The 141630-nt window shown below is 47.2% G+C and overlaps 3 protein-coding genes across 9 annotated transcripts; 2 read left to right on the forward strand and 1 right to left on the reverse strand.

The window, feature by feature from the left end:
* The first annotated feature begins 7843 nt into the window (after positions 1–7843).
* On the forward strand, positions 7844–30265 carry PPP2CA (protein phosphatase 2 catalytic subunit alpha). Of its 2 annotated transcripts, none has more exons than XM_057735042.1 (7): positions 7844–8190; positions 22557–22766; positions 25710–25883; positions 26471–26560; positions 27246–27407; positions 28638–28756; positions 29508–30265. In XM_057735042.1, the coding sequence occupies exons 1-7, from the start codon at positions 8089–8091 to the stop codon at positions 29578–29580; spliced, it is 930 nt and encodes a 309-aa protein (XP_057591025.1). In that variant the 5' UTR covers positions 7844–8088; the 3' UTR covers positions 29581–30265. The 2 variants fall into 2 exon arrangements, with proteins under 2 accessions (XP_057591025.1, XP_057591030.1); XM_057735047.1 differs by lacking the exon at positions 7844–8190 and adding an exon at positions 8447–8568.
* A 16593-nt stretch (positions 30266–46858) lies between these two features.
* On the forward strand, positions 46859–64709 carry SKP1 (S-phase kinase associated protein 1). 3 transcript variants are annotated; one of them, XM_057735064.1, is made up of 7 exons: positions 46859–47016; positions 47320–47419; positions 49825–49921; positions 58817–58890; positions 61730–61873; positions 63537–63677; positions 64283–64709. In XM_057735064.1, exons 3-7 carry the CDS (start codon positions 49825–49827, stop codon positions 64316–64318), a joined length of 492 nt encoding a protein of 163 aa, XP_057591047.1. In that variant the 5' UTR covers positions 46859–47016; positions 47320–47419; the 3' UTR covers positions 64319–64709. The 3 variants fall into 3 exon arrangements, with proteins under 3 accessions (XP_057591047.1, XP_057591041.1, XP_057591055.1); XM_057735058.1 differs by lacking the exon at positions 47320–47419 and having other exon boundaries at positions 46861–47016; XM_057735072.1 differs by lacking the exons at positions 46859–47016; positions 47320–47419 and adding an exon at positions 47438–47456.
* Positions 64710–72603: 7894 nt separating this feature from the next.
* TCF7 (transcription factor 7) lies at positions 72604–105581 on the reverse strand. Of its 4 annotated transcripts, none has more exons than XM_057735080.1 (11): positions 105133–105581; positions 104922–104988; positions 104288–104412; positions 82242–82353; positions 81303–81390; positions 79690–79782; positions 78321–78440; positions 77716–77878; positions 77497–77604; positions 76879–76927; positions 72604–74296 (listed from the first exon to the last, which is right to left on the reverse strand). In XM_057735080.1, the coding sequence occupies exons 1-11, from the start codon at positions 105382–105384 to the stop codon at positions 74217–74219; spliced, it is 1257 nt and encodes a 418-aa protein (XP_057591063.1). In that variant the 5' UTR covers positions 105385–105581; the 3' UTR covers positions 72604–74216. The 4 variants fall into 4 exon arrangements, with proteins under 4 accessions (XP_057591063.1, XP_057591073.1, XP_057591081.1 ...); XM_057735090.1 differs by having other exon boundaries at positions 72604–74319; XM_057735098.1 differs by lacking the exon at positions 79690–79782.
* Positions 105582–141630: the final 36049 nt, after the last annotated feature.

The following is a 141630-nucleotide window of genomic DNA, read 5'->3' on the forward strand; positions in this document are numbered from 1 at the left end:
TTTCCCTGCTTTCCCTGCATCTCTTTCCATCAGCTCTCCCCCACATGCATCCCTATGCATGCCATGTGGTAAGTGCTAATTAGCAATATTTTCTTTGGAATTTTTTTTTTAGGCCTATGTAGCATGCAGGATCTTAGTCCCCTGACAAGGGATTGAACCTGTGCCCTTGCATTGGGAGCGCAGAGTCTTAACTGGACTGCCAGGGAAGTCCCTGGTAAGTGAAAATTAAATGTTGCTTTTGTAACAGAGAGCTGTAGAGGTTTGGGATGTGGTCTTTTAGAATTCCCAGAGCTGGGAACCAGTACCATTTTTGCATCTCTGATTCTTCAGAGAATCTAATGAAGGCTAAGAACCCTTTCCCAGAAAATGCATGCAAAAGAAAATTCCCAATTGTGTGCCAGTAAATACACACATACACACACCAACAAATACACAAATGAGTGTGTATAAAACTGGGGAAATCTGAATAAGACAGGTGGATTTTATCAATATCAATATCCCAGTTGTGTACTACTATAGTGCAAGATGTTACCACTGGGAAACTGGATCTCTATTATTTCTTACAACTGCATATGAATCTAAAATTATCTCAATAAAAATTTGAATAAAAAAGAAAATTCCTATACATTATCCTTTAGGAATTGATGGATCCCCTTGAATTCACTCATGAATCCTAATTTGAGAACTCCCCAAAAGAGTCCAGTCTCTACGTTGTTGGATGGGGAAACTGATGGGAAAGGATGTGCTCAAAGTCATACAGATTGTTGGTGACAAGTGGAGATGAACCCAGCTTTCCTTTCCTTACTCTACAGCTGGCTCCTGGGAGGAAGAGAGTGCTGTCCACATTATGCTATTTACCTGACTTAAAGGCAAGACAAACCAATCAGGGCATCTGATATTCCCTGACAGGGGGAGCAAATTGGGCAGTTTGTTTGCAGAATTGTTTGGTCTTTTCTTCTTCTCACTGCTTTTTAGGCTGCCTGTGCTCAGCCTATTGATGGGAAGGATCTCATTCCCAAAGAAGGTGGCTTGGAAAGGTGTATCTCAGGGACCAGCAGTCTTTTTGATTCTGAGTGCCATAAGAGGAGCCATACTGTGCCTATGGGTTATCCCAACAGGCTGGAAATGGAGGCGTAGGAGAGAAAGAAAGAGAAGAAAAAAGAGGGTACATCAGAAGGAAAGAAAGCAGGAGGGCATGGTACAAGGAGAAGACAGTGGAGGAGGGGATGGGATGGATGTATTTAGGGAGCAGGATTGATGGGGTGGGTTGGACCACAGGCCGCTCACTAAGCTGCAACTTTAAGGACCCAGTTATTGCTGTATTCTTGGAGATTGCTAGGCATTGAAAGTGTCAGATGGTCAAGTGGTCAAGATCTTCCTTTTATGAAAATCACTTGTGATCTGATGCTACAGGCTCTCCAGTAGTTAAGAGTTTAGGTACTCCACACTAGTTATTTTACATTATACAAGTTACTTAATCCTTTTGTGCCTCGGTTTCATCATCTGTAAAAAGAGGGTGATAACAGTATCTACCTCATGAGTGGGGAGGAATAAATTATATAACACACATAAAGCATTTAGAAGAGTACCTGACACATAGTAAGTGCTTAATTACTGTTGGCCTTATGATTGTTACTATTTGACAGAGGCTCATTTCCTCTTGCTTGTTCCTCCAAAGACAGAGACAGCTGATTAGCACCCTTCCTCTAAGAAACAACCATCAACATGTAGGCACAAAATTATCCATCAGTTTTTTCTGCACACACTGTTCCTTCTTCTGTTTGTGGACCCAGCTCCGCTGCCATCCACTACAATGAGAACTTAAAGAGGAGCACTTAAGTACCTGATAATCAAGGTGTCTCCCTGCCTGGTGTTCCCTCTAATGGCTTAGGGAACAAACACTCCAATGAGGGAAAAGTTTGTTTCCTTCCGTTGGATAGGAGAGCAGTATGGTCCTATCTTTCTATTTTTGCAAATGAACTTCAAAGCATTGTTTAGATGCTTTTATGCTTGCAAATTCACCTTCTTTGGGGAATCTGATTTCTAAATCTTGCCTAGCATCAAGCTAGAGGGCTGGTGAACTAGTTAATCTGGAAAATAAATAACAAAATATGAACAGATTTTTCACTCCGGCCTCCTGCAAAATGTCCCCCTCCTTGACAGTGTTTCTGGGAGTCTTTAGGGTACACCTCCCAGGGGCTTATCAGTAAGCCCTCCATTCATACCTCTCTGCTTTGACAAGTGCCAGGTCTCTCTGAGGTTCCACCAGATTCTGGGGCTAGGCGATCCCAATCAAGAGAGATCTAGAATCATCCGTGAAGACTCTTCAGAGGGTATGGGGCTTGAATGACAAGTAGAGTTCATGTAGATACAAGGAGCTATCTGGGGAGTACGGACAGGCTGAGCAAAGAGGTGAAAGTAGGAGTGGAATGGATTAGCATGGCATTGGTCTGGGTGAGTAGGGGGCCCACTGAGCTGAATGGAAGATCTTTTAGTGAGAGGTAAGGCAGAAGAAAAGGCCATATTGAAATGCTTTGTGAGGAGACCATTTGAAAAGGCCATAGGAGAGGTGAGACTTCTTTTCACAAGAAAGTTGGGGCCCCTGAGTAATATTCCAGGGCATGGTGGAATATTCACTAGAACTGTTGGCTACATGTTCTTTGGGTTTTTGACTCCGCTAAAATGTGCCATGTCATGTTTACTCAGATATTCTGAAGATTTTCTTTTCACAATTATAAAAGCAATATATTTTCGTTACAGAGGAATCAAGTAAAAAGAAACAAAAACAGTCCCACTCACTAGAAGCAACTGCTGTCAATACTTCACTGTGTATCTTTCTAAAGTCTCCTATAAACATATATTTTATAATATATTTAATAAAATTAGGGTTATATCATACATGCTGTCTTATAAAGGTACTTTTTTCCTCTTAAAATATATTGCAAATAATGTTCTATGTCAATAAACATACTTCTATGATAAGATTTTTAGTAGCTGAAAAGTTGGTGACAGGATTCTGAAGGTTTACCCAGTCTTCCACAGTAATGAAGTTTGCTTTCCATTTCAGATTTTTTTAAAAAGATTTTTTGATATGGACCTTTTTTAAAGTCTCTATTGAATTTGTCACAATATTGCTTATATTTTATGTTTTGGTTTTTTGGCCCGGAGGCATGCAGGGTATTAGCTCCCCGACCAGAGATCAAACCCACACCCCTTGCATTGGAAGGCAAATTCTTAACCACTGGACCACCAGGGAAGTCCCTCAGACTTTTTTTTCCTTTAACCAAAAAAAATATTTCCTATGTAACTGAGAATGATATCTGGATGTAATGGACATTACTAGGGGACATGGTCATTTTTTCTTTAGGCAAACTGCAGTAGCTAAGGGAAAGGGCTGATTTATATCTGTGGCAAAGTTCCTGGTCACAAAATTTTGGCCACATCTATAAAATACCAATTTCAGGTAAAAGGGCAATATGTTTAATTTTTCTGAAAACCACAAATCAGAGGAACAGGGATAGATACCAATGAATCACAAGCATCATTGCGTATCCTGAGTGCAGAAATATTCTGGTAGTTGGGCAGGCCCAGTTGATCAGAGCATGGCAGGCTTCTCACGTGCAGAGCTACTAAGATGTTGGCTGCTCAGGTCTGATTTGGGGTTTCTGGGGCATAGAAGGCCTTGCTGCAAAGAGCATGTTATCAGATATGGCACCTTTTTCAGATACAAGATTCTGAGCTGACAGAAGCATAAGACTGACCAACTGAATTAATTCTTGGATTTATTCCTAAGTGACTTACTCTCTGTACAACAAACTGTCTGAAAGTTTGCTTGATGGCAAGGGAAGAGAGAGGGTGTTCTTTTTGTTCCATCTCTACTCTCTATCCTTGAATATCCTCCCCCTTCTCCACTTCATCCAATGGCTATGTGTCTATATGATGTTTTTTTTGGAAGGGGGATCTTAGTTCCCTGACTAGCGATCGAATCCAGGCTGCCTGCAGTGGAAGCCCAGAGTCCTAACCACTGGACTGCTAAAGAAGTCCCTATATGATGTTTATGATAGTTATATTCTGTTTCCAAAGACCACTATGTATTTCATGGCAGACACTGAGGGGCTGCAACTGGCATTAAAGGATATTTAGAATCAGAGACAACCTAGAAAGAAGAAGAAGAGGAAGAGGAAGAAGAAGAAAGAAGAAGAAAGAAGAAGGGGAAGGGGAAGAGGAAGAAGATGACCACGATGACGTCTGGACATTTATGATATACTTTTTGGTGTATCATAATTTATAATTGTATTTAATTGTAAAGTTTACATTTATAATTTTATTTAATTCTCAGAAGAGCCCTTTTATTGGCTATTACAATGATCCTCACTTTATAGATGAGAAAACTCAGAAAAGTTAGGTAACTTGCCAGACCTCACACATCTAGGCAGTTGCAGAACTGGAATTCAAAGCTGGTCCATCTGACTCCAAATGCCATTTCTTACCTACACAGCCCTACTTTCTGTCTCAATAATCTTAGAAGTCAGGGAATTAGAAGAAATGACAACAAAATAAACCTAATATAAGGCCAAGAGAATTGCTGACAAATAAAATACATCTCATTCCTTCTCCATGTTTAATGTCAGTTTTTATACCTTGGCTAAGAGTGCCTTTTATCAAGCTATTTGCTCAGGGTTATCTTCCTCATACCCCACCCCCATCATCAGATGATTTTTATTTATAGCTATGTTTAAACCTCATAGGCAACACTCAGACTCACTGTATACAGAATTTGCCATCTGAGCAAAGATTCTTTTTTGAAACATATTTGCTTTATTCATTCTCTGGTTTTTGCCAAGAAATAAAAAAAGGACAGTTCTTTTTGGCTTGCTTTTAACTTTTTGTTCCAGGTATTCCTCAGCTCTAGAATTGAGACAGTCAGGTTTAATAAGCCAAGAGCAGATAAATCAAACTGAATTTTCAGATCCATTGGCTATTTTGAGTTCCACAGAGTAAAAAAATATTCTAGATTTCTTCTAAAGGAAATGATATTCTGATTTAGTTCTGTACTGTTTATAATCATATATGCTTTATTTCACTGCTTGAATGCTAATAAGAGCTTCCTAGAATTCATTCCTTAAGAAGTTGTCATGGCATCTAATTATTTGGCAGGATGTTTTAAGTATATATAATTATATATTCCATTTTTCTGGTGGTGGAGAGCCAAGTTATCTTCATCAGGAGAAAATAATATCTACATTAATGCTACCAACTAGGAGCTCACAGCATTTTGGAAGAACCCACTCATTATAATCTTAATGTATATTGGGTACTCAATACTTTTTAATCTGCCAAAAAACTATCATCACCCCCACCTTTTTAGATAAGAGAACTCAGACAAAGGGAAATTATACTGAACTGCTCCATATTTCAGTCCTTTGAGGTCAGTTGTGTGAGTGTGGCTGAGACCTTACACTTGGGAGTATGAAGTTTTATTTTTATTTTTTTGGCTGCGTTGGGTCTTCATTGCTGCGTGCAGGCTTTCTCTATTTGTGGCAAGCAGGGGCTACTCTTTGTTGGGGTTCACAGGCTTCTCAGTGCAGTGCCTTCTCTTGTTGCAGAGCATGAGCTCTAGGTGTGCAGGCATCAGTAGCTGCAGCATGCAGGCTCAGTAGTTGTGGTGCATGGCTTAGTTGCTCCATGACCTGTGCGATGGAACCCGTGTCCCCTGCATTGGTGGGGGATTCTCAACCACGGCTCCACCAGGGAAGTTCGGGAGTATAAAGTTTTAAATCCTGACCACTACATTGGGCAAGTCCCTTCTCTTTTCTGAGTGCCTCTCTGCTTCTTGCCGAATGAGAGAGGACCACTTCTCACAAAGGTCTTGGGCAATGGTGAATAAGATAGGAGGGCACACTGGGCATGGCTTTATAATCGTGGGCACCAAGTGATGATTTTTTCCTCATTCATTCCACACAGTCTTAACTCTTATTCCTCTGTGTTTGCGGATGTTAACTGCAAAACATAGTCAGAAACTGGGAAAATAGGGACTTCCCTGGTGGCACAGTGGTTAAGAACCCACCTGCCAATGCAAGGGAAATGGGTTTGATCCTTGGTCCAGGAAGATCCCACATGCCATGGAGCAACTAAGCCTATGTGCCACAAGTACTGAGCTTGCGCTCTAGAGCCCATGAGCCACAACTATTGAAGCCTGTGCTCCTAGAGCGTGTGCTCAGCAACAAGAGAAGCCACCGAAATAAGAAGCCCGCCCACCACAGCAAAGAGTAGCCCCTGCTCGCTGCAACTAGAAAAAGCCCATACGCAGCAACAAAGACCCAATACTGCCAATAAATAAATAAGTTTATTTATTTATTAAAAAGGAAGAAAGAAAGAAATTGGGAAAGCGGAATTGCAGTTTCCAGCCCAGGTAGACCAAGCCGGTCAGCCTCGCCAAGCAGGTTGTCTTGGATGAAGGAGAATTTTCCGCCCCACCACTGGCTGATACCGGCCTCCAGGGCCTTCTTTGGCCTGTTGATCCGCATGATGTGAGAGCCCTCCTCCAGTACACTGCTGAGTGCTTGGGTCGGCTACTACTCGGGGTAAGGAGTCTAGAAGACAGGGATCAGGTTTAGCTCTTGCCTTGCCCTTTAAGGTTTAATGTCCTTTGGAAAGCTTCTCTCTCTCAGGTCCTGTGGACATCATAATCGCTCTTCTGCCTATCAATCCCCAGATCATTCTAGGAAGTACTGTTGGGAAAATACAAGCTCCACCAGGGTAGAGTACCTTATCCGTTTGGATGACCCTTCTGTCTCCCAGGCATGGATCTAGCACATAGTTGGCACTCTACGGAGCCAAATATTTCTTTGAACGCAGGGACAACGAAATGTGAAAACATTTCACAAACCTCAAAGAGATTCATAGCCACACAGCGGTCCGATCCTAGGGTATCCGAGCTTTCTTTAAAGCGCGGACCACAGCCGCTTCTAACATGACCGGGTCGCGGCAGGACCGGTGCGTCCATCTCCTTGCGACCCTCCCTTGAGAAAGCAGGCCAGAGTGGGCAGGGGGTGGCGGGGCGGGCGCAGCGTTTCTCTTCCCCAGGAGGAGCCTGAGTTGGAGGAAGGCGTACACCTGCGGAAGGCTACAAAGGGCGACTGGTTACAAAGAGAGACGCTGCGCGGAGCGTGTGGGAGCTCGGACCGCTACGAGGCCCCAGCCATGGCGCTGGAAGAGACATCTAGGCCCGGGAACAGGTGTGTGCCGAGGCAGACAGGTGTACGGCGCGGCCCTCCTCCACCTACGAGTGACCTAATTACAAGGTGCCGGCCGCGCCCGGAGGCGGAGTTGGCCACTCCAACCAGGCTACCACGGCGCCCGTTCTTGCCCCCAAGATGCAGGAATCCCACGCAGTTCCAGTGTTGTTGTGTCATGGAGGAGCCATGAGGTCGCATTTCTGATTTCCGTGATTTGACTTCAGTCGCCAGATGAAGAGCCGAAGCGTGTCGCCTTAGGGAAAAAAATCTCGAACAGCAAGGAGCCCCCTTCCCTCCCCGCCGACTGCGCCTGCGCCACGTCCGCGCCCGCGCCGGGCCGGACGTAGTGCTCTGGAGTTAGCCTACTTCCCAGCTGCAAGCCCGGCCCCAGCTCGGCCTAGGTCTTCCCTTCTCCCTCGGCCCCTCCCTTCTGCAGGACCACGCCCTAAAGGCGAAGGTGCCTCAGTTACCAGCCGGCTACTTTGCGCCTGCGCCTCGGGCCTAGCGCTCCAGGCTGGCAGCTGATTGGGCTCGCGCTGCGGTTGCGCATCTCTGGTCCCGGCCCTTGTACCCCTCCGCACCCCGCCGCCTCCTGACGCCGGGCGTGACGTCACCACGCCGGCGGCCGCCATTACAGAGAGCAGAGCTCCTGGGCTAGGGCGAGCTGAGGAGGGTTCCGGCCAGTGGCCGAGCGCTGAGGGGCGAGCTAGCGGGCCAGCGCCAGCGCCGAGCAACCGCCTGTACCCGCACAAGTACCTCGGAAACCGGCCGCGGCGTGTGCGTGTGGCCCGTGTGCGGGCGGCGGCGCGGGAGGAGCGCGGAGCGGCAGCCGGTTCGGGCGGGTGGCATCATGGACGAGAAGGTGTTCACCAAGGAGCTGGACCAGTGGATCGAGCAGCTGAACGAGTGTAAGCAGCTGTCCGAGTCCCAGGTCAAGAGCCTCTGCGAGAAGGTGAGCTGCACCTCGGCTGCGGGAGCTGCGGCGGGCTGAGCCCGTCGAGGAGGAGGCGGACGTAGGAAGGGTGCAACATGGCGGAGGCCCCGGCCCCCCGAGCCTCCCAGACCGGCGCCCGGCGCGGCCCGGCGGCGGCTCCCGGGCGACCCGGCGCCCCCTGCCTCCCGCGCAGGGATTGGTTGTCGCTGCCACCGCCGCCTAAAATGGCGCCGTTCACTCAGCGCCGGGGCTTCAGAGCTTCCCGGCCTTGGCGCGGGGCGAGGTGGCTGAGGGGAGAGGAGACCTGGTGGGTCAGGGTTGGGGACGGTTTTGAGATGTGGGCAAGAGGACTTAGGTTCTGCGGTCTGGGAATGGGGCCTGGGACTCTTCTGTGAGGTGAGTAAGAGGCTTTTTACTTGTACTCAGGCCTAATTCTTAACTCCGAAGCTGTCCAGGGGCTCCCCCGAAGGCGAGCTTGTAGCCCAGATCCCAGGACCTATCTAAAGGTCACACAGCTTTAGTACTGGCTTGGGTGTTTTGTGTTAAACTCACCGAGCAGTCTTTCCCATAGACTTATTTAAAGCGTGTCTTTGAAGAATTTTAAAATGATCTTTAATCTAGTTTTTACGAATGTCATGGTAGTTATAGGCAGGAGTATAACTTATTTTTCGTAGTTGGAAGAAAGGGAGAACTTGGTGAGTCATACTACATAAAGAACTTTGGAATTGGAAATCAAGTGTCAGTTTATGATTTATATGCTGACTCAGATTGGGTAGTGTGAAACCCTTCTCCAAGCCTAACGTACTTGGCATTTTGTCATTTACTTTTTAAATGTGCAACAGAAACTCTAGGAGCGGCAAATTTTGTGTCCTGGCTCTTTGTTGGAAAAGTTTATTTGTGACTTTAAATAGTGGAAGTAATGACAATAATAATAGCTGTCGATTGAGCTATTCCAGACATTGTGCTTAATGTTTATCTCACAGATGTTGAAAATGGAATATTGTAGTCTATTTTAGTATGTCCGTTTTAAATTACCTAATTCCGATTCGTTTTTTCCAAGGAGTTGGGGAAACAAGTAGCCTGTTGGGTTTAAGTCTAATACCTCAGTTTTCTAAAGTAGAGAAAATGATGAGCTCTACCATGAATGTTTCAATTTACCTTTTCAAAATTAACTTTGCAGCATCTCATTTTAGTTCCACAGAATTGTGGAGTATGTTAGCATTTTGTATTAGTGAAGAGAGGTATTAGAAAGCAATTATGCTGACTCGTTTGTGGTTTGTTGTGAAAATTAGGTTCATGAGTTTGATGTATATGCTCCTAAAATAGTCTTTTTCAGAAACTATTCTGTGAATAATTGCAATTTAAGTGAGTCTAAGTCAGACTTATTTATCCCAAATTTCAACAAAGCTATTAGTTGATGAGGTGGCACATCATTTCTTGGAGCTGAATTTTGATGGTAGCAATGTAGAGTCTTTTGTTGCTTCTTGATCCATTTGCTTGCATCAAATGAGGATGATACTTTGTTTTAAAGGTTCAGAAATAGGTTTTTAAAAATTATTCAATGTATAGTGTTAGGTGTTAGTTTCTAGGTGCTATAAGTGATGATTTTAATGACTTCTAGGGTTGAGTTCTTACTCTGTATGAGGACTTTGAGTCAGTAGTTGGCTAGATGACTAGTCATTTGTGTAGCAAACATTGCAATAGAGCAATGATGTAATTGAAAGACCATTGGACTGTGAGTTAGACCTGGACACTAGTCCCTTTTCTGCTCCCAAGTAATTGTGACTGACCTTGAGGCAGCCACTTCACTTGGTCCACATTTTCCTGTCTGTAAACAACAAATAAAACAGATATTCCAAGGTTCCTTCTAATTTTCTGAGATTATACAGTTCCATTTTAAATTAGTACTCAGTGTTTAAATATTGAACACTTATTGGATATCCATGATTGCTTACTTTTATGAGAAGAATGAAAAGCAATGAAAAATAATCATGTTTAATAGGGACAGCCGAAGAGAACAAACATGTGGACATCAAGCGGGGAAAGGTGGGAGTGGGATGAATTGGGAGGCTGGGATTGACATATATGCACTAGTAAGTATTAAATAGATAACTAACGAGAACCTGCTGTATAGCACAGGGAACTCCATTTTGCTGTACAGTAGAAACTAACACAACATTGTAAAACAGCCATTCCCTAATTTAAAGAAAAAGAATCATGCTTATTCTCAAGGAGCCTGAATCTAGTTGGAAATCAGTAGTAGATGGACCACAGGAGTAGAGGGTTTGTGTTGAAGACAGCCGAAGATAATACTAGAGTTACAGTGGAGTGGCTGAAGCTTGGTCCATCTGGTAAGTGGTCATTGTTTGCCATGTCTTTGTAAAACTCAGATGTAGTGAGATTAATCAATTTATGTTTAAATCTCCATTGCTCATCTACTATGTCAAGATTTTAATTCTTAGGGCCAAAAAAAAAAAAGGAAAAAGCATTTGAAGCTAGATTTTCCATGGATCCTTTTGGGGGGATATCACATAGCCTTCATACTTTTTAACTTGTAAGTATTCCAACTTTTGGAGCTCTATTAACCTTCCAAACTAAGTTAATTTGAAGACAGCTTTTTAGGTATATGGATAAGTTAGGGTGCATGACTTGAAACATCTTTTGTACAAGTCTTTTTAGTGAATCTCTTGCCATTGTTAGAATCTGTATAGCTAACGGCACATCTAGTGAAAGCTACGTGTTTTGAAAATCTTGAGGGAAAAACCTTTTTCATTAGTGTAATAGTTTTTCTTTTCTTTTTTTTAAAGAAAGATATTTGGTGAAGATAGCTATTTGGTAGTAATTGATAATTTCTTTGATTATAAGAAGGAAAGTGTGTATTTATAGACAAGAGTGAGTATGGTTTTTATGTAAACTAGTTAAGCTTTTTCCCCCCAAGATGTGATTAAAGTCTATATCAAAGACAAGGTTGTTGAGTGTGCAATATACCTTGTCGTTTTGGGGATCATAAATTGTTGGTTGTTTAAAATTTTGTTGCGTGAGTGAGGCAGTTTTGCCTATAGGCACAGCTCTGTAGTCAGTAACATTACTACATCTGTTTAGACTGTACTGTTATGTTTCCATCTACCTATTGGAAGAAGTAAATATTATCAACTTGCTTTTGCCTTAACTATAGTAAACAGTCTTTGGTTGTGTTTTTCAGTGGTTTCATTTAGGTATGATTTTTGACTTTGTGCTTTCATGTCTTACCAAACTTGTGAAGAATGTTGTTTGATAGCCAGGTGTTTTTTTCCAAAGGATTTCTTTACCTAGGTATGCTGTTTTCCATTGGTGTACAAGCACTATAAATAAAATGCAGTATGATTCTTCCTTCTAGTTGGATGACCTGCAAATACTTGACCAAGGTTAAATTCCTATATGAAAAGGGTAATATATTTTTGTGAGTCTGTATGTGTGTTTAATTTAAAAGGTTGTTTGGCTTATTTCCGTAAAGATAAGTTGGACCTCAAGAACAAGCAGTTGTAGGGGGAGCATGATACAGAATATTGTTTTCATCATACTTTCACATACACAGTTCTCTTAACAGGTTTATGAGACAATTACTCTCAGTTATAGATAAAAACCACAGCTCAAAAAGGTAAAGTGACTTGACTACAGGGGCTAAATTGCCTAGGTTTATGGATTGTAAGCCCAATGTTCTAGTCTTGCTTCACAGCCCCCTTCTCTTTTCTGAGGTAGTGTTAATAATAATGAAAGATGCAAATGAATTGGTGCCAAACTGAATTGTAGAATCAACAGCTCTGTAAAAGAAAGCATAATTTTTGTTCTTGAAAGCTTCCATATTCATGCCACATACTGTTGTCTCACTCTGTCCTGGAGGAGGAAACAGTAATTATTCTTCAATTTTGGATGTAGCTAACTGCATTTGCCTGTCAAATAAGATTAATGAGATGAAAACCCCAGTTCATTTTCTGTGTATTCTCAGATAGTGTAAATCACGATCCAGAGACCAAGCTCTAAAATAGTCTAATAAAGTGTAACCAATGTTTATATTGTTCATTAAGCTTGTTAAAATGCCTTTCTTTTTATCCTCATAGCTTCCACAGTCGATCAAGACTGTTTGCTTGTGTATATTTTGTGATCTCCCAGGTATGAAGCAGTAGTGTAGTTGGTTTTGAGTTGACTTAGTGAGGAAACACCAAAAAGGTGAACAGGTCTTCTCTTCAGACATATAAGTCTTCCCCCTCCACCCCCTACTCTGCCTTTGTTTTCTCTATCATAGCCAAAAGTTCTGTGTCTGCAAATACAGGCAATTAGGACTAAGGTGAAACTCATGCAGTAGAGAGAATGATGGGCACTGGAGGAGCATTTGAGATAACTCTAGTCTGGTAGTGTTCTTTTTTTCCCTGTTTCATTTGTGTGTAAGTCAGGTTTGTCAGTTACCTTTGAACTATTATTTCTTTGATTTGGAGGAGATAAGCTAGGAAAACCAGGAGGCCTTGGGTTTAGGTTGACATATGGTGGAGACGGGACTTTTTTGGGGGTGCTGAGGAGAGAGGAAGAGTTATGTGTGGCATAGAACCACTGCCACCACCACCCCCCTTTACTGTTTTCTTTATACTTTGACCCGTTTCTCTTATTTTCATCTTTTTCCTTACCCACTTCTCATTACCATCCTTTTCTGAACCTTCAACCTGCACTCTCCTACACAAGTGAGATCTGAAATGGACTAGAACTAGGAAGGGAAAAGATTTTGTTTGTTGTTTTAAGCAGGTTTTCTTTCAGCTTCTGGAGCAGAAGTTGTAGAAGAGGCTGAAGTAGAGGTCTGGTTGCCAATAAATGGCTGCAGGGGGGTGGTCTGAAAGAACTGTAAAGAGCAATCTGGGATTAACAGCTTAATTTCTTCACAGTACAAAATTGCTATAGCCCATTGATATTTTGGTATTGTGGTTTGGAATGGATGAACAAAGCAGTGACAGAGGCGTATCTGCATCTGGGTAGTTTCTAAACTGTACATGACCAGCTGGCCAGTCACTCTGGCACACCTTGTCCCCACTTCTGCCTTAGTCATTTAGTTACTACCAATAGGAATTTTTACCTTTCTCTTGTTGAGGGGCCTGAAAGAAGGTTGAGAAACTTTGTTCTAGAGTGCCCCTGAAAGACAGACATTAGATTACCTAGACAGAGTCATGCAACGTGTAATTCACACAAGTAATGGAGTGTCAGTGATACTGTTAGCTGTGTGACAGTGTGCATTTGTTTTTGGAATACCAGAATTTATTACGCCTCCCTTATGTGTACTATTTTCACTATTTAGCTTTGTCTAAGTAGTAGTATTATAGGGATTTGTTAGTTTTTTGCTCTTAATAGCAGGGTTTTGGGTTAGTCAGGAGGTTGAACTTGTACTAAACTCCAAATAGAAAAGGTTTTAGAATTTTTGTGCTACTGGTGATTGAGTTAATTGTCTTTCTTTGCTGCCCATCATCTGTAAACTAGCAGTAATGCCGCTATCTCTGTTGGGTGGCTTTGACTTTCAATAAAAAGGCTTAAGGGGAAGTGCTTTCCGATGTGTAGAATTTTAGTGATGAAAAGAACCTTAAAGAGGTTCCAGGCCAAGTCACCTTTCACAGATGAGGGAGGAGACTGAGACCCAGAGTGGTTGAATCTTATTCAAGATGGATTGTTGTGGTGAGAATTTTTAAACAAAAGTGTATATAGCAACATTTCTCAGTTTAGTAGATTAACATCTTGTTCTCTATACAGGAGTGCTTGGGACTGTTTAATTCATGCACATGGGTGTGTTCATTGGTAAAGATGGAGGCCAGTCTTTGCATGTGAGTCATATAGCTTTAAAGAAAACATTCATTTTGGTCAGAGGTAAAGATTGATTATTTGACAGAAACAGATGGGAAAACATCACATTACATATTTTCTCCTAATACAAGTTTAGAATTATTCCTTATCCCTGGCCTTTTTCTTTCCACTAGACCCTAAACCAAATAGCAAATACTTGTTTCCAGGACATTATGTGGAAAAAGTTATGATACTTTTAAAGTATAAATCATACAGATTTTAATCAAAGAAGACTGAAATATTTCATAAAATATTAGAGGCATCTGATCAGTATAATAAATGAGACAAGTGGTATGAAGAAAGATTTGATAGTTGAAGACAAGTAACTCAAGATTCTTTTGCTTCCAGGACTAGTAATATGTCCTACCTTATGTATCACACCAAAATAAAAATCTGATCACATACACCAATTTATCGTGAACTTTAATTTTTTTTGCACAGTTATGAAAATCAAAGAAACCTACCTTTTATCCATAAAAGCAGTATGAATGCAAAATGAAATTCTCTTAGGATATTGTAAAGCTTGATTCTTGCTTGCACGTTTAATAATTTTGCTTTTTATTTTATTTTTAAAAATATTTTTCCATGCCTGATCAGGATGTGTGACATGATATTTTTTGACCTCACCATGTGACGTCTTAGTTCCCTGACCAGGGATCGAACCTGTGCCCCCTGCAATGGAAGCACAGAGTCTTAACCCTTGGACCACCAGGGAAGTCCCAATTATTTTGCTTTTTAAAAAGTTTTCAAATAGCTTCAATTTTCATTTGAAATGAGAAGTAAATTCAAAAATTAATTATTGCTCTTTTGGTTTTTGTTTTGCTTCTCTTATGTCTTTATGGCTGTACTGGTAGAAGATGTATTCAACTGTGATTAGAGTATGAAATGTTAAATTTACTTGAGCTAGAGTTCTAATGAACATTAGGATTAATAATCAGGTTTTTAATAGAAAAATATCTAAGAATGTCCAGCTCCCTATGAATACTCAAGGAATATGTGTGGACATTTTGTACAAGAAAAGAAATAACTAACACTGTATAAACATGGGATAAAAAATTTGAACTCTGAAATGAAAGGTGGCAGTTAAATCAAAAGATAATGCTTTATATCTGAAATAGCTGAGAATGGATGTAGTCTTCTGTTTATTACTGCATAGCAAGTTGGGCATAGGTCCAGTAGTCCATAGAGAACAAAAAAATGTTAATACTGTTTTGCTCCGTAACCCCACAGTTGAAAATTTCCTGAAAGAAAATAATTCAAATAAACAGTAATACATGTTTAGATCTGTTCAGGAGCATATTATACAGCCGTTTACAATGGTCACGATAATGCTGTAGGAAATTGGGTCAGTGAGTATGAAACTTTAAGACACAAAACAAGATGTTGACCAGTTGTAAACTGGAAGGGAGTACAAAGAAATGAGAATAGTTTTTATTAGTGTGGTAGAATTGAGAAAGCCATATTCTTAAAGTTTCACCACTGAAATAAAGTCTCTAAGATTTTGTTGTTTTCCAGTCATTTTATACAAAGAGTTTTTACATTGTAATCATTTTGTATTTTAAAATGTTTCCTTGATTTAGTAATAAAAATGCATAAATGTGTTGCATGGCTTTTTCTATTGTGTAAGTTACATAGAACTGATAATCAGTATTATATATCCTTAAGGAAGTTAATATATGTAAGTGGTTGGTGAATCTGTTGTTGTTTCGTGTTTTTTTCTTTTACTTGCATTCCTTGAAAAATCTTGACTTGGATGGTTTGTTGCTCTTTTGGTCTATTTTAAGTATGATTTGTTTGAAATTTCATGCTTCTGTGGTGGTTAGGGATGGTCCGTATCAAAGAATGTCATAAAAGTCTATAGGTCATTGCCTTTATTACCTGATGGTTTCATAGTAGGTTGAAAATAAAGTGAGATTTCTGAATCTGAACTCAGAATGCTGAGAGAATGTTTATATTAAATTAATGCTGCTGAAGGTTGCTATCCTTTGGGTGAATCTCTAAGTTTTTAAATTTTAGGACAATGTAAAAACTGTTAACTTTCCACAGTTACTTGTCATTAGCTCTTATTAATGAAATAGCTTGTTCCAGTTTTAACCTTGTTCTAGGAAGATTCTTCCCTTGAATTCATTCATTTCAGTTTATGTCATTTGAATTTCAGTCAGATTCCAATAAAATAATCAATATGGTGCTACTTACACTATTTTTAAAAACTTGATCTTAATTCTTTTTTCAGATATTAATTATATTAGCTGAGACATTTGAAGTCCTTGAAATATGTTTTAGGGGAAACATAGTTTGGGGGTGTGTGTGGGTTGCTTTTGCTTCTGTGTATAGTTCAGGTGACATGAGGCTTTAAATTATGGGAGTCAGAATACCGGAGAATGAAAAGGTAGTTATTAAAAATAAAGTCTCTAATGTTAATTAGTTAACCTTGAAAGTCTGGTTCTACCATTTACTTTGAGTATTCAGCCAGAGAGTTGAAGTTGTATAGCGATCTTTGATGATTGGTGAAGGCCTGGAGGCACTAAAGGTTACTCATGAGAGGTTTCATTGGGTGACCTATAGAAGGGGAATTAGGCTTCTGAGATTTATAAGGCCTGACTCCTTTTGATAGCATAGCTTCTCTCACACATTTCCTTTTCCTGTGATTAGTTTTCCTGACTGTAGAAACATCTTTAATAAGGACGTCTGCAGTCTTTTTTGTTGTGGTGTTCTGGGATTAGTGTATTTTGGTATAGTGATCATTTGAGAGCTGATAAGTTGAGACAGAAGAAACCCCAAAAGTATGTTTTAAATTGGTCCTTTGTAAACTTGAGTGTTTGTTACAATATATTTAATAGTTGGCAGGGTTGCATCTGATACATACTACTTTCTCCAGGATTTTTTTCTCATTTGGTGAGAATGCTCCCTTTATCTATACAGTGCCCCTTCCCTTTTGGATAATTTGGTAGTGTCAACATAAAAATAATACAGAGTATTGCATATACTAATAGGTCCACTTCATGGTATCTTCTTTCATGAAACATGCCTGCATATGGATACAAGGGAGCAAGTACTAGGATATACATTACACCACACACACACACACACACCCACACACACACACACACACCCCACCCACACACACACCCACACACACACACACCCTGCATTGTAATCCTTCAGGAAGTACTCTTACTTCCACTATAGAAATTAATCAGGTCTGTATGTGTATGCATTATGAACTCTGAGATTATATTAAAAGAAAAGCAGGCTGCTGAATAATACTGCTTCTAGTTTAAAAATGGAAAGGAAGACTATATGGTTCTGTAGGCCCATAATACTGTATGTAAAATTTATAAACAACATTTTGAAAGGATATACTTTAGAATGTTATTATTGGTGGTTACTTTTCCCAGGAAGAGTAGCTTTCTGGAGAGGGGTCAAAAGGGACATTTAGTTTCATCTGCTGCTAAAACTTTTTTACAGTAATATATCACTGTAACTTTTATAGTTTTAAAAATAAAATTGAAGGTAGATACAGTGCTTATCATTGTGATTTGTCTAAACTGAAATAAAAGGAACAAATAACTCTTAGGCTTAATTTTTCTTTTATGGTTTGAATAGAAAGTTTGAGTAAATTGTAATAAGGGATTTAAGGCAGTCCTTCATGGCAACGTTTTCTCATTCATACAGAGAATAACCTTACAGGTAAGCAAGTGTCAAGAGATGTATTTTAAAATTTAACTTCTGGGACTTCACTGGTGGTCCAGTGGTAGAGAATCTGCCTTCCAGTGCAGGGGACTCAGGTTTGATCCCTGGTCGGGGAACTAAAATCCCACATGCCGTGGGGCAACTCAGCCTGTGTGCCACAACTACTGAGCACACGCACACCTCAATGAGAGAGGGTGTGTGCTGCAAACTACAGAGCCCACATGCCCTGGGGCCCTCAGGCTGCAATTAGAGAGAAAAACCCGCACACCACAACTAGAGAAAGGCCTGCACCACAAAATGGAGAGCCTGCTGCAACAAAAGATCCCACATACTTCAACAAAGATCCTGTGTGTTGCAGCTAAGACCCTACGCAGTCAAATAAATAAATAAATAAATAATTTTAAAAATGGAACTTCCCTGATGGCACACTGATTAAGAATCCAGCTGCCAGTGCAGGGGACACGGGTTCCATCCGTGGTCTGGGAAGATCCCACGTGCCATGGAGTGACTAAGCCTCTGTGCCACAACTACTGAGCCTATGCTCTAGAGCCCATGAGCCACAACTACTGAAACCCATGTGCCCTGTAGCCCATGCTCCACAATAGAAGAAGCCACTGCAATGAGAAGCCTGCACACAGCAACAAAGACCCAATGCAGCCAAAAATAAAAATTAAAAAATAATAGAATAAAATAAAATTTGATTTCTAATAGAATTAAATGTGATAACATGGCAAGATTTACATGATTGTTAGACCATCTGTTTTCTTATGTAATTGTTCTTTTAAAACTTCTGAATAAGTTTTGCAAATTTCTTTTAAGTAGGACCTATCATTTCATTCAGAGCTATTTTCATTAGTATGTACTAGATGCTGAAAACATTGGGCCTGGTATTAATTCTAAACAGATTTAGTAATGGAATATGCCTGGTGAACCTCTGCTTTTTAGTAATAATAAATTGGAAGTTGGAATTACCATAGAGAGATGGATTATATGTATTTCCTAAGAAATACCCTTTCTTGAAACACAGTGGAAATCTTTTCTAAATTTAAAGTGTTAGATCAAATTAATAACTAACATTGTGATGTCTGTGGTAAGTGTCCTGAAATAGGCTGCCCAAAATGTTTGAAGACTTGAAAATAGTGGTTCTTGGGACTTCCGTGGTGGCACAGTGGTTAAGAATCTGCCTGCCAACGCAGGGGACACAGGTTCCATCCCTGGTCCAGGAAGATCCCACATGCCACAGAGCAGCTAAGCCCCTGTGCCACAACTGCTGAGCCTGTGCTCTAGGGCCCAAGTGCCATAACTAATGACCCCATTTGCCACAACTACTGAAGCCCACATACCTAGAGCCCATGCTCCACAACAAGAGAAGCCATTGCAATGAGAAGCCCCGTGCACCCCAGCAAAGAGTAGCCCCAACTCTCTGCAACTAGAGAAAGCCCACACACAACAGCGAAGATCCAACACAGCCAAAAATAAATAAAATTAAAAAAAAAAAAAAGACAGTAGTGGTTCTTAAACTTGGCTGTACCTAAGAAAGCACTAGTATAGGGTGGAAAGGGGAGACCTAAAAAAATTATTGATGCTTGGATCCTACCCACAAAGATTTTGACTTAATTGGGAGAGGAGTAGTTTGGGCATCAGGATATTTTTAAAGAGCTTCCCAAGTGATTTTTTAATGTGCTGCTAAGGTTGCATACCACTATCTTAAAACCAGCCCTTGGCATCCTTGGTTGTCACTCAAAATGTAGTGAACAGTGGCTCATTAGCAGCAGTTCTCCGTGGAAGTTTCATCTGCATATTTCAGTGGGTTGCTTTTCCCTGACCCAACCTCCAACTGTACATTCTGGGACACCATTCCATAGTGCTGGTTGCACATAGAAGATGCTTGGTAAACGTCGATTGGGTATATGAAGTAAAACACTTTTAACCCATTCTCAGAACAAATTTCTTTTACCTTCTCAGTTTAACTGACTCTCCCTGAGGAAGTTTTGTACCTTCCTTAGTAGCCCTCACAGGTGGATGAGTTCTGCCGCCTTCTATTTGAGGATAAAATTCCCTTTGTTTTTCAGGCTTCTGTCCTCTACGTAAATACCTGGACATTTTTCCTTATAGCTATTACCTGTTATTTCTTCATTCTCCAGAGAACTCGGTACCACTTTCCAGGCCTGTACTTACACTGTTGTCCTGGTGGACATCCATGGCTCTCCCTAAAGATAGCCTATTTGATATCTCAGTTTAAGTTCTTGATTCCCTCAAAATATACATTAAGTCCCTTCTACATCTGGGGCATTGTTCTAGCAAGGTGCTGTGTAGACGGTGGTGGATGAAATCAATTTGGTGATAATTTTTTTAAACTGTCACTTTGTTGCCTGGAAATTAAGTTGGAGGTGATTGTTGCATGGAAATTAAATTGAAGGCAGGAAGACTTAGAAACAGGGAGTTTATTGTGGCGGCTAGCATAGTAATCCAGGTGAGATGATGGTGGCTTGGACCAGGATATTGGCAAAAAAAGAAGCACATGGATTGAGATGTGTTTTGGAGACTAAGCAAGACTTGTCGGTGGGTAGGTCCCTGAATACTGGTGGGTGGCCTTTAAGCTCTCCTCCACCTCAGATATCCACATCCATAGCCCTACCTCTGAAATCCTAAATTCACTCATCAGATTTTCTGCCAGTGGATTTTTGTTTAATACTACTATAAAAAATATGGGGACTTCCCTGGTGACGCAGTGGTTAAGAATCCGCCTGCCAATGCAGAGGACACAGGTTCGATCCCTGGTCCAGGAAGATCCCACATGCTGCAGAGCAACTAAGCCTGTACGCCACAGTTACTGAACCTGAGTTGCTGAGCAACTGAGCCCGCAAGCCACAACTACTGAAGCCCGTGCTCCACAACAAGAGAAACTGCCGCAATGAGAAGCCTGCACATGGCAATGAAGAGTAGCCCCTGCTTGCCGCAACAAGAGAAAGCCCACACACAGCAGCAAAGACCCAACACGGCCAATAAATAAATAAATAAATTAATTAATTAAAAAATACGTATTTGGTTGCACCAAGTCTTCGTTGTGGCACATGGAATCTTCCTTGAGGCATGTTTAGTTGCAGTATGTGGACTCTTAGTTGCAACATACATGTAAGATCTAGTTCCCCGACCAGGGATCAAACCTGGGCCCCCTGCTTTGGGAGCACGAAGTCTTACCCACTGGACCACCAGCGAAGTGCCTTAATACTACTTTGATTAGACTTGTTTTCAGTCCATATCCGTGCTCCATTCTCCCCTACATTCCCTACCTGGGTGACCAACTGTCATCATGGTTTGCCTGGGTGCAGCTGAGGCGCTAGGCATTTCCTGGAATGCAGGACTATCGATGCTAAAATCAGGGTAGTTTTTCAACCTGCCCCCACCCCAGTCTGCCCTCTTCTCTGCTCTTGCATGCTGTGCTTTAGCCATGTTAACCTTTTCTCCTTAACTGCTTGGACTTTATACACGATTGCATCTGTCTGTGTTGGGTGTCTTCCCATTTCCTACTCCCATCCCTTCTGTAGCTCCTGCCCATTCTTTGTACCTCAGGCAGTTTTCATAGTTCTCAGTGTTTGTGAGCCCGGGACACTGCTGCTTATTCTAGTATGTCTTAGCACTTGGCGCTTTTGTAATGATCTTTTATTGTCTGCCTCTCCTGCTTCACTGTGTGCTTTCGTGCTTTTATGGGCTGTCTTGTTTGTTGTGATGTGTTACAAAGTGACCTCCACCAGATACTCTTTCCCTTTCGTCCATGGCACTTAATACAGTCTGTACTTCTTTACTTGTTTGTGGTCGTTCCACCATATCCCCTCCCCAGCGGTCACTTGGGAATGATCTGTCTTGTTCACTATACCTCCAGGGGCTAGCACAGGGCCTGGCACAAAGTATCACTCATAGTTGAGCAAATGAATATCTCCCAGTTCACTTCATAGTTTTTGGCATTCAGTAAATGATCAAGAAATGTGTGTTGAGGACTTGCCTGGTGGCGCAGTGGTTGGGAGCCCACCTGCCCATGCAGGGAGCATGGGTTCACGCCCTGGTCTGGGAAGATTCCCCATGCCACGGAGCCGCTGGGCCCGTGCGCCACAACTACTGAAGCCCCCGCAGTGAGAAGCCCGCACACTGTGGCGAAGAGTGGTCGCCACTCGCTGCAGCTGGAGAGGGCCTGCACACAGCAGCGAAGACCCAGCTCAGCCAATAAATGAATAAAAATAAAATTGTAAAAAATGTGTGTTGGAATGAATAAAAGGGTTTCTACTGAGTGGGATATTATGTTGCTCTTAAAAAGTAAAGTTTGAATTTGTGGTTACATGGGGGAATGCATAGGATGCCAAACAGTTTTCTAAAAGCAGCATAAAAACCATGTGTATTGAATAGTCACAATTGTGAAATAAGTTTGTGTTTTGATATAGAGAGGGTTAAAAAAAAAAAAAAAGGTAGGACTGAGAAACCTCTCCTCATAGCCTGGAATCCTAGAGTGCATTGTACAGTAGTTAGGTTCTGCGTGTCTTGCTCAGTGATGGGTCTAAAACTCATGATACTAATGAGAGGAATGGGACTATGCATCTTGCTACACGTTTTTTTCTAGGTGTTGGGGTGGCAGGGGGCGGGGGTGGATAGCTGGTGAATAGGTTCCAGGCATGTCTTGCCCTCTTATTTTAATGGGATTGTACTTGCCTGCAGTTTAATCTTAATGCTGAGTCTGCCCTTTAAAGCTGTGTTAAGTGTAACTTAAACATATCTTAAGTGTAACTAAACATATCATTGTTAATGTATAATGCGAAATGTCTTGGTTTATTTTTCTCCATCTGTAGGCTAAAGAAATCCTGACAAAAGAATCCAATGTGCAAGAAGTTCGATGTCCAGTCACTGTCTGTGGAGATGTGCATGGGCAATTTCATGATCTCATGGAACTGTTTAGAATTGGTGGCAAATCACCAGATACAAATTACTTGTTTATGGGAGATTATGTTGATAGAGGATATTATTCAGTGGAAACAGTTACTCTGCTTGTAGCTCTTAAGGTAATTTCAATTTTATGTTTGAGCATTTTGAACTGGGTATGACAGTCCTCTTGAATGTCCTTTTTTTCCCCCAGTGATTTGTGGTTTTCTCTGTCTGCATGTTAGCTTTTAGAATAAATCTCCACATTTAGGAATTTAGATATTTAGTTTTAATAAATCATAGGTCTGTCTTCATCCTTAATGTGAGGGAATGGTATAGTATAAAAATAGGTTATTTTCTAAGGAAGAGAATGTCTCAGATGATTTAAAAATGCTAGAGAGCTGGTTAAATAGAAATTTTAGTTCAGTAAATTGGGGTATGGAGAGGTAATATAATCTTTCTAGATATTTTAGAAATATTTTAAAGGAACAAAACATTTCAAATATTCTCATGTTTATATCCTTTGACACAATAATCCTGTAATCAAAATTGTACAGAGGAAGTTGTTTAAGGGAAAAAAGAGCTTTACTTATATAAAAATGTAAATTGTAGCATCTTTAATACCAGAGAATTGATATAAATATCTGACCGTAAGTGAATATCTAAATTATGGCTTATCAGTGAAGTAGTTTGCAGCCATTAAACATGACGTGATCTAGAACAATAAAAATGATAAAGCATGTTGTTTCATGCCAGTTGTAGCTTTGGGAAATATACAAAGATCTGAAGGTGAAACAAAATGGTAAAAAGCTTTTTAGGATGTCATTTCCCTTAAAGGAAATTATTTGACTTTACTTTTCAGGAGATGATTTTATTTATTAAAGAATATGTAGAATGATAAGATGGCTGCCAGCATCTTCTGGTGTTAGAGAAGCAATGAGATGTGGTTTTGGCAAGAGCTGAATTTTAGGCAATTAAACTATAAGTGTTCATGAAGCTACTAGTCTGAATCATGTAAAGTGCTGCAAAACATTTTTGGAGGTCATTATGTTCTGCATCTGTAAATTGAAGGAGTTGAATTAAATGATGCAAAGTTTCTGCAGTGACTCTGGATGCTATGAAAGCAGCCTTGCAAGCTAACCTGTACTTAAAGCCCAGGATGAATCCCAGTGCCCAGGGGAGGAATAAATATGCTACCTTTAAGAATTCATGTTTGGGGACTTCCCTCGTGGTCCATTGGTTAAGAATCTGCTGTCCAATGCAGGGGGTGCGGGTTTGATCCCTGGTCAGGGAACTAAAATCCCACATGCCTTGTGGGGAAACTAAGCCCCCGTGCCACAGCTACAGAGCCCATGTTCTCTGGAGCCTGCGTGCCAAAACTAAGATTTGATGCAGTCAAAAATAAATATTAAAAAGAAAAAATTTCATGTTTGAATGTGTTAATGAGCTAAATTGTGCCACCACCAACCCTTCTGCAAATTCATATTGCAGTCCTAACTCCCAGGACTCCTAACTCAGAATGTGACTGTATTGGAGATAGGGCCTTTAAAGAGATAATTAAGGTAAAATGAGGTCATATGGTTGACCCCTAATCCAGCAAGACTGGTGTCCTTATAAGAAAAGATTGGGACTCCGATGCAGAGGGAAGATGATGAAAAGACACATGGAGAAGATGGCCATTTTCTAGCCGAAGAAGAGGGGCCTTCAGAAGAAACCAACCCTGCTGGCACCTTGATCTTGGACTTCTAGCCTCTAGAACTGTGAAGAAATAAATTTCTGTTGTTTAAACCTTCCAGTCTGTGGTACGTTGTATGGTAGCCCTAGTAGACTAATAAAAGGGAAAGGAAACTTCAGCAAATAGTGCTGAAACAGTTGGGTATCCATATGCAAAAAATGAACTTAGCTACCTCATACCATACAGATAGGTCAAAATTGATCATAGATCTAAATGTGAGTGCTAAAACTGTAAAACTTCTAAAATGAAACTTAGGAGAAAATCTTTGTAACCTTGGGTTTGGCAAAGATATCTTAGATATGATACCAAAAACACAATCCATTAAAAAACTGATAAATTAGACTTCATCAAAATTGATTTTTTGTTCTTCAAAAGACATCACTAAGAAAAAAGTATTTCTATTCATGTTTTTTTTAAACCTATAATAACTCAATAAGACACTTTTTAAGTGGACAAAATATTTGCCTAGATGTTTCACCCAAGAAGATATATGAAGATATATGAATGGTCATTAAGCACATGAAAAGATGCTCAAACCTTAGTCATCAGGGAAATGCAAATTAAAGTCAAAATCTGGCCCATTAGAGTGGCTTTCATCAATAAGGCCAGTAATACCGAGTGTTAGTCCGTTTGTTGGAAAAATTAGAACCTTAAGAATCTACCCAAGAGAAATGAAAGCATATATGCATACAGAAACTTCTTACATGCACTATGATCATAGTAACATTATTCATAATAGGCAAAAACTGCAGACAATCCAAGTGTTGAGGTGAATAAAAAAACAAAATACGGTATAGCCATACAATGGAACACTGCAGCAGTAAAAAGAGACAAACCACTGACCCACTCACAGGTGAATCTCAGAAATATTCTGCCAAGTGAAAGAAGCCAGACAGCAAAAAAAAATCTGCATATTGTATGATTCCATTTTATATGAAATTTCTAGAGAAAGCAAATCTCAAGAGACAAAGTACCAGTTACTGAGAGTGGGAGTCGGGAGTGGTTGCAAACAGGCACAAGGAGTCTTTTTGGGTTAATGTAGAGGTTCTAAAACTAGATTGCAGTGGTAGTTGTATAACTAATAAAAAAAAACTCCTGAATGGAGTTTTGCAGCTGCTGATTATGGTTGGTATGAAGTTGGTGGTAGTGAGAGTTTTAGTTGAAGGGGTTGGCAGATACCCCATGGGATAAATGATAAGTAGGTGTGATTTCACTTTTGTGTCATGTGGGGGTTTTGGGGTTTTTTTCCAGCAAAATTGGAACTCTGTTTCCCCGTAGAATGTTTGCTGGATTTTCATTTGGTTTTTGAAGGAGCCAGCTGTTCATGTTATCTTCCACTTTGTTTCAGGTTCGTTACCGTGAACGCATCACTATTCTTCGAGGAAATCATGAGAGCAGACAGATCACACAAGTATATGGTTTCTATGATGAGTGTTTAAGGAAATATGGAAATGCCAATGTTTGGAAATATTTTACAGATCTTTTTGACTATCTTCCTCTCACTGCCTTGGTGGATGGGCAGGTATGTAGGTCTTCTTAAAACTTACATTGCTGATTATTTTCAAGAATCTGCTTTCTTAACATTTAGGTGCCAGTGACTTATTTTTCCATCCTCTTATCCCTTTGGGTTTTTTTTTTTTTTTTTGAAATGCCTTCTTTGTGAGGGGCACTGAACTATATGTTGGGACCACAAGGGGATGAAATATGTAATCCATCCATCCTCTTAGGCTGTTTCTGGACATGTTGGGGAGATGTATTGATAATTGGCTGTTTATTGGTCCCAGTAGAAGAGTGCACAGAAGAAATGGCAAGAAAAGTCTATGAGAAGGAAGATAATAGTCTGTGATGAGGATAAGGTCAGAGAAATGTTTTCTTAGAAGAGCTGATTGGAGTTTGGGTGCAATAGGGATGGTTTATCAGGAAGAAAGGGAGTGTATGCCATAATTCAGAGTGGGATGGAAGAAAGAGATCCTGCAGAAACAAGCCTGGTTCTGGCGGAACGCAGAAACACCGACAGGGCCAAGTGATGTGGACTGCTGTCTGCAGCTTAGTCCAGCGTGTTTTTAGTTTACTTTAAATGAGGGTAATGTTGTAAACCACCCTTTTCAGATCTTCTGTCTACATGGTGGCCTCTCACCATCCATAGATACACTGGATCACATCAGAGCACTTGATCGTCTTCAAGAAGTTCCCCATGAGGTATTGACTTTTTTTTTTTTTTTTTTTTTTTGGAATAAAACATTTTCTTTTCAGAAAACTTTTTAGAGAGAGGAAATAGTGTAACTTAGTTCATTATATGTATTTTCTTTTTTAATTCTCAAAGATGATCCCATTTGGTATGAGCACTCTTTGTTGACCCCCATTCTTCAGAAGCTAGCATTAAGAAACCTGCCAAGATCACAGCAGCTCTGGGACTGGGTTTAGGACCTAGGTGTTTGTTGTCTTAAGAGCTTCTGCCTTGGACTTCCTAGGTGGCGCAGTAGTAAAGAATCCGCCTGCCAAGGCAGGAGACATGGGTTCGAGCCCTGCTCTGGGAAGATTCCACATGCCACGGAGCAACTAAGCCTGTGCGCCATAAAAAAAAAAAAAATAAGAGCTTCTGCCTTAATTACTAAACTATCCTGCCTAACATTGACATTTACATAAGATAGGCAGAGTAATTAATTAGGGCTTGTTGCTATTGAGACTCATTGATATAGGCTGTGCCTCTTAAAGACATCTGGAAGTAGTTTGTTATTTATTTGACTCTATCTGCAAAACCTTTTACCATTTTCAGCAAACACCATTCAGAAAGTGACTTAGGCTGCTGCTTCTGCTGAATTACTCAGATCACATAGTAACCAGTTTTGTGAGAGGCAGTCTAAAACTTAACTTGCTTTTTTAGGGTCCAATGTGTGACTTGCTATGGTCAGATCCAGATGACCGTGGAGGTTGGGGTATATCTCCTCGAGGAGCTGGTTACACCTTTGGGCAAGATATTTCTGAGACATTTAATCATGCCAATGGCCTCACATTGGTGTCTAGAGCTCATCAGCTGGTGATGGAGGTACGTTCTGTTCTTTGGCACCGGTTTACTTTTTAAACTTAAGGAAGATCTTAGGAAATTTTAAATTATGATATTAGAACATGCCGTGTATTCTTCCAGTGAGTTTGCCGTTATAGACTGAGCCTTTTCAGGAGATGCACATTAGAATTAAAATCTCAAGCTTTTGATCCAAATGAAATTCATAGTTAAAGTGTTTTCAGAGAATTCTTAATTACTGAGTAAGTGGTTGGGATTTAAGACTGGGAAATTAAGATGGGGGAGAGGGAAATATAACATTTTATGATCTCAGTTTTATTTCATGTATTTAACATGTGTATTATGGAAGAGAGTTTGGGAAGAAATACACCAAAATGGTTACACGGTCCTTTGGATGATAGGATTACAGGTGATTTGAAAAAAGAAGCTAAAGGGAAATGGGCTAAATTCTTAACATAGAACATTGATTAACATACTTATAAAATTAGGGTCCTATTTAGATTAATACTCATACAACTCTGTGGTTATCAATAAAGTCTGACTTTGCTGGAGATAGGGAAAGAAATTTGTGAACAATACTTAAAAAGTAACTCATGCATTCAGATGGAATGAGGCTGGAGTTCCTAGAGGCATCTCTCCTTTGTACCTGGGCACTGCAGATATAACTATACTGACTGAGGACAGAATTAATAAGGTTCTGGTCTCAAGGAGAGTGCATCTACCTCCACAAGGAATGGCCATATACTCATTCTTGTATCATGTTTAGGGTTACTGCAATAAGAGAGGCTGATGAGACGCTGTTATTTACTTAAAGATATATAAGAAGTAGTTTATCCTTTTCTGATTTGGTGCTTTTTTTTTTTTTAAGGGCTTTTCTTTTTATAGTGGACTAATTTTGTAGTTTTGGAAAAAAATAAATATATGTATCTTTTTTAAGTTGTGCAGTGGGAGTTCCATGGTGGGTCTAGTGTTTAGGATTCAGTGCTTTCACTGCTGTGGCCTGGGTTCATTCCCCGGTCAGGGAACTGAAACCTGAGATCCCACAAAATAACCACACAGCAAAAAAACAAACAAAAAGTTGTGCAGAGTATGGAAAATTATTAAATCATCCAGAAACAAAGCAATACTTTTTTTTTTTTTAAGCCTTTTGGGAGGGAAGGGGAGATCTTTTTTCCCTATTGAGAAGAGTCACATTTAGTTCTGTAAATGAGGGAGTAAAATAGTGCGTTTTTTTTTCTCTTCTTTTCCTTGTAGGGATATAACTGGTGCCATGACCGAAATGTAGTAACGATTTTCAGTGCTCCAAACTATTGTTATCGTTGTGGTAATCAAGCGGCAATCATGGAACTTGATGATACTCTAAAATACTCTTTGTAAGTATTTACATCTGAGTAGTTGGTTACCATTACTTGAATATATTAGTTTTAATGGAAGATTTAACAGTTCAAGAGCTCATGCTAAATCCAGATTCCAATTTGATTTTTGTTTCCTTTGAAACACACCAACAGAAACCTAGACCCTAACATGGATTATTAGGGTTTTAACTTTTAAAATCCATGTTTTTATTGTAGAGTTAATAAAATATATCCTGAGAATGAGGTTGTGGATACAGTACCTTAGGCTCTTTAAATTTTATTTATTTATTTATGACCTTTCAAATGGTCTTAGAAAGAACTACAGTATAGAAGCATATCCTCTCTGGCTGAAGTTGCCTCGGCTCTTTGAGGAGGTGTGCAGGTAGAACTTACTAAATGCGTGATTAGGCTACAATTAGGGTTCTACTACACTAAGTTATTGGGTAGGAAAAGAAATGTGTAAAAATTTGTACAGAGATTAAATGTACAGCATGGGGAATATAGTCAGTAATATTGTAGTCACTTTGTATGTAGTAACTTAAGTGGTAACGAGACTTATGTAGGTGATCATATTGTAGTTAATGTATAGAAATTTCAAAACACTGTTGTACATCTGGAACTAAAAATAGTACTATAGGTTAATTATACTTTTGTTTTTGTTTTATTAAACAAAAATGTGTAAAGTCAAAGACTAATATTCTTGATTTTCATTGTCAGTGCATTGATGTCACAGAGTATAAACAGCAAATATATATGTCTTGTTTTTCAGCTTGCAGTTTGACCCAGCACCTCGCAGAGGCGAGCCACATGTTACTCGTCGTACCCCAGACTACTTCCTGTAATGAAATTTTAAACTTGTACAGTATTGCCATGAACCGTATATTGACCTGATGGAAATGGGAAGAGCAACAGTAACTCCACAAAGTGTCAGAGAATAGTTAACATTCAAAAAAACTTGTTTTCACACGGACCAAAAAGATGTGCCATATAAAAATACAAAGCCTCTTGTCATCAACAGCCGTGACCACTTTAGAATGAACCAGTTCATTGCATGCTGAAGCGACATTGTTGGTCAAGAAACCAGTTTCTGGCATAGCGCTATTTGTAGTTACTTTGCTTTCTCTGAGAGACTGCAGATAATAAGATGTAAACATTAACACCTCGTGAATACAGTTTAACTTCCATTTAGCTATAGCTTTACTCAGCATGACTGTAGATAAGAATAGCAGCAAACAATCATTGGAGCTTAATGAACATTTTTAAAAATAAGTACCAAGGCCTCCCCTCTACTTGTGAGTTTTGAAATTGTTTTGTTTATTTTCAGGGATACCGTTTAATTTAATTGTATGATTTGTCTGCGGTTTATTTTCCCTTCTCAAATCTCAGCCTCATGTTGTTCTTTGTTACTGTCAGAACCTGGTGAGTTGTTTTGAACAGAACTGTTTTTTTTCTCCCTCCTGTAAGACAGTGTTACTGCACAAGAGCACTGCAGTGTTTTTCATAATAAACTTGTGAACTAAGAACTGAGAAAGTCAAGTTTTAATTGTATCAGTGGGCAAGACTGGTGCTGCTTATTTAAAAGATACATCAATTGATAAATTTTAGAATTTGTAGAATTCTAGGTAAAGAATAATAAAAATCAAGGCCACTACATAATCTCTCTCTTAACTCTTTGACATTCTTCAAATGAATTTCAGGACTTATTTGTAGTCCAGATAGTACAATTTGTCAGATTGCCAGCATGCTCTTCATGGGTTCTTCTTCCTGCATCTTGTCTGCAAGAAAGGAAATGAAATGTTTGCTACTTCAGTAAGACCTCATTGTAACCATATAAATCGAGATTTATGTTTTTCAGGTTTTGTTTTTTTAATGAAAAAAGCATGTTTTCAGGTAGAGGTTAACAAACTAAACATTGTGTCTACTTATGAGGCAGTGCAGTTTCTGGTCATAAATATTGCTATGTATGTTACATGGACACTTTAATATGATTGACAAATTGGTAAGTTCTTAAATATTTGTACATTACTTGTCACGAGATCTTAGAGTTAAAATTGTCTCAGAAAAGATAGAGCTGTTAAAGCATTATCCTGTATTAAGCTCTTTAAATGATACTAGTTAAACCAAATAGACAACTATTGCTGGATCATGGTTTAGTGTTATATGTACATTCACCCAAGGACAAAAATGGCATTTGAAATGAAGTGGCAATGATAAGCACATAATGAGTTTTCCCCCTCCCTTTTATCCTTTGAATAGGATTAGGAAGTTAAAACAGTTTTTCTATGGAAACTAATACTTGACTGTCTTTAAGATACCAGGGCAAACTTCAGGACACTTAATTATTAATTGTGTGGGTATAGTAATGAAAGATTCTTTGCTTTGTACTGTGTTGAATTTGGAACCGATGAGGAAATTTTTGCATTTCTCTTTCTAAGATGCTTGAAGAAAATACACACATACACTGTATATATGTTTAAGTGGTCTACTTTCTATTTCTTCTCTGTTCTAATTGACAGTATTTTTGGTAGCTCATAGAGTTGATTGTCCAAAAGCCCTTAGTTTTTCCATGTCTCCGTTTCATTTTATTCTTTTATGCTTTTATAAGAAATACATCCCTCTTTCTCTTTTCTGTTCTGTTACTTTATGCCTTTTCTTTCTGACTGAACAAATAGTCTATTAATGTGCAGTACTTATAATCCAGTTTCCAAGTGATCTATTGGGAGATACCAAGCAGCGGTTTTGCAGGTCCTGTGATCAAAATTGACTCCAAAGGAATGCATGTCTTACAATTGATGTGTTATTGTCATCCAGGTACAAAGTCTAAAGTAAACCTTGTGGTTAACAGAAAAGGGCTTGTGGGACTTTCCTGAAAGTCCAGTGGTTAAGACTCTGTGCTTCCACTGTAAGGGGTGTGGGTTCAACCCCTGGTCAGGGAACTAAGATGCCACATGATGCGTGGTGTGGCCCCCCCCCCCCCCCCCCCAAAAAAAAGGGCTTGTGGCCAGACTGGCTTGGGTTTTAGAATGGTTACCAGGGTTTAAACTAATGGGCTAATTGTAGAAAATGATTGGACTTTGGCCATCTAAGCTAGAAAGTGTTAGTAACCTGCCTGGTTTTGAAGTGGATAAAGAAAATGCATTGGTACAATATTGCAAATCAACTATACTTAAGTAAATTTTTAAAAAAGAAAATGTATCGCTAAGTAATTTCCTTTAAAAATATAATTGCTCTTGTTGATTTCTCAATTAGTAACAGATTAAAATAGAATTTTCAGTTTTACAAAGCTTTTTCAAAAAAATGAATATTGACTATACTGAGCACTTGGAGAAATTTGTTTTGGAACTTACTTTGTAAGGGTAAAATGAATTGATAAAATGACGTGCTCATTTCTTAGGTTTAGTATCCTAAGCAAACAGACGAGTCTTCCTTTTCTTGGTTGCAGTAGGTGTGTTTTAAACAGAAGTGTAGCGTGTCAGTATTGGATAATTTCTCAGAAAGACCTAGCTTTAGCTTAGTAGGGAAAGGATGTTTTTTTTCCTGTGATTCTTAACCTTGGTGCCACAGAGATTGTGATTTAAATTGTTTGGAGGAAGGCCCAGGCATAAGTATTGTAAGTTTCCCAAGTGGTTTTAATTTACATCTAGATTTAAGAACCACTGCTCAGTTTCCCAACTACAAATTTAAGAATATGGGATTTTGTGGTGGTTGTGGGTTTTAGTAAATAAAATATACCACATGACTTATTTTCTTTGAGTAGTGACTTTTACCTGTCCTGTATAAGTAGTCACTTTCAGCTGTAATATGTCACTAGCAATGGACCTTAAAGTTTAGTAATTTGTTACGAGTTAGATTCTGTTCCCATCAGCTAAAACTTTTCTTCATTAAAGACTTAATCTGTTCTCACATGTCCTTTGACGTATTTCTAGCTTTTATGAGCTTTTGGGGGGGGGCGGGGGGGGCACCTTGCAGCTTGTGGAGTCTTAGTTCCCTGACCAAGGATTGAACTGGGGCCCTCGGCAGTGAGAGCACAGATTCCTAACCTCCAGACCGCCAAGGAGTTCCCATATGACCTCTCTTTTTGAGTTAGGTTTTTCCCCTTTACAGTTACACATTCTGTTGAATAACGTTATGAAGGCCATAGATGTATTATTTTGGACATGCTAATGCTCTCCATATTTGTTTCAATTATAGTTTAAGCCTTATGTTTTAAGGGCTATAAGTACATTACATTTCTGTTTTTTATTATATAATTAATTGCACAGGTTACTGCCATGTAGACAGTGGGGTGTCACAGAAACAGTACTGTTGGCTTGACGTCCTAGTGCTATCTGGTAAATAGATTACAATGTTCATTTAGCAGGTATATAAATTTGGGGGGAGGAAGATGTGGATTATGGATATAATGTACAAATTTGTTTAAAAGTTGAGCATACAAAGATGATTGATAAGTAAGTAAATGGACTGGTTGACAAACCCCAGATTCAAGGTTCCTGTCATACCTGGACCAGAATTCCTCTCCCAGGAGTTGAAAGAGGAGGTTATAGCTAGTGATTGAATGCTGGAAAAAAGGCTGTGGTGGTTTTTTGGTTGTTTTTGTTTCATTTTTTCATTTGTTGTTTTTATTTTATCTTTAGGCAAAACAACTTCTCATGGCTAAAGTTTAATTATAAGTAGTTTGTATCTTCAACAGGTTTGGGATAAATGGGTGGGCTCTTTTAAGTTTTCTCTGCCCAAAATGCTGCTAATGGAGCAAGTCACTTCATGTGGATACTTAGATTCCTTAGGAATCTCTTGAGATAGCCTCAGCCATCCAGATATTGTCATTGGGAAAGTCCATCTAGGCTTTAATGGACAATACCAGGTATGTTCTTCCAAGAGATAATTTAGCAGACTTTTTTATATTTGTTTTTGGCTGCTCTGTGTGGCATGTGGGATTTTAGTTCCCTGATCAGGAATTGAACCCGAGTCCCCAGCATTGGAAGTGCGGAGTCCCAACCACTGGACCGCCAGGTTAGTCCTTAGCGGACTTCTTAGTGTAGTGGTAGGTTACAGCCACCATCGAGTCCGTTGCCCATTGGTGGAAGTCAAAGACCAGAATTGTGTGATAGAAAAGGAAGTTTAAGAGTGCTTGCTCTGTAGACACTAGGAAGACCAAAGTGAAAGGTCTAATTAAAGCTTTTGCAAATGCCAGAGTCTGTTGAGCACTTCTACTTCAAGGCTTAGCATGTCTTCTGAGCTGTAAGGAGATTCCGTAGTCTATTTTGGTTTAGGTTTTTGCAGTAGATAAGCAGCATGGCAGGGGCAAGGACTGGTAGTTAGGTTTTATAAAGCCTGGTTAAGGTCTCCTGACTCCAAGGTCAGGTATGCCCAAGAGTGTTTCAGGTTACATCCAGATGTAAAATGTGTGTAAAATTACCCTTGCTGCTAGGTCCAGCTTTCCTTTCAAGGTAAGTCCCTTGCCAACAGCAGTGAGGGTCTGGGTGTATATTGAATGTAGCAGGCAAGAGGAATGGGAGAAGCTGTATGATGTATTTGGTCTTAAGCAATCTTTGTTTCCCATAATCACGTGCAAAAGAAGAGTGAATACTCTGTACCTTGGTCCAAATAAAACTACCTCTCTAATTTTAATCCTTTCAGTGGTCTGTGATTAAAAGTAGACCACAAAGACAATAAGCCCTAACTCACTCCCTCCCCATGGCCACACCAGGGCTGGTTGTAGAGAAAGAGGCTGGAGAGAGAGGATAATCAAACACGAATCAAGATCTTTGGGGTGGCAGTGCAATAGCTCTCATGTCCTCTGAAAACCTCATGGTGATAAAAGATCTGGTTATGGCCTCTTCACCTTGTACCACTGCAGCATATTTTTTGTCCTTGGCTCAGGATTTCCTTATTTTTTAAAATTGAAGTGTAGTTGATTTACAATACTGCATTAGTTTCAGGTGTTGGATTTCTTCAAAGCAGAATGTTAATGATTGCATTGTAGGCCTTTGGGTTTTTCCAACTTCATCTCAGATCCTAGGGAAAATACCCTACTCTAGAAATCAGGAGCCAGGATTTTAAAAAGTAGGACTGGGAATGCAGATAGACGACTTGGGTGAGAATATTTGTTTATGCCACATATTGGAAGCACTTTAATATTTCTACTTTCAACCTCAGTGGCAGATGGCCTGCATCATTAGCTATGTTTAAAAAGTGCAGAATAAGTGATTTGTGGCTTCTGAAGTATATAATTTTGATGGTGCAATTCTAAAAGCAGTAGCTGATGTTCTGAACTAGGTAAGGGTTTGGTGGTGTCATCATTTCTGAATGAGAGTAGAGTGCTGAAATGACCATTGCTGTAACGGGGTTAGTTGAATTCAGAGTGGTCAGGAGAGCATTAGGCATTGGACCTTTAGGCCTCGAAATGGCAGAAATAGCTAATAGAGAATAACGTCTAACACTGAGTATTTCCCATGTGCCAGACATTCTACATGGATTATTTTATTGAGTTGTCTAAACAGTTTAGAAGGGGTGGGAAGGGAAAGCCATTCAAGCAGTGTTACCCCAGAGTCTTTGACGTTCAGAAAGTGTTAGAGTTTACTTTCCATTGCTGAAATTTGTATTTAGTGGCCTTTGAAGGGGTTAAGAACCTACACAGCTTTTGTGTCTAGAGAAAGTGACTTGCGTTTGTGTGTGCCTGACCCTGCTTCAGGTAAGCCAAATATGCAGCAGGCCTTTTGGGAAGCATGGTCAAGGAGGTTTGTACACTGGCCCTCTTGAGTGTTGGCCCAAGTCAAGTATCCTGATCACTGCTCTCCTGAAGCTTATGGAATGACTTGAATGTGTGTCTCAAGAACATATATATGAACTAGATTTTAAGACTTTAAAAAAAAATGTTGGGTTCACAGCAACATTGAGAAGGTACAGAGGGTTCCTATGTGTCCCCTACCTGCAAATATGTATAACCTCCCCCATTGTCAACATCCCCCACCAGAGTAGTACATTTGTTAAAATTGATGAACCCACATTGACATACCATGATCACCTGGAGTCTGCAGTTTAGGGTTCACTCTTGGTGTATGTTTTGTGGTTTTGGACATGTATAATGACATCTATCCACCTTGTAGTATACAGAACATTCTCACAGCCCTGAAAATCCTCTGTGCTCACCCCACCCCCGTCTGTTGCATGTAAATGAAATAATTCTTCCTTTTGTTGCTGATAGTGCAAATTGATTTTTGAGTATTCTTGTAGCTGAGAAATGACCCTGGTATTGTACTCTTTAATTAAACATCTGGTATTTGGTACAAGACTATTGGAAACTAGTCAGTTGTTTAGGTTTTAACAAGGTGAGTAAATGGAAGCTTCTGCTAGCGTTTCATTGCCTGACAATATCCCCACCATTCTGAAGACCATTAACTTGTCATCTTTGAGAGGAGCCAGAAGCCAAGACTAAATTACTTTCTAGTCTGGTCTGCTGGTGCCAGTTAACCATCCACAAATTCTGATAGGGAGGACTTGACTCCACAAATGCTGTCCACCTCTGATCTGTATGGGTGCTGAAGTTGCTTCATTAGATACTTTTCAATGTTAGCCAGGAGCCTTTTAAAATATAACAACCTTTGAAAGGGCAAATAGAAGGAAAGAGAATTAAACACTCACTCAGCAGCTACTTACTGAGCCACCTTGTAGGTTCCAGGTGTTATTAGGCACTGGGAATAAATACACTGGTGTACAACACCAAGTGTCTGCCCTTGCGAAGCTTACACTTGAGAGACAAGTATAAAAAAGTCAGGTAGGAATCACATGCTATGAAGAGAAATAAAGGGGCCAAGAGGGTAAAAAAGATGCCCTTTTAGCTAGAGCCTGCATATACTTTTGTGCAGGTTGTCCACTGCACAGTTCAAGCTTATGGATTATGACAGTTTTCCACATAATAGCATTAAGAGATTTTGATGGAGTGGCTTTTAAATTTTTTTTGGTGTAGATAAATTTCCGTTAAAGTTAACTACACTGGGCTGGTAACGAGTCTGGTGGTTTCTGAGGAGGTGACTGAGTTGAGGAGGAAGGATGGAAGGAGCTATCCCTTCTCACCAATCTGTATTAGACACTATCTCAAGATGACATTTATTTTAAAAGAGAATGGTTTGTTAAAGCAGCACTGACCATGACCTGATAACATCCCTAGAGATTTCTGTCTTCACCTGCTGGGGCTTGGGAGGTCGGGGCAGCAGGAGGGAAGCTGCAGGATGGGAATCTGTTGTAGTCTACTGTGGGATTTTCTGACCAGAGCTTGGGGCTGCACCTCAGAAGCAGGACATGGCTAGAGAAACTGACACAACTATACTGGTAGGGACTCATACGAAGGTCAAAGGGACCATAGTTACTGCCAAACAATCCCCTTGCTTCCTGAGATTTTTTTTTTTTCTCAGCCATCAAAAGGACTGATACAGATTGCCAGCATCTGCCTTCCAGAACTGATGACCTTGCCTATTAATACGAGGGTGAGTCAAAAATTATCCGCACTTGGGCTGTAGCATTTACACAAGTTTTAATATAACTGGAGTGTGGATAATTTTTGACTCACCCTTGTACTTCAGAGTACAATCAGACAAAATCTTTCTTCCCCCTGCCACCACCTACATCACCGTCTTTATCTCCAATATTGATCTCCTCATTTGGATTATACCCAGCAGCATAAACGAACATGGCTCCAGTATCATCAATCCTAAAAACAAACTTCTTTGACCTGATAGTCCCCTTAAGTGTCTCCCCCTTTTCTATACTTCTCTTAGCAAAACTCCATCTTTTCATATTACATTCTTTTCTCAGCACACCATTCCACTGAAATCATTGGCGTTATTAAGATTATTTTCATATTGCCAAGTATAGTGGGTATTTTTCTGAGTGTTAAATTCCAGTTTTTAGCATTTGAAGCAATTGACCAAAACAATTTCCTGGAAATAATTTATTCTCCTATCATTACTAGTGTAGGGCAAATCTAGTGATTTGCTTATTTTCCTACTATCTTTTTGCTCCTTCCCAATTTCCTTTGCTATTTCTTCCTGTGCTCTAAATGTTAGAATGATTAAATGCTTAGGTCTCTGTTTCTCCTCTACCTAGGTAATCTCATCTAGCCCATCTGTATGCTGAAGAGCCCCAAATTTATATCCTTAGCCCAACTTCTCCCCCTGAGCTCCAGAGTTACATTTCCAATTGCCTCCTTGATGTGACTCAAATCTCTGAGATGCATCTCAAACTGAATTCCTGATCTCCCACATCAACTCCTGGTGTACCCTTACCTCAGAAAAGAGTACCACTATGCACACAGTTATCCCTCACATGCAGTTCATTAACTATACCTGCAAATATATCTTTCTCCTCAACTGCACTGCCCCTGCCCTCGTTCAAGCCTGCTAAAAAATCTTACTACTTCCCTTCTTTCCCCCACTACAATCCATTCTCCATACAGTCACAAGAGTGATTTTGTAAGCTGTAGATCCCATCATGCCACTTGCCATTTGTGTTGTGGCATGTTGCCTGAGGTTGCTAAATGTGTTACCTAAAGCTCAGCCTCTGTACAGCTCCAAATCCTGGAGACAGAGTTTTGGGTGAAGTAGAAAAGGATAGCTTTATTGCTTTGCCAGGCAAAGGGGTACACACCAGGCTTCTGCCTCAAAAAACTATGTGTCTCCACCCCAGAGGATCTGGTGAAGGGTTTTATAACTGGTTGATTAGAGTGTGAGCAAGGCTTGCACGCCCTCAACCTTGTCTCAGGTGGTCTTCTCTTAATTTTGATGAGTTTCTCTGGTCCCTTTAATCTTGCCTCAGGTGGTTTCTTGGCTGCTCCTTCCTTGATTAGCAACAGTTTAAATCTGCCCTTTAGAACTCAGGGAAGCTCATGGAGGGTGGAGTCTTGGCTATAGAAATGGTGGACAAAGGGGGCCTCCGTGCCCAGGCCCCACAGGGCCCCAACTCTGTTTCAAATGCAAATAGAAGAAAATCCAACTTTCTTATAATGTCCTCCCTACAAAGCTCTTCCTGTTTTGGCCCTTCTTTGCCTTCATCTCTTTGTACTCTCCCATGGATTAAGCTCTAATGATGCTAGGCTTGTTCCTGGAATATACCAAACTCATTCTTATCTTAGAGCCTTTGCATACGCTCTACTTGAGCACTTCTTCCTCTTCTTTCCATGGCTGGTACTTTCTTCAGCTGGTTTTCTGCTTAAGTAGGTTGCTCCTACTCTCCCCCACTTCAACTCTTATTTTCTTCACAGTACTTATCTACTTAACATTCCCATATTTGTGCTTGTCACATCTAACCCATTAGAAGATAAACTCCCTGAGGGCAGAAGTCCTTTATCTTTCTTGTTTACCACTGCCTATGACTGGTTGGGGGGGTGGGGAGGGTGAAGCAAGAGGGTACTAGGTAAATACTCATTGATTAATTGGCTGACACAGTCCACACACTGGCAGCTTTCTGGGCCAGTTGGTGAGTGGGTCATTGACTGAGAGATTCTCCTGGGAAAATCCTGCCACTCAGTGGCCCCTTGGCTGACTGGCCTTCCTGCCTGGGCACTCAGCAGACACAAACTGACATTTGCATTATAGGACATTATCAAACCACACTTGCCTTCACCTCACTGATGTCTCCTTGAGTCTGGCTCCTCGAATACTTAGCATCTCAGGGCCTGGCCTGGAGCTCCACAGGCAGACAGCTGGCAAGCTGGGTTGTATACCTTTCAGACAGATTGCCCTGTCTGGTGGTCTCTGCCCCAGTGTGCTAGCTCCAGATGCCACATTGGTGCTGGGGTCTTCTGAGCCCCCACAGAGACAAACAGTGGAAAGATACAGAGGGAGATTGCAGGTCATAACTGTCATGGTTTTGTCGTCTGCAAAAGAGCCCTTGATGCAATGCACTGCCCTGCTCCTGACTGAGCCTACCTGATCCCTGCTGCCAGGACTTGTTGTGTGTGAATTCGATTTCACAGAAGGATGCTGTGGCCCACAGGGCTGGAGGCTACAACCACAGTGTGTGTGTGAAAAGCTGTGCTGGCATTCGTTGTCTGATGGCCAGAACAGGGATCTGGACAGGATTCTGGGTCCTGGAGAGAAGAGAGGGCAGGTTCTGGAGCCATCTCAGTGAGAGGGCAGGGCAAATAGGGCAAACTGGGGAGGGGGAAGGCTCAGTACAGATGCTCTCCTTGGGACTTCCTAGGTGGTGCAGTGGCAGAGAATCTGCCTGCCAATGCAGGGGACATGGGTTCGAGCCCTGCTCTGGGGAAGATCCCACATGCCACAGAGCAACTAAGCCCATGCACCACAACTGTTGAGCCTGTGCTCTAGAGCCCGTAAGCCACAACTATTGAGCCTGTGTGCCACAACTAATGAAGCCTACTTGCCTAGTGCCTGTGCTCCACAAGAGAAGCCACCGCAATAAGGAGCCCACACACCACAATGAAGAGCAGCCCCCACTCTTAGCAACTAGAGAAAGCCCATGGGGCAGCAATGAAGACCCAATGCAGCCAATAAATAAATAAAATAATAAAATTTAAAAAAAAATGATGCTCTCCTTGGACAGCCATCTGGCCCTCTAGTACCATCTGCTGGCTGAAACCAGTCAGTGTTGGTAGTTCTTGGAGATTGGCCAGGACCAGCCTGTAGGGCAACCCCATACCTGTGCCTGCCTTTGCTGGGTCCAGCCTAGCCACTCTGAGCCCAAAGGGGGCACCCATGTGCCCCCATAGACTTTCCCTCTGGGAGAGGGGGTGGAGCAGAGAATAGCCCATGTTCTTCTGGGAAACTTTGATTCCTCTGTGGTGAATCAGTCAGACCTAGGTTCAATTCTCACTTGCCTGCTGTGTGGCTGGGGCTGGTTACATAACCCATCTCAATCTCATGGGCAGGCTCACTCTGGCTTGACAACCCTCCAATCTAGCCTGGGCCCACAGCTCTCTGATGGTGCTGGATACAGATATGGGTCAGAAAGTTTTCTCCTGTACTGTTAGGTTGGATGCCCCTTCTGCCTAGAGCTTCCATGGCAGTTTTCAGAGGGTGGGTCCATAGCTCACCAGGAGAGGCAGTGCACTGGCTGACTATGATAGAAGCAAGGAAGCTGATGAGTGGCCCTTTCTGCAGAGTTGTCTAAGGCTTCAGACTATTCTACCTTGGGCAGATAAGGCATAGGGGGCTTGCAACAATCCCCCACCTTCTCTCCCAGTGTCTTTCATTACTCCTGAAGCCTTGGCTGTGGAGGGTTGGGTAGCCATGGGAAGGAGAGGCTACATGGGCTCAAAGTTCCTTCTGGAATTGACACTGGAACCATGCTAAGCATGCAACATCCATTTTCACACTCCCTCCTTTTTATTTTTTTATTTTTATTTATTTTTTAAAATAAATTTATTTATTTATCTATTGGCTGTGTTGGGTCTTTGTTGTTGCATATGGGCTTTCTCTAGTTGCGGAGAGCAGAGACTGCTCTTCACTGTGGTGTGTGGGCTCCTCATTGATGTGGATTTCTCTTGTTGCGGAGCACAGGTTCTAGGCACACGGGCTTCAGTAGTTGCGGCACATGGGCTCAATAGTTGTGGCTCATGGGCTTAGTTGCTCCGCAGCAAATGGGATCTTCCTGGAGCAGGGATCGAACCCGTGCCCCATGCATTGTCAGGCAGATTCTTAACCACTGCACCACCTAGGAAGCCCTCCCTCCTTTTTAAATTGAGTTATGACTTTTATGCAGTACACAAATATTATAGTTCAGTGAATTTTAAAAATAATTTTATTTATTTATTTATTTATTTACTATTTATTTACTGGCTGTATTTCGTTGCTGTGTGGGGTCTTTCTGTAGTTGCAGAGAGCAGGGGCTGCTCTTTGCTGTGGTTCGTGGGCTTCTTATTGTGGTGGCTTTGGAGCATGGGTTCTAGGCACTCGGGCTTCAATAGTTGCGGCATGTGGGCTCAGTTGTCGTGGCTCATTGACTCTAGAGCACAGGCTCAGTAGTTGTTGTGCACGGACTTAGTTGCTCCGTGGCATGTGGGATCTTCCCAGAGCAGGGCTCGAACCTGTGTCCCCTGCATTGGCAGGCAGATTCTTAACCACTGCGCCACCAGGGAAGCCCTCAGTGAATTTTTATATGTGCATACACCCGTGAAATTACCACCTGGATAAAGATAAGAAATTGCCAGCATCCCAGATCTTCCCTCATCAATACGTGCCTCCCTGGCAAAGGGAACTATTATTATTCTATCTTCTTTAACTTACATTAATTTTTGACTGTGTTTGGTCTTAATTTCAATGGACTCATATAATAAGTACTCTTGTGTCTACCTTTCTTTGCTCAAATTGTGAGATACATCCATGGTTATATCAGCAGTTTCCTTTTCATTGCTGTTTAGTATTCCATTGTATGAATATATGACAATTTATTGTTTTCATTTTACAGTTGATGGATATGTTTTTTCTAGTTTTTTTCCTCTTATGAATAAAGTTGCTGGGAACATTCCTAAACATATCTTTTGATGGATATGAGGACTTATTCTTGTTAGGAATTAGTCCAGAATTGGGATTACCGAGCCACTGAGTATATACATGTTTAATTTTGTTTTTTTTTTTTATTTATTCATTTATTTGTTGGCTGCATTGGGTCTCCGTTGCTGCATGTGGGCTTTCTCTAGTTGTGGCGAGCTGGGGCTACTCTTCGTTGCAGTGCACGGGCTTCTCATTGCAGTGGCTTCTCTTGTGGCAGAGCACAGGCTCTAGGCGCACGGGCTTTGGTAGTTGTGGCGCACGTGCTCATGGGCTTAGTTGCTCCATGGCATGTGGGATTCCCAGACCGGGGATCAAACCTGTGTCCACTGCATTGGCAGTCAGATTCTTAACCACTGTGCCACCAGGGAAGTCCCTACATGTTTAGTTTTAGTAGATATTGTCAATTTTCTGAAATATACCAATTTGCACTCCCACCAGCAATGTGTGAGAGTTCCAGTTGTTCCACATCCTTCTCAACACTTGGTATTGTCACTCAAGCTTAGCCATTCTAGTGATTAAAACAATTTTCACAAAAATCCTCAGAGGCAGATATTGCTATAGGCCCCATTCTACAGACAAGGAGACTGAGGCTAGAGAGGGGAAGACACATATCCTACCCAGATCACACGGGATGTGAGCAGCAAATGGGCAGCAGCAGGTCTATATGGTTCTTGTGCACCATGGCTGTATGAAAATTTAAAGTCAGAAAATTTGGATGTGCCAAAATGATAGCTCTCATTACTTTCTATAGTAGCAATTTCCATTTGATAGCAAAAATATAAGCTGATCACTTCAATCAAGTGGTTGTATAATCACTCAGTCATTTCAGGGGTACACTCAGTCAAGTTGAGGGTTTTGACCCTCTTCTGCTATCCAGGGTCACAGCTACATTCTGAGCTTATGTGATCATGGCCTGGAGTGGGAGTTGAGGTGGCTGGAGATTGTCTAGCCCTTGGTCATCACCCATCTTCCTCTACTGCTCAGGGAAGCAGTTAGACTTGATCCCTGCCAGTTGTGAACTGTCATCCTTGATTTCTGCTATGCCCACAGATGTATGTGTTTGTGCCATGGTCTCCGGCTTGGACTGTTCAGAATTCTAGTTTCATTTGGTTCCATTTATTACATCCTACAAACCCCTTGCTGCTTATCTAGCTCCTCTTTGAGCAACTTCCATGCTCAAAGGATCTCAGGATATACTTCAATGTTCCTCACCAGCCTGAGACGCTCACAGGCCCACTTGCCTAGGCACACCCAGGTGCCATTCCTACTTCACTGCTGCCATACTTTCTTATTATGGAAGACTTCAGACCTTACTCACAGACCAAGGCACAGATTCTCTTCACTCTCAGAGCTCCCAAACCTTTCTGGGGGTCCTAATCTCTCTCTGTCCCTGGGTAGAGGGGATCAGGGGAGGGAGGGAGAGAGAGTCCCTTCTCAGAGACCCACCCCGGTAGCTAAGTGCAGTGCTCTCTTTGCCTTAATTTTTCCCCCACCCCCAGTCTTTTGGAAAACTGGCTCTGGTATTATCACGCCTTCTTCCTGACCCTGCTGTTGCTGATGTAAATTTAAGATATGGGTCCTTCAGCCTTTTGGGCTTTCATTGCTCCAAAAAACTTTCTTCCTCTAAAAATCTTTGGGTTTTGAGTCCATTTTGCAAACTAAGATCCAAGAATTTCACTTTTTTTTTTCTTTGCATTCAGCACTCTCTCCTCTGGAGTAATAAGGTAGTATGATTTTAGATGATTTTAGATGGAAGGTTTAGAGTTTGACAAAAGAGAAGAAGGAGGGGCTAAGCAGAGGAATGTGAGGCTCAGAGAGGTGAAATAACTTGCCCAAGATCACATAACCATTGCGGTGCTTAACCACTCTATCAGGGGAGCAAGACTGAGAAAGCTGACACAGCAGGAAAGTACAGCCAGGAGATCTCTGACCATGAGGACTGGATTACTTCTTAGCTTACATGCTGTCCTATGGGCTGGAACACACATCCAGAGTCTGAGGTCTCTCCCATGGGCAGGTGCCTGAGAAAGGGAGTATGACTGAATTCTGGACAGCACAGTCCAATTTTAGATCCACTGAAAATGTTGGTCCTCATAGGATTGCTCCTGTGAACGCTTTACAGCTGCGAAACTCTGTTTACAAAGGGAGATCATCTCTGGAAGTGAATTCACCATAAAAACCAGATTTTCCCACCTGGACTGCTTGAATCCCAGGACTTTAGCTTCCCTGGAGGTAATATGCTGGGAATAGTTAATCAGAAAATATTCCTGGCATTGGAGGGATGGGGCTAAAATTCAATATCTGGGCTGTGGTTGCAGAAGCATGGCCAGGGCTGGAACCTCAGCCCTTCTCTGCAGTGACTTTGTGACACTGGAAAAGTCCCCTCTCTTTTATTTTCTTCCTCTATAACACAAGGAATTTTGATCACATGGTGTGCGGAGTGACTGAAGTAAGGATGAGACCTCAGCCTTCTCAGGGCCAGCTCCAGGATCAGTAGAACCTCCCCCCACCATCCCCACATACCAAGGGGACTTTGTGGGGGCCAGTCCTTTTTGACCTGGGCTGGTGATTAAGGACAAATGAGTGGGGATGTGTGTTCCCCAGCCTCCACCCCACAGTCCTGCAACTGTCTTGTCTCTCCTGAGTGGAGGGTGTGGTTGATTCAGAAAATGTGAAGCTAAATGAGTCACCTTTGATAGACACTCCTGACCCCTTCTTAGCAGTGCTTAATCACTGAGTCCCTACTATAGCGGTTTCTCAATTTACCCTGGGTTTAAGAATCACTTGGGGGAACTTGTTCAAAGGCAGAAAAACCTGCCCCCAGGGAGCCTGATTCATTACATCAAGAGTGGACCCAGGAATCGGCATTTTTCTTGACCTGATGCCTTTTTTTGAAGTAATGAAAATTTTGAATATGTAATACATTCATATGGATCAAAATCCAAAAGGCAGAAAGGGTACAGATTGAAAAATTACCCCAACCCTCTTCTCCAGTCACTTAGTTCCCCTCCCCTGAGGCAAACAATTACTGTGTATCTTTCCTGAGATAATCTATGCATATAATAGCTGCATGAGTAAACAAAATCTGCATTTTAAAAACAAGAATCTCTTCATGATTCTAATTTTGGGGGACCACAGACATTTGGAAAAAACATATACCTACTTTATGCCAGGCCCTGTGCTAGATCCTTAGGCTAGATGTGTGATGTGGCACTGTTTAGGATGCTCCACAAGGCTTTACAAGGTGCCACCTTGTTTGCCATAGGCAGGGGAGCAAAGGGGCTCCAGAGGTTCTTGACTAGGAGCCCTTAAGTTTGAGCTGCTGAGGACAGGGCAGTGTTGTGAGAAAAAATATGAGAGCCGTAGGTCCTTTTCATCTTCCTGTCATCAGCTGTGGCACCTGGCAGACACTGGATACCACAGCTTGTAGACAAAGACCTGGTAACCCAAGAGGCTGCTTGGCCTCCCTGCCCAGTCCCATCCCAGAAGAGCTGTAGGCCCCTGATTTCTTTAGAGGGCCCTATGTGGAAGTGTCTTTTGTCGCTTTGGCGTCAGGAATACCATCACGTGCCTGTTGGTTAGGTGAACCTGGCGCCTTAGTCTCCTAGGGAGGGGTGGCGATGTTCCCTAAGCAGAGCAGAGCAGAGCTTGTCAAAGTGCCTGACTGGAGCGGGTGGGGGCGGGAACTTCCAGACTAACTCCTTTCCCTTAAGGGTCGGCGTCATCCTAGGGAGACTATCACGAAGCCTTCAGGGAGCACCCCATACAAGAGTTCTGCGCAGGCTGGGCTCTGGCTCTTCACACACCCTCCCCGCTTCCCCACCCCGCCCCGGGGCTCGGTACACAAATGCCGAACCAACGGATATTCACTGGCACAGGGAGGTCTCCTCCCTAGACGTGGGGTTTCCCTGCAACCACGCTTATTTTGGACTGGAGGCCTCTTCAGAAGTCAACGATAGGAAACGGGTTAACGGTATAAAGAAAATCCTTGCTCTCCCACTTAACCATTCTGAACCTGTTCCCTCACAAATAAAAAAGGATAGCGATATTTCACCGCACGGATTATTGTGGAGGGTGAGCTAACTCATGTTAGGTTCAGGGGAGGACACTGAGGCCCTGCGCCGCCTCTCACAGCGCTGACTGGAAAGGCCAGCTCCCATTCTTTCTCTGAGGCCCAGTTTCTCTGTCCTGAAAGGGAGCCGCAGCCCCTCCCAAACACACCACCCTCAGCACACATACCCCTGAGCGCCCCTCCCTCCCCCCTCCCCCCTCCCCCCCGTCCCTCGCCCCTCCCTTCCCCTCCCTCCTCTTCCCTGTTCCCTCCCTTCCCCCTCCCTCCCCTTCACTCGCGGCTTCTCGGCTTCTCAGGACTGGGGTCTTTAATTCAGCTTAGGACAGTCCCCGCCTGCAGGACCCTTGCAGGTCGTGGAGCACGGCAGCCAGCCCCGCCTTCCCGCTTTGAGGAGAGCGAGCCGAACTTTCGAGGGAGCGGGTGCGCAGCAAGGTCCCCCGCGCCTCGCCCCGCCGCGTCTCCGCCTGGCCCGCCCCGCCGGCCTCCGCCTGCCATCAGGCGGTCTCGGAGGCCAGCCCCGCCGGCTCTGTGACGTCACGGGCCCCAGGGTCCTCGGCGCCTGCGCCCGCTCCTATAAACGCCGACGCCGCGCCGCTTCGCCGTATGGGCCTTGTCCTCCGCCTTTCTGTTTTTCTCTCTGCAGACGCCGCCCTGCTCTCCTCAGCCTCCGGCCTGCGAGCTCCTTGAGACCTAACACCGTGAGTAGCCGCCGACGGAGCTGGGAGGGGCGGTGGCGCCGCGGCTTGCGACTGGTGGCCGCACCGCTGGGGTTTTGGCCCTGCTGAAGGCGGGAGGCGCCAGGGTCTGGGCTTCTCTCAGGCTCGGTGCAACCCGTTGCCGACCTCATTCTCCGGGAGGTGCCGGCGGGCCCCATTCTCTCACCCCGCCTGTCGACCCGGCGAGGCCTGTAGCCGCGCGTTTTCGTGGGAGGGAGTGGGTGCCCGGGCGGGCGGGAGGGAGAAGGTGCGAGCCGAGCCCGGGATTGGGCCTTCTCTGCACAGGGCGACCGTCAGCCGTCGCGGAACTCGGCTGAAGGCCCAGGCTGGGGCCGGGGGCCTCCCTTGGCTTGGAGCCTTTCGACCCCGTGGACCCAGGGCGAAGGTAGCGGCGAGGCTTTGAGTGGAGTTCCCCGGCTGTCGTGAGCGTGGGCGTGTGTCCATGTTTGTTTTGGTGTCGCGAGGGAGCGTGGCAGTGGTAGTGCGGGAGAGCTGGATTCTTGGCTCCCATCGTTTTTCGCCCCTGTATCTGGCGTCGCTGGTCACCGGTTCTGGCTGACTCTGCTGGGGCCGAATCTTGGCAGAGCGCCGCCTCCTCCTTCGGAATGTTTTTCTCCCATGATTTTGCCACAGCCTGGGGATGCTGAAACTGGCTGTTGTAATAGCAGATACCATCGTCCTAGTGGTGTGGCTTCTAGGCGCATTAACTCTTAACTCGAGGTGCCTGGCTCTTGAAGGGGTAGGACGTTCACCTGCTTTGATTCATTTTTTAATGGAGAGTTCAGGGTTTAGGTTTTGGGTCATTAGAGCGTCACAGTAGAATGTTTTTGTGTCATAGAGCAGTGCAGATTTCACTCTAGCCTCTAAAAAGGGGTGTCAGAATTTCGGGTCACTTAAAACAGGTTTTCTTCCTTTATGTTGTTGCTAGAACTCACCTCATAGAAGGTGATTTAATTCACAAGTACCGGAGCATAAAGAGTTGAAGGGATGATCTTGAAAGCATGTCAAACAAAATTTCATCCATTATTATATGAAAATTTTGCTCAGAATTCTAGCTGTATAACACACACAGAAAAGTTGTATTTGAGTATCAAGTTAGCGTTACAAAGTGCATCGAATTAAGGATTAACCGATTGCCTCCCTGCTGTTTATTTAGTAAAATCTCAACTCCCGTAAGACTAACCTGATACACGCATTTGACTATGACTGAGCAGATCTTGCTCTTTATATCAAAAGTTACTTGAAATTTGAAATGTTTGTCTTGCTTAAAAGTAATATTGTCAGCTGTATTGCCAGACTTGTGATTCTGTAATGTTCACTCCAGTACTATGGAACATAAAAGGAACATAGAATGTCTTGTAATTAAAATTGAGCTCACGTTAAAATATTTCTTTTGGGGATACCTTCTGTCATTGCCTTGTCCCAGAGAAGGGCCTCTGCTCTGGGTCTTTCTCCATGGAGCAGGACAACTGCATTATTGGCAAGTGCAGAGCAACATGGAGAAGCAGACATATTTGTGAACTGTAAAATGAAATCTGATTCTCTCTGCCCATGGATGAGTGAGAGCTGGATATTTCAATGGCTGGTTTTAAAACAGCTTTACCTTTCTGCTTCCTTGCCCTAACAGTTCGTCTCGTTTGGGAAATGGAGACGGTTGTCTGAGAAAAGCAGAATGAATATGTTAACTGATTTAATGGGTCTTAAGTCTTGGGACCTAAAATAGATTCAATCTTAAAAACATAGAACTTGGTTTTAAATGCCAAGTTCTATGTTTTAAAGTTATAGCAACATCACAGGATTATGATGGGCCTTTAAAAAAATCTATGCGTGAAGTTTAAAGAGGTCTTGAATTTTTAAAGTCAGGTATTGCTGCTGATCCCCCCTCCCCTGCACCACTTCCCCAAGAATCTGAAGATGGTAAGAAATTGCTGCCTTTAGGAGCTTAGAAGTTTTAATTTTAAAGAGATGTGTGTTTTTTTGGTTTTGGTTTTTGTTTTTTTGCCAGAACTCGTTTTTTGAAGTTAATTGCTTAATTAACTTTTAGGTGTCTGTTTCCTAATGACTCATAATTAATCTGAGTTAATAAATACGTTTTTGAAGCAAGTAATAGGTTATTACTATGAGGATTTTGGCAGAAAACTTGGACATCTAGACAGTCAGTAATGAAAGGTAAAAAGGACTCTGAAATTTATTAAGTTTGGGGCATTAGGCCAACATCTATTTATCCTTAAATGTTGTATTCTCTTCTATATGGTCTTGCATTGATCCAAACATAAATAAGTATATCCTGACCTACTCTTTGGATCTGAACTCATTTTTCACTGGTAAGTCTCACTATCGGAAAATTACTCTCTTGATAGCTTTATTTCCGACTGACCTCCCTCAGTTTTGCAGGTGGTTGATTGTGGCAGTTAACTATCTGACAGTTTACTCCTATTTTGAGTGGTCAGTGTTCAGTGAGAGCAGAAAGGCAGGCAAAGAGTAAAGTCCATTTTAGATATATTTTGCATCAAAAATATAAAGTGTTAATTCTAAAACTTATACCAGTAATGAATTCAGTAGGGCAGGCCTTAAAAGCATCTGTTCCTAGGAGTTACACTTTGAAAAAATTTTATAGAAACACTTGTGTGCTAGCCTGTGAATAATTATTTAGTGTTTTATAGGGTTATATACTACAGGTCCTTAGGATTTTATGGTTAATAAGTTAGGTGTCTAACAAACTGTAATTGATGAAATGCCATTTAGAAGTAATCTCTCAAATTTCAAATTCAATATAATAAATTTTTTTAGATGCCTTCAATTAAGTTGCAGAGTTCTGATGGAGAGATATTCGAAGTTGATGTTGAAATTGCAAAACAGTCTGTGACTATCAAGACCATGTTGGAAGGTAAGTTTATTAGAAAACCTGGGTCAGGGAAAAAGGAAGAAATAGGTAGCTTGATATAACCTGTGAACATTGAGTCTACAGAAGTAACAGTCTGTCAAAAAATTCTCAAGGGTATGAAGGGGTAAAGTTTCTTCAAAGTATTAACTGCATTTTTTTTGATACAGGTAATTTTTTCTGCATTTTCTGAATTAATGAGTTTTTTTCCCTTAAGTAGATAATACTATAAGCTAATATTGAAATGATTTCCAAGCCTCAGACAATGGCGCATTTCTCTTTCAAGTAAATTTGCATTTACTTGACAAAAACTAATAAAGCCTTTGGAAAAGAGATACCTTATCTATGGTAGCTAAATAGAACACCTTGTTTCAACAGGGGGTAAGCTGAGTAGATTGTAAACTGAGTAGATGTCTGTTTCTTTCCTTTTTTTTTTTTTGGACTGAAGTCTTCCCTTTGGTCTGTTTAGTCATTCCTCTGAAACTGCTGCAAAACATACATGCAGTACATCAAAGAAAGAAGGCAAGAAAACAGGTCCTGAAACATTTTGGAACTTTCACTAGTTAACATGGATCTCTTAATATTATCATTGGGTTGGTAGACATTAATAGTATATGGAGAGGGCTTCCTAGGTGGCGCAGTGGTTAAGAATCCGCCTGCCAATGCAGGGGACACGGGTTCGATCCCTGCTCCAGGAAGGTCCCACATGCAGCAGAGCAACTAAGCCTGTGCGCCACAACTATTGAGCCTGTGCTTTAGAGCCCGTGAGCCACAGCTGTTGAGCCCATGTGCTGCAACTGCTGAAGCCCGCTCGCCTAGAGCCCATGCTCCACAAGAGAAGCCACTGCAATGAGGGGCCCGCGCACCACAACAAAGAGAAGCCCCCACTCACCGCAACTAAAGAAAGCCCGCACACAGCAAAAAAGACCCAACACTGCCAATAAAATAAATAAATAAATAATTAATTAATTAATTAAAAAAATAGTATATGGAGACAAATCAGTTTCTAGAATTGGTGGGAAAAAAACTTAGTAGTCATAAGGATGTTCTTGGGATTTCCCTGGTGGTCCAGTGGGTAAGACTCTGCTGTGCTTCTTATGCAGGGGGCCCTGGTTCAGTCCTTGTTCAGAGAACTAGATCCCACGTGGAGACCCCAACTAAGACCCGTCGCAGCCAAAATAAATAAATGATAAATATTTAAAAATAAAAAAATGTTCTTCAGTGCATTTGTCTCCATACCTGCAGGGGATTGGTTCTAGGACCCCCTATGGATACCAAAATCCATGGGTACTCGAATTCCTTGTATAAATTCCCTTATATAAAACGATGTAGTATTTGCATATAACCTACATACATCCTCCCTTATACTTTAGATTGTCTCTGGTTTATTTATACCTAATAACAGCATAAATGCTATGTAAATAGTTGCCATGTGTGGCAAATTAAAGTTTAGCTTTTGGGGACTTCTCTGACTTTTTTTTTTAATATTTATTTGGCTGTGGGGGCTTATTTGCCGCCTGTGGAATCTTTAGTTGCGGCATGCGGGATCTAGTTCCCTGACCAGGGATTGAACCCAGGCCCCCTGCATTGGGAGCGCAGAGTCTTTAACAACTGGACCACCGGGTAAGTCCCTCCATGGTTCTTTGAATCCGAGGATGTGGGACCTGCAGATATGGAGGGCTGAGTATACTCAAATATCAAAAATTTTTATTTGTAGCTTATAGATATTTAAGTGAAGTTATGTGCCAGGCATTAGGTATATGCTGATGAAAAGAAGGTAAGTGAGAAATGGTCTTTGCTCTTGAAGTATTTATAAACTAGGAAGGGAGATAGATACCAAACAAGGCTAATGGTGACATGGTATAATTAGTGCGTTAATGAAGTTGTGCCAAGTGGTGCTATGGGAACACCTTGGCTGATGTTTTCTTTAGGCTCGTGGAGAGTGTAGTGTGTAGTACTACTGAGGTGATATTTCAGATGTAGTAAAATTAAGATGTTTTGGGAGATCATTCTGAGGTAAAGTAGACAGGATGTGTTTTTAAAAATTGAGGCTTTTAGTTGGGGTTGCAGTTGTGATACTGTAGTTGATAGAGCTGAGGAACAAGTAAATGACTTTGAGCTTGAACATGTGTATGTTAGCGATTCCCTCAAAAGATCTTTGTAATGGTGGCCATATTGGGGCAGGATGGGGTGTTGAGTGAAGTCAGAAGTGGAGAATCTGTGGAGTAGGATTTATGGAAACCAAGGGAAAGGGAGGCATTTTGAAGTGACCAGAGTGATTATCCGTTTCATATACTGCAGACTGGTCACTTAGGATTTCAGGGATAACAAGTTAAAAGACTTCTAACGACGGGTATTAGGTGTGGTAGAGGCAGAAGCTGAGTTGCAGAAGGTTTGTCTTCTGTTTTCTAATAGAAAATAAAAGCTGAACATATTTTCAGTTTTCTTTCTGGTTTTTTCCTGTTTTCTAATTGTTTGTGGTAATTGACAGCAATTATGTGGCACTTACAGTCTTATACCATTACTTCTGTTAAGTAGTAAACCCCTTGGTACATCTCACAGTCACTGTTCATGAAGTACATGTTGAGTGAAGAACTATGGTATGGTCACTAATAATAGAGTTATCCAAGTGTCCCTAAAGGCAGGTGAGTAAGGCTTAATCTAGAAGATGTAGAAACAGAATTGCTGCCTGAATACTTGCTTTGGCAATGAAAGTGTTCTTTATTTCATCTTAGTTGGTGTCTGGCACACTACTCTGTCCTGTGCTGCTTCAAAGAAGCATTTGCCAATGTTAAGTACATAGCGCTTCTAGAAGATTTCCCAGGTCAGCTTTGACTGAAGCAAGTGGGTGATCAGACAGCAAGAGTTAAATGTTTCTTTCCTTGCATAGCTTTGGGCATCAGAGGTGAATGGCTTTCTCTTAAGTACCAGTGGTTTATATAGAATTCTAGCCTCCTGAGGGCTGGAGTGTATTGAAATAAAATATTCTAATCACTGGACAATCAGAAGTGAAAATCTTGGCATGTGTACACAAGGATTGACTGATTTCTTCAGGTCCAGGGTGTGGTATCAGGATACAGATGTCTTTCAAAAGTCCTTGAAACTAAATAGCTTAAAGGAATGACTGTTGGTACTTGTGCATTCAGTCTAAAAGCAAAAAACATTGCAAATCCTTGATTTGAATGCTAGAGAAGTGATCCTTTACGACTATAAGGCCCTTATTTTTGATGTGATTTAAGCCTTCTTCTAAGTAACGCTTGTATCTAAACAGGCTGGTCTTCTGTACTATATTTCCTCTAATTTTTTCATTTCCCATGCATTTTACATAGTATAACTTTCCCCTCTGGTTTAAAAATATTTCATACTAGTTCAAGAAAAGCATAAGTGGCTTGGTTGAAATTGAAATATTATCATTTTATAATTTTACTCTCAGCTGAGATGGGATCAGGGAAAGGCTTGGGTGGGGGGGAATGGAGGGGAGATGAGTGAATGCACGCATATGGGAAAATAGGATACTTTTTGAATCTACTCATCTTTACCACTCCACTGGAGAAGCTTGTTTAGCTCATTGATCTCCATGTTGTCAGTGCATTGTTTCATTTCTCATCTAGCCTTTGACAGCTGATCAGTCACTTCTACATTTGGCTTTCAGGATACTTATTACTTACCTCACTCACAACTTGTCTCCCAATCTTTAAAGCCTTCAGTTTCCCAGTTTGCTTAATCATTGTACCTCTTCACTGTATCAGTACTCATTCATTCCCTTGGTTATCTCAGCTAGTCTCATAGTGTTATAAATCATTTATACATCATTTCCCAAACTTACATTCAGTTTTTTTTTTTTTTTTTGGCACACGGGCTTAGTTGCTCCGAGGCATGTGGGATCTTCCTGGAGCAGGGATCGAACCTGTGTCCTCCGCATTGGCAGGCGGATTCTCAAGCACTGCGCCACCTAGGAAGCCCTTACATTCAGTTTTGATCTTATTTTATTCTATTCTATTTATTTATTTTATTTGTTGGCTGCATTGGGTCTTTGTTGCTGCACACGGGCTTTCTCTAGCTGTGGAGAATGGGGGCTACTCTTCATTGTGGTGCACAGGCTCCTCATTGCGGTGGCTTCTCTTGTGGAGCACAGGCTCTAGGTACATGGGCTTCAGTAGTTGCGGCACATGGGCTTAATGGTTGTGACTCATGGGCTCTAGAGCACAGTCTCAATAGTTGTGGCGCACGGGCTTAGTTTCTCCGAGGCATGTGGGATCTTCCTGGACAAGGGATTGAACCCGTGTCCCCTGCACTGGCAGGCGGATTCTTAACCGCTGCGCCACCTAGGAAGTCCCTATTTTGTTTTATTTATTTACTTTTTTTATACAACAGCTGCTGAGACTCCAGTTCCTTTTTTTTTTTTTTTTTTCTTTTTAATGTTTATTTATTTGGCTGCACTGGGTCTTTTTTTTTAACTTTTAATTTTTTTATATTTTACAATAAACTGCATATATTTAGAGTGTACAGTTTGGTATTCCAGTCTCCCAATTCGTTCCCCCCCCAACCCTCCCCACTTTCCCTGCTTGTTGTCCATGTTTGTTCTCTACATCTGTGTCTCTATTTCTGCCTTGCAAACCGGTTGATTTGTACCATTTTTCTATAGTCCACATATATGTGTTAATATACAATATTTGTTTTTCTCTTTCTGACTCACTTCACTCTGTATGACAGTCTTTAGGTCCATCCATGTCTCTAAAAATGTCCCAGTTTCATTGCTTTTTACAGCTGCATAATATTCCATTGTATGTATGTACCACATCTTCTTTATCATTTAGGTTGCTTCCATGTCCTGGATATTGTAAATAGTGCTGCAGTGAACATTGGAGTGTCTTTTTGAATTATGGTGTTCTCTGGGTATATGCCCAGTAGTGGGATTGCTGGGTCATATGGTAGTTCTATTTTTAGTTTTGCAAGGAACCTCCATACTGTTTTCCATAGTGGCTGTATCAGTTTACGTTCCCACCAGCAATGCAAGAGCGTTCCTTTTTCTCCACACCCTCTCCAGCATTTACTGTTTGTAGATTTTTTGATGATGCCCATTCTAACCGGTGTGAGGTGATACCTCCTTGTAGTTTTGATTTGCATTTCTCTAATAATTAGTGATGTTGAGCAGCTTTTCATGTGCCTCTTGGCCATCCGTATGTCTTCTTTGAAGAAATGCCTATTTAGGTCTTCTGCCCGTTTTTGGATTGGGTTGTTTGTTTTTTTGATATTGATCTGGATGAGCTGTGTATATGTTTTGGAGATTAATCCTTTGTCTGTTGATTCATTTGCAAATATTTTTTCCCATTCTGAGGGTTGTCTTTTCATCTTGCCTATAGTTTCCTTTGTTGTGCAGAAGCTTTGAAGTTTCATTAGGTCCCACTTATTTATTTTTGTTTTTATTTCCATTATTCTAGGGGATGGATCAAAAAAGATCTTGCTGTGATTTACGTCGAAGAGTGTTCTTCCTATGTTTTCCTCTAGGAGTTTTATAGTGTCTGGCCTTACATTTAGGTCTTTTATCCATTTTGAGTTTATTTTTGTGTATGGTGTTAGGAAGTGTTCTAATTTCATTCTTTTACATGTAGCTGTCCAGTTTTCCCAGCACCACTTATTGAAGAGGCTGCCTTTTCTCCATTGTATATCCTTGCTTCCTTTGTCATAGATGAGTTGACCATAGTTTATCTCTGGGCTTTCTATCCTGTTCCATTGATCTCTGTTTCTGTTTTTGTGCCAGTACCATAATGTCTTGATCACTGTAGCCTTGTAGTATAGCCTGAAGTCAGGAAGCCTGATTCCACCAGCTCCGTCTTTCCTTCTCAATATTGCTTTGGCTATTCGGGGTCTTTTGTGTTTCCATACAAATCGTAAAATTTCTTGTTCTAGTTCTGTGAAAAATGCCATTGGTAATTAGATGGGGATTTCATTGAATCTGTAAATTCCTTTGGGTAGTACAGTCATTTTCACAATGTTGATTCTTCCAATCCAAGAACATGGTATGTCCCTCCATCTGTTTGTGTCGTCTTTGACTTCTTGCATTAGTGTCTTACAGTTTTCTGAGTACCCGTCTTTTACCTCCTAGGTTAGGTTTATTCCTAGGTATTTTATTTTGTTGCAATGGTGAATGGGATTGTTTCCTTAATTTCTCTTTCTGATCTTTCATTGTTAGTGTATAGAAATGGAAGAGATTTCTGTGTGTTAATTTTGTATCCTGCAACTTTACCACATTCATTGATTAGCTCGAGTAGTTTTCTGGTGGCATCTTTAGGATTTTCTATGTATAGTATCATGTCATCTGCAAACAGTGACAGTTTTACTTCTTCTTTTCCAATTTGGATTCCTTTTATTTCTTTTTCTTCTCTGATTGCTGTGGCAAGGACTTCCAAAACTATGTTGAATAGTAGTGGCGAGAGTGGACATCCTTGTCTTGTTCCTGATCTTAGAGGGAATGCTTGCAGTTTTTTACCATTGAGAAGGATGTTTGCTGTGGGTTTGTCATATATGGCCTTTATTATGTTGAGGTAGGTTCCCTCTATGCCCACCTTCTGGAGAGTTTTTATCATAAATGGGTGTTGAATTTTGTCAAAAGCTTTTTCTGCATATATTGAGATGATCATGTGGTTTTTATCCTTCAGTTTGTTAATGTGGTGTATCACATTGATTGGTTTGTGTATATTGAAGAATCCTTGCATTCCAGGGATAAACCCCACTTGATCATGGTGGATGATCCTTTTAATGTGTTGTTGGATTCTGTTGGCTAGTATTTTGTTGAGGATTTTTGCATCTAAATTCATCAGTGATATTGGTCTGTAGTTTTCTTTTTTTGTAGTATCTTTGTCTGGTTTTGGTATCAGGGTGATGGTGGCTTCATAAAATGAGTTTGGGATTGTTCCTTCCTCTTGCACCGGGTCTTAGTTGCAGCATGTGAGATCTTTTTTTTTCACTTGGGCATGTGGGATCTAGTTCCCTGACCAGGGATTGAACCTGGGAGCATGGAGCCTTAGCCACTGGACCACCAGGGAATTCCCTCTCTTGATTTTTGGACTTGCATATTTAACTTCTTGGTCTACCATTGAATATCTAATATGTTCTTTATTCCCCGCCCTCTAAAACGAGTTCTCTGACAACCTTCCCCATATCAGTTAGTGGCAACTCCAATGGCAGCTCCATCCATCTGGTTCCTCATGTTAAAAACTTTAGCCTTCACTAAGGTTTCACATTCTACTTCATATTCTTCTTTCCATCTATTGGCAAATCCTATTGCCTCTACCTTCAAAATGCATACAGAATTGGACTATTTTTCCATAGCTATAACCTTGTACAAGCCACTTGTACTTGCCTGAATCATTGCTAGCCCCATAATTGGTTTCACTTTTTCCCCTCCTGTTCTCTGCTATCTCTTCCCAATACAGTAGCCAAATTGCAGAATGCCCTGTTAGGGCCCCCTCATTTGCTTCTTTCAGTCTGGCTAACTCTGCTCTTGTAACACTAGGTTCCTTAGTGTTTTTAGGACATGTCAGATTTTCCTATCAGAATGCCTTTGCATTTGCCATTTCCTCTGCTTAGGTGTTCTCTCCTTTAGGATTTTACTAAAATGTTATCTTCTCTGTGAGGCATCCTGAGCAACTCTATCAAAAATTGCAGCAATTCCTCCCATTCTCCTGTAATCATTGCTGATTCTTCACTGCCTACGACAGCTATATATTAGAGACTCAGATGTTTGACTCAGAACTATCCATGTCAGCATAACTGATGCTGTGCTACAACCAGTATAACAATGTAGTAACTTTTGACCTCTAATCATGGCACTTCTGTTAAATGAGTTTCTTTGGCAACTCTTTTTTAGTCCTGTGGAAACTAAAGGTCAGACCCATTTGGTTTGATAAATACTCTTATTTAGTAACATACAGATTTTAAGTTTTCTCTTTGGAGCTCAGCAACCACTTTGATAATCTAAAGTTAGGCCTTTTTATTAGAGAAACCTATATATTCAAAATTATAAGTAATACATATATGATGAATAACTTACTAAAGGGTATATGCTGAAACAACCCATGTTCTCATTATCTTCCCTAGGCATAATATTGTTAACAGTTCCTTGTATATCCTTTTGAAAATATTTTAAATATAAATATAAATATATTCCCATTTTTATTCAGATAACATTTATCTTTTATACCTGGCTTTTATTTATTTATTTTTCTTTCTTTATTTTTTTTTTTTGGCACATGGGCTTAGTTGCTCCGAGGCATGTGGGATCTTCCTGGAGCAGGGATCAAACCCGTGTCCCCCGCATTGGCAGGCGGATTCTCAACCACTGCGCTACCTAGGAAGCCCTATACCTGGCTTTTAAAAACTTTAATCTTGAAATCATATCAGTATATATGGAACTGCCTGCCTTGTTTTTTGCCAGTGGCTGCATGATCTGTTGTTTGTGTATACATCTTTGGGCTTCAGATTTTAATAGATTAATGAGATTCTGTTACTCCTGCAATACTTCACATTGTTTTATTTTCCTGAATGCAGTCTATGTAGAGTTTGGCATAAAGAGTAAGGGTAAGCATCTGGCTTTAATTTTTTCCCAGGTGGTTGCCCAGTTATCTCAGTCCCACTTATTAAATCACCTTTCCTCCTAATTAAGACCTCTCTTTATATAATATTCCTATATTTGTCTACTCACACTTTTTTTGTAGTTTTGGTTTGGTTCATGGAGCTGTACCTGGGAACCACCAATTTTAAATACTTTTAAGAGAACTGTTCTTAGTAAAGTACTTTTATAGTCTTTCATAACATGTTTTGTAAGTTACTTGTTTGAAACTGCCTGGGTTGCTATAATGGAGTTAGAAAATAATGGCAGCTCTCTTCTGGTTTTCTTAGATTTGGGAATGGATGATGAAGGAGATGATGATCCAGTCCCCTTGCCAAATGTTAATGCAGCAATATTAAAAAAGGTAAGGTAGCAAACAATACACTTATTGGTATGTATCGCTTTTTTCATCAGCAATATCCTGGTGATCTTTCTGTATTGATACATAGCTTCCTTAAAAAAAACAAAACAAAAACAACTTTATAGTTAGATTATGACTAAGATATTTGTTTTAGTTTAACCAGGCCCTGTGAATATTTAAGTTGTCTAGTCTTTTTTTATTAATACATTTAAATTATTGAAATATAATAATGGTATGGGCTTAGCAAAAAGGAAAATTTTTTGTATTGCTTGTCTACCAAATGGGTAGTTTGAGAACAGGATACATACTTTTTTGGGTTTGTTTCTTTTCTTTCTTTCTTTCTTTCTTTCTTTCTTTCTTTTTTTTTTTTTCTCAGTTTATCACCTTACCTTGTGTCTAAGCATAAGCAGCCCTGTACGTATTATCATTATTATGTTTTTGGTTGGGCTGCATGGCTTGTAGAGATCTTAGTTCCCCAACCAGGGATTGAACCTGGGCCTGCGTCAGTGAAGGTCCTAACCACTGGACCACCAGGGAATTCCCCAGTCCTCTACGTTGAATAGGATTTTAGTGTTTCAGGGCATATGGCTTCTTAATAGAGCTGGCTGTTTAATTGAATGCTCTTCTGAAGAAACAGCAGCCAGTTTCCACAATGGACGGAAAACTGGCTAGGCTTAGACATGGGAATGGTCGTTTCTAGTTGGCCCCTTTCTAAGGAATTTTCAGAATCATTAAGTATGTGCAATTGCATTTTATGCTTTCTCTTGACCCTGACATGAGATGCTGCTGCACTGCATGTTTTTCCATATTCTTACCATGATTGGCTATTACCAATCTCTTTAATATCCCTAGTCTGGATAAAAAGCCCCTTGTAACCACTATTCTGTATTCTGTCTCTATGAATTTTACTATACTGGGTATCTTATAAAAATGGGATCATAGAATATTCTTTAATGTCTGGCTTATTTCACTTAGCATAATGTTTTCAAGGTTCATCCATTTTGTAGTCTAAGAGGCTTTTTATGGGAGTTCTTTATATACAGTTTTTGCTACACTGCTTCTCTTAGATCAATTCATAGTATTTTATGGTTTAGAAGCTTTACATTTTATCTAGGTAGATCTCCTTTCTGACTTCTGGGTATTGTATTGCAAATTAACATTCTATTCTATGCTAATATAAAATGCTTCTAAAAGGACTTTTACTTGCATTCATCCAAATGCTAGGCATTTTTTAGGTGCTGGAGGTACAGCAGTGAACTAAAGAGACAAAATCTCTGTTTACATTCTAAAGGTGTAGGGGAAGCATACATCATAAGAAATACGTCAGATGGAAAAGCTATGGAGTATAAGTGGGATGGTAGGGGAGGAGTTGGCTGTTTTTAAAATAAAGAGGGTTAGGAAATGCCTTACCGTGAGAATATGATCTTTGAACAAAGACATTGAATATGTGGGGGAAGAAAGTTCTGGGCAGTGGGAGCAAGTACAGTGACCCTAAAATAAGAGCATGTCCTATCTTTTGAGGAAAGGCAGGGAGGCTAGTGTGGTGGCTAGATCATAGTGAACAGGCAAGGAAGTAGTAGAAAAGGTCAGTTAATGGGCTGAGTGATATAGGGCCACTTAGAATAAGTTTTTCCAACCTATTTGCATTATTACTTAATATTTAAATGTAAGTATATTTACTGATTATATGATCCAAAAATTGTAAAAGTATACAGTAAAATTTCCCTTCCTTGTCTCTACTGACTAGAAATTCCTTTCAGCATTAATTTCTTACGTAGCCTTTTAAGACTTTTTAAATGCCATTGTGATACTAATAGATTTCTTTCTTATATTATTGGAATACTTCTTAAAAAGCTATTTAATTAAAGCCTTTTATGCTTGGCTTTTTCTTCTAGAAGTAGTTCTTTCCCTTTTTTTGTATCCTGGTAGTATGATTTCTCACTTCTCCCATTTTCTCTCAGCATTGTTTATTTCCCCAACATTATAATATAAAAAATGTTAATCATACAGAAAAGTTAAATTATTCAGCAAACATCCATTTTCCTACCACCTAGATTCTGTAACTTAACGCTTTCGGTATAGGTTGTGGTCTTTATGATGGTACACAGTAGCTAATCAGCTTCTGGAAATTTTAATGTGTTCATTCCCTTACTAAGGGAACTTTAGGCTTTTCCTGCTTTGTTCTTGTACTGAATAGTCTTGTGCATGTGTCTAGGGGTTTAGAATTGCTTGGTGATCATGTATGCACACATTCAGCTTCTGCAGCTACTCCTACTTTACTTTTCAAAGGGATTATACCAATTTACACTCTACAGTAGAAGAGTTCATGTTATCCTCAAACTATTGCCAATGATTATCAACATCTTGATTTTTATTTCTTCTGGCGGTGCAGTCTAAAGTATCTGGTGTTAATTTTGCATTTAATGAGGCTGAGCATTTCCTCCTTTTTTGGATGTTCATATTCAGATTTATTTTGTAAAATTGCCTGTTCGTATCTTTATCCCATTGCTGTGTAGAGATTTTTAAGATTTTGTATTTTATAGGGTAACCCATTGCTGGCTTGTACATGTTGCAGGTATTTCCTAGTCATTGTCCTAACTTAATGTATTTTTTTGCACAGGAGCTTTTTAGTATGGTCAAGTATAGTAACCTATCTTCATGGTGCGCTGTTGTCTAAGATCTTCCATGAACTCTAGGGTTGTGCTTTTCAAGCTTGGCTACTAACTTTATTATTCAAGTTGACATATCTAGTTCTTAGTCCCATGTGGGAATAACCTTGCCCCAGCAGTGGAACAAAGTACCTTGTTATAAAATGTCACATAGGAATAAACTTCTCTTGTAGGTCATTCAGTGGTGCACCCACCACAAGGATGATCCTCCTCCTCCTGAGGATGATGAGAACAAAGAAAAGCGAACAGATGATATCCCTGTTTGGGATCAAGAATTCCTAAAAGTTGACCAAGGAACACTTTTCGAGCTTATATTGGTATGTGTTTAATGCATAGTATAAGATGTTTCTAGTCCATAACCTTTAGCACTTTTCATAGAGTTAAATTTGTTAAATTCATTGGTACTGAATTTTAACTCTAAACTCATGCAATCCTATATTTAAATCCATGTACAATAACCATATTAAATGTAAATAGTCTAAACACCACAATTAAAGGTTAGAGATTGTCACATTGGATAGAAAAGTAAGACTTAGCTGTTCTGTCTACAAAAAACTCAGTTTAAATATAAAGACACAGTTAGGTTTAAAGGGTGGAATAAGATAATATTAAGCTAACAATAATAACCAAAAGAAAACTGGAGTAACTATGCTGAAGTAGATTTCAGAGTGAAGAATATTACCAGGATTAAAGAGGGTACATTGCATGATAAAGAGATCTGTTCATTATTTAGCGGACATAAGAATCCTAAATGTTTTTCTGCCTAAAAGCAGAACTTCCAGAAAGTGAAACAAAAACCAGTAGTGCTCTAAAGGGTAAGTAGGCAAATCCATAATCATAGAGATTTCGACATCTGTCTCTAAATTGATAAAGCAAGTAGACAGAGAATCGTAAGGATGTTGAAGACTAATGACAGCAGAATACATATTCTTTTCAAGTGTATATTTCCAAGATAGACAGGTTGTGGGCCTTAGAGCAAGTCTCAGGTGGTCCAGTGGTTAAGACTTCCAGTGCAGGGGTTGTGGGTTTGATCCCAGGTCAGGGAACTAAGATCCCACATGCTGCGCTATACGGCCAAAAACAAAACAAACAAAGCAAATGAAAAAAAAAGTCTCAAATTTAAAAGGATTCAAGTCATACAAATTGTTTTCTAATCACAATGGAATTAAACTAGAAATCAGTAACAGAAAGCCATCTGGAAAATCTGCAAGTATTTGAAAACTAAGTAACACATTTCTCAGTAACCCATGAGTCAAAGAAGAAATCAAAAAAATTAATATTTTAAACTGAATGGAAATGAAACAACGTATGAAAATCTGTGAGATACAGCTAAAGTAGCATTTAGAGAGAAATTGATAGCACTAAACACCTATATTAGGAAAGAAGAAAAGTCTCAAATCAGCAATCTAAGCTTTTACCTTAAACTAATGAAAGATGAATTTCAACCCACAGAAAGGGCGTAGTAAAGGTAAGAGCAGAAATCAATAAAGTAGAAAATAGGAAAACAATAGAGAAAATACAAGAAACCAAAAGCTGAATCTTTCAGAAGGTAAGTAAAATGTAATGTTATAACTACTTACAGGATCTTAGTTCCCCAACCAGGGATTGAACCTGGGCCCTTGGCAGTGAGAGTGAAGAGTCCTGGACCACCAGGGGATTAACTGAATTCTTTATTTTGTCAAGATTTGACTTGTGTTTGTGTGCGTGTGCACCCACATAGAGCTGCCGGTAGTGGGCATCCTTTAACATTTGAGGAAGTGTAGTTTGCTGAAGGCAGCCCAAGGACTCAGTATTACAAAGGAATAGCAAAGAATGGAACATGAACAATAATCTTTCACAGAATTTTATTTATTTATTCATTTAATTTCTTAAAATTAACTAGTATTTTCAGCTAAATTAGATATGGATTGTTAGTCACTAACTTTGGATTTAATTTAAAGCATTAAGTATACTTTAATGACAACAACAATTACTTTACAGGCTGCAAACTACTTAGACATCAAAGGTTTGCTTGATGTTACCTGCAAGACTGTTGCCAATATGATCAAGGGGAAAACTCCTGAGGAGATTCGAAAGACATTCAATATCAAAAATGATTTTACTGAAGAAGAGGAAGCCCAGGTAGGTAGCTAACAGCTTGTTCTTGAGAGAGACTAAGACCCATAGCCTGCTAGGAAAAGATATTTATATCAAGGAGTCTTGACCTTACTTGAGGGAAAATAGTAGATACTTCCTGTATATTAAAAATATTCTGGTCTGTGTCTTAGTCTAAGCAATTAGATGATACTGTTCTTTTATAAGCATAAGAACAATTAGTTTTCATCCAGTGGTGCTGTTCCTTAGCAGTTACTAGTTTTGGCACCTGGGACCTTACATGTAAGCCATCGATATTTGACTTCAGAAGAGCAGGCGCTATGGATTGTATGCCAGGATACTTCAGGGCACCTTAGTGAATGGGAAAGAAAGGAATGATTTTGTTGACACAGGTCATTTCTGGTGATGAAAACTGTAATTGCTCATTGCCTTTGCTTTTTTTGATAATTTCAGCAGGGCACAATAGAAAACTGGGGAGGGAAAGAATGGTAACCTGAAAGTGTACTCTTAACCTGGTTTTTCGAGTTTTCCAACTCTTTCTGACCCACCTCACAGGCTAGTGATGAATCATTAGGTAGTAGTTTTAGGAAAGACTACTTAAGGTAACTTCTTATTTCTGTCTCTCCTCCTAGGTACGCAAAGAGAACCAGTGGTGTGAGGAGAAGTGAAATTTTGTGTCTGACGCTGTAACACTGTAAGGATTGTTCCAAATACTAGTTGCACTGCTTTGTTTATAATTGTTAATATTAGAAAAACAGTCAACAAATGCAGCAGCAAATCAGTTGTATTAGCCGAATGTTGTGCTCATTGCATGTGTAGTTTCAGTACAGATTCCAAACTTATGGCTCCATTTCTTCTAGTATGATCAAAAGTTCTTTTTTCTTTGCTCTGAATAAAATTGAACTGTGGGTTCTCTATGGAAAGTGGCATTTTGGGCTTTCCCTCTTTTTGTAAAGCAATTTCTGCCTAGTTTGCTGTCCAGTTAACTTTAGTGACTTTTAAAAGTTGGCACTGTAAATAAAGCAACTTGCAAAAAATTTTCTGAAATAGAATTAACAATGTATTATCTTTATTCATGAGTTGGAAACTAGAGAAAGGCTACTTGAGGTAAATGTTATCAGAGTGGGGTTATCAGAATGTCTTCCAGTTTCCTGGAGTCAAGGAGTGCCACTGGTATTAATTAGCCTGTATGTAGCAGGGCTCCCTTAATTGTATCTGAGGACTTGTTTTTGCATTTTTAATCCTCTCAGCTTTGAATATGTTGACTAGAGGCTCAGTTACCTACTCAGTTTGTGGTTTGGGAGAAAATATAATTAGACAGTTTGCTGGCTTTTCAGTTAAGACAGTTAACCCATGTGGTGTGTCATCTTTTTATAATCAGTAATCCCATGTGGGGAAAACTATTCACACTACTTGCATGTAAAAAAATAATTTAACCTTTAATGTTAAAATGTGTGTCATAGCCCAGAAAGCATCCGTCATAAATGCAAGATACTTTCAATAAAAAGTAAGTTACACAGTAGGTAGTAAATGGTTTGCTTTTTGTGTATTTAAATGTTTTTCTTCACTTAATATTAAAAGAGTTAAATTTATGTATGGTTGTTCAGTTGGAAAAGACTTGCAAGCAGTTCATGTCCTAGCTCAGTGGAGGCTGCTGAAGTAACAGGAAGGTTCTGATAGACTATAGTTCACTTGGAGCCACTGCCTCTGTTTTTAACTGGTGTACTTGGGCACACCAAACTGCACTGCTAGTTTCCAGCCTCTCCCCTACAGTAGAATGAAGTTTCCTTGATAGTTTGATAGCTCACAAATTTTTAATTTTTTTTCTTTCTCCTTGTGCTCCCATTTTTCTTAATTTCCAGTTAGAGTTATCTGTGTTCACAATGTAGTCTTAATGTGTTCTCTTCATGTGTACTGTGAGCTCTTCTGGCTCAGATTATTACTTGACAGTAGTTTGCCTTTACTTCATTTCTTATTTGTCCCAAGTCTACCTTTATAATAAAGTTCCATATGCTGTCTCACATGAATCCCCATATGTTGTGTGTACCAGAGATAGCAAACTACAGCCTGTGTGTGGGTGAAATCCAGCATACAACCTGTTTTTGCAGTCTGTGAGTTAAAAATGGTTTTTACATTTTAAACGGATTGTTAAAAAATAGATACACAAAGACTGTATCTGACCAAAAAGCCTAAAATATTTACTCTCCGGCCTGTCACAGAAAAAGATTGCCAACCCTTTGACTGCTGCTGGATCCCTAATTCCCTTTACTCAGGAAGTAAGCTTTTTTCTCCATTTGTTCTGGTTTTAGTGGGGAGTGTAGCAGCGTTCAGTCCTGGCTGGAGTGTCTCATTTCTGCTGGAGTGTCTCATTTCTGCTATCTCACAATATAATGGTCAACTCTTGGACAAAGTTTAACTGCTTCAAGTATATCCCTGGCAGTATCATAACAAACAAATCATTACTGAAAGTCCAGGATTGTTAGCATTTACTCTGTTTAGATTGGAAAGGAAGTATCAACTTCTAGGATGCAGGAGCCTATTACTATTAGCTCTTGATCTGTAACTCCCAAGAATTGTTAGAATTACAGGACCAAATAACATCACTACCCATATATAAAGGATACTGGGATCTTTCTGAATATGTGAGACTGAGTGAACAGGCAATATAGTAGTTTAAAATTCTCTTCCCTTCCTAACTTTCTGTGGACCTTGGCCCTAGTCTTTATTTATTTATTTTTAAAAAAATCATCTGGAGGACTTTTTTTAAAAATTTTATTGGATTTATTATTTTTTTTACTGGCTGTGTTGGGTCTTCGTTGCTGCACACAGGCTTTCTCTAGTTGCTGAGAGTGGGGGCTACTCTTCATTGTGGTGCGTGGGCTTCTCGTGGTAGCTTCTCTTGTTGCAGAGCACGGGCTCTAGGTGCGTGGGCTTCAGTAGTTGCACATGGGCTCTATAGTTGTAGCTCATGGGCTCTAGAGCGCAGGCTCAGTGTTGTGGCACATGGGCTTAGTTGCTCCGCGGCATGTGGGACATTCCTGGGCAGGGCTCAAACCTGTGTCCCCTGCATTGGCAGGCAGATTCTTAAACACTGCGCCACCTAGGAAGTCCCTGGCCCTAGTCTTTAAACAAACAAAAATTCCTGATAATCTTAAAACTCTCATGTTTAATAGAAATCTGACAGCTCGTCCAAGAGAAAATAGACAGTTTGTAGACATTATGTACCCAGATAAATCATAGGCATATTGAGGCCCTTGAAACTGGCTGCATCACTTTCCTACCCTTTTCCCTCTTTCCTGCTATATTCTTACTATTTCTTTATTTTTATTTATTTATTTCTTTGGTTGCGCCATCTCCTTAGTTGTGGCATGCATGTGGGATTTAGTTCCCTGACCAGGGATCGAACCCAGGCCCCCTGCATTGGGAGTGCGAAGTCTTAACCACTGTACAGCCAGGGAAGTCCCTCACTATTTCTTCAGTATGTCTGCCAAGTGTTTTCCAGGCTCTCACCTTGTCTAAGGAAAGTGAGTGGCCCTTTCCCATTATCCATAATAGCAAACCTGTGTTCAAAGATACACTCACTTCTGTCTGCTATCTCATTTCCCAATTATTCTGAGCTAATACTATATAGTATGAAATCAAACTGTGAGGCTGGAGTCCTGCCTCTGCCTCTTAGTGCCTACATAGTCTATAGTAGCTACCTGCAGCATGTGCTTTTGGTGATGAAGACTCCTGTGACAGTCCTTTGGTTTCTCAGCTTCTGATTGATTCTCTGGGTCACTTGTGATGGAAAGTAAACCAAACCCTTTCTGAATGTTAACTTATTACTTTCTCCCTAACATTGTCACGGATTAAGGATATGCACCCTCAAGCAGATTTTAATAACGCGTAACCTCTTGAAGTGCTGTTATGTATTATTAGCTAGCCTTCATAAATCTACCTTTTAAAAAAATTTATTATTCATTTATTTATTTATTGGCTGTGTTGGGTCTTCGTTGCTGCACACAGCTTTTCTCTAGTTGTGGAGAGCAGCAGGGGCTACGCTTCATTGTGGTGCGCAGGCTTCTCATTGCGGTGGCTTCTCTTGTTGCAGAGCACGGGCTCTAGAGCGCTGGCTCAGTAGTTGTGGTTGCACGGGCTTAGTTGCTTCTCAGCATGTGGGATCTTCCTGGAGCAGGGCTCGAACCCATGTTCCCTGTACTGGTGGGCGGATTCTTAACCACTGTGCCACCAGGGAAGCCCCATAATTCTACCTTTAATATACAAACTAGGTATTGGTTTACAGTTTTTATATTTTTCCAAAGATTCACAGAGGCATCCCTTTAGGTTACAGATCCCTGAGTGGCATTATAGCTGTGATTTGTTTATTCAACTGTTTGAACATACTAGCTGCTGGAATTAATTAAGCAAGAGCTATATTATAACTTGATGGACTGCTACGATTGTAGCCCTGTAACCTGATGTCATGGTAATGCTGTGCTTAGTCTGGAACTAGCTGGAGAAGGAGGAAGAGTAACAGTGAGTCACTATGGGCATATGACTCTTTATAGGCAGTTTGAACAGGGAGAGGAAGTGGTTTCTTTCTTTTTTTTTTAAATAAATTTATTTTATTTTATGTTTGGCTGCATTGGGTCTTCATTGCTGCACATGGGCTTTCCCTAGCGGGGGCTACTCTTTGTTGCTCTGCGCGGGCTTCTCATTGTGGTGGCTTCTCTTCTGGAGCAGCTGCTTCAGGCGAGCAGGCTTCAGTAGTGTGGCTTGCGGACTCTGGAGCTCAGGCTTAGTAGTTGTGGTGCACGGGCTTTGTTGTTTCGCAGCATGTGGGATCTTCCCGGACCAGGGCTCGGACCCGTGTCCCCTGCATTGGCAGGAGGATTCTTAACCACTGTGCCACCAGGGAAGACTGAGAGGAAGTGGTTTCCACAGGGAAGGAGAGTAGCCGACCTTTTGATCTGAGTGTGCCCTTTACCTTCTCCACATCCATCAGAATCTCATCTTTCCAAGCTTCACTTGTGCTTGCCGCCAGTTCCATTTGAAAATGTTTCTGATTATTCTTTTTATAAAGCTCAGTATACACGGAAGTGAGAAGGTACCAAATAAGTGTTCTCCTTATAAGTTGCTTGTGCTTTAAAAAGGTGATAATCTTCAATTGTCTGGATTTGTGTGAAAAACGGAAGAGAATAAGGGAGAAGATTGCAAGTAAAGGATAAGCACATAAAATGGTTAAATCCCTGAAGTGTAGCTCCTGGCTCCTTTGTAGGAAGTGTAAGACATGGTTGCCCTTTTAAGAGTTTTTGGTGTAGGCAAAGCATAAATACTTCTGGGAGGAAATGAATAACTCCAATAAAAATGTTCTGGGACAGAACAAGGTTAGTGAGCAAATGGGGGCTACAGGGCTGGAAGGGTCTAGGGAAGGCTCCATGAAGGACTTGGTTTCAAAGGTCAAGTTGGATTTGGTTGGGGTGGAGGGATGACAGGGTAAGGAAGAAGGCAGTATGCTTAGTCTGGAACTAGTAGCAGAAGTTGGGTGTCCTTGGGCCTGCTAGAGAATATAGTCTGGAGAGAGATATTAGGGCTGGATTGGTACAAGACTTTTGGTGACACTCTAGGAAGAGTTTTCATCAGACTTATGTTAGGCAGTGCAGTTCTTGAGTATATGAACAAAAATATTTTTTGTAGTATTAGACTATAAAGTGTTCTGAATATTGAGGGCTTTGCAACTCGGGTCTTGATGCCTTTTTCTTTGTTACTATTGTTAAAAATCAATACCTCCAAAAAAGAGATAATGAGTAAGAACTGTATGTATACAAGATGAAGAAGAATGATATAAGTTTAGAACATGTCCCTTGGCCCAAGATTGAGCCGTTTGAACACCTAAGCAGGTAGACTGAATGCTATTGTTCCTGTTGAGTTGTTAGTGGATATCAGCATTGTTGGTGGCATAAAGGTGTTGGTGAAGGGGCTCTTGTTTGAGGGGTTTCCACTGTGGGACTTTTTGAGTGATAGTTTGTTAACTCGCGGATAACACGCTTCTTTGCAGTATTTTGCACTGTTGGTTACATCTGGTCTGTGTGCCAATACTGAGAGGCATTTTGTGGGAGGAATATAGTTGTTCACAACAATATCTACTTCCATGTCTGTAGTTCTCATGACCTTCTGACATTGCTCAACTTGAAATTTTCAGAAATTATTTGCTGAACTTATTAACCTGCTATGTGCCAGCCTGTTCTTTCTCTCTGAGGATCACCCTATTCCATAAACACGCTCTCACCTTCAGAACTTCCCCCCTGTATACAGTGCAAATTTGTATTTGTCCTTTGTGTGCTGAATGTGCCATTTCACAACCTCTAACTTTTACCTGCTTCAAATGCTTTGCAGATATTTCTCTCCCAGGAGGCTTATAGGAAGGGTGGAGATACAGAGAAAGCTCAGAAAAGTATATTCAAGGGAAGTTTTGTGTGTGACTGGAACCTAATTTCTACTCCATCCCCACCCCCCCATTGACTGCACATGTCTGAAAGAACAAGACTTAAGATAAAAGAATGTGAGAACACCTGAATGAAAAAGGAAGACATTTCCACTTAAAAGAAGTGACCAGGTGAACTTAAAAGAAGTCAGCATGAACGAGTAACTATCTCCTTTATAATTCATAGCTGCTGAAATATCCCTTACCTTAGGTAGCTACTGACCTAATTCATGGGGATTGCTAGGCATAGGATAGTTCCTACCCCTAGGACAGAATTTGCCCTTTCTACTTAACTCTGTGTCCAATCCCACACTGTTCTTAACAACTTCAAAAATCTCTCTTGATCTAAGCTGGGCTTTTATTCGAGGGAATTGATTATGGGAACATCCCCATCTTTGATCTCTTGTAAAACTCCCTGCTTTACTCCCTGAATACATTCAGTTATGGCTCCTCTCAGACCCCTACTGCCCACTGTAGACAAGCAGACCAGTATAGACTTTGGGAGCCTGAGTTTAAAAGAGGCCCATGGTGATTTGAGATCTGAAACAGAAGGTGATTGGAATAGTCGGGATTGGGGGAGTTCACACACCATAGGAACCAGGTTCAGCTTTGGTGGTTAGCTTGTTTCAAGGACCCTTGGTGAACTCTTAAGGCTCTCAAGATAGTTGAGAAACAGTCATGCTAAAGCAGCTTTTCTAATCTCACAGAAAAGCCAACTCAGCTTTAATATAATGAATTAGTTTTTGGTCTCAAATCTTACAGGCCTTGCAAATCTGTGTTACCCTTTGCCTCTTCTGTGCTGTTTTTTTCCCCATTAGAAATGCATGTGGGAACCAATTCCCTTTCTTCTTTGGAACAATGTAAAGAACCATTCTGCTTCATTGCACACGTGGCCTTCCAGCCAGGCTTATTGTACACTGAATAGATAGTTCGGAAGAGAGCCTACCACAGGGCTTCCTGTAAAGAGGGAAACACCCTCAAATTGGGAGACTTTGGAAGGCCCTGTTAGCTTGTTGGGCTGAGCCCTCACCATGTCTTCTGAGCCCAAGAGGGCAGGGGGAGCAGCTGCAGCAGAGGAGGGATCAAGATCTGTATTTCAAACAAATCTGCCAGTTGTCTAGGGAGGGAATGTGTAAGGGAGGTTGGGGTGTCTGGTCTTATGTTTCAGAAAATGGCTGGTTTTTGGCTGGAAGTGAGGTGGGACTGCTGTGGTATTTGAAGTTGAATTTGGGGCTACATTCTCAAGGCACCCTCTGGCCTCACAGGAATGTGCTGGTAGGATCTAGGAAGATTTGCGTTTCCTCTTTGAAGTCTTTTTTTACTTTTTTTTTTTAAAAAAAGCCTGGTTTGATTTTAACAAAGTTGCCAAAGCACCCCCCCTTTAAGCTCATACACAAAGAGTGTATTGTTTAGGTACCCCATGTGCTCTAAATAAGACACCAGATCAGATGCAGCAAGGTAGTCTTGCATAAGCCTTGGTTAAAATGTAGTTTTTTGAAACAGCTAGGCCAGTAGCCAGAGTGGAATTCTTTAAATGGGACAGATGTCAGGAGAATGGCTGGTCTCCTCTAACACCCTTCCAGAAAAAAGCAAGTCTAGGATTACAACTTCCAGTGGCCTACTTATTTAGACACTACTCTGGAAGATGACTTTATTCATATTTTTAAATATAAAATCCAGAAAACTAACTCCGTTAAGTGAAAATTACATGATGGTGGCCCAGCAGCTGGCTGTTGTGATACACTTCTTGCCCAACATTTGTATCTAATGGTTGACTTTGAGGTGGCTTTGTGTGACACCTTTCACATTCATGATGGGTCTCAAGAAGTTAACAATATACTTTAACATGATGGAAACAGGTGTGAAAAAAGTAGGTTGTAGATTTATCAAACTTCAGAGGTTTTGTATAAAAATATGAATACCTCAAGAAATACTTAACATACTTTAACAGCCTTTGGGAGGAAAGGGTGCTATTGAAATACTCATCTTTTGGATTTTTTGATGATACCAGGTTATCAAAGATTCCTGTGTTCATGTTTTCCTGAAAATAGGATGTATACTTGTCTTTTCTCTCTGCCTTCAGAGGAAAATGGAGCCCAGTGATGATGTGCGCCTGTTTCTGTTTGGGTTATCTTAAGGGCTGTGGTGGCAGTATTTTCCAATCCATTCTCAAATGAGCAGTGGGGGCAGGTTGGCCTCTGTATCAGGTGTGAGGTCAGAGGACTAGGGAGTTAAGATCAAGGCTTGGAATGGGAACTTACACCTAGCATGGGTCCTGCTGTCTGGGTTGGAGCAGGGCCCAAGCCCCTTAAGGAGAGGGTGAGAGTAAATCCCTGGCTTGTGTAGATTCAAGGTCTTGAGAACATGTGTAGCATAATAGAGAGAAACCCCAAGTTTCGTGCTGTGGAGAAGAAAAGGAAAAAGTGTCGTACTCTGTCACTGAAACAGCTTATTCCTCAGAGTCAAGCTTTGAAAAAGAAACCAGTAAAAAGTATCTTTATTCTCATATCAGAAGTTTTTCTATGATATGCATTAACAATACAAAAATATTTTGACTACTACAATGGTCTTTTTTTCTCTCAAGACTTGTTGCAACACTACACTAGAACATAAGATCTTTGGATTCTGAGAAGCCAATGGCTAAAGTAGAAACTAAAGGCTTTTATTGAGGGGTGTGTATGGGAATAGCCCTTTCTCTTTGGATTCAGGCTACATACAGTGAAGAGGAGGCAAGAAACCCAACTAAGTTAAATTAAAAAAAAGGTTTTTTAAGGCTCAGGGTTGAAGCTTGGCTCAGAAATAGGTTAAAATAGGCTCTGGTGAAAACCCGATGTCCACCACGAGAGGTTTTCTGGGCTCCTTGCTTCGGTTGTAATGGTCTTCTTTCCTGCAGCCCCATAGGGAAACTGAAGCTGGCCTACTTTTGTGCTGGAAGATAGGCACTGGATGTCCTGAGGTTTGGTTTGCCCTCTCTTACAACTGTCTAAGAGCTGGCCAGACTGATGTGGATAAGCTGGAATTGGATCTGTGAAAAAGGCTCTCAAAAGCAAGCGGGGATGCACACTGGATTTTGAGCCATGACTTACTTGAACTGTTGATTGCAGCCACTATTGACTGAGGCATTTGGTACCAGGACTTCTCAGGTAGTTGAATTTCTCAGGAAACATTTCTGAGTAATTTGAACTAGAGCCACATACCCTTACCACCCACACTTGCCTGTAACGTAGTGTCAGGTTATTCCTGTTGTCTAGGGTGATAGGCCTAAATCTAAGCTATTCTGTTCACTTCTCTTCTTGTAAGCTCCTAAGAACGTGGCAAGAAGCCTCCCTTGGTCCAACTTACAGATACCAGCTGGTTTTCTATAAACACGGCTTCTCCAGGCCTTTAAGAGAGAAACGTTGTCTTGAGCTTTGTGGTTGTGACCATGCTTACACGTTGTTTAGTAAACCAGCTCCTTCTTGGTCTGTGAGAAGTATCTGGTGTGGGAAGGGCGTGGCAGTGGTGGGGTTGGGGGGCGGGTAGAGTAGGGAAAGCAGTTGGGCTCAGTCTAGCCCACTTATGACCTATAGCAGAAAAGCAAGGGAGGCAGGGAGGGGCATCTGGCTAGCAGGATAGATGGTAAAAAGAATAGATCAGTCTGCCATTGGCGTGAGGGATGCCCTTAATCAAATGACACAACATAAATCTGATTCCCACCACTTGGAGTGGTTTGAATTGATGGCCCCAGGTTCAGGCAGAAGTTGTGCAGCCTCTGACATCTCCAGGGCCTGGACTCTGAGAGGGAGCCAGCAGGGCCCCTGGCCGGTTTCCACGTGCTTTGGGGCTCTGTCGTCTCCTCTCAGAGGGTGGGCCCCTGGAGGAAGCCATCTGTCCTGTGCATGCTAGGCTGCCTGTCTCTGAGATTCCTGTTGCTGTACCTGTGTACTCTGCAGATTGCTCTGAGGGGCCTGAAGGGGCCCAGGGGGCTGGGAGGCTGAGTGTGGCTGAGAGACCTGGTGATGTAGGTGCCGGTTCCGCAGGGCTAGCAAGCAGTTCTGTGGGGAAGTGGGGCAGCAGGAGGTATGAGGGTGAGTCCTGGGGAGTTGGGGACCCGGGGCAGCCTAGAGCACTGTCATCGGAAGGAACGGGGCTGGGGCAGCGGCCTTCTCCGGGTAAGTACCGAATGCATTTCTTTTTCCTCCTAGGAATAGTGAAGAGAGTTATCTGTAAACAGAGGGTGAATTCATAGTCATACACCACAACCAAAAAAGGCTGCCCTTGCATAGGCCTAGCTCCCCCTGACTTAGGTGATATACCTGTGCCTTCAGGCTTCACACTGCAACTGCTAAGCCTGGCCCAGACTGGGACAGGTGCAGTTCCCAGCAGAGCCACAAGGTGGCACAGGGACCTTTTGTAGCTTGGCCTGTGGGCTACCTGCTATCTTCCAGGGCAGCTATCTCCTAGTCTAGCCTGTTGAGGCTCTGTGTTTGTGGGGCTCAGATCTGATTAAGGGAAGGGACTGCAGTGGGCTTGTGGCTTCTAGGGCTGAGCAGTCAAAATGCTCAGAGCTAGGCTAGGGGCAGAGAAAGGGAAGAAATGGAAAGTGACCTGTCTCATCCATTCCTACCATCTTATTCCCTGGACCACAGCTTGTTTCTGAGTAGCATGGAATGGATGGAATAAGGCCTCCTCTGAGCACACAGTTGCCTCCCACCATGTGTACATACACACACATACTTACTCCCCCGAATTCCTCTTTGGTGGACACTCTTAGGAGTTGGGCAAGTATTCCCTAGAGTCTGTGAACTTACTCCCTGGAGCAGCCTCAGCCTTGGCCCTAGCAGGCCTGGCCTGAACCTAAACTAGGCAACTTTAGCCATTTGGTAGGTATACTTTCTTTTCCCATACACAAATATTTCTCTGTTGTATGGTGAAACATAAAAGTTTAATGCCACAGGGCCTAAGTATGTGTACCAGGGGTACCTCTGTTCATCTCTCTCTACCTCTCTGAGCCCTCAGGTCTCAGTAGGTACACGATGTAAGCACACGGCCACTGGGCATTTAGATTATTCAAACTGTTGTCTACTACAGTCACTTTGTTGTTCTTAGCTGTAAGGGGCTCAGTATGGTACAGCAGGGAATCCCAACTTGAAGAAGTGAGGAAGCTGGTGGACCATGATGACTTTTGAGGCCTGGAAACTCAAAGGCCTGGGCTCAGGCCACTTAAATGCTTTGTTTGAGATCTGTCTGCTGATGACCTGTTAGGCCTGATTAGCACCAGACCAACATTACCAGGGAACCCTGGGCACCAGGCACCAGAAATAGCTGCTAAGTCTGTCTTTCCTTCCCTTCTAGAATACTGTCTCTCCTCCTCCTTCCACTTAGACCCAAGTGATCTTCCTCACAAGCTGTGTTTCGTGTTTACTCCCATTCTTAGGAGGCATGGGCTTTCCAATCTGTAGGTATGTTGGGGGCTAGGGGCCAAAGGAGGGCAGCAGGCCCAGCAGAACATGTGCAGAGTCAGGGAAGCAGCTTGAAGCAAAGGGAGGATGGTGGTGGGGACAAACCCACCTGCACGGACCACACCAATCCGTCTGCTGGTTGAGGCCAAAGCGAGCACGGCATTTCTTAGGCGAGCCAGGGTCTGCTCACAGCCATGCCAGAGGGGCAGAGCAGGGCAGAGGGCGAGCAGGCAGGCAGCAGGGCAGAGCAGGGCCCAGAAAGAAGAGGTAATATCAGTGTTAGCCAGTCACAGATACCCCACAGTCCCTACAGGCAAGGGCCTCTCCATGGCAAAGCCAGCCCTAGTGGGAGCTGTAGGGCCCAAAGCCAAGGTATCAGGAAAGGTTGGCACCCAGCTGGCAGTATAGAGGCAGTGGGAAGCATGGTGGGGGTGGGAAGGGAGGGGACCCTATCAGGCTGGTTCCTCTCTGTGGCTTGTGGGGCCCCTTGCAGCAAGGGAGCTGAGAGAAGGGCCTGGGGGACCCATGGGGATCAAGCCTGTTCTGCCTTAGGGATTCCCACCCCCTCCCCAACTCCCTGCCGTTTTTCTTCATCTTCGCCAGTGTGCAATCTGCCTGACCCATATCCCCTCATGCTGTAGCTTAAGCCTGTGCTACACACTTTTCCAGAACAAAAGAACAGCCCATTCTTTAACCTTAGAAAAAAGACTGAGGACTTTGCTGTGCCCCAGGCCTAGCTTCCAGCTTCCCTGTGCAGGGGCAGCACAGCTGAGAAAGCCATTCATGGATGTGGAGTGTGAATTACCAGAGTTCAAGCAGGAATTCTCCCACAGGAAGAAGACTTTGGAGCAGGGTGTGGCCTCTCTGGGGCCTCTATACAGAGTACTTTGCACCTCCATGAGAAACTGGGGGTGGGGTGATAGAGAAATTGCTACACTGTGTGACTGCTGGGCTCAGGCGTGGGGCTGGGCTCAATCTCCTCCCAGACAGCCTGCTGCTCACCTCTGTAGAACTAACCAGGATGCAGTATTTGGGTTTAGTCTTGAATCAGCAGGGGCTGGCTGTTAGCAAGGCTTGCAAAGGGGTGTGTGTGTGACAGGTCACCAACCACCGCTGTAAGAACTGGCTTCTGCTGGTCTTCCCTGGGACTTAGTATAGCTGTTCCTCTGGTGGGGGTTTGAGTTGGGAGATACAGGCCTTGTTTCCAGAGGGCCCAAAGGTTCGTGGCTGAGTACTCCGCCCCTCTCTGGGCCAGAGCGGGGCTGCTCATGAAATGGGGACCTGGAGAGGAGCCTCCACTACTGCTGAGGGAAGGCCTCACCTGTGTTGGATTCTTGGTGCTTTTCCCTCGACCGCCTCTTCTTCTTCCCCTGCAGAGAACCAAGTGGAGGATGCTCAGAGGATGCTGGGAGGTGGGCACTGTAACCCCAGTGAGCAAGTGGCTGGGACACCTGCTGCCTAGTTCGGGTGCCTGTAGGATTCAGGCCCACAGTCCACTCTGACCTGGGGGCCCTGGTGTTTTTGTTTTTTGAGTGCTTACATAGGCCCTGGTGTTTCTTGATTGCGGTTTTTGCTAGGTTACCACGGGGCAGTTAGTGGCTCCTCCTCCCTTTCCCACATTGGTCTCCATTTTGAACGGAGGAGGTGACTTCCAGGCCCTGTCCTCCGCTTGTGCTGATGTGGCCCAGTCAAATACTGGACAACAGCCCTGTGTGGAAGTACACCCTGGGGAAAACAGGACATAAGCCTGCCTTTAAGGGCAGCTCTCCTTACTTGGTCCTCGTCTTGAGCTAGCCATGGAAGGCCTTGGACCCTCTATTCCACCACCTCCCCTCCTCCTCTGTGCCTTTACAACAGTAGTCCTGACTTCGCGGGTGAGACTGTGGCCCGGGGTATGGCATGTGGAAGGTTCCCCTACTGTGTGTTGTTGGCCACTCACGTAGTTGTCCCGCGCCGACCAGCCTGGGTATAGCTGCATGTGCAGCTGCCTCTCCTTGCGGGCCAGCTCATAATACTTGGCCTGCTCTTCCCGGGACAGTGCGTGCCACTGCAGTGGGGAAGAGGGGCAGATGGAGGTGCATCAGGGAGTCAGCAGGCTACACCAGGGTGAAAGTTGTCAGGGCCCACCCCTACCAGCCCAGCTGCCCCATGGCCTCACCCTACGGCCCAGGATCTGGTTGATGGCAGCACTCTCCTTGAGCGTGCATTCTGCAATGACCTTGGCTCTCATCTCCTTCATGTACAGCATGAAGGCATTAAGTGGCTTCTTGATGGTTGGCTTCTTGGCTTCCTTCTCTGCCTTGGATTCTGCCTGTGTCTTCCTGAGGGACACATGAACAGATTACTCAGGAGCCCCCACACTGTCCACCTAATGCTACCGCTCTCCTCTGTCCAGTGTGCATGTAAGTGCATGGATACTAGAGTTTTGTAAATGGGATCTTTTTTTAAAGCTGCCCCAAAGTAGGTACGCAGAGCTAATTGTTCCTTATAGGAATTCTGCAGCTAAATAAGGAAAGCCCCTCCCCTCTTGGGTCAGACTAAATCCTTCTTCCCCACTCCACCCACTCCCCTCCTGCTTCTGAGGATCAAAAAACAGTGCTCAGTGGCAGCTGCCACAAGACAGCTTGACCAGAGGCCTCCTGGCAGTCCCTGGAGCTACCAGGCAGCAGGGCTTGGGCCTGTTGGGAGAAATGTGTATCCTGAGGTCTGCTTACCTGTGTCATCCCCCCCCGCCACCCCCCCATTGAGTGTCTTTTCACTCACAGGCTGCGGTCGTAGGGCTGCAGCTCCTGCTTCCCTGAAGGGGGCACGATGGCTGGGTGGGGGATGGCTGCGGGGTGACCAGGTACACCGGAACCTAGCATCAGGGGTGGATGGGTGAACCTAGAGGCAGAGGAAGAGTTAACACTGAGCCAGGTATGTACAGGCCAGATCTTTGGACACATAGAGGCCCTTGCACAGTACACGAGGACAGGTGAACAGATACCCCACCTCCATTGGCCTGCATACAAGTACACAGAAATACAAATACCTGCTCCCAAAACACTGCACAGACACACTGCAAAAATCTACATGTACGTCAAATTCAGGTGGTTACTCAAGTCCTGAATAACTTTTGAATCCCCTTCTCAGCTCCTGCCCTCACCAGCTTAGCCAAGGCCTGTGGCTGCCCTACGGGCTTCCTTACTTTCCTGCCTGACCCCTCCAGACCTCTCTCCATGTAACACCTGAGTGCTCTTGGCCTCTTCTGTGGAAATTCCCCCGTTCCCACAGGACAGAACTCAGGCTCCTCCCTAGGGCTTGCACAGCCCTGTATGGCCATCTCTGCTGACGTTTCTAGCCCCATTCCCCCCCCCCACCCCCATTTCCCATCACTTTCCACCCCCAGCCATCTCCAGCTACTGCTGTTCCCTTTGTCACCCTCACTCAAGAGACGTTAGCCTTTTCATGAACCTTTCCCTGACCCGTCAGGCATGGCTGGGGTCTCCTTGGGGCTCTCCCATCACCCAGATAGCTCATTCAACTGCTGCTGCTGTGTCTATACCACCCACCCCTGGGCTGTGAGCTCCAGGAGGGCTAGAAATGTCTGCCAAATTCCTTGCTCCACAGCTGGCATGGGTCTGTCACTGAGGGAGTAAGCTAAGGGAAAGGACACACACACACACATAGCTCCCACTTTAACTTTCTGGCTGGTCTATGGATACCACTCTGTCCCTTGCTGCTTGCACAGGTATGGAGTCGCTGAGCAGGTGGCCCCTAATGGCCGGAGATTGGAGATGCATGTAAAAGGTCCTGCCTTAGCTTGGGCAGAGCTCAGGGGATGTTGTCCTGACTCACCCTTTCCTCAGCAGGATGCACAGCAGAGGTGAGTGCACACACACCTGCACACACGTGCATGCACCGTGTCTGGCTGCTCTGTGGTGCTCTGCACAGTATGGCCTGGGCTTAGGCCTCTTGCACTCCCACTGGCTTCATTCTCAGGTACAGGGGCAGCACAGGGCTGGAGAATGACAGACGGACGGATGGACAGACGACTAACACAGGGCAAGCACTGGCCTGGGCATGGCCTCTTGTGGGCACTGAAGCCTGGGCAACAGGAAGCAGGAGCCTAGCTGCAGGGTGGGGGACTCACCTGGGGTAGGGGGCGCCAGGGGCTGCGGTGGGGGCGGGGAAGTGCTGTCTATATCCGCAGGAAGGGGACAGGGGGTAGAGAGGAGGGCTGGGCCTGTGGTTGGGAGAGATAGCTGTTAGCAGTCTGACTACTGGCGAAATGTGGGGAAGGACTTCCCCACCTTGCTGGGCCTGACCCCTAGTGTCATAAGGCAAATTGGCTTCTGTTTGGCCCACTCTAGTGTATGTTTTAAACACCTGCCACCAGAGGGCAACATTTCCCTTTACAGGCTTACCTTCCCTCTATTCGTGTATGAGGGGTAGAAATGGCAGCATTCATTCTCCAGGGACCCAGCTTTGTAGGCCCCTGTGTCCCCTCCAGCCTCACCTCCTGAAATTCAGGCTTGATAACCTGCATACCTGCCCTAGGGCCTTTGCACCTACTGTAAACGTTGTTAGGATTGTTATGTCCCACTTTGCTTCAAAACTCCTGGTCATCTGTCAAGGTCTTGCTTGGCCAAAACACCCTTTCTCCAGAAAGCCCTTGATCCCAAGCTGGATGAGGCATCCCTCCAGGCTTCTACAGTCCTCAATCAAAGCTCTAGTAACAATGCTCTGTAACTGGCCTCTTGCCTGAGTTGTGCACTAGGTGGACTGAGTTCTGAGGGCAGGAACCTGAAGATCAGCCAGCTTCAGCAGTGTTCCTTTGGTGCCCAGAACCTGCCTGGTGCACTTAAATCCTGGGGGTACTCATGGGGCGGGGGTAGTCCTGATTTGTATTCACGGTTGAGCTTTATCCAGAGAGAATCTGAACAGGGAAGAGTGAGCTGAACATGAATAAAGGGCAAGTAGAAAGGGGCAGACGGGCACCAGGTTGGGCTTCTGGCCCGCCCTGCCTTCCTGGGAAGCCAAGCTTTCCTGCCGTTGGGTGACTGTCCTAACCTAGAGAGGCTAGAGACCTGCCCAGGTCAAACTGCAGGAAGCAGTTGATGAAGCAAAGGGTCACGTACCCTGCCAAGGCCCACGTACCCTGCCAAGGCCCAGCTCCAGCTGGAGACAGGCCCTTTGGCTCACAGTTGGGCCTGCAGAATGGGATCCAGGCTGGCTTTTCCTGGCCTAGCTTTAGTAGACTCTCCAAGCAGGCTGCCAGGGGCTTGGACTGAAGCAGGCACCCTAGGGGCAAGAAGGACCCTGCCCTTTAACCAGCCCAGCCAAGAAAGGGACCAACCAGCCGTAGACACTGAGGCAAGTGGGAGGTATCCTGCTGTCCACCAGGCCACTGAGAAGCAACAGCCTCGCTTGTGGCCATGCATGCTGCCACCTCCCTGCTCAGGCCTACCTTTCCTTCCTCACAGACTCATATGGCCCTGAACAGCCCAGGGTTCTCCCATTCAAATCTCTTAGACATTAAGGCAGAGTGTGACAGGGCTAGGACCAGGAGCTAGGTCTCCTGCCTTCCCAAAGGGAGTTGTCTGGCTAGCTGAGACATGGATAGAGCTGCTGGCCAGCTCCCCTGCTACCTGTAGAGAGCTGGCAGCAGGGTGCTCAGCACAGAAGAGTGGAGGAGGAAAATGGAAGGGCAGGTATGGGTCCAATCAATGCAAGGTACCCCTTTCCCACTGGGCCCTCACTCACCAGCTCACAGTGTGGGGGAGCTGTCCCATGCTGCCTGAGGTCAGAGAGTAGAAGCCAGAGAGGTCAGGGGTCTGCAGAGGCCTGTGAACTGCAGTGGAGAGGGGCCAAGTAAGTGAGCTAGCCTGACTGGGAGGCCACTTCAGCTAATTACTGCATCCTAGAACCTCCTGTGGGGCCCTCCTAAGATCCCATCTCCCTTGCTAGAGCGAGGACCAGACATACTGGTTTGTTCAGGACTATCCTAGTGTGATAATAGTGCCCCGTTTACAGGCTGGGGAATCGAGGGCAGAGGGTTTGGGGACTTGGCTGTGGACAGTGGCTGGACAGTGGCAGAGCTGGAGTCATTCAGCAGTGGGAGGCCAGACCTTGCCACACCCTGGTCCAATGCTGGTCTGCAATTGGGGCCTCTCTGCTGGGGGCTCTAGCCTGGCTTTCTGCGTGGGAGGCAGACCCCCTGGCCTGGGGAGCCAGGGCTCCACCCGTTCCCCCCTTGCCCCCTCCTCCCCAGGGTTGAGTCAGCAGGTTTCCCACAGCCGACAATGACTGATTTCAGAATGACTCTGCCTGAGGCTGAGGTGAATCAGCCATCACAACCACCACTTTCCATTTTCTCACTGGGGGAGGGAAAGACTACAAGTTTTATATTTATCAGCTTTATACAGAGGCCTACTCCCATACTCGCATCGGGCAGTCACTCAGGATTTAAGCTCCGACCTCAACCCGAAGTCTTCAAATTTTGACCCCGTACCACCTTCCCCAACCCTTTGGTGCCCTCAGGCCCCTCAATCTTTTGGTCATTTTGGGGGGGCCCTGAGTTTGCACAGCCCCAGGTTCTTCATTTATCAAAAGGGTCTAGCCACCTGGTCTCAGAAGACGGACTTGATCCCCCCACTCCCCGGCTCTGGGTCTCGTTGGGCCCTTTCCGTCCAGGATTCATACCTTGTTTCTGGCTGATGTCGGCTGCTGCAGGTGTGGGGTGTGGGCTGCTGAAATGGTCATAGAGAGGAGAGAGTTGGGGGACGCCGTGGGAAGGCTGACTGGCCTTGTTGTGCTGAAAAACGAGGAGGGTGGGTGAATGTGGGGGACCTGAGGGAGGGAGGCACCGGACTGGGGTGCACATATAGGAAGTGTTCCAATTAGCTGTGTGGGGGCAGCCCAACCATCAAAGGAAAGTGGAGGTGGTCAAAACCACAGGCTTCCCTGGACAGGACCCTACTCAAGCCACCCTGTGTCCAGTGCCCTGCCGCACTCCCCCCCCCCCCCGCCCCCACCGGCCAAACACACACACACACACACACACACACACACACACACAACTTTGCCCAAGCAGTCCAGTTTCCTAGAGAGCCTTTCAGTCTTTCTTTGCCCTCAGTTCTAGGAGGCATTTCCCCCCTGCACAGGAAATTCTTCCTGCCTCCTGGTTTCAGAGATCTCCCAGTTTCTCTGCGGTCCTATGGCTTGTCTGGTGAGCAGCTCACATGCCTCCAGCCCTAGGACAGCCCGGAGCTTGTTTTCCTCCTCCTCTAGCCCCCAGACTGAAGGTCTTGAGTCTGACCCTCTGAAACCACCTAAGAGTATTTGTTGACATAGGGAAGGGGCCCCCTCAGCTCTCTTAACTCAGGGGAGGTGGGGCAAGGTGGTGCCAGGTGTGGCCAGGCTTCCTCCAGAGCCAACCCACTCAGCCTCCACACTTCCTGTTTCCTCAGCACCACAGGACTCTTACTTTTCACACTAGTCACATGGATTTGTCATGAGATGACATATTCAGGCTGGGAAGGGGGCTCCCCATGAGACCTAGCCACACAGAGTGTGCTGTTCAGGGCCAAGGTCCAGCTCTGCATATCCTCAGTGCACACCTTTGTAGGCCAGGGCCCTGGAGACATCAGGGCTGAAAGTCAGCTTCCACTTGGAAAAGTCCACCCTTGGGGATGCTGCTGGCTGGGAGCACAGATGAGTGACTTCTAATCCACAGCACAGAAGAAACAGGACATCTTTGGGGCAAGACAGTAATGAGAAATTGTGGTCTGGGCTCCTTCCCACCCTGTAGGTGAAATTTCTCACTGGGTGAATTTAGCCAGTCTCCTTAACATCTCTGGGCTTCTCCTGTGTAATGGATGGGGTTCATGATACCTTCATCACCAGGTTTGGGGAAGGTTAGGGCAGCTCTTGATGAGGGGGCCTGGCACCAGTCCTTTGGCACTGGCTGTTAGGGGTCCAGGGTGAGGCTAGAGGGCAGGGCAGGTATGAGCCACACTGTACTCATGGCATGAGGCTCCCGGGTGGGCACAGGATCCCACACCTCCCAGTAACAGCCTTGGCCACCACCGTCCCCACATTCCTCCCTCCAGGGGGGCTTCAGGCTGGGCTACAAGCTGCACCCTTCCCCTCTGGGCCTGGTAAGTCACTGACATTGCTACCTGTCAGTCCCCTGCTCATTCGTCTGCCCACCAGAAGGAGTCTTAGATACCAGGGCTAATCGGCCTGCCTTCTGTCCTCAGGCAGACAGGAGTTAAAGTTCTAACAGTGGTGGCTCCAGTAACGTTCTTTGCGGCTGGCATGGATTTGGCACCACAGCCACTTCCTGAGGCCGATGCCTCACCTCTGAACAGAGCCCCTTCCTGGGCTCCTGGGGCAGGGCAGGAGCGCTTCCCAGGGCTCTCCACTGTGAGCTAGAGGTCTGCTGACCACGTTCAGCTCCTGGATCTAATTTACTGCAGCATCTGAGCACCCATCACCTTGTTTCAGATGGCTGTTGTGAGGATAAAGCCAGGAGCTCAAGTACTCAGGTGTCAGGTAATGAGGAAGGGACATGTAAGAAGCCCCTCATTCACCCTGAAGAGTGAGGAGGAAATGCTCCTAACAGTGCTTCCCTAGCCCTCTGGTGCCAGGCCTCACATGGGCCAGACACTTGGGTCTTATTATGCCAAAGGAAGTCTGCCTGGAGATGGCAGACACGCCTGGCAGCCCACTGGCAGCATCCCTTGGGGAGAGTGATGACAGGGCCATGCCATCCCAGGTGTTGGTTGCTGTAACCTTCCTCTTGCTGTTTGAAGGCCAGGCTTCCTGAGCAAGCAGGGGGAAGCTCCTGTCATTCCCAGGCCTTGTGTTACAGACACAACTGTAACAGGTAGGGATTGTGTGGGGTATGGAAGTTGGAATATAGGATCCTCAGGCCTGTAGGCAAGAGAGAGAGGAGTCAATGGGATAGGTGTGGGGTATGCAGGGAATGTGATTCCTTCATGTACTGTGTACTTGTCACGTGCCAGGCACTGTGCCAAGCACTTTGCAAGCCCAGTCTTATTCCCACCAGCAGGTTGCCATTTCCCCCATCTGTAAATCCTCCAGCTGCCACCTCACGTCTTGCTCCCTTTACTGCAAACCTCAGCAGAGCTGTCCCCATTTGCTGCCTCTAGTCCTCCGCTCTCATTATCCCTTCATCCACACCAATCTCTTGCCCCATCACTTCCCCAGATGTCTCGTCAAGGTCCCCAATGACTTCCACGTTGCTGAACTCAAGTGGCCAATTCTCAGTCTTCATGTTACCTGACTTCTCAGCACATTTAACACAACTAATTTCTCCCTCCTCCTTGCAATAATTTCTTCCCTTGGATTCCAGAATGCCTCACTTCCCTGATTTTCCTCTAACCTCAGAGGCCACACCTTCTCGGCCTTGTTTCAGGCTCTTCATCTTTTGACCTGACTCAAGCTTGGCCCTCAGTTCTCTATCAATTCTCACCTACCACGGTGCTCTCATCCAGGCTCACAGCTTTTTTTTTTTTTTTAATTTTTTTTTTTTGGCACACTGGCTTAGTTGCTCCGCGGCATGTGGGATTGAACCCATGACCTCTGCATTGGCAGGCGGATTCTTAACCACTGCACCACCTAGGAAGCCCGGGGCTATGTATTTTTTTTTTTTTTTTTTGGCACACAGGCTTAGTTGCTCTGCGGCATGTGGGATCTTCCTGGAGCTGGGATCGAACCCGTGACCTCTGCATTGGCAGGCGGATTCTTAACCACTGCGCCACCTAGGAAGCCCCAGGCTCACAGCTTTAAACATCTTCATGTGATGACTTCACATCTGTATCTCCAGCCCCCACTTCTAGGAGCGCCACTCTTCAAATGCTCACCAAATTCAGCATGTCCAAAGCAGAACCTCTGACTTCCTGCCCCAAACACCCTCAGTTAATGGCAACTCCCTCCTTCCAGTTGCTGAGACCAAACAGCCTGGAGTCATCTTTGATGCCCCCTTTTCTCACACTTCACCTCCAATTTGTCAGCAAATCCTAAGGCTCTACTTTCAAAATATATCAGAATCCAACAATTTCTCCTTTCCTCCCTGCCTCCGCCCAGGCCGAACCACAGTCACGCCTCACCCGGCAACCGCAGCAGCCTGCTGCTCCCTGAGTCCCGCAGGCAGCAGCCGCATAAATCAGACCACGCGGCTCCCCAGCCGAGGGCCTGCAGCAGCCTCCCCTGGGCCTGCACACTCTGAGAACACGCCCCAGCCACCTCTGCGACCCTGTCACCTGCCTCTCTCCTTGCTCACTGTGCCCAGGACTTCCCATGGTTGCTGCAGCCTCCAGCCTCCTTCTCCAGCTACTCCCGTGGTCACTTTTAAGGGTGCCGGCATGGGAAGCGGGTTGGGAAGCGCAGCTCCAGGCTTGCTGACCCTTTCGTCGACCATTCCTCTGTAGAATCCTGGGCAGTCTGCCCCTTGTGAGATGAGCACGCGCCTGTCAACGCGGCCTGCCGCAGATGCAGAAATCCTGCTCCCTCCTAGAACTTCTGGGAGCAGGCGCCAAGGGCCTATGCTGGCGGAAAGTCTTCTGGAAACCTCGGGTGCCTTTTTACCCTGGTAGGTTCCTAGGACAGGGATCAGCCAGATCCCAGGCCTTGTGGCACCTGGGGAGACTAGCCTCAGGGCCCACTCCCTCAGGAACCCAGGACCCTGGGGGAAGGCACTCCCCTATTCGCCGTCTAAGGGCACAAATGCCTGGGAGCCCTGGAGCAACAGATGGAATGAACATCCTCCACAGGTCCCTCCAAACCACGGGGCTTTTGAGCCTCTGCTTCAGAGAAGGCCCTGCCAGCCAGCCTTGGCTCTGGCTTTTCAGCCCTCAGAGTTATAAGCCTGGCTGGTGGAGTGGGCAGCTCGGACCCTGGGGAATCAGGAGCAGAGCCTGGGGTCCAAGGTGCCAGCTCTAAGAAGACAGTCCTGGAGTCCCGCTCTGCCCAGGCTGTGGGGGGTGGAAGGGTGTCTGCTCCACGGCAGAGACAGGGTGGTTCCATAGCAGGTTCCTCAGCAAACCCCCTCCCCTGGGGAGGGCTACGCTGGGGCAGGAAGCCCTGGAGAGCCCTGTCACCTGAGGGACAGCTAGAGCTGACGCTCCTTGGCCAGGCTGGTTAAGCTCCATGTTGTAGCACAGCTCATTCTAGGCCTAGCAAAGCTCAGAATCCAGCTCAGCCTACGGCCTCTGGCCTGTTATGTATGTGTGTGACGGGGCAGGTGGACAGAGGGCTCATCCTGGCCATCAGCCTTCCCTGGGAACTGGGGAGAAGCCTCATTAAACAGAAGTCTGCAGCCAAACGATAGGAGAGGTGCCAGGTGGGCAGAGGTGGGGCTGAGAACCTGCCGGCAGCCAGAGGCCCTGAGCTGCCAGGGCTCCAGGGCAGAGCAGCGAGGGCCTGGCCAGTCCCTCCCACGTTCATGTAGGCTGCCTCTCAGCCTCACTCCCCAGCCCCCTCCATGCCTGGTGGTGGAGCCAGGGGGAACTGTCTGGCGCAGGACCTGGTGCCCCATGCCCCCTGTAGCCAATGGAACGTCCCGCTCCATGGCCTCAGCACAAGGCTGTCCCAGGGCTAGGCCACCCAGACAGCAGGGTGGAGTGGCTGGGGCCTGGCCTGGGTGTGGGGAGCCTAGTGACTGGAGCTCTGCTCCTCTCCTCTCCTCCCCTGGTGGTGACTGTGCCCAGCCTCCAAGGGAAGGAGGCAGGCCTGGATTGACTGTCCTCACTGGTCCCTGAGTATCTCAACGGCACAACCGCATGTCTCTTACCTCTGAAGGCAGAGTGCCAAGCATAGCGCTGGGTGTTCAGTAAGTGCTCACAGCATGGTGGGATGTATAAACAAATGAAAGACTCAACAGCAGACCACACTCCTTGATCAGCGAGACCCCTGTTCTTGGCCTTTGCATACAGCCCCTTTCCCCTGTCCCCCTCCAGACTGCAGCGCTCCAGGACGAGCCCAGGACTCTGAGATCTTGGACTGGGAGGCCATGTCTGCTACAGCCTTAGCAGAGGCGGTCCTTCCTGCCATGGCATTGCTCTTACTGATCTTCCCAATGCCAGTTTGAAAGCTATCATCCCAAAGGCGGTCCTTATCCTTCTGGGACATTTTCGTTAGCCCATGGCTGGAAATTCCTCACTCTGGTGCCCCAGCATGCCCTCCTCTTGTTGAGCAGGCTGGAGCCAGGAAGGGGCCCTAGGGCAGGGCCGGGCAGGAGGAGGTGGAAGTGAGGGACTCCTTGAGGTCGGTCTCCTCTGCTCTGAAGTCGGTCTCCCCTGCTCTGAAGTTGAGCTTGGGCCTGGCTGGGCTGCTCCTGCCTCCCTTTCCCCACCCCCCCACTTCCTGCAGGCTCAGGTGAAAAATAAACACAGTCGGCATTTTCCCTGCAGACCGCAGAGGTCCGCTTACAGGCTGTGTGCACCCTGAGAGCCCTTGCCACCGCCAGCAGAGAAACTCCCTCGCCTCTGACGGTTGACTCTGAAAACCCCTAAACGCTTAAGCCCCACAACACTTTCCCAGCGAAGAAAGTTGCTGCTTCCTCTGGTCTCAAGCCTGGGGGGTGGGGAGCATGTGAGGCCTGACAAGGCCCTCCCAAGAAGGCCTCCCCCTGGCAGGGGACTGTGCCGGGAGAAGCACCCCACCCAGCGTGCGCGCACGCACACACACACACACACACACACACACACACACAGAGACACACAGACACACACACACTGCACCAGAATTCGCAGCTGATCACTCAGCAGACACATTCAATCAGGATGTATTTACTAAGCTCCTACTACGTATCAGGCAAAAGACTGTCTCAGGCCAGGAGCTCAGCATCTGCTAATGACAGCTGATTGTTTCTACCCTGTGCGAGGCATAGTTCTGAGCACCTTGCAGAGTTTAACTCATATACTCCTAAAACAAACCTATGATTATAGATGAGGAAACTGAGGCAGAGACAGTACATAGCTTGCCCAAGGTCACACAGCTTGTAAGTGGCAGAGCTGAGATTCCACCCACTGTACCGCCAAGGCCCTACGGTTATCAAGGGCAGAACAAGGGGGAGCAGGGGAAGGAGTCCTAGCCCTGAACTCAGTCTCTCCCTTCTTCAGCCTAGTTGGTCAGCATCACCCAAGCCAGTGCTTCCCTGACTCTAAAATACTCCAGGAAGTTCTGGGACCCCAGGACTGAGGTGCTAGCCACATTCCATGCCTGCCTGACTGCCAGGGCTGTTGGCACTGGGAGCTTGCCTGATGGCAGTAGTTGGACATGACCCCCAGTCCCCAGCCCACATCTCCCCTACTCACCCTGGCACAGCCACACCCCAGCCGTGCCCAACCACGCAGGCCTGCTTCTCTCTTACTCAGGTGTCCGGCTCTTCTCTGCCTCTGCACCTTTACCCACCCCTTCCGCCCTCCCCTCCCAGATTTCCATACTTCCTCCTACTCTTTGCCAGACTGGTTCCTTCTCATCCTGACCTCAGTCTAAGGGCCACTTCCTTAGAAAGGACGGTGACCTGGGTGGGGTTCCACCAGCCCAGAAGGCAGAGATGCCCACTTGCTGCAGGGGTTGGCCTGGTGGTCCTGGAGGGTAGAATTGGCTTGTTAGTCATCTCTGCCTCTCCAGGATCTGTACTTAGCATGTTCACTAAGACTTGCTGAATGAAAGCCTCTAGAATCCCTGGTGCCCCAGAACTTCTGCACGCCTACCCCCTCATCCGCCATGGACCTGACTTCAGTCTCTGGGTTCCTAGAAGGGGGAGGAGGGTATTCCTGATGCCTCTCTGGAGCTGGGGAAAGGCCCTTGGAACAAGTCCACAGAAGGAGTGGCAGATCCACACCTTGAGCTAGACAGAGAGGTGGGCTATTGACAATTTTTTTCTCTCTCTGCCAAGTGCATAGATGGGAAACTGAGTATTGTAAATGCCACATGTGACACCTCATTTGAGGCAGGCATTATCCTTCCCGTTTTACACAGGAGGGAAGTGAGGCTCAGCAACGCTGAGAAAATTGCCTGGACACAGTTCTCCCTCAAGTCATCGCTGGGGACCCCTTTAAAGACTCTCAGGGTCTTCAGCAACACCAGACAGCCACATTCTCATCTGTCACCTCCTCTTCCTGTGCGCCAGCCACTGAGGGCTGCTGGCCTCAAGGGCCATGTTATTCCCTCTGCCTAGAGAGCTCTCCTTCAACATGTTGGGCCCTCAAAGTTGGGGCTTTAGCAGTGCGTGTGGGTAGGGCCCAGTGTGAGCCAGTGTTTGGCAGCACTGGACAGAGCACCCTGGCTGGGGCTGGGCATGGTGACAGCAGCACACAGGAAGCTGGGAGGAACTGGGGCCACTGCTGGGAGTCAGGGACATCCTGCCTGGTAACTGAGACCCCGTGCCTCCTCCTACCCCATCTCCTCCTTCCTGCAATACCTTGGGAGCCAGAATTCACCATTCAAAGTTAGGGCCATCACTAGTTCACATGGTGACTTTGTGCTAATTAGAAAAAGTACCCCTTCCTCCCGAGAGACACCTGGACGCACCCCAGGGCACGTGACTTGGGAAGCATAGTGCAGGCTGGATTTCAGCTCCGTGGCCCAGATCCCCTGCAAAACCCCCCACAGTAGCCCTGCTTGAAAGGCCCTCCAGTTCTTACTTCTCTTCCCTGCATTGCCAGAAACCAGGCTCATCAGCTCGCAGCCAGGCTGCACCCAGGGTCTGCCCCTAAGCTTCCACTCTGGCCTTGATCTGCTCCTCTGGACTCCTCTCCCAGCTCCAGGGCCCACTCGCACGCACCACACGCAGCTCCCCCAGACCTCTATGTCTGGAACTGGGGATCCACTGTCCAGCACCAATGGCGCTTAAGTGCCAAGGAATCTGGCCAGTTTCTGAATGGGAAGCTGCCCCAAGGCCTGGGACCATGAGAATGAACTTCCCGGAAGGAAGCAGGTCCTCTAAAGGGGACTCGCCTGCGTATCAGCCAAGCCTTGATGTGTGGGCTTCCGCAGACCCCACCTCTGCAGATATACCCCAGCTGGGCTCATGCCCTTTTATCGCCAGCCCCCCTCTGGGCCCTACTGCCCAGGACATGGTGCTCTCCAGAGGACAGCCCTCAAACTCTCCGCCCACAGCGTGCCGGCTGCCTTGTGCTAGACGCCCACCGCAGAGAATGGAGCTGTGGCTGTGCGGCCAGCTGAGCTGGAAGGCTGGGGGATGGCTGGGTCACACCCTCACGGACCAGGAGGCTTCAGTCCCACCTGCCACCACAGGACTGTTGCCAGGGATGCATGGAGCCCTGCCAGGCCCACGTGGCCAGTCCACCAGCTGCCTGGCCTCGACATCAGATAATGGGGCCCTGCCACAGCAGAAGTGATGAGGACCAGCGTCCCTGCATGCAGCCTTGGCAAACCACAGGCCTGCTCTAGACACAGCCCGGCCCGAGGCACCCTCAGAGCTAGCGGAACCTCACTGAGCTGAGTGGCCTGACCCACAGCCTCCAGCGGTTTCTATGCATTCGTTTACTTTTGTTTTCCTTCTTCCTCTTTGAGGTAAACGCCCCTCAGGACAGGATGTTTTTAGAGGAAAATATAAGCTTCCGGGAGCTGCTGCAGCCTGAGCTGCTAGTTGATACCACCAACACACTGTCTGGGGACTCCACAGCAGCCCTGGGGCTGGGCATCTCCCTGTCCAGGCAGCCACCCTCCCAGCTCCTCAATGCCCAGCCATCCAGGAGCCCAGGTGGGCTGAGGCAGGCCAGGGCACAACCTCAGCTCAGGCTGTCTTTGGCAGTAGGGAAAGCAAGGCTCTGGGAAGAAGGCATCTGAGGCGTTCGGAGGTTTTGTTCCCCTGGGAGCGAAACCAAAAGGCTCTGTAGAAAAGGCATGAAGACGGCGGCGGAGGTAGAGATGTAGAGACGGCAGCCCCCACTAGTGACAGCCTCTTGTGTGCCCAGCACCCTGCAGAGTCCCTCCCCCACCCCCCCCGAATCCCACCAGTCTTCCCAGCCACTCTGTGACATGTGTGTACAGACTGTGCAGGTGAGGAAAGGGTAGCTGGGAGAGGTTAAACAACTTGCCCAAGGTCTCAGAGCAAGTAGGGACAGATCTGGATTTGAATCCAGCTCTTCGGGGTTCCTGGCCAGAGACCTTTACCACGCAGTATTAGGCCTCACCAGCCTTCGGGGTTCCTGGCCAGAGACCTTTACCACTCAGTATTAGGCCTCACAAGCCAGACCTTTACCACGCAGTATTAGGCCTCACCAGCATGGGACCACGTGTGTGAGGCCCAGGAACCGAGTGGTTGCCAGATTCTCTCTCCCCCAACACTGGATCCCCTCACTAAGACCTCCATCCACCCAAGACCTGCTGGATTTTGCCAGCAACACCTTGCCAATAGTCTCTCTTGGAAAACACTGACTAGCAGCGTGGCTCTGACCTCCACCTAGCCCTTTGTGAAGGGTGTTTTCACCTTGTCCTCACAGGAGGTGATTTTGGTCCTCAGTTGTAAATGACTAAAGGAAACGTAGAAGTCATTCCTCCCACCGGGTCTGGCCTCTGTTTTCCCTGTCCATGTGCAAGTGGGGTGGGATGGCCATCAGTAGAAGAGTAAGTGTGCCGCCTAGGAACGAGAGCTGGGACAGCCCAGGGCAGGGCCCAGGGAGGTAGAGGCTGATGGTCAGCAGTGGCTCGAGGGTGGGAGGCAGAGGAGACTGGGAGCTCTCATCCCGGGTCCTGGCACTGCATTCCTGCCCTGAATAACTCCAGCCAGCTTCTGAAGAGCAAAGACAAGTGGGGGTCTCTGAGTTACCTGGTCTGTTCAGCCGCCTGTACCAGACCCAGGAGGACAGTTCTGCCCTGGGGCCATGGTCAGGAAGCTCACTTGGGTCTAACCCTTGGGCCTAACTGGCTACTGCCAGTTAAGGCCCTTGGGGCTCTGCCTGGACTCCGTCCAGTGCTTTATCGCAAGTGAACAAGGCAAGGAATGGAAAGGAGCTGCTGGAGGCTTCAGGCCCCAGGATGCTCCCACCCAAGCCCCTCACACCAAGTGGAAGCAGAGAGAGGAGTGCAGGGCGGCTCCAATTGCCACAGAGGCCCTCTTGAGGTAGAGCCCTCTAATGAGGTTGAGTTAGGGGGTTCCAAAAACCATACCAGCTTTTACAGATACACACATGGGTCTAACAATATAAAAATACAGGGGAGAGGGTGAAATACTAAATTCCTGGCGGGGGCCGGGGGAGTGAGGAGTAGGGATGGATGGGACGGGGGAGCCAAGGGGACCCAGCTCTAGCTATAAAACCCAGTTTTTCAAAAATGAGTGGATAGATATGTTATCTAAGAGGCAAGGTTGCAGGTGGTAAGGACAGGGAACACAGAGGTCGATGCCAGAGTTCACGTCTCTCCAGCACTTGCAAAGTGTTTCTTTCCGTGCTTCCCCATCTGTACAGTGTCCCTATCCCATAGGGATTAAATGAAGTAACATTTGTGTCTGCTAACATTTTAAAAAATTAATGAAGAAAACAAAAGACAAAGGCGAGCATGTCCCTAGACCAAGGCTTTTCAGGAAAGCTGGCCTTTCTGTCAGGCCGGGGCCCCTGGCCCTCGATTTCCTTTGGACTACTGCAAGGTTGCTGTTGGGCCAGGCTCCTGAGCTCCTGACTAGCCTTCAGTGACCAGAGCCAGGGCAGGGGCGGTGGGGTTGGGAGTGCGGGAGGAGGGCAGCGGTAGAAGAAGAAACTCTCAGAGTGACCCAGAACAGTTAGCAGGTGGAGCTGGTTTCCAAGCAACTTTCCAGAGGGGTTTGGGGAAGGGACAAGCATGCCCACGTATTCCTCAGTCCAGCCATTCCCATCGTCTCAGAGCCTAGGACACCCTCTAGCCCATCCCTGGACTACACAGAGGAGGGCACCTGGGCCAGAGAAGTCCAACAGCGAGCTCCAGACTAAGCCAGGACCAGGACCAAAGTTAGAAAGAAGGAATCCACCTATACATAGTTCTTAACTCTCCTTGCATCATGCATCAAACCTGAGGCAATCTTTTTTAAAATTTATTTTAACTTTTGGCTGCACCAAGAGGCTTGTGGGATCTTAGTTCCCCGACCAGGGATTGAGCCCGTGCCCTCAGCAGTGAAAGTGCGAAGTCCTAATCACTGGACCACCAGGGAATTCCTAAAACTGATGTAATCTTAAATGTCACTTATAAACACTTTTCCAGGTAATATTTATTCTGGAAGCCCTGAGGTCCTCCTTTTAACCAAGAAACCCAACCCTCTGGCCCTGGTAGCCCTGACCTTGTCAGGCATCTGGTTCAGCCCTGACCCAGGTCCAGAGCTTTAAGGTCACGCCCAGGAGGGGCAGTGAAGGCCAAGTCTTTCCTTGAGGCCAGATGAATCCAGCTCATGAACTCAACACAAGTGGAGGTAATGTTCAGCTTTGCAGCCTGCAGTGGCCCCCAACTAACTCCACACGTTCGAGAGCAAAGGGACAGAGCAGATCCTGGGCTTTGGGGTAAAACAGACCTGAATCCAAGTCCTGACTCTGCCAGGTACTAGCACGTTCTTAACCTCTCTGAGCCTCAGTTTCCCCATCTGTAAAATGAGAGCAGTAATAGTGTCTACTTTCTTGGCTTCTTGTAAGGATCTTGATATTGGGATTAAAAGTCCCTGGCACAGGTCTGGCACTGGGTAGTTCTTGACACATGCACTATTACTGTGGCTGTTGTTATTCTTTCGACTGTTTATGAGCACCTACTATGTGTCACGCGCTATGCTGGCCACTGAGATTCCAGCAGTGAAGAGGATGGATGTGGCCCTGGCCCTGTAGATCCTCTACAGCCCTTTAGGTCCAAACCACCATCCCTTAACCCCCCACCTCAACATGGCCATCAACCTTGTGGCCTCTGCAATCCCAGCTTCTTCTGTCCCCACAGCCTTTGGTTTGTGTTCACCACCCCCCCCAGCCCCACCCATGGGGTTGCCCACCGCATCTGGGAGGCTCCCAGGCTGCATACTGCTTCAGAGCCTGCCAGCAAGCTGTGGGGTGGCTGCTGCAGCCCGGCATACACTCAGGGCTGCCCTGCCTGGACCCCGGCTATAGCCAGCAGAGATCTCATTGCTGCTGCTGCTGCAAAGCTCTCCACAGGCTGCTTCTCAGTGTCCCTAAGGGCCCACCCACCCTCTGCCTGCCTGGCCCCCGGGCCAGCCACAGAGCCATCTGATTTGAATGAGACTTCAAACTTAATGACTTTCATGCTGGTTATTTAAAACGCAATGTAATTTTCTTAAACACCCTATTATTTCCTTTGATAGCTACAAAGCTTCCCCCAATCCCATAAGCATGTTTATTTTTAGGGAAAAGAGTGGTTTTGCAGTTGGCCATAGAGACCATAGGGAAAAGGAGCCCACAGAAAGTAGGGCAGAGAGTCAACCCAAGCAGCCTGAGACCCACAGCTGCCCTGCCCGTGTGCCGGGCAGACTCTCCACTGACACCACAGGGTCCACAGCAGGACCCTGCCCTCCTCATACCAGCACATCCCCCAGTAGCCCTCCTGTCCAGCATCAAGCAGTGGCCAAGTTCCCCTTCCTGTGCTTCCCCTGCACAGGGCCCCAGTGTCCTCACCTGTAAGATGGTTCCACTGGCTTCCCACAGACATGCCAGGCACATACGGGTCTGGGGAAGGGGCCCTGAGGCTACCGACACACCCTCAGCTGCCCCCTCCCGACTCCTCCAGACATTCTGCCCTAGGTAAGGCCAGCTGGATGAGATCTGTGCCCAGATAAAGCGGCCTCAGGCACTGGCCGCCCACACTGGGAGGGTGGGTGGGTGTGGCCCTGCCAGTCGGGGCTCCCTGCCGAGGGAGGTGGCCTAGTGGTGGGTGTGCGTGAAGAGGTCAGCTGAGCCCCGCCAATGTGGGGCGTCCTCTGGGAGTGGCTATTTTTAGATCCCAGGCTTTCATGTGGCCGAATGATGTGCAGTTTACAAAGCATTGTAATGCGTTTCAGATGGCGGCCCAGCAGACTGCGAGGCTGGGCCTGCTGCCACCAGAGCCAGGTCAGAGTTAGTCAGAATACCCTCAGCTGGACTCCTGTCACCTGTCCCTCCCTCCCTACAATTCCTTCTTGCCTGATGGGGAAGCTGGGCCTGGAGCAGTTCTTGCAATGCCCAACAAAGCCCACCTGAGGCCCACCCAAGCAGCAGGCCTCTCCAGCCGACACTTATCTGAACCTCAGAAATCCTCATGGCCAGAGCTCCGCACCCCCATTTACAGAAGGAAACTGAGACCTAGAGAGGTTAACAGATTTGCTTGAGGTCACACAGCCCGGGGAGAGGTGGCCTTGGTCCCTGGCTTCCTTACCCATCATAGCCCACTCCCCTCATGGGCAAATCGGGCTTCCTGGGAGGGGTGATCTGCCGTCCCTGGCTAGGCCGTCCAGACGTGGTGGGCTGGGGCAGCTCTAACCATGCAAACCCCCATAACCCACTGTTCCCTGGGGCCGTATCCTGCCCATTCATGCCTGCAGCCCCAGCCGCACACTTGTCATTTGAAAGCAGACAGTGTGGGGCCCAGACAGCTCTCCTGTCCTTGGAGAGAGAAAGAGATGGTTGTTTTAATGGGAGGGGTAAAGGGATTGGCAAAGCATCTGCTCCCTCTGATCTCCAAGGAGCTCTGGCTTTGGAGTTGGCTGTGACATGAAGGCTATGTGTCACCATTTCCCTCTGGGCTCTAAAGCCATATCTGCTGGCACCCAGGCAGGCAGGCTCCATGGGTGGGACAAGCTACATGGCTGCTTCCTCACAAGAGAGGGCCACACTCAGGCCTACCTTGGGCCAGGGACCTTATCCAGCAAGGGACAGTCCCTCTACCCACCAGGGGACTGAGCCAATGGGAGCCCCATGTTCTGCAGGACCGAAAAGGGCCAAACCCTCTGACCAGGACAAGCCCTCCCAGGCTGCCACTCAGAGACCATGCGTGCCAAGGCTGATGCGGGCCACACCTCTTTAAGGGAGGGAGATGGCACCCACGTCCAAACCCCAAGCATCACAGGTCTGTGAGCTGAGGCAGCAAACTGCTTGAAGGAAGAAGCTAGAAATGTCCAGTGTTCTCAGAGGCCCTCCATAGACGCATGGGCCTCGGAGTCCTGCTAGAGACAGTGCTGGATGAGAGGTGCTCTCCACACCCTGGCTAAAGCACCAGCAGGCTGCACGACGGACCTCCGGGGTTCAGTTCCCCTCAGGAAACGGGGAAAGACCCTGGACTCATGACCCTGGAGAGAGACTGAGAGTCAAATGAAACAACACAAAACTTCCACCTCTGAGGCACTCCTGCCTTGCATGCGCCAGCTCGCTTGGGTCTTCTCTGCCCCATGCCCCCCCACTCCCTTGCCTCCCAGCAACCACCTGCCCCACTGCCGGCTCTGCCTGCCTCACTCTCTGTGTCCAATTCAAACCATCTCCGTGGGCACCACACTGCCCTTCATGCTGCCAACACACTGCAGGTGCCCGCCAGCTACTCCCGGGCTCCAGAACCAGCGCCGCCTGGGCATTAAGGGCACGTGCTGGGCCTTCAGTGCTGGCCCCTCTCCAGCCTCACAGACCCTGGGCTGCGGGTGGCCCTTCCAATGACCCAGAACATACTAATTTCTGCCTCTCCTCCTCTGCTTGAGCTGTCCCCCCGACCTAGAGTGCTCTCCCACTCTCACCTTCAGGTCAGGAAGCCTTCCTGGCTGCCCCCACTGGCCTCTCTCCCTCCTCAGTGCCCTTTATCCAACACGCGGACTCTGAGCCCCCCGGAGAGTCTCTTCGCCTTGCCAGAACTGAGCTCTGGGGGTGGGGCAGAGGCAGCCATCCCCTCTGTGCTGAGCCAAGTACACGGGGGTGGGGCAGGGGGGTGCTGCTCAGGAAATAGCGGTTAAGGGTCTGGACCAGGATTCTAGATACAGCTGGCACTATGTTGTTGACCAGCGGAGGGTCAGAGGGCTGGCTGGGCCGGACAGCTACCCTCTTTGTCCTGCCCAGGGGAGCTGGCTGCTGAGCTGAGGACAGAGAGCATCAGAGGCTCCAGCCTCACCTGGCACGGCGTCCTTTACAAGGGCCATTCCCACACAGTGTTAACAATCCCTCCCACAGTGGCTTCCACTCATGAAGCACCTACTATGTGCCAGGAACTCCATGTACACTATCTTATGCCATTCCACAGTGACCCGAGGAGGTAGGAAGCTTCACTATCCTCATTTTCATATGAGAAAACTAAGGCCCAGAGGAGTTAACTTACCCAGGGCCACTCAGCCATGGAGTGGAAGATATGGTATTTGAGGGCAGAGCTTCCCAACTTCAGGTCTTCCCCCTCCACTCCTCTAAGGGGACTTGGATAAGTCCCTTCCCTGACCTGGCCTTACTGTCCCCACCTGCAGAGGAGGACTGTTACCCAAGGACCCGTGCACTGTACCGTTGGGGGAGGGGGGAGCCCTGTGACCTGATAAAACACCTGTTTCCTCCAACGGAGTCTTGTTTGTACACAGCGGCAGGAAGCAGCCAGTCACAAGGTGTGAGGGAGTGTTACTGTACGGCTTCGGGGACCGCAGCTGCCTGGGCAGGCTCGGAGGGAGGCCGTGGCTCCCCTTGTCCCTCCGTGTGGCTCTGTGCCCACCCTGGTTCAGCCTGACCTCAGCAGTTATGCGATGTGAAACCAGGGCCCCTGGAGCCCCTTCTTACAGCTCAGCTAAACCTCCCTCATGCAGGGACAGTGGGTGGGGTGTGATCTCAGGAGACCCAGGAGGGCATGTGCTGCCCACTGCCCATGAGAGGGCACCACTAAGACGCCCCCCTTCAACCCCACTCACACCTAAGTCTCAGAGCACCTGGGGAGGTGGGCAGAGCTGGTGTGGATATCCCCGTTTGCTGGCCATGGAAGCTGGCTCATGAAACCCTATTAGGGCCGGGGGAAGAATACCTGGGCCCTGCTGACCAACTCCGGGCTCTCTGTCAGCTCCTCCCCCCCGCTGAGCTGAAGGAGTGGATGGGCAGCCCTAAACCTGCAGCCCCTAGTGACAGGGTGGGGCAAGGGTCTGCAGGATGGGCCTCCTTCACGGTGCTTTCCTGGCCCTGAAAGCCATCAGGGAGGCCCCCGAAACAAAGTTCCACCTTGGGAGCACCTTGGGCGGGGCTGCCGATTTTCCAAATACCACACAGCCTTCCAATTCAGGCAGGAATGCAAGTCAAAATTACTTTTAAGTCTCACTGCCCACCACGAACCTATAAAATGAACAACAAAAAAGGGGAAACTCCCCATCAGCTGTGCTCAGGCGCTGCAAGGAACCCTCAGTGAACTGGGGCCACGGTCCTTCCCACCTCTTGAACCCACGATTCTCTTTGAACATTATGCTCCAGAAAAACCAAAATGGAAACTAAGGAGTGGTTTATATAGAGCATCATTCCCGTGAGCAAACTAGGAGCCACATGAGGGAGAAATGAATAATAAGCATGAGGGAAAACAAGCAAAGAAGCCATACGTGGGCACTGCCTGGGGGCCTGCAAACAATGCACTGCCATACCAGGGGAGCGCTGGGGCAAGACACAGGGGAGCTGCACACGGGGACTGTGTGAGAAAAGCCCTGGGAATGTTTCAGAAGCTAACGGCCATGAAGGTCTTTTCCCTTTTTTTTTTTCTTACAAAACAGCTTAAGCCGCTAACATCTTGTGTAAAGGGCTTCTATATGGCTGGGGAAGGGGGGCCTCTTTTAGACAAATCTCTGGGTGGTGGGAGAGGATTCTCAGAATGGAATGAGTGGCTTTGGTTCCCAGCCTGCCCCAGGAATAACACTTTTCCTCCCAAGAATCCCTGGGTGAGTCAGGCATTGAGGAGGGGGTCTGTACACCTGAGTCCCTGCCCAAGGGCTGGTCCCCAGGGTCCAGATCCCCAAACCCCGTAGCCCAAAGCGGAGATATAGTCCTCCAGACAGGGGTGCACATGGAGCCTGCCACTGAGCCACCACTGGTCCCAGAGGAGCCAGGACAGCAAGGCAGAAGGGATCAATTGTGGCCAAACCCTGACACCCAAGCCCAGGCCATGCTGGCACCTTCCTAGGCACGTCCCTGATACTGCTGCCTCCAGTCCTCACTCCAACTCTGGGAGGAGGGCTTGCCTCTCCCATTGTGCAGATGAGGAAGCTAAGGCTCAGAGATGCTTCTGACATGCGGGCTGCCTCTGGCCGAAGCATGGCAAGTGCATCATAAACCAGTGCCAAGCACCCCGACCTGAAGAGCTGCTGGGGTAGGCAAGGCAGCCGAGGCCTGGTGGGGGGTGATGGGGGGTTCCACTTGGATGGTCAGAGCAAATCTCTCTGAGGAGGTGACATCTGAATAAGCCCTGAGTGAGGAATGAGAAGGTGGCAGCTAGGTGAAGAGCTGGAGGAGAGAATGCCAAACTGAGGCAACGAGTGCAAAGGTCTTGAGATGGAAAGAACTTGATGGTTATGAAACCTACCAGGACACTGAGGTGGCTGCTTTTTAGGGAGAGAGGAAGAGTATGGTGCAGGTGAGGAGAAGCAGTCAGCAGGGGCTGGCCACCCAGGCATTCGGGCTGTGGTACGTGGCGTAGATTTTACTCCCAGAGCGATGAGAGCCTCTACGGGTTTAATCTGGCGAGAGATGGGATCTAACTTACGTTTGGCTGCTCTGTGGATCCTGGATTGAGGGTTAGGGTAGGGGTCATGGGAGGGACCCAGGTCTACTGGAGAGACCCTAGAGGAGGCTGTCCTCCTTGGGGAGAGATGGTGATGGTCTGGGCTTGGGGGTGGCAAATGGAGTAGAGAAGTGAAAGATGTGGGATGTTTGGAGGGGAGCCCAGATGCCTGCCAGTCCCCTCTTTGTCTTCATGTGGCAGCCAACTCTACTCCTTCAGGAAGCTGCCCAGCAGACCCTCCCCCACAACCCGACACCACTAGCAGGGCCTTTCGTGATAGTACTCCTCGGCCAGGGATTCAGGTCTATTCATCTGTCTCCTCCACTCAGCTGGGCACTCCCAGAGGCAGGGGCTGGTTCTGGTCCATCTGGTGCCAAGCTCCCTCCCAGCAGGCTTCACTCCAACCAGGGCTGGTGACCAGCTATCACTAACCCTCCCCTGTGAGGCCCCACTGCTTACGCTCGGAGGGGTGCGGAGGGCTGGGTGGGTGCATCTCTGCAGAGCTCCCCCGGACAGGCTGGCCACACGTCAGCAACACTTCCTTCCTCTGCTCAAGTCTTGATTATACCCTCACCTCCTTCGCCCCCAGGGCTCAGGCGCATGGCCCTCACTTGGACCTCAGACCCTGGAGTCCGAGAACCTGAACCCGAGGGCCAGGAGTCCAAGCGTTAGTCCACTGCTCCGAGTGGGCTCCTCCACATCGGAGGTCTCGGGGGTGCCCAGACAGGCTCAGCTCAGCTATTTTTTAAAAAATTGAGATGTAATTCACATACCTTAAAATTGACCATTTTATTTTATTTTATTTTATTTTAAAAATTGACCATTTTAAAGTATGCAATTCAGTGACTTTTAATGTACTCACAAGGTTGTGCAACCGGCACCACTATCTAATTCCAGGACATATTCATCACCCAAAAAAGAAACCCTACACCCATCAGCAGGCACTCCCCATTCTCCTCGACTCTCAGTCCCTGGAAACCACTCCTCTACTTTCTGTCTCTATGGATTTGCCTATTCTGGGCTTTTCATCTAAATGGCAAAAGGCTCAGCAGCCTTCCAGGTCACAGATACCAAGGGGAGCCCATAGAAGGGGTCAGAAGAGTGACGTGGCCTCATATCCTTTTTGAGATGAGGATTTGCACCAGACTCTCAGTTCTGCACATCCAAGAGTCTGGGTTTCCCTAAGGAGTGATGCCTTACTCATCCCAGAAATCCCTTAAAGTCTGGCCCAGGACTAGGTCACTGCCCCTCCCCTCTTCAATCCCAGAGCAGAGCAAACAAAACAAAACAAGCAGTGGTTACTGGTCTAGGCCAGTAACTGTCTGCAAGCCTACATTAGAGGCCTGAAAGACATTAGCTGTGAAATTAACTTTGACCTAATTTCCACTTCTAACAACAGAGTTTGCAAGAAGCCAAGTACCAAAAAGAAGCAAACTTTTGGGATAAAACTCTCCCTCTGCCCGCTCTGTGAGGTGGTCATTTGGCCCATCACTCCTGACAAGGTTCAAGTCTGCATGCTTTGAAGTGTCCAATGAAGTAGCTGCATGGGCATTCCACCCACACAAGGGCAGATGAGGTCCATGGCATGGCTTTTGCCCAGTGTCAGGGGAGGTCAACCGATCGGCCTTGAGCTCCCCAGCATGACTGCTGACCACTTGGATTCTCCCAGAAAGGAAAAAAGAGCAAGAGGGGCCTAGTTCTAAGGCCCATGGGGAGGGGCTGGGGAAGTGTATCATCTGTCCCCTGACGGTGGGCTCAGGGAAGCACAGCTTTGGAAAAAACTTCTAAAGGCGATTTTTCCTCAGGGCCCCTACAAGGTCTCCTAACCTACCCTAAGAGTATCTTTCCTCACTTCGGACACATGAACCCTGAATCCCATGATAAATGTGCTCCCAGAACATGGGGTCAATTAATTTGGCTTTTTAAAACCTCACCATATTTTAAATGTCCACATAACTCTTCGAGTAACATAAGCAACTACTACCCTTACTTGCTATTTGTTTGTAAAGGAGGCTCCCCTATATTCACACACATCTTCCTCACCCAGCGTCTCCCCAGCTGGGCCCTTGCCTCTGTCCTTGTCCCCAGCCCCAAGGAGCAGCCGATGCCAGGGCACAGAAAGTCAGCTCCAGAGCCTGCCCTCCTCCTGTGCTCCCAGAAGCCAGGCTGTGGGAGGCTACAGCTGGCTGGGGAGGAGGACAAAGGGATTTGCCTCTATAAGAGAGGGTATGACACACAGAAACGCATCTGCTGTAGCTTGAGAAAGGGCCCAAAGTTTAAAAAACAAATGATCCAGGCCAGGAGAGTGGTGGTGTGCCTGCCCTAGCCCCTACTCCCCCCTGTCCTGACTGCTAGAGGTGGCCATCCATCTGCCTACACTCTGACCAGTGTAAGCGAAAGGACACCAAATGGTCCCATCACCACACCCTTACGGAGAACAAGGCACTCCCACTCTGGGCACTCTCCTACCACTTGCCCAGGCTGTGAAAGGACCTCAGAAACACTGCCTTTTCCCTGCACCTCTGTGGATCACAAGATGCTGGAGGGAACGTGCCTGCCAGGTCTGATTTGGGGCCCAGGCGTTTTGTTTAGCCTTGGTTATCAGTGACCCCGGCCCGTGTCAGCAACTTGCCTGCCGGTGGTTTGGCAGTGGTGGGTTATGTCCCACCACTTGGCCCCAAATTTAAGGGTTTACACCTTGCAGGGGGCCCCCAAAGCATCTTTAAGTGTCAGCTCATGGAGGGTGGAGGTCTCTGGGGAGAGCTGCTGCCACAGGGGGCGGCAAGGTCAGAAGGCAAGCCCCTTCCCCCACAGACTTAGAAGGAAGCAAATACCTCATAGACGGAGACACCACAGAGCAGAAAGGCAGACAGACCACTCAACCAACATGTTCCTTTACAGATGAAGGAATGGGGTCCAGAAGGCAAGGAGCTTATTTCCCGTCAGCTGTCTACCAGGTTTTCCATCCTGGGTTTCTGGAGAGAAGCCTCAATCTACTTTCTCATGTCCCACCAGCTTCAGCATTAAACAGCTTTCAAAACCAACCCTCCTCACAGCATGGAAGTCACTCTCCACCTTCTTGGTGACCCCCACCACTAGCCATGTGAGCCTCCCACTGCTGGCCTGACCTGCACTGGGTCTACATTTGCACCCAACACCTGCCCACCACAGACCCCAAACCCTTTCGTGTACTCTAGAAGCTCTAATCTCACCCCTGACTTGGGCCGGCTGAGCACAGTCTGAAACACTAATCTGAGTTTTTCTTAAGTGCAGCTTTACTACTGTTCCAAAGCACTCAGATAAGGATCTTCACACTTTAGGTCATCTGCACCAAAGGACAGAAAAGCATGGTTTGTATCGCTTATGGAATCTTCTCAAAGCACTGGGTACTTAAATTTAATTTGCAAATTCATTAACAGGCCCCTTACCGCCACTACTGATTTCAAACACCTTTGCAAACCCTTCCTGGTGCATTTGAGACCAAGCCAGCTTCATAAAAACCCACTTGCCACACACTGAGTTGGGGTTCTTTCTCTGATAAGGCTACATGCATGCCAAAAAGGACAGGGCAAGTAGGGCATGTATCTTCTGTACAACCAGGAGACCTGAAGCAGACCAGCTTTTCTGCCCATTCCTCCAAACACCCAGGCTTGGGGCTTAGTGGGAAAAGGCTAACAGCAAAGCTCACAACTCCGACCACACAACATACACCACCCTCAGGAGGAGTGGTGGTCTCAGCTTAATAGTGCTCCAAGAAGACTCCAGCCCAGCATCACCTAGCACCAGGACAGGGCCCCCACGTGCTAGTGAGCAAGCTGGGAAGACAAAAGCCAACCGCTGGAGGTAAGTGGGGCGCCTGGGGCAGCCCTCTTTCCTTCAGGACAGTTCTCCTTCTGGTCAGATCCCACCGGGTGTGTACGGGAAAAGAGACAAGAACAGAGTTCTCCTGTATCTGTTCTGTTCTAGGCAAAAGTCACTTCTCGCCCATGCCTCACCTACCTGATCCAGGAGGCAGCAGGCACAAGGCGCGCTGGGCTGCTGGGGCCACTTACCAGCGGGGGCTGCGGCTGGGGGTGCTGCCCTGCTCCCGAGGGGGGTGGGTAGTGCATGAGCAGATTGAAGGCGGAGTAGACGGTGTCTTTGTACATGCCGCTGGCGCACTCCGGGGCCTTCAGGCCTGGAAAAACCACAGCTGGTCAGAAGCGCCAGCCCGGGCGGCTGGGGCCGAAGGCTGTCTGCTCGCTCGAGAGAAAATCAGAATTGCCAAGGGGTCCCCTTCAAGTTCGTGACTTGAAGGGTTGGGGGCCCCTGCAGTGCCAAGTTTTGACGAAGGACCCCGAGTTCGGGCCTCCCTTACTCGACCCCCGCTCCGCCCTCCGGTCAAGGAAGCTTGGCCAACGCTTTCTCTTCAAGGCGGGGGATTAGTCAGTCACCTGGGCAGGAGGGGAGGCGGAGATGGAGGGGGTCTGTTTACTCCTATAAAGGTCAGGGCACCGGAAGTGACTCGAGCCCGGCGGCGCCCGGGAAACCCGCCCCCCACTCCCCCACCCCCTCGGTTTTACCGCCTCCACGAGCTGCAGTTGGGGGGAGGCACCCCCTCGGCTCCTTCCCGTCCTGGAGGCCCCGCTCTCCCAGCGAGGCCGGGCCTCGGCGGGAAGAGGGGCGCCGGGCCGGGCAGAAACTCACCGTCTTCCAGAGACTGTGGAAGTTTGTCGGGGAAAAGTCTCTGCGGAGTGGCTTCCCGCCCGAGAGCCTGCGGGGAGATCCAGAGGGGCCTTGAGAGGGCTGGGGCGGCTGGGGACTCGGGGCCCGGGCCAGGAGGGTCTGAGGGATGGGGACCCCCGAGGGCCGCGGGAAGGGGCGGCGGGGGAGCGGCGGGGCGCGGGCCGGCGCTCACCTCGGCCCCGACCTCGGCCTCGCCGCGGGCACCGGCGCCCGCCCCCGGGACCCCCGCGTCGCCGGCCGCGCCCTCGGACTCATTGACGAGCGACGACTTGAGCTCGGCCAGGTCGCGCTCGGGGCCCGCGGCGCTGTCGCGGCTCTTGTCGTCCTGCTCCTCGCCCTCGTCCTGGAAGGCCAGCAGCTCGTCTGGCGCGCCGAGGTCGTCGCCGCCGCCCGCGCCGCCCCCGCCCGAGTCCAGCTGCGGCATGGTGCGCTCCGCCCGCGGGGGCGCGGGGCGCCGGGGTGCGGGGCGCGGAGCCGGCCCGGGAGGCGGCGAGCCCGGAGTCCGGACCTCCGAGCCCGGAGCGCGGCGGGCGGAGCGCGGGCTGACTCCGCCTGGGCGGGCTGCGGGCGCGGGGCGCGGGCGCCGGGCTGGGAGGCTTGGGGAGCTGGCGGGTCCGAACATCAAAGGCGCCGCCGGCTGAGCGCCGGGGGCGGGGCGGGGACGCCGGGGGCGGGCCCGGTCTGTGGGCGGAGCCAAAGCGCTCCGCCCCTCCCCTCCAGGGAGAGGCCGGGACGCGCCCATTGGGCACAGTCTTAAAGGGATCGCGCTCCCAGGCGTAACCCTAGTGAGGCGTCCGAGGAGCCTGCAAAGCATCACCCTTCTCCTGAAATACGGGGACTCTAAAGGAGATTCTTGACCCCGATTCCTCACCTACAGCAAGGGATTCCCTCCCTGCGCCCAGACTTCTCCCCCAGCTGCGGAGGGCGTGCGGCTCGGAGGTGCCTTGGAACCGGAGCCAAGGTGTGAACAGCTCCTGGGTCCCGGGCCCAGTATGTCCTCGGCTTGGAACTGGGGGCTTCCTAGAGCTTGGGGGCTGCTCGAGGCTGTGCTTGAGGCTGTGCTCGAGCACCGGGCCGGCAGAGTTAAGACTCCTCAAAACTCCATTCTCTGGCGCATCTTCCAGCCTTTGCCAATCTGGGACCTCCTTCCAGGTCGCCCGCACATGGTGCGAACGCAAGCATACACCCCTCACACATCTACTGAGTGCCTGTTGTATGAGGGACTCATACATCACACATCTGTGATGGGCCTCTCAGCCATGTGCTGGCTCCGAGGCGGGAACACAGACAAGAGAGCAAGGAGGAAGTATCCCGCCAGACCCCATGCCAATCCTCCAACCCCACCCCCTACCCCACAGCAACTCTCCCAACCGAGTTCCATGCCTGGAACCTGCCGCCGGGGGAGGTGAGGCTGTAGGCAGCTACGTGGGCAGCGGGATTCTGACGAGGGGTCGGTGGTCCCAGCAAGTTAATCGGGAAGTTTATGGGCTCTGCATTCCCGCAGAGCCCATTAACTCTGATCCTGGCGCAGGAGGGCCCTTGCAAGATCTAGGCTGCAGGGTCTGTAGCCGGAGGAGCGCGGAAACGTGAGCCAGCTTCCATCGCATCTACCAGGCACCTTGGGTCATGTCCACGCGGGCCTCCTCAGCACACCTGACCTCAGCTCAGCCACTGCATCTAGGAAAGACACTGGCCCTTTTGGATCGCGGAGCCGTAAACGGCAGACCTCAGCAGGTTTCCGTGCTGGATTCAGTGTAGACGTTACCAAGTCTCTCAAAAGCAACTGGTGCAGAGGGTATTTAGGAGGGGAGAGCGTCCAGGACGCTTGTCCGGTTCAGAGTCCCACAGGACTCCTGCAGCGGCGCAAAGCCTGGCCGGAAGAGGGCCGTGCCGCCCCTGCGGGTCCAGGCCCAGCCGGTCTGGCTGCGGATCAAAGAGCCACGGCCGCCCTTCTCTGCGTTCAGATCCTATCTGCACCCGCCCAGCGGGGCGCCTCGGCCCCCCACCTCAGGGCTGGAATGCCCACTTTTCCTCCCTTCCCGGTGCTGGAGGTGGGGGTGTTGGGCACTGGTTCTCAGCTTGGTGATGGAGATGTGGGAAGACCCTGCGCGTTAAATCTCCCTGGGCTCCTTTCCTGGGTATGAGCTTGCTGCTCGGTCTCACTCATCCCCTCTAGAGTGTGTGTGTGGGAGGGTTGTTCCAGCCTCAACCAGCTGGGAGGGGAGAGGGAACAGGAGGAGGGGCCCACAGCTTCCCCCACCTCCCCTGCCCCTGAGGTTGCAGGGTCTGGCTTTGGGGTGAGTCTCCTCCGGGAAGCTGAATGGGAATATGAATTTGCCTAATCCAAAGGCTTTGGAGGTCTTCCTCTGTGGGTGAGCCCAGTTTAGCAGGAGCCTCCTGCAGGACAAAAGTCCGCAGACCCATGCAGTCTCAGTGGACATAGGACAGTGGGGATTGAAGTTTTCTCCATGGAGAAAGGAGACAAGTCAGGGCAACAGTGACGTGGTTGGTTTATTTTTCTCAATAAGCCTAAATTTTTTTCAGCTTAAAATATTAGCCTTTAATCAGAGATTATGAACTTTCTTCTCTATTGGTGTGAAGACAGCCTTTCTTTACTAAAATGATAGTGAGAATTGATTTTTAAAATATCCTTATTTGGCAAGAGAGAAACTTGGCCACTCTCTGTTCCTTCTCCCACCCCAAATTTCTTTGGACATTTTATAGGGCTGTGAAATCCCAAGATCTGGAATCTGCTGCCTTATGGGGTCATGGCCCCAACCTCTTGCCCTGCTGGGTGGAACTGGGCAGGGGGTGGGTGAGTAGGGAGAAGAGGGGTGTGAGGTGAGGTGAGGTAGGAAGAGAGAGGCTGAGGCACAGAATCAGAATCCAGAGGCTCAGAATCCAGCCACCCTGGAATCAGCCTGAAGGCCTGCTGAGGGAGCATCTACCCTATACCTAACTCTGGACACAGGGCATGGAGAAGGGCGGGGCTAAGGAGGGGACCTGCCCTCCGGGAGGCATTGACTGCTCAAGAAGCTGAGAAAGGACTAGAGCTGAGTTTGTCACTGTGTTAATCTATACAGACTTTGGGCAGAAGGACCTCAGATAAGGGGAAATCAATGTGGCTGGAGTGGTCAGGCTGACTTCCTGAAAGAGGCGGACTTCGTCTGGGCCTGGAAGGCTCTGTAGGGCCTGGAAGATAGAGAGGAAAATGTTTTCAGACTTGTTCCCATAAGAAGATCCACCTTTGCAACAGCCCCTTGTCTGGTCAGCACTGATTCCATCATCACCATCCACACAGTGACTTCATATTACTGAGTGATTACTATGTGCCAGGCATCAGGTCAAGAGTTTCACACACATTATCTCATTTAATCATCATACCAATCCTATGACTAGGGACAATTATCCCCTTTTATGAATGAGGAAACAAAAGCTCAGAGAGGTTGAATAAGTCACGCCAGGTCTCACAGCTTAGAAGTGAGGGTATTTAGTATTCTGAACCTTGGCAGTCAGACTCCTGAGCTCCCCTAACTACCACACTCTAGTGTTCCATTGTGATTTCTAAAATTCCAGAGGATCTGGAATTCTGTGATCTTTGCAGACAAATGCTGATGAATGAGCTGTCACTAATAGAATCCCAGCTTTCTGGGTGGCTCACGTTGCATACAGGGCCACCGCGAGGATTGGGGAAACTTCCTGGCGGGTCTGTATAGGATGGCTCAAGCCGTTTGCTGCGTGAGAGGGCCCAGAGCATCTCCCTTCAGTCAGACAGATCTCAACCTGTACCATTTCTCCTGTGGGCCCACCCTAGGCTGCCTGCTCTGGGCTCTGACTCAGATCCCAAACAGAGACGATAGGCCCTGGGGCTCTTCTATGGGGTGGTGAATGGGATCTCCTGTGGCTGCCCCCCTGGAGGTGACCAGGGAGTTTAGGGACCAGGGCCAGCTGCAAGGAGGCTCCAGAATCTTCTGGACTCATGCAGAATCTTCTGGATGAACAAGGCTTCATCTTCACGCAAATGAACCAGGTGGACTTCGCTGTTATCAGATGTCAAATGCAGGGCAAAGTCAGAGCTCTTAAGGGTTGAGGGACAGAACAAGAGAGCTCTGGGTTTGGATTTAGACAAACCTGGTTTGCATCCCTGCCCTGTCATTTATTAGCTGGGGGACCCCAGACAAATCACTGACTCTCTCTGAGCCTCAGCTTCCTCATGGGTAAAATGGGCATTACCCCAGAGCCTACTTCGCACTGTGGGAGCAAGGTTGAGATGACTCATGTACCCTAGGAAAGAGCTTAGCACAACACCCAGCACATTCCAAGCGCTCTAATAAATGGGTGTTCTTGAGCTAGATATTTTTCGGAAGTTGTTAGGCTAATTGGCTCTTCATGTAACGTCATGTAAATCATCTAAATGTTCTCATGGCCTGAGCCCACTTAATCACAACTAAGGCTGAAAATATACATTTCCTTTCCTTTTCTTTCAAGTTCCTTTAACATGAAAGGCCTGCATGAACTCTCTGACCTTTTCTAACAGGGAGACCCTTGAGATGTGGTGTTTCCAGAAAATGGCTCAAAGGAGCCCCAGCTGGATTTGGTAAATTACAACGGGGAGAGATTCAGAGTGGGTCTCTTCCTGCCCGCCAGCCGCCTGGCATCCTGTTGGGGCTTGCTAAACGCCGCCTGGAGGCTGGGCTGCTGGCTCCAGGCAGGAACCCTTCCCGTGGAGCTTTCTCTCTCAGGGCAAAGCTTGGTCACACGTCCTAGAGGCAGACTGTGGTTTGTTACTAGAAACACAGTTTGCTCTCTGAAAACTCTGTGTAGTTTCACTGCACGTCTGTGCATGTGTATCTGTGTGTGTACATGTGGGAGGTTGTGGCCTGCAGAATGGCAGAGACACGCAATTGCTAGGATGTGACTGCTCTGGCAGCTCCCTTTGAGACGAAGCAAGAGGGTTTGAGGTCATTTCTTCTGTCTTTATAATCTTCCATGTGTTCTCCCTTAGACTCTCCCCTCCACTGCCCTGCCAAATTAATGCAATGGCCAAAAATTACTCTTTTTAAAATAATTAATTAATTCATTAATTAGTTTATTGGCTGTGTTGGGTCTTTGTTGCGGTGGACGGGCTTTCCCTAGTTGTGGAGAGCGGGGGCTACTCTTAGCTGTGGTGCGCAGGCTTCTCATTGTGGTGGCTTCTCTTGTTGCGGAGCACGGGCTCTAGGCACATGGGCTTCAGTAGTTGTGGCACATGGGCTCAATAGTTGTGGCTTGCAGACTCTAGAGTACAGGCTCAGTAGTTGTGGTGCACAGGCTTAGTTGCTCCCTGGCATGTGGGATCTTCCCGGACCAGGGCTCGAACCCGTGTCCCCAGCATTGGCAGGCAGATTCTTAACCACTGCGTCACCAGGGAAGTCCAAGAAGTACTCTTAAAATAGAAATTTAATAATAAAGCTAGGGACTTTCCTGGTGGCACAGTGGTTGAGGGTCTGCCTGCCAGTGCAGGGGACACGGGTTTGATCCTTGCTCCAGGAGCGTCCCACATGCCAGGGAGCAACTAAGCACGGGCAACACAACTACACAGCCCACACGCCGCAACTACGGAGGCCCACGCACCTGGAACCTGTGCTCTGCAGCAAGAAAAAAGCCACTGCACTGAGAGGCCAGTTCACCACAGCGAGGACTGGCCCCTGCTCACCGCAACTGGAGAGGGCCCGTGCTCAGCCACTAGGACCTGATGTAGTCAAAAAGAAAAAAAAAAAAGAAGAAGCAGCTCGATGTTAGCTTTTCCTGATGAAACATCAAGGAAGTTTGGTCAAATTGGCTCGAGGGGTGGTGGTGGTGAGATTATAAAGAGAGCTGCCCCACAGGTTCAGAGGGCTGCTTATGACAGTTTCCCAGGGCTAATTTCCCCCATGGGGCCAGCTATTGTTCTCTGTGAATGGGGCTGGGTTTCCACCGGAAGGGGTCTGGAGTCAGAGGCACCAAGGTGTCAGCAGCGAAGGCAAGCTGGGGGTGGCTGCTGTGTGCCAAGCACTGTCAGTGTGCCCACCAGGCCACACTGGTCTCCCAAGAGCTCAGTAGTGGGAGGCCGTGTCCCGTACCGTGTTCCACTGGCCTGCCAGGGGAGCTGCCTTCTTGGGGCCCAGTGCCCCTTACCTAGTCTCAGGGATGCAGTGAGGGGCCTGTGGCGATGAGTCCAGAGGTGAGAGAAAAAAGGCACCACAAATGCAACAGGAAGTGGGGGACACTGAGACCCAGTGTCCATGTGAGGGTCGCCTGCAGCTTCGCAGAGGATACTCCCATGTTCGCTCCTATTTAGGATGGGGGAAAAGCCCCGGACACATTGACGTATGAATGTCTTACTTGGAAAGTACCATTAGATGTTGCTTTTTGAGACAGGGCTGTCAGGGCTTTGCTGCGTATCGCTAGGGTCTGACACAGAGCTGGCAAACTGCAGTGCTCAGAAATTTTTGGATGGATGACTTACCTGATGGATGAATGACGTACCTGAAGGATAGATGGATGGGTGAATCATTCACAGCAGTGATCACTTAGAATTCAGGGAGAAAGTAACAAACCCAGTACCTGCTTTCAAGGAACTTGCCACCTTGCGGGAGACATCAGGCCAATAGAGTTCACAGGAGCCAGGGGTTTGGAAACATGGAAACATGGCTGTTGTCTTCATGTCACGGTAGACAGGGAGGGCTTCCTGGAGGAAGAAGGTCAGCCTAGGAGGCAAGTAGAATTTAAGAGGTGGGGCTGTAGCCCACATTCTGGGTTGTGATGAACTTTGACCCCAAGGTGTCTCTGGAGCCTAGGTGAGCCAGGATCCCGGGGGGAGAGTTTGGCTATCTATTGAGCCTTGCCCAGAACGGCACATCTTCATGCCCCAGTTCCTACAGTCCCCTCAACCGCCCCCCCCCCCCACCAGCTGGGATAATTTCTGGCAAGTACCCCTCCTCAGACACTGGCTCTCCCCGTGTGCCCCTCTCCTAGGACAGACTGCCGCCCAGGTACATAATCTACCGTCTTGCGCTGGGCTTCAGGGCTCTCCTGGCTCAGTGCTCCACGTAGTGTGCCCCAGCTTCTCTAGCAGCTGGGGGCGGCGGAGGACAGCCGGATGTGGGAGGCAGGCAGCATTAAAGAGGACCTGGGCCAGATCCCGGAGTCACTGGCAGTCCCAATGTACATGGCCAGTAAAGATTCCGAGAAGTCCTGCACCACAGAAACCCTGTCTAGCCTTCTTCAGCTAAGTGCCTTCCAAACTTGTTTGACCATAAAGCTATTTTTCCATATATGATTTTCCAAAGAACGTGGCGCCCCTAAAAGTCTTTTGGGGAATGCTGGTATCCCTGGCTTCAGGAGGCAGGGATGGGTATTCCTTATCCAAAACATATTCCAGTTTGTGTCCTTGATGTGGAGGAAATTGGCAACACTTGCACCCCAAACTGGTCTTCACAGCTCTAACCAGGCTTCATTCTAGCCCTACTGGATTCTCGGTTTCCTGGGATCATGGAATCTTCATCCGTGTCCTTGCTGAGTACTAATGTGGGCCAGGCATACCGTGGTGCTTAATAAATGCCTGCTGCCCATGGGATGGGGCTGTTGTGTAAAGGTCCAACCCAATTCGGTTCCTCAAACTCCTAGGGGCTATTCCCGTTGGTTTGTTAGCTGGGAATTCTGCAGCATCGGAGATGCCTTGCTTTTTCAAAGCTCATCTCTGGTCTCTCCCTCCTCCAGGAAGCCTTCCCACCTACTCGGGTCCACAGGGATCTCTCTTCCTTCTAGGCTCCCATTGCCTTCAGAATCGGAGCCCCTCAACTGCTCCTGAGCTGTTCGGTCTCTGTTTCCCGTGAGGGAGTCCCCTGTCCCTCGACTGCCGTCTGTGTTGTCTGGAGGTCAAGCCAGACGACATAGCCTGTGTATGAACTAGGACTTCTCCACTTACTCATTGTGGGTGGGACCTTGGGCGAGTAACCTCCTGCTTGGAGGCTTTGGTTCCTCATCTGTTAGGTGGGAACAATAATAGTGCTGTCTCCAGAGCTGGGCAGATGAGATGAGTTCTTGCTTGTAAAGCACTTTGCACAGTGTCGAGTGTGGAGTAGGCTCTTGCTAAGTGGTGACCAGTTTCAGTTATTAGCATTGATCCCATCCAGCAGGGCTGAGCTCAGGACCAGCCCTTTGAAGTGCTTAGCAGAGGCTGTCCCTGCCACCCTGCAGTCCTGCTAGTCGTGGGTGGAGAGCGGGAACCAGGGTGGGGAAGGCACCAGGAACCCTGCCTTCTGAGGCCAGGCCAAGGCCACCGACTGTTCAGCCTGAGTGGGGACTCCTCCTGCCAAGAGATGGCCATCTCCAGATGTTTGCAGGCTGGAGGGAGCCAGCTGGCCTATGGGGCCTGAGGGCAGAGACAGAACTAATGGGAGGAAATTACATGGAGAGATTTCATCTCGGCTTGAGGAAGCATATCCACCAGGCAGAGCTGGCCAACTGTGGTCCGTCCAGGCCACTGACAGAGCCAGTGAGCTCTCCCTGTCACCAGAGGTGTATGAGCAGAGGCGGGGTCTTCCAAGGGAGGGAAGCCACTGCAGGGGTTTCTACCCTTGAGGCTCCTCCGAGGCTGTGGGCACACCCTTGTACTTCCTGAGTGGGTCTGCCCCTCCCTGGCCCATCTGAGTCCTCTGCAGGTGTCTGAGAATGAGGGCAAAAGCTTGGATACTTCTGGCTCCACACTGGGGCTGGAGGCTAGAGGGGAGAGGGTGCTGCTGTAAGAGGCTGATCTCAAGGGGGTTAATAACCACAGAGTCACCTTTCTGAGGCAGCAGCTTAGCGCAGTGGCTGCCACCATGGAGCCGGAGCCTGTTCTGGGCCCAGGCACCCCCCTCAGGCATGCTGGGGTCAGGGGGGACAGAGATTGGTGGTGGGAGGGGCCTTATTCTTAAATCAGCCTCCCCTCACTTGCTTCAACTTCTAAAACCAGGGGCTGAGGAGAAAGACAGGAAGAAGTAGGAGAGGAGACAGCCTGGGTTTTAATATTGGTTCTGCCACTTGGGAGCTCTGTGACTTTGGACAAGTCACTTAACCTCTCTGTGCTTCAGTTTTTTCTCTAAGATGGAAAGATAACAATACCTACCTCATTGTGTTCTTGTGAGGATTAAGTGAGTTATTGTTTGTGGTCCATAGTAAGTATCATGTAAGTATTTGTTAAATAGATAAAAATTAATTGATAAACTCACCAATGCCTAGCCTAGTACTATACAAAGGTCTTTATATCAATCACCTTGTTTAGTCTCCGCAGCAGCCTAATGAGGGTGAAACTACTATTACTAGGGAAAGTGAATCAGAGAAGGTCAAGTTCTTTGCCCAAGGTCACACAGATGGTGAGAGGCAGAGTGAAGGTTTAAACTCAGGCCAGTCGGGCTCTCCGTCACTTGGCTCTGCTGCCCTGTAGGTCTGCAGCCTCTCTAGAGAGGTAAAGTGCCACCGGGAGCAGGGCAACAACAGATCTGTGGGCAGGAAGGGGTCAGAGGCATCCTCCCAACCTCCATCCGCCTTGCTCAGGCTGGAAGCCCCCTCTCACGGCTGCTGCCTGGGAGAGATTTCTCTGACTAATTTGTGGAAACGTTGCTGGGTGACTCCAATTACAAATTACAGCCCTGCTTCCTCCAGCTGAGTAATCTCCATGGTGGGGAGGGAGGGTCCTGGAAGTAGCCGGAGTTCTGGGCTGGCAGTGTTTGCCTTGGTGGTGACACTGCTGAGGGAGCTGGGCCACCCCAGACAAGCTCCAGGGACAAGGGACAGGAGGTGGATGAGGACACAGTCTCTCTGGGTGGTGTGGGGCTGTGGGCCTAGGGTGTCCTGCGCACTCCCATTTTTCTCTTCTGTCCCAGCTGGACTCCTCTCTCTTGCTCAGATTGTGTGCCCTGGGCTGAACCAGGGCCTGGCAGAGAGCAGATGTCCAATAAATATGTGTTGGATTCCAGAATGTCTCCAGACACTGCACTTCACCGTTTGCAAAACTCCTTCCCTCTGTGATCTCATCTGATACTTACAACAACTCTGAGAGGTAGATCTTTTAACCCCATTTTATAGATGAGGAAACTGTGGCTCAGAGAGAGGAAGTGACTCGCCCAAGGTCACACAGCTCAAACCTGGGTCTCGGGGCTTCAAATTAACTGTAGCTCTGCAGCCCACAGAGACATCTCCCCTGTCCTCGAGGACGGTGGGAGGACAGGAGGAACTCCTTGTGGATGGAGGCCCCCCGTGGCCCCCTTCAGCACAGAAGTACTCCTCAAAAAGGGTCAGGGCAGATGGTCTTATTGTCTACTGGGGCACAGAGCTGCAGCCTCCGGGGCTTCCGACTGGGGCGAGGGGGCTCAGGGAAGCCGAGTTCTTTCCCAGCCTCTCCTGGATATCAGATAGACAGGTCCGTGCTCTCAGAAGCTCTCTTCTGGGGAGGTGCATCCAAGTCATCTTGGATGCATCTGAAAGGTCAGCCTCCATTCTGCAGCGGTGAAAGTACATCTCCTCACCTCTGGGTCACTGGTGGGCCTCTGCTGACAACTGCGGTTTTCCTCGTCAGCGCTGCTGTTTTTACTTTTTGTTCACTGCTCTATTATTACTGATATCTTAAAGGGTTTCCCCTTCTGGTCAAGCTTTGTCTTTTGTTTTTAATATAATTTTGGAACTTTTTTCCTTTCCTTCTCTTTTTTAATTTATTTATTTACTGGCTGTGTTGGGTCTTCCTTGCCGCACACGGGCTTTCTCTGGTTGTGGCAAGTGGGGGCTACTCTTCATTGTGGTGCACGGGCTTCTCATTGCAGTGGCTTCTTTTGTTGCGGAGCACAGGCTCTAGGTGCTGGGGCTTCACTAGTTGCAGCACGTGGGCTCCGTAATCGTGGCACACGGGCTTACTTGCTCTGCGGCATGTGGGATCCTCCCAGACCAGGGATGGAACCCGTGTCCCCTGCATTGGCAGGCAGATTCTTAACCACTGTGCCACCAGGGAAGCTCCTCCTCTTTTCTTTCTCCTCTCAGCCCGTGGTTTTGGAAGATGCTGAAGCAGGAGGTAGGTGGGAGGTAGTTTAAAGCAGCTTCTCCCTGCATCCCTCCTCTCTCTGTCCCTGCCCCGAGCAGGCCTGAGGGGCCCCCAGGGTGGACCCAGCTCTGAGGGCAGCACTTGGGGCAGAAGGCGCCCCTTTGAACTGGAAATTCTTTTTCTTGTTCTAAGTGGGGCTTTGGTTCCTCTAGCCCTGCACATATAAGCACCCTTGCTGCCGTGACCCACCCCTTCTTTTTCTCCAACATTCTGCCCCTCTCAAGGCTGTGCTCACTGTTGGGGGAAGCTTCTGGCACAGTTGAGACCATTGGCCATAAACAAGTCACCTTACTTCTTGGGGCCTGTAGCACCCTGGGAAAATGGGCACAGGGCAGATCCTGACAGGATGCGGGGTGGGAAAAGGCTTTCGTGGGGCTCCTCTGCTCACCCTGATTCATTGTGGCACCAGGTTTAGGCCAAAAACTCCCATTCTGAAATTCACAGCCCTTCTGGCTGTGTGTGTGTGTGTGTGTGTGTGGGGGGTGTTCGGCAACTGCAGCACTTGGGCCATAGCCACCAGCCAATTGCAGTGGATTCTGTGCCTTAGGTAGGGGCTGGGATGGCGCTTCCATCCTGACTGTGGGGCTAGCCCTTGGCGGTTGGTTTTTGGGAGGGCAGGACTATAGAGCTCTCAGAGATTAACTGGAATTCATACCTCCGTGTGGGAGCCAAAGAAATGCCCTTGGCCCCCTGCTCAGCCCTATGTACCCAGGACCCCAACCTGGGAGGGATGGAAACACCTAGGCTTTTTGCCTCAGCTCCTCCCCCTCCAAAATTATAGGGGCGGGACCTGGCTGGTTCTAGAACTACTCTTGCTTTTGTGGCTAAGCTCTAACTTTTCGTTTCGTGTTCAAAGATGAGATTCAGATCTGGAGGGGAAAGCACTTAAAACCCCTTTGGTTGCTGAGACCTGCACCTGAGACAGACCCCCCGCACACCGGCGTGGGAAATGCTGTCTTGGTCTTTCCTTTACACTCACAGAAAGTCCCGAAGGTGTCCAGGGCATCAGCTCATGGGCTAGTCAGGGAGCTGAGCTGTGATGCCGCCACAGGGAGGACCAGGCCTGTCTTGTTGACTGCTGGTGCCAGAGCCCCCAGAGAGTGGGGGATTGTCGGTGGGAAGTTCCACGGTGCGGAAGAGGGCCTCTATCTGTGCAGGCCTCAGAGGGGAGGAGAGCAGTGAGGACCAGAGTGGTCGTGGAGGGTCCCCGGAGGAGGGCCAGAGCCGCACTGGAGGGTGAGTGCGATGGGAGGCAGGGAGGGGGGCCTTTGGAGCAAAGGTTGGGAGGTGATCCTCCTTGTCCTCTCTTCCCTGCAAAGCCAGACAGCTAGAACTCAGAGACTCAGGATATTGCCAGGGCCCCCAAACGTGCAGACAGGGGAGAGAGGCCCAGAGAGGCAGGTCGCACAGGCCATGAGAGCTCCTTCCTCTACTCCACAGCCCAAAGAACTTAGGAGCCCCCTTCCCCAAGCTTAGAACATTGTGAAACATGTAGGAAAATAAATAAAAATCCAAAGTACCCATTTAGTATTTTGAGCATGAGCTGCTTTTGTAATAAAAAGTAAACCACTGAATGTTATTAAAAAAATGCAAGTGGAAATAAACACGCCCTCAGTGCCTAGGCCCAGGGTGACCAACTGGCTCCCTCCACAGCCTCCTCTCTCCCAGTCCTGGGGAGGCCAGATCCTGCTGGGGAGCAGCCGGGCCTGCACACAGCACCCCCTGGTGGCTAGATCTGGAAGAGGCTGTGTCTGAAAGGCAGAGGTGGGAAGTAAGCAGGTTGGTGCACCGTCCCTGGGTTGCTGCCTCCCTCCACAGCTGCTCCCATGGAACACTCGAGGACTGCTCAGTCTCACTGGCAGAATCCACCTCCCTCAGTTATCAGGGAGCTGTGACAGGGTTCTTACCTGGGCTCTGGAGCAGGTCTGGCCTCCAGACATGCGGGTTCAGCTGAGCCCCAGAAGGGGGTCTTTTAGAACAGGGTCGCTCACACGGGACCTAACATGGGGGCAGCAGGCTGCAGGAGAGCCTGGAAGTCCCACCTTCAGTGCTGCGGACAGACCTGTGGCGCACAGCTGGGGGGGGCCCGATGGTGAGGGGGCCCGAGAGTGACCGGGGCCAGGAGGCCTGGCTCTACCCTGGCTCAGCTGCTCAAGCTGGAAGGATAACAGCAACAGTAGTGGCAGTAGAAATGTCAGCTGAGCTTCACTGAGTGCCTCCTGTGCGCCAGCACAGCCAAAGCCTCACAACAGCTCTGTGGGGCAGGTAGCGTTTTCCTTTTAGTGAAAAATCTTAAAGGGAGAGAGAATTGTATGATGAACCCACATATATCCCATCATCCCAATTTCACAATTATCAAGATTTCCCACAAATATTTCACTTTTCCTCTGTCCCTTTTCCCCTTTTCTTCCTCCTTTCCTTCCTTCCTTTTCTTTCTCTTTTTTATTAAATATTTTAGAGCAAATCCCAGATATAATGTCATCTCACTCTTGCATGCTTTAGTATGTATTTATAAAAACATGGACGTTTTCTCAATAAGCACAAAGCCATTATCACATCCAAAAAAAATGGTATTACCTAATACCCAGCCTGTAAGGCAGGGACTCTTATTGTCCCCATTTTACAGATGAGGAAACAGAGATTCTGAGAGGACCAGTAACTTGGCCCAAGGTCACACAGCTTGTTAGTGATGGGGATAGGATCTGAACCCATGGAGTCTGACTTGGGAGCCCACCCTCTAAATCGCTTTCTCTGGTCCTCAGTTTCCTTCTCTGTAACGTGAGGAATAATAACGACTGCCTTACTACTTCACAGGATAATGCAGGAGTATACCATGTTATTCTTGCTTCTAACAATAACAATGAAAATAATAATGAAATAAAACAATCAGAAGAATTAATAGAACGTTGATATGACTGCAAAGAAATATGGCAATTAAAGGAAATTAAGGTTTGCTGAGCCCCTGCTCATCTCTCAGCTTGTGCTTATCTCCTGTAATCTTTACCCCAATCCTATGTTTCCTGATTAGCAGCTTCATTCTGCAAGTGAGGGAACTAGAGGCTCAGAGGGAGGAAGCGTGTTCCGAAGGTCAGGCTACTGGTAGTTGACAGGAGCAGGATTTGGAGCCAGGCTGGTCTCTTGGGGATAGCAGAGCTACCAGGGATGTGTCAGGAGCTGAAGGTGACCTTGGCTAAGAACTTCAGGGCAACCTGCCATCACAGGGAATGTGCCAATTGGGATTACTGCTTGTAAGCAACAGAAATCAGCTTTGGTAATTTGGGCCAGAATAGGAGTTTATTGGAAGGATATGGGATGGCTCACAGAATGGACTGGAAGGAGAGAGCCAGGCTGGGGAGGGATGAATGTGAAGTCGCCGTGGGGCCGGGAAGGCAGCCACTGCTCCGAGGTCTCAGCTGGCCCCCAGCTCCCAACACATACCCTGGGATGAATCCACCTCTGCCTATTTCTCTGCTTCTACCCAGAGGCCCATGAGAGAGTGTCAAGGGACCCAGCCTGGTGGCACAACCCTTGTGCATCTTGGCTGGGACAACACGGCACTTTCCTGGAGGGTTCCAGGGTGCTGGGCGGTGCCAGGGCTTTTTAAAGGAGTGAAACAGAAGGGAGCTGGAGGGGATTCCCCAGAGAAGACTCTGCCGGCTCTGGTTTTCACACTGTAATTTTGCTTTTAGTGCTTGGTGTGTGAGTCACATGTGAAAGTCTCTTGTTTTTCGAGGCCTATGTCTGCTGCTGCTACCACTTTCACAGCAGCTGCCACCTCTAGGTAGGAGGCCCAGATCACGAGCAGGATCCCCTGTCTACCACTGGGTGCTACAGATATGGGAGCAAAGCACTAGGGACTGTAATCTTGGGGCCCACTTTCGGGGAGGGGTTTTCCATCCTTTGCATCACATGCAAATGGATGCGAATGATATGCAAATGAGCGGGTGCCCTCAAAGCCCAGCTGGGTTAGATGTGAAGGGAGGGGACTTGGCTCTGGCTGGCTTGTGCCATCCAGAAAATGCTCGTCTGACCCAGATTGCCTCCAGGGAGAGCCCTGGCTTTGGGCAGATCTGCTGATACCTCCTTCTCCTAGAAATGTGCCCTGGGCGCTGCTAGAGTCTGTACCCCTGGGCACTTAATACTCCCTGAGGAGCCTCAAATCCTTATGAAAAGTATGTGGGACATAAAGTCTAAATTAACAAATGAAAGGAGTCCTGTTGCTTCTGTTTGCTCCACCCGTGCCCTGTGCACCGGGCTGGACACACAAGGCCTGCCGGATTGGCCCAGGGCCAGGAAAGGGGCCGGGCTGTACCAGCAAGCCCTGGGAGACGTGGGACAGCCCCCTCCCCACTGGGCCTAACCCCTGGGCCTGGAGAACAGATTCTGGTGAGGCAAGGGAGACAGCTGAGAAGGGCTGACTCCAGGGAGGGGGTGTGAGGGCTGTTTAACAGCTGGCAGAGCCCCTGGAAACTTCCCGGCCATGATGCCCTGCTCTACCCAAGCTATGCCAGCTTGTTCAGATGAGAAGATGAGCCAATGGGGGAAGTGGAGAGGAAGGGAGTGAGAGAGACCCCCACAGGCCTTCGGGGCCCGAGAGGAAGGAGGGCTTTAACTTTTGGGATTTTAAAGGGCCAATCCAATCGAGGGGCAATTCCGTGGCGATCAGAGGACAAGCCAGAACAGTCCTCTAAGCCAAGCCCAGCCAGATGCTGCCTGGCCCAAATTACAGTCTCCCCAAAAGCCCTACTTCTAAGAGTCTGGCCTCAACCTGAAGCACTCGAGGCTCTGAGCTGGTGAGTTTCAACAAGTTCTATCTTTCTGGCCTGTTTACTTTCTCTCCTCCTCTCCTTTCCCTCTCATGGCTTCTCTTCATGAGCCTCCCTTTCTCCTCAGCCTCAGAGTGTTACCCCCACTGGGGCAGCCCAGCAGGGTCTACCCTTCTTGCTCATCACAGCTGCAGGGTCTGAGCCTGGAGCTCAGCCTGGCTTGCCCCCTGCTCCTGAATAGACACAGGCCCCGGCAACACAGGCCCTCAAATACAGCTTTGAATCCAGTGAGGTGCACCTGGGTTGTTTTCCTGTCCCTCACTTGGCCGCTTTGGACTTGGCTCCATCCCCAGTGCCTCAGTCTCTCTGGGCAAGCCTCCGGGAGTGAGAGGAGGCACTAGGCCTGCCGTGGTCACCGTGACTTGAACCTCCTCCGTATGCAGGCTGCAGATAGCTCCAAGGATGAGGTTGGGCAGAGCAAATTCAAGAAGCCTTGGAAACTTCCCAGACATGATGCCCTGCTCTACCAAGGCTGTGCCTTGGCCTGGGGCCAAGGATCTTCCTGTGATGAAGATGGGGCTGGTGGTCCGGGCCACACAGGAGAACACTACCTGTCCCAGCACAGAGGATTGGAGGGTGAAAGGGGAGCAGTGTCAGATGTTGGAAGAGGGTTGTCCAAGAAAAAGAAATCCATGTGTTAGCAAGACCTGTCCTACGAGGGTCCCAATGGGAAAGTCGGCAGGAACCTGAGCCCAGTTGCAGGGAAATTAGACAACTATCTCCTCAATGGCTGTGACCCTCATTGTGGACAAACACACACTGCTGCTTCTGTCCCCCGACCACCCAGAGTGGTACCCCTGAGACCCACTCACCAGCAGCCCCTCCATAGATGGGGGTGTGGAGAGTGTCAGGGACCAAGTGCTCTCAAGCCACTGGAACCAAGGGGGCTGTGGGCTTCCAGGAAGAGGTGGCTTCCTGATGCCTGTGCCCTCTGGAAACACACCCTCACTGTTTCATCATCCGAAGATTTATTTAAAAGAGTTTTGTGTTGTGGCTGTTCTGGGTGAAGTTTTCAATGGTCTGATTTTAAAAGCCCTTTTCTCCAGCTGGACCCTCTGTGAGTTGCCCTAGAGATACTTTAGAGGCAAAACAGAGCTAATGAGCTTGGTTGTGCCTTTGTGATCCTGAATGTTTTCCATTCTGAGCCCTTAATATATAATTAAAGATTATTTAGCATGGACTTTTATTGTAAATTAATTTCAAAACCAAGTTCTGAGGTTAAATAATGATTATATTTGTTAATCAATCCAACCTGGGTTTCCTTCTAGAAGAAAACCGGTTGCCATTGTCAAAATGTTGGGAACAGGATGTTTGCGAACTTGGAGGTTTCACTGATTGCAGCAATATTAAGGTCTTGACAGTGTTGATATGTTTCAAAGTCTTTTCGTTAGACAGGGATGAGTTTTGGGAAGAGGTGAAACTTGAGATGCTGATGGAAGTAAGTGCTGGGAGCTGTGAACCTCCAGCTGTGGTCTGGGCCCAGGAAATTTGCAGCTTTCTGAAAGGGGGCTGTTGGCCCCTTGGCCAGGCCTCAGCTTGTCTGCTGGAGAGCCCATAGGTGTCTACTCAGACATGGAGAGGTGGGTGAAAAGGGACTGCCAGTCAGGCCGTGTGACAAGCTAAATCAGCTTGCAGTGACTCATGCCACCTCACCTCCGTCTCTCTGTTAGAGAGACTTCTGATGTTTTCCTCAGGGTTTCTCAGTCTTGGTACCATTGACATTTCAGCCAGGTAGCTCTTTGTTGCCGGGGACTGTCCTGTGCATTGTGGGATGTTTAGCAGCGTCACTGACCGTTACCTACTAGATGCCAGGAGCACACATGCACCCCTCCCCCACTGTTGTGACACCAAAAGTGTCTCCAGATGTTGCCAAATGTCCCCTTGGGGACAGAATTACCCCCAGTTAAGGACCGCTGAGTTAAAATATAATACACATGCATGTAGAAAATAAGATAAAAAATAATCTGTAGTTCCAGTATCCAGAGTTAACCCCTTTTAAGGTTTTGCTGTTATTCTTTCAGATTATCTTTTCCACACACATACGCATTTTGGCTTTTTCCTGAAACCGAGGCCACACAGTATACTGTTTTTTCACTTGCCAAGCCATGGGCTGCGCAGTGGATATTTGCCCTCATCTCCAGGTCTGCTCTACTGCACCTCTTTCCAAACTCTGTTGGAAGCATCCCTCTCCAGTAATGGTGGGCTGGAGGGCCTGGAAGGGTGGCGTGAAGCTCACCACGGTCACAAGCTTTCAGGGTCCAGGGTATCAATGTGCTTCCTCCCCCAGAGGTGATGTGCTGTGGGGACTGACCTCTACGCACACCAGTGCACTGCTTACCAACGAGCTACCCCAGATCCATATCCACCTGGCCCACAGACAGGGTTGTGCCCTGTTGGGCTTGTGTTTTGATGGGTGAGGCTGGCGGAGAGCCCACCTTGCAAGAAGGGGGATGCAGGGCGGGCCAAGGCAATCGGAAGCTGTCCGGTACCAGGCAGCAGGTAGAAGAGGGATCTGAACTTGTGATGGATTGTGGCCCCTTAGAGGATCTGATGAGAGTAGGAAATTTTCTCAGAAAAAACACCCACATCTGCCCGGTTCTGCATCCAATTCCATAGATCACAGGTTAGGAACTTCAGAGGGCAGCGATTTTCCTGACAACTTGTGGTGACCTAGAGGTTTACGCTTCTCTCTTCTAGGAGTATATGCCGAGGCCCTGAGAAGGTTGCGACCTCAACCCTTCCCCATTACACAGGGCAGGGCCACCTTCACAGAAGAGCAGTGTCAGTCCCAGGCAACAGACAGATGGATGGGTAAATGGATAGATGCACGCATGCATGGATCCAGGAAACTGGGACTAAGACGTGAGCTTCTCCAGTGATAACGCTGATCAGAGCTAGCATTTGCTGAGCCTGTATCATGGGCCAGGCTACTCACCTAATGTGCTCAACTTCATCCAACCCCATGGAAAGGAAGGTACCTTGATTATAAGTGAGTTGACATTTTACTGAGCTGGAAACAGGTTGAGACTTGCCCAAGGACATACAGCCTTGAGAGTGGAAAGCCAGAATGTCCATGCTCTCAACCTTGAAGATGTGCTGCACGTACGGAGGACAGGAGGAAGTCGCCTGAGCTGTGAAAGGTGAGTGTACACTGTGCCAGGACCCACTGGCAACTTTGGCCCTGGGCCTATCTTCCCAGCAGGGATCATTCTCTGCGCAGAGGTAAAATGTAGAAAGGTGGTTGCCAGGTGCTGGAGGGGAGGGAGGGGCAATCGGTGTTCATAGGCTTAGCGTTTGAGTGTGGAACGATGAAAAATCTAGAGCTCTGTTGCGGAATAATGTGAATATACTTAACACTACCAAACTGTACACTTAAAAATGCTTAATATGGTAAATTTCATGGCATGTGTTTTTTACCGCAATAAGAAAATGTGGGGGGGAAACGTCAATTGCGGAACTCTGCATGCTGGAAGAAAAGAAAAGAAGAATTCTTCTGGCTCTGGCTTTGCCCCTTTCCCCTGAAGGTGGGCAGCACGCGGCTCCCTCCTCCAGCCGCGCTCAGGGGGGCTGTCTCCACATCACCTGCAAGGGTCTCATGCGCTGGGGGAAATCTCCGAGAGGGTGGAGTCTGGACGAGCCTGAGGACGGAGAAATGGGAGATGTGCACCCGCCCCAAGGGAGCTTTATTATATTTTATTTCATTTATCTTTTGAAAAGGTTACATAGGTAGTGGGACAAACTTCAAAAGGTACTAAAAAGATATGCAGCGAAAACTGAGCCTCCTTTCTACCCCCTGCCCTCCCCCATCCCTTCCCAGGGGCAGCCATTGCCGTCACTTCCCTGTGTATCTTTTCAGAAACACAGAAACAGTCGATGCGCGTTCGTACAAGTGCAAACATATGCAATTTTTTCTGCCATGGGTAGCGTATTAAACATATTGTCCTGCACTTTGTTTTTTTTTTCACTTAACAACATGTCTTGGAGATCACTTCATGTCAGTGTAGAGAGATGGCTCTCAACTGGCCTTAATAGTGAACAGTATTCCAGTGCATGGACCACATTCTCGTGGGTCAGTCTTCTTTTGATCGTCGTACGAGTTGTTTTGGATATTTGTGGTCATAAACAATGCTGCAGTGAATGATCTGGTACATTCACCATTTCACACATAGGCAAGTATGTCTGTGGGCTAACTCCCAGCTGTGGAAGTGCTGGGTCAAAGAGGTTGTGCGTTTGTAACTGTGACGGGGAAAAACCCAATAGACTTCCCACTTAGCAGGGTGTCGACCCATCAACGCCTCACCAACAGTCGGCGTGATAAAGTCTGTCAGTCTGTTCTGTTCCCATGAAGAAAGATGGCATCGTGTTGTAGTTGCGTTTCTTGCGTCACATGGAAGGTGAGAGTCTTCTCGTGCTTCAGAGCTGCCTTTTAAGTTCCTTATCTGTGACTCCCTCTGTGTCCTTATGCCCATTTTTTGGGTAGTTAACCTTCTTTCAAGTGCATAAGAGTGCTTCTTGAACTATAGGAGCATGCCTGTGATTCAAATGGGGGCTTTTTTGGAGAAAAAGCTGCAGAATCACAAGGCTCTTGGCCTCTCCTGGCCCCACATCTGCTGCTAAAGGCCTGCGTTGGGCTCATTGAGGAACTGGCTGGAGCCAGATGCTGGGTTGAAGCAGCAGCTCCTGGGGAGGAGGGGCAAACGCGCTGCTGTGCAACGCAGACAGCGAGGCTTTCTCCCCAGGACTTGCCCTCCCATCGGCCTGGTTCCGGGTTTGCTGCACATGGCCACCAAGCTTAGCTCGCACAACTCCAGGAGGCGTTGTTTACGTGGAATGTTGTGTGAATGGTGACCCTGGGAGTTCTGGGACATGGTGACCCTATTGGGGCCCAAAAGGAACCAGCGGTGGGCAGCTACTGGTCTCTGCTTTCTTGTTGTTGGGAGGCTGTGTGACTTCCTGAGCACCCAGGTCTGGGCAGGGCCAGTCCACAGCCATGTGTGCGTTGACCTACATCCAAGCAGAACAGGACAGCCATGTAGGGTGTCTGTGTTGGCATGGGCTGGCAAGCTCCCCTGGAGGGGAGTGCGCAGGGTCCCTTTTTGTGGGGCAGGGCTGATGCTCCCGGGAAAGAAGACTTAAGGGGAGCCTGGAGACCTGAGGACAGGCATAAGGAGCCTGAGTAGATCTGGTGGCTGCTCTGGGTGTTGCGTGGCGCCCAAGTCCCCAGGGAGCTGAGAGGTAGGGGCAGCTTGTCCAATCCCTGGGTCCACAGTGTCCCTCAGCAGAGAGCCGGTGGTGCCAGGGCCTCTTCCCAGATGTTCTGAGGGAGCAGTGGGCAGGGGTCTTTGGCACTCCTTGCTGGAGGCCAACCCCCAGACCAGCTCCCCGACCACCCACCATGGGCAGCAAGGAGTCTGGAGGTCCGCAGGGAATTCAGACCCTTTCCTAGTTTTCCAAATAACCAACATTGAGGGAAGCCTTGTGGCACTGGCCTGGAGGAAGGTAGGGGCATGGAAACAGAGCATCCTTGGTTGCCTGGATAAAGGAGAGACTGGGCTGCTCCATGACCCCCCACCCCCAGAATAGGGATTTGATAGTGCTCAGAGTCCTGGCAGAGACAGCTTCTGGAAGCTGGTCAAATCCCAAAGCTAGCGCTGCTCCCTCAAGCTGCTGGCCTGGGGCTTGGCTGGGGGCAGAGGCAGTGTTTTAGGTGCCTTGTCACCCCACATGGAGGCCATCCCGGGACTGGGACTCCTCTGGGGAGCGTGTGTGCGGGTGTGGGTGTGCGTGCATGTGTGTGAGAGAGAGAGCGAGGAGTGCGGCCCCTCCTTCCCCATCCAGCAGCAGTGGGGCCTGGGCGGGGGCTGGGAAGGGAGGCCCTGGGAGGGAACCAGAGAGTGGGAGTCAGGCCCTGGGTGGAGGAAGGGTGCCCCTCACTGCCATCCCTGTGAAACACCTCTGCTCCACTTGGGTAGAAGCTGACTCAGTGGCTGGTGCCCCATGGGGCTCGGGACTCAGGGGAGGCTGGTTCTTGGTTTCCGTGACGGGGCAGAAGTCCAGAGCTCTTTTCCAGAATTACTGTGTGGCTCCGGGCTGTCTCCTAGTCTCCCTGAGACGCTCATCAGCACCGACCAATAGAATTTTGTGCAAGGATGGAAATGTTCTCTGTGTTGTCCCGAACGGTCACCACGAGCCACACGTGCCTCCTGAGTATTTGAAATGGGGCTAGTGTGACTGCGGAGCTACATTTTAAATTAAATTAAATTGTAGTTAATTTGAAATGTAAATAGCCGCCCATGGCTGGTGGCAACCTTCTGGGCGGCGCAGCTCTGGTCCCTGGGCCCCGTCAGCCTCTTGCAGCTCACTGGAGACCCTGGGAGTGGGAGGGCACGGCAGCATCAGGTATGGAAGCAGGTCCTTCAACGATCCCAATAAAGCACGGTCCTGTGGTGAAGTCCATGAAACACCCTAATCTCTCCTCCTCCTGGGGTTTTGAGACACATATTTCCACGTGAAATAAAGGCTCTGAGCTGTTTTGCTCAGAAGAAACCGTTGGTTTCATTTAAGCTCAAATGTTCCAAATGCATGTGAGCACAGTGCCTTTTTCACATGGCACATCTAGTAGTGTTCTGGGAACCCTTTGAAGTGCTGGGAAAGGAGGCTAGACTCACAGAGGAACTAACCCTCCCAAATGGGGCTACTTCTGGTGATTCATGCCGTGTGTGTAGGGAGCCTGGAGCTCTTGGTTAAAATGGAAGGTGCCTCCCTGGGTTGCTCCAGCGCTTCCCGGCCTGGGCAGGCATCCAGCAGGGGCCCTGGGAGGCTTCATCACGGTGTGCTCTGCCTTGCCCTGGCAGCGGCCGGCTGCGGCAGCTCCTCCTCGCCCTGTCCGTCGGCCTTAGGGTGTGGGATGTGGGCCTCTTCGGGGGGAGCGCAGAGGCAGCGGCCCCATTTCACGTCTTTTCAATCTTCTACTGCTTTGACTGACCACAAGTATGGACCAGAAGAAGCTCTGTTGCTGTTCTCGTATCTGAGCTGGACCCTGATGAGAAGAGAGGGGAACGGGGCAGGTGTCTGTCACGGGTTCCCTCCCTCTTCCCAGGTGGGTAGTTTGGCGGCTGAGGCCCAGAGCTGGCCGGGACTTTCACCCCTGCAGGGGGACTCCAAGAGCTCCTACTGGACACTCTTCATGCCAATTCGATGAACTCTGTCACCTGCATTAAGCCAAGCAGGGAGGCAGCTGCAGCCCACCCCTCCCCCGACTGGCCTCAACAGTCTGGTCTATGCGGCGCCTCAGTGGGGTTGGAGTTGCAAGTGGCAGGAAGGTGGCAATTCCTCCCTGGTGAGGCAGGGGATTCCTGCTGGGGGACATTCAAAGGTTCCCCACAGCGCTTATCAGAATAGGGAAGGGCTGACAGGAGAGGAGCTGCCATGGCCACTTTCTATCTCTCTCTGTCGGGCTGTGGCCCAGCAGCCGTCTCTCCCTCTGGGGCAGGCTCAGTTCTCTCCGGGCCACAGGGAAGACGGCCCTCATCCCAACTCCCCCCAGAACTCCGTGGGTGCGGGTCTCTGCCCTGCATAGAGGCCTATTCTCTCGTACCCAGACCCATGCTTTGATATAAGGAGCACTGATGGGAGATCTGGAACGCTTCCTGCTGCCCACTCTGGGAAGTCTGAAGTCACGTCTGGGAGGCCTGGTTGGGCCATGTGAAAAGACATCACCAGCCACCAGGGCAATTATAGTCTGTAGGGCTTGAACTAAGGTGGGTTGCTCAGCTCTGCCCCAGCCCAGAGTCCTGTGGCCCAGCGCACTGGACACACATGCAGGGCTACCATGGAACAACTCTGGGGACACCACTCACGTGGGACCCGTGTGGCCATGCTGTGGACACACACACATGCACGTGTCAGTCTTGTCACCATGCACACTTCCCGGCCACACCTCAGTATCCCCAATACACGAAAATCCAACTCGATTAAAAATCACAGGCAATGATCTCGCCCACCCTTGGAAATTAATGGCTTCCTTCAGAGCATTCGAAGTGGGTTCCATTTACATCTCACTTTTCAGGACTACATCCAGCTTTGTCAGGTGAGGTGCACCTGTGCTCCGAAGACTCGCACATACATTCAGGCTTGCCAAGAGCCAGGGCAGCTGCTGTTCCCAACTACAGCAGATCGCTGGTAGATTAATGAATCCATAAATCACCTTTATTCCCTGGAAGGATGATTGTGTGTTAGATTGTAAGAGGCCTTTGCCGCAAGTGTCTTTGGCAAACCCTGGTCAAAGCTCTAAGCCATCATAAGGAAACTCCAGCAGTTCTGCTTGTCCCTGAGAAGTGGTAAAGGGCTAAAACCAGGAGAGACTTGGATGCGACCCTGTGATAACCTAAGCCCCAAGAGCAAATTTGCTGAACTATGCAGCAGTGCTACAAGTACAGTACCTTTCTTTCATCCTTGTGGGGGACCAGTTGAGGTTGATGGGGGGAACTGGCATGAATTGGGGGATCTAGAACCAGTGTTGGAGATCTCCCAGAGAAACCTGCCCATCTTCCAGATAAGGAAACAGGTCCAGAATGATCAAGCCACTACCCTAGGATTTAACAGCACGTGAGGGGCAAAGCCAGGACCCCAACCTTGGTCTTCTAAGCCTGGCCCGTCCTGGAGCCCTCCCATACACAGCTCCCACTCCAGAACAGAGAGAAAGCCAAGATGGTGACTCACCACCCACTTGGCAGTTTTGCTGATAAATTTTTTGTTTTGAAGCGAGATGTTCTGCATCTATTAAAGTCTTTAGGAAATTACAGTGATTTTGACTTTTTCAGACATGCTTGAATTACTCACAGTCTGGAATTCCCAGGCAGAGGGTGAGACCCAGAGAGGCTGCGGAGAAGTTCGGGGCACAGGATTCGGGGTCAAATGGATCTGAGTTCAGATCCGCACTCTGCCACTTGCTGTGTGAGTTAACCACTCTGAACCTCAGTTTCCTTGCTGGTTTTGGTAACTAACACCAGGATTAGTTCAAGAGCTGCTGGGGGACTAAATGAGGTCGTGAGCAGAGAAGGCTTGGCCCCCAGGAGGCCTGGATAAATGGGCAATGGGCTTATTCCCTGACTGAGCAGCAAGGCTGAGGTCTTGCTCAGCAAGCACAGAATCAGCCTGCATTGAGACCTCAAGCAGAGCCTGCTTGGCGTTATGGATCATGAGTGGAGCTGTCTGAGTTCAAATCCAACTCTTGTCACTGACCTGGGGCCAGAGGACTTGCCCTCTCCAAGGCTGTGTCCCCGAAGGAAAAATGAATGTGGATAATGACAGTGCAGGTGTGTTGCAAGGACCTGCATGTTTAGTGCTTTGAACTGGTGCCTGGCATACAGTTGGTGCTCATGGACGATCATTGTATCACTGTCCCTATTCTTTCTACCTGTGTTTCCGGCAGGGCAGCAACGGCTCATGCAGAGGTAGTGGGAGAGTTTCCATAGCTCTGTTTCTGCCAAATATGGTGTGAATTTGAGCGTCTCTTATTCAGTATGTGGCTGAGCTTTTGCCCATGCTGTTCCATTGCTAAGAAGCCCCCTGCTTCTCCATTCATATCTGTTAGCATCTTTCCAAGGCCTAGCTCGAAAGGCTGTGGGAAGAATGGGAAGAATTTTCCTGATCTCTGCAGTCAGTGACATTCATTGAAGGTTTAACAGATATTTGCTGAGTGCCTACTCTGTCCAACGCTGTCCTGGTATTCACTTCTCCATTCGTTTTTCCCAGCCCATTTCCATACTTGAGCACTTGTGTATTCTGCCTTATCCTGTAGCATTAATTTTCTCTCTAGATTGTAGAAGGCAAAGGGTCTTATAGAACCGCACGGGGTGCGAGGGCCAGTTTGTACCCCGGCAGATTCTCTGTCTTCTCTGACTTTTTTGGCTTTCCTCCCTGACCACAACGTGCTAGTCTCCCATCCCCAGCCAACGGCAGAGGGGTCTGAGCATGCTCAGTAGGACCGCGGGGGGTACCACCACCCAGAAGGGGATTCAAAGCCCTTGAGAGGTAGCCCCCGAGGGAAGAGGAAGGCTTTAAGCTGTTATTGTGAGTGTGTCTTCTCTCCGTGGGTTGCACGGAGATCAAAGTCTGAAGGAAGTAGAAGGTGGCTCTCTGACAAAAACACCATATTTTTAGAAGCGCTTGGTGGTTGAGGATGTTTGCCCCAAGGCGGCCTTTCAGGGGCAGGGGGTGGGGCTGGGGTGGAGGCCAAGGGATGCGACCTCAGGCTGAGGGTTGGTGGGAGTGGGTTTCCTGGCAGCACAGGGCCTGAGGGTAGCGGCTGAGTGTGGGAGGACACGCTATCATCACTCAGTTTTCCTGAAGACCGGAGCCCCCAGACCTTACACTTGGGGTGTAGGCAGGGGAGGGGGAGTGGCTTCTAGGCCTCTGGCTCCACCTCCTTTCAAAGATGGGCAAGAAAGCCCAAAGAGGAGCAGAGAATTGGCTAATTTCCACCTCCCACTCCTCCACGCTTCCCCATCTGGGGATGTGGGACTTGCACACATGAAACCGTTAAAGAACAATGCATGCATTCTGTAATCAGCACTGATTGGTGTGGTTCAGAGGAGGGGGGAGGAATGCCAGGCATTTGGGGGCAGGACATCAGTGGGTCTCTGAACCAACGGCTCACGAATGGTCCATGGAGAATTGGAATAGCTCTTGGGGTCTGGGAAGGGTGAAATGTGGGTAGCTGAGAGGATCGCCTAGCAGTATGGGTAGAAGCTAGGAGGTAGAAGCTCGCTGGGGGAATGATGGGAGACACGTGCTGGGGCAGGAGCCTGATGAGACAGGAGGGGACCTCTCCGTGCTCGGAGCCTGCCTTATTAAGTTCTGTTGAGCCTTATCTTCAACGGTGGCAGGGAGAGGTGAACTGGCTACTCCCTGCACCCAGAGGGGAGCAGCGAGAGGCATGTTGGGGGGCTGCCCAGCCCTCCCCACTTCTCCCCAGGGTCTCTACCTTATAATCAGGGTGGCCCTTCCTTAATGTTTATGCCAAAATCCCAAACAGCCAGGCTGGGATGTTGAGCTATAATTTATATCATTTTTCATATGGGTTATAGGCTCCAAAGGCTCAGACTCCTTCAAATGGGAACCACATTGAAGAAGGGGTAAACCGATGTTAGGAAATCTGGTCCCAGGAAGCCACCTGCTTCTCATTTGGGATGCGCCTGGGTTTATTGTTTGTTTCCAAGGCCCAGCTGGTTTTGAGAGATGGCAGGGCAGCCATGGATCACTGCCCTTGCCGGGCGTCTGTGCTGAGGCTGGGGTGAGCCTCTGCTGTGAGTCCCCCAGCCTCCAGCGTGCCCCCATGTGAAGCTCTGCGGGGGAGGTTGGGAGCACACCACTCTTTGTCCTGTCCCCACAGAGCAAAGCCAGCTGGAGACACTGAGTGTGGGCAAAGCCCCACGGCCTGTGGGAGGCCTGGCGCCCCAGGCTGGTTCAGGGGAGCGAGGATTCTGGGCTGCCCCAGCCACTGCTTCTTGCAAACCAAGGGGCACGGCACCGAAGCAGGCCAGGAGGCCAGCTGCAGTGAAGAGGAGTGATCCGGAGCTCCAGACAACAATACGGATGGATCTTTTTTTTTTTTTTTTTTTTTTTTTTATTATTTTATTTTATTTTTTTGGGGGGTACACCAGGTTCAATCAATTGACGGATGGATCTTAACAGCAACATGTGGTGTTGAGTGAAAGAATACGAATGATGGACTCCATATACAGTCCCGAACCAGGAAAAACTATTCTGTGGTGTTAGAGAGGTAAGCTTAGGGCATAAAACTAAAGTTGGAAGGGATTACCCTGGAGGTTGGGATGATGGTAACCTTTAGTGAGGAGGTTGGGGACTGGTTGGGTGAGACAGGGAGATTCCAGGGGGCAGGCCATGTTCTAGTCCTTGATCCTGGAGGTGGTACAGGAGTGTTCGCTCCAGTCATTCATTAAGCTGTACATTTATGCTTTATGGACTTTCTCAGTGGGCTATTTCTCACAATAAAAAAGGCTAAGAGGGAGTTTCCTGGTGGTTCAGTGGTTAGGACTCCGTGATTCCACTGCAGGGGGCATGGGTTCGATCCCTGGTTGAGGAACTAAGATCCTGCATGCTGCACGGCATGGCCACACAAAGCAAAACAAAATAACAACAAAAAGCTAAGAAAACAAAAACGGGACGTTGAACGACGGAGCACGGCCCTCACTGCCCTCCAGGCTTGCCTTCCCTCTTCATCTTACTTTGTCCTCAGGGCCCTGGAACACTCCTTCCCTCTTCTCCCCGCCCCAGCCCGCACACCACAAGCCAGCCATCAGCCCCTTCCCACTTGTCCCACCCAGCCTGGCTCAGGCGCAGGCCTTCCTTGGTGCTGATGGTGTCACAGGTGAGGGGGACTTCCTGATCCCCAGAGAGCTCTGAAGCCCAGGGGGCTGCAGGGCCCCCTTCTCAGTAGCTCCTGCCGAGTCTGGGCCTTGCCCGACACTGGGCTGTGGATTGACTGGCATGGCTTTCCTGGCTCTGAGAGATACTGCATTATCCTTCATCAGGTCAGGAACTGTCAGAGTTGCTTGGATTTCCCTGCCTCAGTTCCTGCAGAAACAGCCCGCAGGCTGAGTAGATGGGCCAGAGGACCTCTGTGGATGGCTGTCGGTGGCTTCTGGCAGCAGGTCTGCGCTGGCAACCTCAGCTCTCTCTGAGGGATGCCCTGGGGTACCCTCACTGTGAACGAAGGGCAATCTTTAGAACATGTATAATTTTTGAAAAAAAAAAAAAAGAAATCTCCGATCTTCAAAGTTCTGTTTGCTCTTTTGGTATTGCCTTTTAATGGGTAAAAGGGATCCCTTGAAGTGGATGTTGAAGAAACTGTAGGAGAAAATGAAAAGTGTGGGGTCAGGGTTCCTAGGTGGGAGGGGGCTGGACGTTGGGGGCTGGCTTCTTCCACACTCCTAATTTGTGGGAGCAGACAGATGAGTCTCCCCCAGGGTGCCCAGGCCTCAGGGCTCTTCCACAGACCTTTCAGGTGAGAAACTTTCCATTGTTGCCTTATCTCGTGGCAATCCCCGCCTCGCCGCCTCGCAGCAACCACAGGTGCGCACAGATCTGAGGCCCCGATCTGTTCCATTCTCTTTGTGCCAAGCGGAGTCCGGGACGCGAACCCCGGCATGAAACGGCGCCCACAACCGCAAGGCCCGGTGTGCGCCCTCTGAAACTGTAGGTAAAGACAATTACCGGCAATTTCCACAGCATGGTTTGTTTTTTGTTCAAAGGCCATGAAGGCATTCTCAGCAGCAGGCCCAAAATATAGTATTCCCACCGCATGCCGCCCTCATAAATGTGCGATAAAAGCTGTGGTCGCTTTGTCCTGGCTCTTCCTTTTAACAGTCAACCCTTCAAGTCTGATGCTGAAACTGCTTTTTTCTTAATGTGTACTTTGATGGCCCAGATAACGCTCCATGATAAGGAACTGCCTTCAAAACCACTCACTGTACCTCGGCTCATCAATAGGATGCGCGTCACAAGAGAAAATCAGGCGCCTGAACTTATGAGAAGTGGGATAGGAATGTGCTGAGTCTGTGAAATTTTCCTCTCTGATGCCTGGATTGAAGATTTTGCAAAGAAAAGAAAGAAGGGACCAGGCACTGATCAGAAGCGGAGAAAATGGTGGGCCTTGTCCTAGAAAGAGCTGTTTCCCCTTGGCAACAGTTGTGGAGAATCTGTGCACTCAGGCCCATTGGTTTTCCTTAACGGAAAAGACCGTGAGCCTGGTGTTGAGCAGCCTGGAGAGCTGGCGAACGTCAGCACTCTCCTGGGGGAGTCTGGAGGCTCTCGATTCATGAGGCGTTGCATCTCCTGTGGTTGAGTTTAAGCTCCTCCATTTGTTGATCAGTATTTGGAATCTACCAAGGGCTGCCCACACCTGGAGTCATTACCTCACAATCCGAACAGACACTTGTGTTGTGTAAGCGATTGTTTTTTTTCAAAAACCATTATCCATCATCTCATCTCCCAACCCATGGAGAAGGTTGACATCAGTATGACGGCCAGCACAAACCCCAGTAGGGTACCAGGCCCATTTTACATATAAGGTAAGAGGGACTAATGTGACAATTGCAAAACATACTCCAAGGCCAAGAGAGGGGCTTTTCAGTGGAGGTCTCATAATTGTGTTTGCAAAGAGCAGGCATTTTCTTTGTCTTTTCATTTCTTTTTTTGTTTTTTAAGAGGATAGCCTGCCTTTTTTTTTTTTTTTTAATAAATTTATTTTTATTTATTGGCTGCGTTGGGTCTTCGTTGCTGCGCGAGGGCTTTCTGTAGTTGCGGAGAGTGGGAGCTACTCTTCCTTGTAGTACTTGGGCTTCTCATTGTGGTGGCTTCTCTTGTTGCGGAGCACAGGCTCTAGGCATGCAGGCTTCAGTAGCTGCAGAGCATGGGCTTATCAGTTGTGGCTCGTGGGCTCTAGAGCACAAACTCTGTAGTTGTGGTGCATGGGCTTAGATTAGTTGCTCCGCAGCATGTGGGATCTTCCTGCACCAGGGCTCAAACCCGTGTCTCCTGCATTGGCAGGCGGATTCCCTGGCATTGCTACCAGGGAAGCCCCCAGGCATTCTCAAAGACTTCTAAGCTTTGGGCTAAAATCAGTGGCTTCCCAAGTCTCTTAGGAGTGACCATCTTGGCTCTTGACTTCATTTTTAGCTTTGCCTTGTTCCCAGGGACCCCAGAGATCCCTAGCCTGTGAGGCAGAGGGATTAGAGCTGGCCTGGATCAGACCAACTTAGGCTTGAATCTGGTTAACCAGCTGTGTGACTTTTGGTGAGTTGCTTTACCTCTCTGGGCCTCAGTTTCTTCATTAGGAAAATACAGGTGTCATGGTAAAAGCTCTTCAGGGTCCCTGCTAGGCATGACTGTCTGTGATTTTGTGATTCTATGAATTACTCTGAATTTGCATAAGCATAACATCTTATAGGTTTCGAAGCACTTTCACATACCTTTTAGCAGTTCATTTGATCTCGGCCACAGCTCTGCGGGGCAGGGAGGCAGGCGTGCCATATTTTCATATCCCCATTTGAGAGAGGGAAAAATTGAGGTGCATAAAGATTAAGGGGCTAGCTGTAGGAACTGTGGCAAGCTGGTGCTGGCCAGGACCTGAGAAGATATGTGGAGATTTCTGGACTTTGTGGGCAGCCCTTTCAGTCAGGGACCCCTATTGTGTTATCCTGGAGGGGACTAAGAAGCACCAGAGCTTCAGGGTCTGGCTTAGAGCACCCGGCCTTCTGGGCCTCCTGGGCCTCCTTATCATGTGCAGCGCCAGTGGCTGAGCCCTTGGCCTCACACAGAACAGCTGGCAGCATTTCAGGAGATGTTTCTGGAGGCAGCTACAAAGGCCTTTCTGAGGCGGAGGCAGGGGAATCACAGCTCCAGCAGACTGTCCCCACCTCGGCCCCTCTCCTATGTGTCCATGCCCCCTGCCTTGGATCACATAGGTTTCCCCTGCTGGAATCCCCTCATCTCTCCTGCCAATCAAATTCTTAGCTATCCTTAAAGCGCAGACCAAAAAGCCCTCCTTTGAGCCAAGTACTTTACATACATTTTCTTATTTAATCCTCTCTGTTTCCTTGTCTGTAAAATGGGAATAGAAATAGACCTGGCTGGACATGGAAGCAACCTAAGTGTCCATCAACAGATGACTGGGTAAAGAAGGTGTGGTACATATATACAATGGAATATTACTCAACTGTAAAAAGGAATGAAACTGGGACATCTGTAGAGACATGGATGGACCTAGAGACTGTCATACAGAGTGAAGTGAGTCAGAAAGAGAAAAACAAATATTGTATATTAACACATAGATGCAGAATATAGAAAAATGGTACAAATCAACTGACTTGCAAGACAGAAATAGAGACACAGATGTAGAGAAGAAACATATGGACACCAAGTGGAGAAAGCAGGGGGTTGGGGGGGAGGGCAGTTGGGGGGGGTTGGGGGGGTGAATTGGGAGATTGGGATTGCCATATATACATTACTAATAAGAAAAAATTATCAAATTGTACACTTTAAATATACGCAGTTTATTTTATGTCAATTGTATCTCAATAAAACTTCTTAAAGGAAAAAAAAAATGGGAATAACTCTGGCCAACATCATTTATCCCCCATTTTGCAGATGGGGATACTGAGGCTCAGAGGGTTAAGCCACATGCCTGAGATCACGTAGCTGATAGGGGCTAGAGACCGGATTTGAACCTTATGACCTAAAACGCTCAGAGCAGTAGGCACCACACAACACTGTCTTCTTTATCCCATTGACAAAGCACTTAGGGACCACCCCTCCGTCTTTGAGCGCCCCCATCCTTGCTGAGTTTGTGTTCCATGGATCTCACTTGTCTCCCCCTCTGGGCTCAGCCTTGCAGGTCAGTGGCTGCATCCTGTTCAGTACCATCCACTCCACACACACTTGCCTGGCATATAGTTGGTCTTGGTGAGCCCTTGCTAGTTGAAAGCTCAGAGAGTGAAGGCACCTGGTATGTGGAGGGGTATCAAGACCAGTGGGGCCTGTAAGACTGGGGGCTGGGACTTCCCTGGTGGTCCAGTTGTTAAGACTCCATGATTCCACTGCAGGGGGTGTGGGTTTGATCCAGGAGAGGAAGATCCCACATTCTGTGCTCTGTGGCAAAAACAAAACGAACAAACAAACAAAAAGAACTAGGGGCTGCTTTTCCTTCCATCTGGCCTCACTGGCCAGGCTACTGAACACTCCAGTGCTCTCTGGCCTAGCGCTTACAGCACAGCAGTGCAGTAGGGTAATCCAGTTTGTTTTTCTCACACTGCCCACAAACTTGGTCCTGACTCTTCTATGTAGAATAATGTGCTATTTAAAAGCACAGGGTCAGGGTTGGATGCTCTGAATGGCTAATAAGCACATGAAAAGATGTTCAACATCATTAATCGTCAGGGAAACACAAATTAAAACCACAGTGAGATACCACTATCATATCCATCAAAAGGGCTTAAAAAAAAATCCTAAACTGACCATACCAGGTGTTGGCAAGGATGTGAAACAACTGTATTGCTGCTGGGACTGTAAAACCACTTTGGCAGTTTCTTGAAAAGTTAAACATGTAACTATTATATGACCCAGACATTCTGCTTCTAGATATTTACCCAGATAAATGAAAACACATGCATACAATGACTTGTACATAAATATTTATAGCAAACTTGTTTTGTAATAGCCCCAAACTGGAAACATTCCAAATGTCCACCAAGAAGTGAGTGGATAAACAATTGTAGTGCATCCTTTCGATGGAATAGTACCATTGCCGTGTGCAACGACATGGATAAATCTCACAAAAATTATGTTGAGTGGGAAAATCCAGATAGAAGAGAATACATCTATGTGTTATCTATACAAAACTCTAGAAAATGTAAACAAATCTATTAATATATTCACAGCAAGTAGGTCTGTGGTTGCCTAGGGCTGGGGTGGAAGGAGGGAGGAATGGATTACGAAGAGGTAAGAGGAATCTTTGAGGGTGATGGGAATATTTGTTAAGCTGACTGCATAGGTGTAAACAGGTCAGAACTTATTAATTGTACACTTTAAATATGTACAGTTTATACCTCAATAAAATTGAAAAATATGTGCATTTAGGAGAGAATGTGTTCCTTGTCTGTAACCCAGGAATATTGTTATGAGGCTTAAATGAGATAAGGCATTAGCCCAGTATCTGGTGCTTTATCTCTGTAGGTGGCATGTAGTTTTTATTTCACCGTGAGGTCCCTTGAGAGACAGGGGCCTGGGGCTGGGAGAGGCCAAGGACCCTACCCTCGGTCCTACGGGGAGTTGGTATGGTGCAGTCTGGCATTTCTGATCAGAGTGTGTCCCTGGCCTCACATGTCTTACGCTGGCCCAACCCCAAGCAGAGCAAAAGGGAACAATCCCAGCTCCAAGGGCCTGAGAATGGCCTGGGTGGCGGGAACCAGGGCCACTGGGGACTGTGACTTCAGAAGCAGTGCTTGGTGTCCGATTCGGGCTCTTCTTGAGGGTGACTGACCGCCGCGAGCGGAGTGGGTGTCGCCCACCCTGCCACCTGTGCATGTCGATGCAGTGGTCCTTCTACACGGCCTGCGCCGGCCGGGCCCCAGGTCCCCTGCAAGTGAGTGATTCAAAGCCACTCTTCACAGCAAGTGTGAGAAGCCCCCACCGCAGGCCGCCTTCGCCTCGGGGCAGGCCAAGATTCGACATTACTCACAGCTTCCAGTACCTGCCTGAGTTCAAACAGGAAGCCTGGTTTTTCCTCTCGTGTCAACAACAGCCTTTCTTTCTCTCTTTCTATTCTGGCCTCTGGGCTCTCCTGTGGAGTGGGTTTCTTGGGGTGAAAATCAGGGGCATCAGTGGGCCCCACCAGCACTTGCCTGGGCCAGAACCTCCTTACCTGGGGAAGCCTGGAAGAGGGCTTTGTGCCAGCGGGCCGTGAAAGTGAGCCAGCTCATCTATGGCTTTGTAAAACCAAGGGAGAATATGGCCAGGCACATAATAGACCTTAGTATATGTTTGTTCAGCTGATCTAGGTTGAAATGTATGTCCCAAAACGAATGCAGCTCTTCCTAGCTTCCTGGCTCAGCAAATATCACCTCCCCCTGCTCCCTTGGTCCAGACACGCTGGAGGCACCCCTCTGGCTTTTCTACTCCCTCATTCCCCACCCCAAGTGGACACCAAGTCCATCTATCTTTCTTCCTCGATGTTTCCCAAATCCATCCCCTCCTCCCCACGCTCTCTGTAATGGTCCCCTTCTGGATCCTGTCATGTGATGCTGTCACTTTCTCCTCTGTCTCACTTGGTCCCGTTCCACCCACAGACCACACAGCAGCCAGAGCCATCCTTCCTAGGTGTTTGGGAGACCACATCAGAAATGGACCTTCTTTGCTTACTATCCTTGCACACCTTGTGTGGCACATCTAAAGTCCCTACTGTGGCCTGCAAGGCCCATCTCTCAGAACTCATCCTGCTCCCAGGGTGTTTTCTGTGTGCTGAGGATACCCAGCCGCTTGGGGTTCCCTAAGCAAGCCTTAGTCTTCCTGTCCTTCTGGGCTTTACACGATGCTCTGAGTAGGACCCTGCTCTCTCCCTCCCAGTGCAGCTAGTCTCACCCTTCACCCCCCACAACCCATTCCCCCTAGCCTTTCCTGAGGGAGAGCTAGAGTTGATTTCCCTCCTGTGTGTGTGTGTGTGTGTGTGTGTGTGCGCGCAACTCGGTTGTGCATGTATCACCCATGTATATTTCCAGCCTCTGAGGGCAGGGGTCTGATTTTGCTCTGTGTCTGCAAGTCAACCCAGCTTTGTCAGGTCAATGAGAGTCCAACGTGGAGCAGGGGCTTGGCAGATGTGTGCTGGACAGCCATCTCTGTGCACTTTGTAACCTCAGGGGATCTAACTCTAGAAGCAGCTGGCATGTAGCAGTGACTCTCACTTCTCCCTTGCCCTCCAGGCTCCCTGATATGGCTTGCTTTATAAGGAGCACATCCCATGGCACTGATAATGAGGGGCAGGGCCAAAGGGGAAGGGTCTCTTTCTGGGAGGAATTTCTGTGGACATTGAATGCCTTTTGGGTCTTTCTCTGGCTTTAGCTGGAGATCTGACCTGTGGCCAAGGCTGGAACATTCAGATGACCACATTCCATTTTTGCTGAGCTCTGAAGACAGTTTTCCTGGATTCCTGGAGAAATGGGCCTCCCTGGGTTGAATGGGTGCTAGGAAGCCAAAAGGGAGGCCTAGCTCTTCTCTGTGGTTATTGTGCGGATTAAATGAGTGAATATACACGAAGCTCTTAGACAGAGGTGGACATACAGTTGGCACTTGTACGTGGTAGTCTTTTTTTTTTTTTTTTTTTTGGCACATGGGCTTAGTTGCTCCGCGGCATGTGGGATCTTCCTGGAGCTGGGATCGAACCCGTGACCTCTGCATTGGCAGGCGGATTCTTAACCACTGCGCCACCAGGGAAGCCCTACGTGGTAGTCTTGATGGTGATGTTGGTGATGGGGCTCCGTGGGCACCCTGGTGTGGCGGGAAGTACACAGATCCCACGGTGGGGAGGACAGGCCTCAAGTACTTGGGGCTGGGCCATTCACCCCTTTCTCATGAGGGCTAAGCTCTGTGAGGGTAGAGGCTGCACCTGGAACATGATAGATGCTCAACAAGAGTTTGTTGAAAGGAGTTAGAGTTTTTGTTCTTTTTTTTGGACCAGATGGAGGTGAAGTTTTTTTTTCCTGTGTCAGAGAAGGAAGACTTTCCCAGGCAGTTGAGTGTAAGGAGGTTTAAGGATGAATGTTTAGTCTCTTAAAAGGGGAAACACTTTAAGCACTTGTTTACAAGGGTCGTGCTCACTAGGACCCATTATTATCTGGTTATTAAGTCAAACCTCCCCCTAGAACTGTTAGATACCCACACAGACCCCAACTGGGCTAAGAGCAGGCCAACTGAATTTCTTTAAAACAACTTGATTCAGCTCCCAGAGGGTCAGGTCTTGTCTCTCCTGCCTCTTCAGCCTCCTGCACATAATGACCCTGGGTCTTTGGATGGGATGTTGCCCCACAGAGGCCATCTGGTTCCAACCCTCTGCCTCATGACCAGAGGCACATGGCCACCATGGAGGAAAGGCCATGTCTTGACCCCTTTAAAGGCTGCCGTGCTGTAAAAACTCTCCGCCTGGGCCTGCAGTCCCTCCCCGACACCACAAATC

This window comes from Hippopotamus amphibius, chromosome 1, assembly GCF_030028045.1.
Source record: "Hippopotamus amphibius kiboko isolate mHipAmp2 chromosome 1, mHipAmp2.hap2, whole genome shotgun sequence".
NCBI lineage: Eukaryota > Metazoa > Chordata > Mammalia > Artiodactyla > Hippopotamidae > Hippopotamus > Hippopotamus amphibius.

What these genes read in the sequence shown, in the direction of transcription:
- PPP2CA (XM_057735042.1), top strand. Translation starts at nt 8,089, where the DNA reads ATGGACGAGAAGGTGTTCACCAAGGAGCTGGACCAGTGGATCGAGCAG. An exon ending in CTCTGCTTGTAGCTCTTAAG is followed by an intron (nt 22,767 to 25,709) that starts GTAATTTCAATT and finishes ACTTTGTTTCAG; the next exon opens with GTTCGTTACCGTGAACGCAT. An exon ending in CTCATCAGCTGGTGATGGAG is followed by an intron (nt 27,408 to 28,637) that starts GTACGTTCTGTT and finishes TTTTCCTTGTAG; the next exon opens with GGATATAACTGGTGCCATGA.
- SKP1 (XM_057735064.1), top strand. Translation starts at nt 49,825, where the DNA reads ATGCCTTCAATTAAGTTGCAGAGTTCTGATGGAGAGATATTCGAAGTT. An exon ending in ATGCAGCAATATTAAAAAAG is followed by an intron (nt 58,891 to 61,729) that starts GTAAGGTAGCAA and finishes CTTCTCTTGTAG; the next exon opens with GTCATTCAGTGGTGCACCCA. An exon ending in CTGAAGAAGAGGAAGCCCAG is followed by an intron (nt 63,678 to 64,282) that starts GTAGGTAGCTAA and finishes CTCTCCTCCTAG; the next exon opens with GTACGCAAAGAGAACCAGTG.
- TCF7 (XM_057735080.1), bottom strand. Translation starts at nt 105,384, where the DNA reads ATGCCGCAGCTGGACTCGGGCGGGGGCGGCGCGGGCGGCGGCGACGAC. An exon ending in CTCCCCCACACTGTGAGCTG is followed by an intron (nt 79,783 to 81,302) that starts GTGAGTGAGGGC and finishes TCCCAACCACAG; the next exon opens with GCCCAGCCCTCCTCTCTACC. An exon ending in GGTCGGCGCGGGACAACTAC is followed by an intron (nt 76,928 to 77,496) that starts GTGAGTGGCCAA and finishes GGTTCTCTGCAG; the next exon opens with GGGAAGAAGAAGAGGCGGTC.